The following is a 144,179-nucleotide window of genomic DNA, read 5'->3' as shown; positions in this document are numbered from 1 at the left end:
ATGGCTGCTTTTGCTAAAATCTCCTGCATCCATGCTCACAGAAACCATCTCATTCACCATCCTTCTGGCAATTTCAAGGCCAAGACTTTCACTTCCTCTCATAATCTTCAGACCCACCATCTGTCAATTAGAAAATCCGATGGAATCAGCGTTTCGAATTCAGTCACCAACAGTACCTCCATCAGTATTCAGAACCCAAGTTCGAATATTTGCCAATTATGCCTACTTGGAAACCTGGAACAAGCTTTGAGTTGCTTAGATTCTATGCATGAACTGCAAATTTCTGTGGAAGAGGATGCTTATATTGCTTTAGTTCGGCTCTGTGAATGGAAGCGGGCGCGAAAAGAAGGTTCTAGGGTTTACGCTTACATTTCAAAGTCGATTTGTAATTTAAGCCTTAAATTGGGAAATGCTCTGTTGAGTATGTTCGTGAAGTTCGGCAATTTGGTGGATGCATGGTATGTGTTTGGGAGAATGACGGAGAGAAATTTATTCTCTTGGAATGTTTTGGTTGGCGGGTATGCCAAAGCTGGGTTCTTCGATGAGGCTTTGAATTTGTACCATAGAATGTTGTGGGATGGTATGAGGCCTGATGTTTACACTTTCCCATGTGTTTTGAGAACTTGCGGTGGAATGCCGGACATAGTTAGGGGTAGAGAGATTCATGTGCATGTTATTAGATTTGGGTTTGAGTCAGATGTAGATGTGGTTAATTCGTTGATAACCATGTACGTAAAATGTGGTGATGTTGATACTGCAAGGTTGGTGTTCGATAAGATGCCTCATAGAGACACAATTTCTTGGAATGCCATGATTTCTGGGTACTTTGAAAATGGAGAATGTTTGGAGGGACTAAGATTATTTTCTATGATGCTTGACAGTTCTGTTGATCCAGATTTGATGACTATGACTAGTGTGATTACTGCTTGCGAACTACTTGGTGATGAGGACTTGGGAAGGGAAATTCATGGGTATGTGATGAGAACGGTGTTTGGGAAAGATGCCTCTGTTTATAATTCATTGATTCAAATGTACTCATCTGTTGGACTTATTGAGGAAGCCGAAAAAGTCTTTTCTCGAACAGAATGTAAAGATGTGGTGGCATGGACTGCAATGATATCAGGTTATGAGACTAGTTTGCTTCCTGAGAAAGCTCTAGATACATATAAAATGATGGAAATGGAAGGTATCATGCCAGATGAAATCACGTTAGCCAGTGCACTATGTGCATGTTCTTGTTTAGGGCAATTGGATATGGGTATGGCCCTTCATGAAGTTTCCAAGCAGACGGGGCTCATATCATATGTTATAGTTGCAAACACACTCATTGATATGTTTTCCAAGTGTAAACAAATTGACAAGGCTTTAGAAGTCTTCCACTCCATGCATGACAAGAATATTATATCCTGGACATCTATCATCCTTGGTCTTCGGATCAACAACCGGAGTTTTGAAGCTTTGTTTTTCTTTAGGGAGATGATGCTTGGGCTAAAGCCAAACTCTGTTACCTTGGTTTCTGTCCTATCTGCATGTTCTAGAATAGGAGCTTTGACTTGTGGAAAAGAGATTCATGCCCATGCATTGAGGACTGGACTAGGTTTTGATGGTTTTCTGCCCAATGCAATTTTAGACATGTATGTAAGGTGTGGAAGAATGGAGTCTGCTTGGAAACAATTTTTCTTAGGTGATCAAGATGTTGCAGCATGGAACATTCTACTGACAGGATATGCTGAACATGGGAAAGGAATGCTTGCCATAGAACTTTTTCAGAGAATGGTAGAGTCAAACGTCATCCCTGATGAAATTACATTTATATCCCTTTTGTGTGCTTGTAGCAGATCTGGTATGGTGGCAGAAGGATTGGAATATTTTAACAGCATGAAACATAAGTACTTCATTACACCTAACCTGAAACACTATGCATGTGTGGTTGATTTGCTTGGCCGTGCCGGAAAATTGGATGATGCTTATGAATTCATACAGAAAATACCAATGAAACCAGATCCAGCAATTTGGGGAGCATTGTTAAACGCATGCAGGATTCACCATCATTTTGAGCTTGGGGAACTTGCTGCTCATAATATCTTTCAAGATGATACAAAAAGTGTAGGATATTATATTCTTCTGTCCAATCTATATGCTGACAGTGGCAGATGGGACAAAGTTGCAAGGCTAAGAGAAATGATGAGACAAAATGGACTAGTAGTAGATCCTGGATGCAGCTGGGTGGAAGTCAAGGGCAAGGTGCATGCTTTTTTAAGTGGTGATTACTTTCACCCTCAAATGGACGAAATAAATGTAGTTTTGAAGGGATTTTATGAGAAGATGAAGGAAACTGGTTTTGGATGGCAAGAGAACAGCCCTTCAGACGTACTTGAAGCTTCTAAAGCTGATATATTTTGTGGCCACAGTGAAAGACAAGCCATTGCTTTTGGACTTATTAATACTGCCCCGGGTATGCCCATTTGGGTCACTAAGAATCTGTATATGTGCCAAAGTTGTCATGATACGGTCAAATTTATCTCTAAAGTGGTTCGAAGAGATATTTCTGTTAGGGATGCTGAACAGTTTCACCATTTCAAGGGAGGCATCTGCTCTTGCATGGATGAAGGTTATTGAAGTCAGAGAAATTAGCAGAAAAACTGGAAGATATATATATGGCATTGTAATAGAAAAATTATAGTTGTTGGAAACTTCCTGTTACACTGTAAATGATAACGGGGTTGTGATGAGAATGCTGATCAGCCCCATACATAAGTGATGTGAATGTTATATAGAAAATAACAGATTCTCCTATGTCTTGCACATAAATTGTTTGTTGAAGCATATAATTTTTGTTCAACATTACCATCCAGGAAAAATCAAAGTCAAGGAAGCTGTCCCTATGACCTGAAGTAACTTGTAACCTGCATTTTGACAAGAATAGATTTGTGGGGTTTGACTGTGGAAACTTATTTAGAAATGCCTTGCAGTAATATGTCGAGTCAGAGGTGAAGGTATAAGGATGCCATGGTCTTAGATGCTGAAGATTAAAGATGTCCATGCTTGGCATATGCCGACTAAAATTCCTTTGACAAATGCACATATCTTGTACCAGCATGTTACTTATATAGATATTTGATGAGTTGTGATGTTAATTCTTCTACAGAGAGAAATTATGTGCCACTTTACCAGCATGTCATGTTGGTATGCTATTTTAGTACTACTAGGTCTTATCAGTTCTGCTTCTATAACAGCATGTCATGTTTTTGTACAATTGGATCTTATCAGTCGAGAGAATTTTCAAACCACAATTTATAAAACTTCTATATAAAGGGCAACGAAGTTGGCAATATATATTATATATATGTGTATGGCAATGAAGTAGGAAAGCTGGAAGAAAGGGAAAAAAAACTGTTATCACACATATTTGACACTAGATATTATACACAAATCAGACAATTGAATGGCGATATTTTACACAATTATTCTCGTTTTTTTTTTTTTTAAATTTCTTACAACACAATAGGTTATTCAACTAGCATCACTCCCCAGTTTTAGAAGATTAAAAAGGTAAAACCCAATTGATAGAAATCAAATTTTCACTGCTTTCTTGATTGTCTTGAAGGAAGACCTGATAAAGCTGTTTGCTGAAGAGTGATTCTCATCATTGCCCTTTCTAATCCCAAGAAGCAAGGATGGAGAAGATGGGATTCGCCTCAAGGCTCTGGCACTCTCTGACCTGGCAAGCTTTTTTTCCTTTCTATTGCATTCCGTTCGTTCCATCCCGTCAAAACTTTTATTGCCATTTTCTTCACTTATGCAAACTTCTTCTCCTGTGTAAATTTTATTTTCTGTGTGAATAAAATTTGTACCATCTTCTTTCTCTGTCCAATCATTCTTGTCTTGAGGAACTGGCAGCTGCTTCTCTTGTTGTGGGTACTTCTGGTTTATTTGTCTGATTATTTCCTCAGTCCCACTAGTTTCATTTCCATGAGTTTCTTCTAATGGATCCATGTCTTGACTATTTTCTAAAAGAATTTGAAGCCACTTCTCCACATTCCCTTTGCCACGTTCCTGCCTGATATGTTCATCTTCCTCAATTTCTGTTCCTTGAAAAACTGGAAATGAACTCTCACAACTTTCCTTACCTACCTTGATATTTAGCTTTTGAAGTTTTCGCTCAATTGGGCTTTCGTCCTTCAAGGCAACACTTGATCCCTTATGCTCCTCAAGGTTCTCTTCTGCTATGTAATGAGTTGGTATTTTCAGTTCCTGATTCTTTTCCTCTTGATTTTTTTCTTCATTTGCAGATAAACCAGCTTCTGATGCTTTTTGTTCCTCCTCCAAATATAATCTAAGCTCCTTGTGCAAAGGAGTTCTTGGCCTGATTGCGGGCAAGCAAAGGAGAGGTTTACTTTCTCTCTCTTCATCAAAGGTGGAATCACCATCTATTCTTATTCTCTTCCTTCCTTGATCCCATTCAGGCCTTATCTGCTTCTCTATTTCATCTCTCTGTTTATACCTGCGGTGGAGTTCTTTCTCTGCATTATCACAAATTGCCTTCTGAGCTTCCAGTCTAGCCATGAGTGCATTAGTAGCAGCCTGGTTCAATCTAACCTGTTCCTTATAGATGACACTCCTGCAACAACAATTTTCAGAAGGTAATATTTAAACACTAGCAAATTTAAGTATCAACCAGATTCTCATAAATAGTTTCATATAATTTTGAATGAATCTTCACATGTATGTTCCTTTAGGGCTAAAACATGAGTGATAAGGATTAAACTTCTGACAACTTGATTGTTGAAAACTTTGATGCAAAAGTTTAAATAAGAAAACAAATTCTCATGGATAAACTTATTGAGGAAAGATACAATGTGTTCCCTTGAAAATATACCATTTATGAGTCATTGGTGTATTTATATAAGATCCCTGAAAGTTTAAAACTAGTTATATGTGTTATACGTGTGCACTAAGTTAATTGTCAAAATATACTAATTAAACAGTTTCGGTTTCATAGAGTGATTAATCTGACTATCTTTCAAGAGATTAATTCTCAAGAGTTAATTCCAAATAATTTGCATTTTCTCTAAGATATAATCTCTAAAGAAATAATTTAATCTTACTGGTGCATGGTGTCCCTGATCATCTTCTCTAGCGTGGTTCTATAAGAAGATTGAGCCTCAGATAACCGCCTGCATTTTTCTGCCTTTCTCCTGGCTTTTATGAGTGCCAATTCCAGGTCTTGAATTATGAGCTTCTCCTCCTCATTTGTGAGTCTCATCTCATTCACTTCGTCATCAAGCTTCTGAATTTCAGCCTGCATTCTTGTAGCTTCTTCTCTTTGCTTTAAGGAATCTCTAGCCATCACAATGGCCTGATATGGGTTCTTTGCAAAATCTGGATCTTCATTTTCTTTTAGGAGTTTACCCTTGCCTTTTCTTGCAGCAACTGATGATAGAATATCAAACAAATGCAAACAGAGAATGTTCAGCAAATCTTGATCTACATTATAACCAAGTTTAGTGAATGGGTGTATATAAAGTTTATCTACCAAGGGGGTTTTTACCTGAATTATGCCCTCCAATTGTGTAATTATGATCATTTTCAATGATTTGAGCTTATTATTATTTTAATTAAGTTAACTGATTGTTTCTATAAATGGCTCTCTTACGTCCAACTAGCATGTTCATCCAGTGAAATATAAAACAGTAGCTTCAGCAGCACAAGAAACTAGTCGTTGTGGATGCAGTTAATTTAAGACTTGCGCTTTAGGAAGCGGATTCTTTAGGGAATCTACATTGTAATAATTAATGTGCTACTTGAACTATTGGAAGCATGTGGAGATACAGTACCATTATATCAAAGAGAAGGTATTCTGAGGAGAAATAAAGATCCATCAAATCAAGACCAAAGATCAAATATAAGATTTACTCATTAAATCACTGGGTAAGAGCCAAGTTCAACGAATTGAAGAAACAATTCAAAATGAAAGAATGGTCGTTGAGGAGAGAGTATTAAATATTAACCAACTCTCTCAAGAACCTTCTCTTTAGATTCTACTCACTTTGGGTAAATATTTTCTTTCTTTGTTAGGTATTTCTTCCTATCGCCCCAAAGCTACTTGATGGTGATGACAATGAGATATATCTAGAATAAGGTAGCCTCCTAGGGAAACTATTTGGAAACGGAATGAAATTGGGTGCGGAGCAATGAGGAAAAGATGTATATAAGTGATAACTTTCTCCTTCTCCTTAGATTCTTCTCACTCTTTTAGCAGATGAATTTAGCATTCCCTCAAGTGTGAGTCTGTGGTTGATCTTATATACAAGCTACCCTATACTGAAAATCCCATAAACAACAATTCCCTGCTGAAGTTAAATCAGGTCCAACCCAATCTTTGGACTTCAAAAAGTGTGCAATTCTATTCAATGTGTGACTTCCCACATCAAGCCAAGTCTGCTCACAATTGATACATACTAACAGAAACCAAATTGGTGTTGGGTTTGGGCTTCTTTCCTATGTAGAGAAAGGCTCAATTATTTGAAGCTCATTTGTGTCTCACTTAGAGAGGTTAGATTAGGGTAAGAGTAAGAGGTCTTATTGGGCAACCATTTGAGAGAGAAGAAGATAGAAAGTCATTTTTTACATCTTCATAGGGAAGTCTCAATAAATCAAAGTTTGTGTGTTTGGTAACCGCTAGATTGAGCTGAAATTTTATCAACGGGTTTGGGACATTAAGATTTGTCTCTTAGTGTGAGAGATATTCAGTTCGCCCTGCAACCTTTCTTGTGGGTGTTTTTACTTTCTTCATTCTCTATTTTAAACTTGTGGCTTTGGTTGTTTGTCTGGTTATTTGCACTTTTTAGGACATTAAGATTCTTTTATACCCTATTTTGATCACAGTGGGGCTGGGTTTTCATTGGTATGGATGACCTGTGGTTTTTACCATCGCTTTAAGGGGTTTTCCATATTAATAATTTTGGTGTCTCTTGTGCTACTTAATTTCTTCCATATATTATCACTCCTTAAATATTCTTGCAAGTGATGAGAGTTTATTTTCGCTGTGTATAAGTCATTGGCTTGAGTTGTGTCTTTTTCTCATTATAGTAGTACCAGACCTAGGTTATCTAGTTATTAAATTGTTTGACTTACTTGAATGATGGAAATATATAAATGACATTATTATCATTTATGGAAGGGCAAGATGAAGGATTTGCTTTTTATTAAGAATATGCATCTTCTTGTATTTGCTACTGAAAAGTCAAATTCTAAATTTGATGTGGATTGGATTTTGAGCATTAGCATGTGTGATTTTATTCGGCAATGTATAGCAGATAATGTTTATAACCACATTGTTGATGAGACACATACAAGAACCTTATGGGAGAAGATTGAGTCCTTGTATGCAGGAAATAATAAATTGTATTTGTTGAGATGTCTAATGAATTTGAAGTACAAGGATGAGACTTCTATTTTGGATCACTTGGAAGAATTTCAAGGGCTCCTAGATTAATTGTCAGGAATGTGTATCAAGTTTGAAGACGAGGTGTTGGGACAATGTCTTCTAAATACTCTACCTAAGTTTGTTACACCAAGAAAGGAGTTCTCCACATCTTACGCATCCAGTTACTTTGAGGTGTTAAAGATGCATAATTGTGGCTTATCGAATATGCTTGGAGTTGGTCATGTTTGTTTTTAAACAAACATGTGGAGAACATGTTCCAAATGCTTGTTTTAATTTGACCTTTGTTATGTGCGCGTGTTGATGATGACAATTTTGATAACCACTTTGGCTTTGGGATGGGTAGAGGAGAAATTTTTTCTAAACTGTATATGACAAAAGCTAGACAATGTGAATGCCACAGAGATAGAGGCATCAAATTTGTGATATCGAAGGCTTGATCATATAAGTGAAAAATGGTTAAATTACTTGGCCAAAATGGATGTACTTCTTGGATTGATGAGTGCATAATTGGAAAATCATTCTCACCGCATGGATGGCAAGCAAATTAAAGTATCTTTCAAGAAGCATCCTCCTTTAAGAAAGTCAGAGTTGCTTGAATTGGTGCATTTTGACATTTGTGAAAAGTTTGAACATTCGTTAACCACTAGATCAGGCTGAAATTTTGTTAACAGGTTTGTGGTATCTAATGCGTCATTTTCAATGGTTGGATTGTCCACTTGTTGTCTGGTGCGAGAGATATTTTGTTCACCCTACAAAGCATCCTCCTTTAAGAAAGTCAGAGTTGCTTGAATTGGTGCATTTTGACATTTGTGAAAAGTTTGAACATTCGTTAACCACTAGATCAGGCTGAAATTTTGTTAACAGGTTTGTGGTATCTAATGCGTCATTTTCAATGGTTGGATTGTCCACTTGATGTCTGGTGCGAGAGATATTTTGTTCACCCTACAACCTTTCTTTTCAGGGGTTTTTTAGCTTCTTAATTCTCTATTATAAGGTTGTTGCTTTGGTTATTTGACTAGTTATTGCACTTGTTTTTGCATTTGGTTGAGACTCTCTTGTACCCTATTTTGATAATAGTGGAGCTAATTTTTATTGGATTGGACAAATCGTAGGCTTTTCTTTTTGTATTGAGGGGTTTTCCATGCTAATAATTTTGGTGAATCCCTTGCTATTGAATAATTTTTTCCATATATTTGTTTAATTGCTCCCTATATTTTCTTGCAAGTGATGAGAATTTATTTTCGCTGTGTACAAGTCATTAGCTTGAGTTGTTTGTTTATCTAATCACTTGGGGGAGCTATATATGTACACGTGATGGTTGGGTTTAGAAGATGCATGTGAGTGTAAGAGTTAGAGTGGAGAGCAGGCAACGAAACAAGAGAGTACGAAGAGAGTTGAGTGTCAAGAGTTGATGTACGAGTGAGTGAAAAGACAAAAGTGAGTGAAATATTTAGCAAATCATAGTTTGAATGTGGGATGAAAATTTACTTTTAAGTCCTTATCTTTTTTTTTTTTTTAAGTTTTCTCATAAGTCCGTATCTTTCTTCACAATGAAGCAAGAGATTGTGAAGAGTTAAGTGTCAAGAGCTAATGTGTAGGTGAGTGAAAAGACAAAATTAGTGAAGTGTAAATCAATCATAGTCTGAATGTGCGATAAAATTTCCTTTTAAGTCCCTATCTTTCTATTAAGTTTCATTACTTAGGAGAATATAAAGAGAGTTAAGTGTCAAGATAAATTGTGTTGGCTCTGATACCACTCCGAGATGTTAGCTAAACAAACCAAGCCAACATAGTCTGATATCCAAAACTTTAGTCCAAATAAGGCTATTCCTTCCCAACTCATCAACGGGTCATGTCAGAACTCTCATCTCTGAATACTAGATGTGCAAGCAAGTAAAGTATAAATTAAATCATAGTTTGAATGTGATAGCTTAACAAAGCGGATTATATGGTCACCAATTTAAAGATCCATAATATAATCATGCACTAACCTATTGCAGGAGACATGGGCCTCGGCTTCCGGTTATAATCCAGTTGCTTCAAAGCTAATTTATCAAAAGATTCCCTTCGGCATTCCACGATAGCAGCGGGAGCAAGCCCAATTTCTTCTTTCAATCCAATGAAATGCTGAGGAAAAGAATGAGAATCCACTATTTGAGAGGCATTCAGTTCTTCATTTTCTCCATCAGAGAATAGATAGGAGAAGGCCCTGTGCCTGTGGTAATTTGCAAAAATAGAAATTTTGTCACCTACTCCATTTAATGTCCTGATTTTATTTATAACTGGACTAGACAGCTGAGTTGTCTTGTTGGTTATTATAGTTTTATAGTAAAATATGTCTAGAGTCTAAAAAAGAATTTGTGTCCTATGATCTTAGTGATGGTTAAATTTTTTTACTGTGCCATTAAGTTATACTGGCTTGGTTAATTATCCATCTTTCCAACAGTTCGAATATGCATAATTCATACTATCAAACTCACATCACACTCACGAGTGATTTTCACTAAATCATGTACTTTTATCTATTTTGTTGGTAGGAATAACGCTTGGAATGCCGAAATTGGTACATGATCATGTTAATAATATTTAGGAGCAAACTAATGAATTAAAGCATAAAGAACTAATGACTGAGTACTAGAATACTCAAAGCTAAACGACAAGGAATAGATTTAAAATCTTAATACTATATGAATCTAATTTAAGCATATTATAACAGGGACGGATAATTAAAAAAAGGAAGAAGAAGAAGAAAGAGTGAAGGAAGTACCTACCTGAAGTCTGAGTTTGGAGAAGCAAAAATGGAGAGGAATTGATTTACAGAGAGACCCAATTGGAAATCCCACCATGGAACTAGGAATTCCAGCTTATTCTTCCTCTTCTTGCAGGCTTGCCGTTGCAATATCCTCAGATTGCTCAGAACAGTCAATCCTCCTCCTGCATATTCGTTTAACCCAGCAAGGCAAAATTAAGCTATTACACCTTTTACACATTCTCAGAGGGGTTGAGCAGGGCGGGGAAGAGAGAGATTACTTGAACAAGGAAACCAGTGATCGATTTCCCAAGCAAGAGGAGAGGCTGAATCAGCATGATAATAAAGGACATTGCCATAAGGATCTACTCGAATTACAGCAGGATCAAACCCAGCATTCCTGAGATTTTCGCAGATTCAAAAACTTCCAGTGTCACCCAATTGAAACCTTAAATTCCCTTTCGTGCTCAGGTGAAAACTAAGTTAAAGATCTTACCCCAAATGGTTTAGCTGCTTCCACAGGAGACTGACAAAAATCTTTGGCTTCGCGGTTGGCTTCGCTTTCGGATCGATTATTGGGAACATCATATCTAAATCCCTCGCCCTCGCAGCCTAATTATTATCTCAGAGCAAAATCAAATCACAATCATGTAGAATACATATATATATATATATATATATATATCTTTGACGCTGATCCACAAATGAAATCAATTTTCTTACCTCGTCTTCCTCCAGAGCGTATGGCGTGAAGATGAACGGAGGGCCATGGCTGTATGGACTAAGACACCGATCGTGGCAGAGCTTCGCGTAGGCTTTTGGATAACCAAGGTTCTCGTTGACGGCCATTTCCTCCGGCGTGAACCCGTAATCGTCGGCCATCGTCTTGAAGGTACTTGTTGGTCTGTACCGAAGTTGTGATGGAGACGCACAGAGTGAAGCGGGGGAGAGCGTGTTTTGTTGATGAAGAACTAACGGTCGAATTGAACTAATTTGAAAGGCTTCCTTCAAAGTAACCAAAATATTCAAAGCGAGAGATGGTAGCGTCTTGCTCAAGCCGCGTAACGGCTATATGAGATGGTGGATATGTGACCGACCCCACAGGGCCCACGCTAATTAAAAAATAATAATAATAAATACGGTGATAAAGTTTGTTGTGTGACTATGAGATACCCAGATCAAATCTTGCACTAACTCTGCTTTTTCAACAATTTCAAAAATGTCTTCGACCCAAAAAAGATACTCGTCCCCTGCTTAATATAAAAAATAATTAGAGTTAATATTAATCATATATATAAGATTCATTTCATATGTTTATTAATTTTTTTAAATTAATCTTATTGATATTTTCTTAATAATAATCAAGTAGTAGAAGAGAAAGAAAGAAAATTAAGGAAAACATTTAACATGTTTTAGTAAAAATACATCATATTAATTAATTTAATTAACATATTTAATCTATTCAAATTAGTTATGTAAATCTTATATTAAGGATCAGATAAGTATTTAAATATTTAATCTGATTAAAAAAATTTAAAGATGCTTTTTTTTTGGGGGGGTATTGTCTAGAAATTTAGTTAGTATTTGATTTAATTCGGAAATAATAATTTTTTAACCAACGAAATAATGATATTACTTTCATAGGATTGGAAGCGTTAAAGTATTAGAGGCATTGAATCATTTAATTTAAAAAGTTACCTATCAATTGAACAATCAACTGGGGGGGTTCAAATTGGTTCAAACAGCAACTAAATTGACAATAAGAAAAGGTAAAGAAAAATAACTATGATTGAAGAAAGTTAAAGTGTCGGGTATTAGGTAGATAATGTCACGTTTAAATTTTTTTTCAAAAAGGAAACTCAGGAAATGATGGGAGCCAAATTATGAAGCAAAATTTTAGGGTCAGAGCCATTAAAAGGAACTAAAAAGTTCCTTTTAGTTCAAAGTACACCTAAAAAAGGAAATCCAAATTTGTGAGGCTTGTGTCCCCATGGCAATAGATATTGCACATTCTCCAAAATTTGGATGTTGCTGAGATTAGATTGGGGGGAGCTTTTTCGTGGGCGGTGTAAAGCTATGTGGCATATATTCTTCATGTCTTTGGTCAATTTTTTCTTTATCTAATTTGAATTCTTCATGTTTGTGGGCCACCAACAAAAAAAATCAACCTGAGTTACTCTTTCGGTTCTTAATATAAGATATATTTAACTAATTTGATTAGATTAAGAAAATTAGGTAAGTTAGTTAATTATAAGAAATATGACATGTTTTTTCTAAAACACTATAACCATATTTCTTAATATCCTTCTTTTCTCATTTACTTGATTATGGCTGAAAAAATATCCATAAGGCTAATTTTAAAAAAATTGATAAATATGATAAATAGATTTTATATTTAAGATTAAAATTAACTTAATAATTAGGTTTTATATTAAGGAGCAGATGAGTTTTTTTTTTGGGTTCTTGCTAATTTCAGTGATTAATTGATTATGCCCTCCTCCCAAAAAGAATAAAAAGGAAAAGAAAATGGGTGATGAAGAAGCAGCCTCAATGATATCTCTATATAATGCTATTTCTGGTGAGTCTATAGACACAGAATATTATCTCGTCTCAACATTTGTGGATACGAACTCGAATGGGCCTCATTCATTTTTTTGGGTACAATTGTTTATTTAATCTTTTTTTTTATCAGCCAATTGTTTGTATAATGTAAATCTAAAATTTTGATAGGAGGGAAACTTGGCCCAATACCAAATCATCCCATGAGTTGACCTATTTAAATATAAACCAAAAGGAGAACCACAATTGTATCCAAAAAAAAAAAAGAACTATAATAAGATCCTAAGGAGAAAATATACTGATACAAAAGTCTCAAAACAACTGAGTAGTTTATAATGACAAACTCTAGAATAAGAAATGATAATAGGTTTCCTAGTCATAATTTTAATTTTTTTGTAAAATATTTGTTATTTATCATGGGAAATTTTCTTAAGAGTTGATTTATTTTGCTCTCTGTAAGTGAAAACTGTATTTTTCTCAAAGAAATCATTTAATCTTTAATATTATTTATTTTATTCCAGAATATATGATATTATAAATTAAATTAGAGTAACCAGAAAATAAAAAGTAAAGATTTGTTGGCATAATTTTCTATTCAAAAAAATCGAATATGAAATCTTAGTTAAGGGCCAATAACAATTTTTTTAACCCGTCAAGATAACCCTTAGTAATTAGCTGGAAAGGGATAAGGAGTGGTTTTAATTAATGAAAGAAGCGCTTTTTTAATTATTATTTAAGATAAGTAGTTAAATATTTTTTTCCAGCACTTACCCAAATGGGATATATATAGGGAACACTTTAATTTAAATTAAGTACTCCTCAATTAAATTACCATTTTATTTATTGTCATCGTTTTCTAATCATCATACATGCATATGGACCAGCAGATCAGAGAAAGCATATAATACACACATATATAAATATATATATATTTATATATATTCGTGTGTGTGTGTTCATGTTCCTAGCTACGTATGTTATATTATATAGCTTTCAGTCATTTTCTGCCGTTTTCTTCTTCTAGAAGATAAACTAATTTCAGCCTTTTCTTATCAGCTTGATGAAAAGATCTTGAAATTCATGTGATTTTCTGGGTAGCCAATCAAACATGTGCCACCGGTTTCTGTATTACTTCAATTTTCAATTTTCACACGTAATGGTGTTCCTTTGCATTCAATTCGATTACCATCTTTTTTTTGTTTTTGTCCTCAATTACTTTCTTAATTTTTCTGGCCCTTTGAATCTGAATAAAATAGCTTCTAGAATCGTGTGTGTGTGTGTGTGTGTGTGTGTGAAGATTTAGGTACACATATACACTAAGCACCTAATTAATGTATGACTCGATATGTCTAAACCAGATCACATGTACATACCTGTGCCTGTTCATAATAGTATCTAAATCTTATCAAAAAGTTGTTGTTGTTGTTATTATTATTATTATTATTATTATTAAATATTCGATTTTCTTTTTGAATAAGTTAGTGATCGAATCTTGTGGGGAAGAAATTGTGAATTACCGCTTTAATTGGATTTAACAGTATACATCCAATTAAATTTGGTAGTATGGCGCATCGAATAAGCATAACAAAATAATTATAAAAAAAAAAAAGTAGAGAGACGTCCAGCAAGTTAATTATATCCTCTAGTTCTATTTATAAGAACTTATCAATAATTTTATTAAATTTAAAAAATTAATTAAAATTAGTTGTTTTTATGAAATATCAAAATTGTCCTCCCGAAAAGTCATTAGTTAGAAGGGCTTGTTTAATTAGTTAAAATATTTATACTACTTCCAGTCCTATTTATAAAACCTAATTTGTAGACTACAAACGGGATTTTATAAATAGGACCGGAGATAATAATTGGTAAATAGCTGAGTCACTTAAATATAAAGTTTTGAGTTTAAACCAAGTCATGTATATTAAAAAAGAGTTTGTTAAAAGAGGCAAAACCACTTCAGTGACTTTTAGGGATATTAAATGAAAAAATTATTACTTTAGACAAAACGTGATATGGGAATTCCTTTTATTTTTTTAAATATCAAATATATTTATAAATATAAAAAGTTAGTACTCTTCCGGTCCTTAATATATGATCCAATTATTGAGTTGTTTTGGTCCTAAATATAAGACCAATTTCTCATATTTATCAATTTTCTCTAAATTACCTCTATGGATACTCCCTCGACCATAATTAAGTAGAAGAGGAAGAAGGGATATTAAAAAAAATGATTATGATATTTTAGAAAAAACGTGTCATATTTTTTATGATTAACTAATTTACCTAACTTTCTTAATCTAATCAAATTAGTTAAATAGGTCTTATATTAAAGATCGGAGGAGTACAACGTAACATGACCCCAAAAGTATAATAAACAAAAGATAATAGCACACCAGACACAAATTTATACGTGGGTTCATAGAATCATAGGACTCAACGATACGGACATAGCAACTACCTTTTGTGTGGTATATGCAAAAAAATATTTTCAAAAAATATTTTCACACAAGTCAAAACAAAACTCTTCTCACGTATTTATCTTATATACTGTAAAATTATGGTTTTATTTCTATCTGAAGACTCTTTCCAACCATGTCAGTCAAATTAAAAAACCTGTTAGGAACTAATATATGGAGTATTTTGTGTTTATTCTTTTTTCCCCCCCTATGAACGACGGAGTTTTGACGCAAGTTGGGGGGTGGGTGTGTGTGTTTTTCTTCTCTCTTTTTTGGCCTTTAATGTAATGTAACATGCCGGTTGAAGTTTATTAATTATAAAGATTTTTAAAGATGTTATGATTATTACATGGTTGAAAAATTAAGAAAAATTTCAAAGAAAATGACATGAACTGCATCATCGTGGTGTAAGATGGTCCATTAACATTATCTCTGGATGAGATCATCACTTTCTTTTTTGTCTTGCACGATTTTCTTGACTCTTATCATCAAAAGCTTTAGTTAATCTAACTTCTCTATTGGTTTTCATACTTGAAGTCTGAAGGTTTCCTGCTTGCGTTTATTTGTCAAAAGAAAAAAAAATTAATTTGTTATGGTGAAGTAGTCTAATACGAAACCTTGCCAAAAAGAATATTGAAGAAATAAATGATTATTCTAGACACTAGACTCCCTCATATCTTATACAAATAATATAGAAATGAATTATTATTGATAGTTATTAAAGTAATATAATCATCTATAGTTTTTTTTAAAATAAAATTATAATAAGATTATTTTTTATATGATAAAATTAATTTTGATCTATTTTATTTATTACCCATGAAAAAATTATTGAAATTTTACATAACATATTTTAACTTTAGAAAGTATCAATTTAATTGATAATAAATCGTTGCAAAATGGCCAGAGGAACTATAATTCTTGTTGTACAAGTTTTATTAAGAGTTAATTTGTTTGGTCAGAAAAAGTTAAGAGGTAATTTGTTCATATTGCTAACATGAACAGGATATTAATTGTTGTGGACATGCCGTTTCCGCAAGGGTAGAGAAATGAAAATATTTACTAACTCTAGTTGAATCAAGTAGAAGAAACTTTTTTTTTTTGACCTTGAATCAAATAGAAGAAACATAATTCTTCGTAAATATGATTAAATTGTATTAGATTAAAATAATTATATTGAAAAAACTACTAACAATATTTGAATATGATGATATAATATTATCAAATATTCAAATATCAAATAGCTGTTTAGGAAAAGGAGAAGGAGGGAGAGAAGAATATGTCACTAGCGAAATTAAAGCTGCATAGCATGACCATGTACTATCTCCGACTAGTTAACTAATTTATGTAGGTTAAAAAAATAACTTAAAATTATTTATTTGTAATAAATAGGTATTATTTTTTCTAAAATATCCTTGCTAACGAAATTTATTACTAGAACTACTACTATTAGAAAGACTATCTCAAAAAAATAAAATAAAAGACAAAATAAATTATGGTTTTATATTTAGTACTAAAATAAAAGTCAAACGAACTATTATATTAAGAATTAGAGGCAGTATATCTTAATTAATTCTTCACTAAGATAAGGGGAGATATAACTTCCAGTCCTAAATATAAAAATTAAGTAATTAACTCATGAAATTAAAAAAATTTGTTAAGTTAATTATTTGTTATTATTATGTAAAAATTGTGTGTTACTTTTTTTAAAATAAATTTTTTAATGTGAGTATTAAATATGGGGACAACTAAAAGCGAGAAAAAATTATAAAATCAAGAAGGACAATGTGAGGGGAAACCTGTTAAAGGAGGGAAATAAAATCAATTAAAATATATATATATATATATATATATATATATATATAGAGGACCAAACTGTATCTACCAATTAGATTTTAAACTTAGAATTAGAGGGAGTAGATGGTAACATTAATTTCTAGTAACTCTCATGCATTGCATCATGTTTTCAAAGACTTACAAATATGATTTTTTTTCATGAGTCATACGTCTTAAAAGCAGAAAATCATGGGAGGCTTTCTAGGACTACAAGAAGTGGGGAAGAAAACCAACCATATGTATGATGACTAAATATCGTAATTGCGTGGACATAATTTTATTTTAATAAGTTTGGTGTAAATAAGGATATATTCAACTCCTAAAGTCAGAGGCCAGCTCCACTTTTCAAAGTTTGACTCTTCAAATTTCCGGCTGCCATCTAGAGCACAAAAAGTTTGTTTGTAAATTATAATTAGAATGAAATCTAGAAAAGGAGGAGAATATTTAATGAAGTCAATTAATTAAACAACTTCCAATTTTTTCCTTAATTCATATTCTTCAAGTAAATAATAATTAGAAATTAATATTTTTTTTAATTAAATTATCTGTTGTCTGGAAACTATATGATTGAGTCTCAACTATTCTGGGCCGAAATAGTAGTTGTAGCTTTAAACTCATATGGAGCGCATGTATTTTTATTTTTAACATAGGATATTTTAAAAAATTTTAATATTAAAAATATCAATAAAATATTATTTTTATAACTTATAAATGAAATTTAAATTATTTAATAAATATATTGCAAATTGAAATATTACCTAGAAAGGGGTGAATGGAAGATGATTCATTAAGAGGAAATTAATTAATCAAAATATTCCCTCCAGTCCTTTTTATGAGATCCTACTAACTAAATTACATGGTTTAAGAAAATAGTTAAAATTAGTTTAAAACAATAAATATATAAAAATTAAATTTTTTTAAATACATCCTTATTTAATGAGGGAGCAAATAAGAAAGAAAAATAACAGTCATAAGATAAAAGATAAAAGAGAATAGAGAATTAATTAGGGATAAAATTAGTAAAAACATATTTAATATTTAGAGAATCCTTAATATGATCTTACAAAAAAACCCAAACCAATTCAAATTTTGGATCTTATAAATAGAGCAAGAGGTAGTACTTCACAAATAATCAGTTCAAGTTGACTTAATTCTTAACAACAAAAACTAAACTCACAAAATAATAAAAGAAATAAAAGTAGGAGAGCTATACACGGAAAATAAAAAAAAAACAAAAAGAAGAGCCATAGCATCAAGAGATTTATCAAAGTTTGAAATTGATACTTATCGATCGTCATTGTCTAGTTCCCTCAAAAATATTCTAGAGACCCAAGGTAGGTTTCATGAATTAAAAAATTTATTCAAGTAAAGGTTATCCGTAAGTAAGACCTTCAACTTACAGATTTAAACTCTTTTTTTTTTTGTTGAAATATGACTGGCATTCATATTAATTACTCCACCAACCCTAAATATAAGATCTTTTTTCTAGTGTAAAATACACTATAAAAAGGGTCTTATATTTAGGACCGGAGTAGTATATTAACATCTATTGTCTACTTTTCCAATGGATCTCTACTACTCTAAATTTAAGATGATACAAATATTCCATTCCGATCTCCATAAATAACATGCATATATTATCACCAAAAAAAAAAATTACATGCGTATATGGATGTTAATATTAATACAAAAAGCAATGCAAAGTAAATTGATCAAATAATAATCAAATTTTAATTGATCACTTTTTCCTCATCATAATATATTATATAAAAGGACATTAATATTGACTGGATGTTTTTAAAAAATAATATTCCATGTAAACACGTTCAATATAAGATTGAAGCTATATTGAAAGTTCTGCCAAAATAAACCCATTGAAATTTGAAAATCAAAATCAAAATATTTTAAAAGAAAATTTCAAGACCAACACAAACCTTGATCCAATTAGTATAAGAGGAAAGCTTAATCTAGAATGTTCAAATATTTCCGTATGGGTATGAAAAGAGGATAGATACCGTACGCGTCTGGTATTATAATTTAGTTCAACTAAGCCATAAGTTGATATGTATAATTAATTAATTAATTAGAATGAATCTATATGCTTTTACACGAAACTCAGGCATCCATATTTTTTAAAATATTAAAAGATAGAGAGAATATTATAAGAATGAAGTGTTCACACAGTCAGGCACTCCTGACCAACCCAGAAAGTTGAAACATTTCATTCTTGAATCACTTTTTTATATCTTTGTCATTCCCAATTTGGTCCCACCTTAGTGCCAAACTAGAAATTCTCGTTTTTCTTATGGCAAATTTTTTTTGGATTTCCTTAATTTGTGAGTTATCAATATTAGAAAGAAAATGTAGCAAAATTTGGTAAAATTTGTTTATATTTTTCTATATATTTTTTCTAAACGTAAAAATATTATAAATGGACAGTTTCATTTCCTCCCATAATTAAAGGTAAAATTAAAAAAAAAAAGGATCAATGTTAAGCTATGTAGAGAGATATCAAATCTTTACTCATTTCTTTAAATTATTAAAAGAGTTTTTTGACAATCATACTTAGGCAATCCATCACGTCATCAATGTATCCGTTCAACCTTTTCGTTTTTAACAAAACAAGCAAATTATCTTGACATTTTATTAAATAACTCTCATTTACAGCGTACATGTACATACACCAATTCTTAGAGATTGGATACTAATTTAGCATGGATTCTAAATCTCTATTTGCGAGTTTAATTGCTAAGCAAACATGCACTTCGACTTCAATTTTTTTTTTTAACTAACATTGATATATAACTCAAATGACAATAGCTACTACGATCTTTAAGATTTTATTAAGTGTGAGATTGTGAGTTCAAATTCTTTATAAAAAGTATCATAGGTGCATGAGTTATGATTTAAAATAACATATGCATATATCATAATGAGTATAAATTAGTATTTATTTATATAATTATACAGTAAAGAACTCAAATTTTTTCGCATGCAACGCATCTATCTCCCTTTCATTAGTATACAGTACGCACACAGCCTCCCCCTATATAGAGTATCGTTTGAAAAAGTCTTGATAAATTGTTAAATATCTCCTTCTCAGCCATTAATGAACATTAAATGAAATTCAGGATTTTAAAATTAATAATTATAAAAGATATGGAACTAAAATTGCAACAATGAGTTAATAAGTTTTGACGGATTTGTCATATGGCCGATGGGCGATCGCATCACAGCCTATAACTATGGCAACAATAAATAATAATCAATGTTCATATTATAAATATAAACATAAACAGTCAATGACATAATTTATAGATGAATCTCATATCTCTAGGAACGTATAATATTCTCTTTTTTCTTTTAATGTTTATCTTTTTCTCTCCATTAATTAATCAATACGCTTGAGGAAACATACATAATTATATACATATGTCGCATTTTCTCCCCTACTTTATAGAAGGAGGAAATGGTCAAAACTCACAACACGTAATATATATATATATAGCAGAGCATGTATCCATAATAAATAGATACATAGTCTGAGTTGCAAAAGTTTGATATATATGTCTATGTGTATTCGTCTTCTGTGTGTTAAAAAACAGTTCTAACCACTGCTAGTGCAAGAAGCTATATTTGGCCAATCGTCATAGGGTCCACAAATTTATGTGAACCTTACCACATACTGTGTCTTGGCTTCTCTGTCATCTTCTCCTTAAAACTCTCCTCCTTTTTCAATATTCAAAATCTCATAAATTTTCTTTTGTTTTTTGAGGTTTTGACGCTCCCTCAAGTATCAAAAACCCTTTTCTCACAAAGAGTAGTTTCTCAGCTATTCAGTTCCATAAATTTTCTATATTTACACACACACACACACACATATGATCATTTAATTTGGTTTCATTAGAATAGTTAAGACGTGTTTGGCTACAACAATGATGGAGGGTGGTGATATGCACAAAGCTAGTAGCAGTTTTCGTGCAAGCGGTTCTTCAGTATGGAGGAATACGTCCATGGATGCTTTTTCGAGGTCTTCTCGCGAGGAAGACGACGACGAAGAAGCTCTCAGATGGGCTGCGCTTGAGAGGCTTCCTACTTACAATCGGTTAAGGAAAGGTTTGTTTACATCTTCACATGGAGAGATTAATGAAATCGATGTCTCCGACATCGGTTTACAAGAAAGAAGGAAACTTCTTGAGAGATTGGTCCGAGTCGCTGAAGAAGACAATGAGAAGTTTTTGTTAAAACTCAGGGAACGAATCGATCGGTATAATTAATCTTCAATAATTCTGTGTTTTCTGATTTTTTGTTGATTTTAATCTCAGAATATCTCTAGAGGAAAAAAAAAATATATTAAACCCTTTTTTCTTTGGATTTTCTGAAGAGTTGGGATTGAGATTCCGACGATCGAAGTTAGGTTTGAGCATTTGAATGTTGAGGCAGAAGGTTATGTGGGAAGTAGAGCGATGCCGACATTCTTAAACTTCGTGGTCAATATATTCGAGGTAAGCATGTTTAGGATATAATTATGTTTTACGTACTTTTGGGGTTAATGGAGGTGTTTCATCTATAATTACAAGGGTTAATATAATTTTCGACCCGTTAAGTTTGTCCCAATTTTGATTTTGGTCCTCAAATTTTAAACTATAGGTTTTTGTCATTTATGGGATAAAATGGTTTAAGTTTTTATTATTAAATAATAAGGACTAATATTTTAAATAAAAAAAAATTGAGGGAGCAAAACTTAAAATTTGAAATTTGAAAGACCAAAACGATTGAGGACAAATTTGAAGGACCAAAGTTTGTATTAACCCTAATAACAATGAGACTTAATAATTATATTCTGAAAATTTTGTATCTCTTGATCATCCAGAGTTGCTTGAATTGTATTCTTCCAAGCAAAAAGAGGCATGTGAATATCCTTAGAAAAGTGAGTGGAATTGTGAGACCTCGTAGGTGAGCTCCAATGTTGCTATTTCATGTGTTACTTTATCTGTGTCTCGTGATAATTCATTAAAAATTGCATTTTCCATTCTTTTTAAGGATGGCACTACTTTTGGGTCCTCCAAGTTCTGGAAAAACCACACTCCTTTTAGCTCTAGCAGGAAAACTTGATCCAGACCTTCAGGTAAATAAAAAATGAATCCAATCGATCATCAGTTAATATAATTACTCCTCTTAATTTATTTTAATCAAGTGTTTTGATTAATAAGTATATATATATAATAATAATCCTCCAGGTTTCAGGGAAAGTGAGTTATAATGGATATGAAATGAATGAGTTTGTACCTCAAAGAACAGCGGCTTATATAAGTCAAAACGATTGTCACATTGGAGAAATGACAGTAAGAGAAACCTTGGCTTTTTCTGCACGGTGCCAAGGGGTAGGATCACGTTATGGTTAGTCAATTAATGGCCTTTTGTCTCTTTTTCTGTCTTATCTCTTTCTGGGTTATTCATATCGCTTTCTCTTTTAATTTCTTATTCTTAATCTAATTTAATTTGGCTCATTGATCCTTTATCAATTGGTACTTTACAGACTTGCTTTCTGAATTATCAAGAAGAGAGATAGCAGCAAATATCAAGCCTGATCCAGATATTGATATCTACATGAAGGTCAAATCATAAGCCTCCTGCCTTTCTACTTTCTACATAGTATTTTTCTCATACTAGATTTATTTATATCAATATCTATAATTAATAATATATTAAATATATGGATCATCATCGTCTTGTATCTGTTCATTTCGTTTGATCAACTCATTTACAAGCTCTGGTCAGACTTATTGGTTGAGATTTTTTTCCCCCTATACATAAGTTTCATCATTATCTATATAGCAGGCCCCACTTAATTCAAATTAAAAGGATTTTAAATTTTTAATCTTTTAAAATATTAAAGTTGCCCCTAGATTTTTATGAAACTTGCTCCTAACATTCAAACAAGTTATGATTAAGTTTTAGTGTTTTAAGTAATCTGCTGTAAATTTTCTAAAATTTAGTATTGTCTTTCTTAAATTTTTCACAACCAGTTTTTGCAAATAAAGTGTAATCTTTAGGATTCTAATTTGGTCAAAAAAAAATCTTTAAGATTCTAGATAAATTTTCTCTTGCTTTTCAAACTCAATAAAGGTACGTGGTACCTACCCCTAATATATCTATACCAGCAAAATATAAACATTAATTGGGTGGGACCCACTGATATACGTTGCTAATTGATCTCACGTGTAGACTTAATTTGGCTTAAAACTTTTAATATTTTATAATACATTGTCCCTTTCAGTTTATAATCACTAATATAGTTCTAATAACCAGGCAACCGCATCTAAAGGCCAGGAGGCAAACCAGATGATGACTGAGTATGTGCTTAAGGTATAAATATAATATCAACGAGGTGTTATTGTTTTATTCAAAGTTTAGTAAATTAAATTAAGAGTAATTAGCGATAAGGTTACAATAATTTGTAGATTTTGGGGCTGGAAATATGTGCTGATACTATGGTAGGGGATGAAATGCTACGTGGCATATCTGGTGGACAAAGGAAACGTGTTACTACAGGTAAAATGATTCAATTTCCTTGCCCAGACATTTTTTTGGGTCTGTTTTTTCCCCTGTTAAACCCCATCTTCAAGTTAATCTTTAATCTTTGATTACATTAAAAGCATTAAATATAAATATCATGATATTAGTATGTTTGATTATGGAGATAAAAAAGATTGTCAAGTACACCATAATTAAGTGTTTTGACCTACTGTTGGATTGATCTCTTTAGGTGAAACAGTCCTCACATGTTCATGTGCATACAAAGTACTGCGCGTAAAATAGGCCTATTTTATGTGCATTTAGATAAGTGAAAAACTCAAAATCTTAAAGAGGAGTTTAACCTTTGAAATAACATATCCATGTTACCGTTTGGATTAGCTGTAGAGAAGTGATTTTAAGCTGTATGAGATAAATATGTGAGAAATAAATGTAAAAGTACTTAATTTTAAGTTAATCTAAACCACCATTATATTATGCTTATGTTACGATTTTCTTCATCAAAACCTGAAATTTGTAAATTGTAATGTTGCTATGGATACAGGAGAGATGATGGTTGGACCAGCAAATGCAATGTTCATGGATGAAATATCCACAGGCTTAGATAGTTCCACAACCTTTCAAATTGTGAAATGTCTAAGACAAATTGTTCACATTATGAATGGAACTGCACTTATCTCTTTGCTACAACCTGCCCCTGAGACTTATGGGCTTTTTGATGACATTATTTTGCTCTCTGAGGGCCAAATTGTGTACCAAGGACCACGCGAACACGTCCTCGAGTTTTTTGAGTACATGGGTTTTAAATGTCCTGAGAGAAAAGGTGTTGCTGACTTCCTTCAAGAAGTAAGCCACTCTTTACCTTTTATCCAAGAACCTATATGTGTGTGTGTAGATATAAACTCAGATTTTCAAATCATATTTACCTGTTTTTGCAGGTTACTTCGAAAAAGGATCAAGAGCAGTATTGGATGCGTAGAGATGAGCCATACAGGTTTATAACAGTGACTGAATTTTCTGAGGCATTTCAATCATTTCATGTGGGTAGAACAGTTGGAGATGAGCTTGCTGTTCCATTTGATAAGAGTAAGAACCATCCAGCTGCTTTAACAACCAAGAAATATGGTATTAGCAAGATGGAATTGCTAAAAGCTAATTTCTCAAGAGAGTTCTTGCTAATGAAAAGGAACTCATTTGTTTACATATTCAAGCTATGCCAGGTACGCTGCTATGTACAACTCTTTCAGTTTCTCCAAAAAGATATACAGATACAGGCACAATCATGTGAATTGCCTTTTTTTGCTTTTAGCTTGCAGTAATGGCAATAATAGTAATGACAGTATTCCTGCGAACTGAGATGCACAAGGACTCAGTGGACCATGGAGGATTTTATGTAGGAGCATTGTTTTTTGCTATTATTATGTTACTGTTCAATGGGATGTCTGAGATGTCTATGACTATTGGGAAGCTTCCTGTTTTCTTCAAGCAACGAGATCTCTTGTTCTATCCCGCTTGGGCGTATGCCATTCCTAGTTGGATCCTGAAGATCCCAGTTACTATTGCTGAAGCTGCTGTTTGGGTTTGCCTAACCTATTATGTTATTGGATTTGACTCATATGTTGGCAGGTATAAAACAAATTCTTCACTCAAATAACTTGTGCACTCAATGAGTGTGTTCGGAGAATTTCATTTAACAATTAAGATTTGGAAACTTGGTGTTCATGTAGGTTTTTCAAGCAATTACTTTTGCTATTTGTTATGGGACAAATGGCTTCTGCAATGTTCAGAACAATTGCAGCAACATCTAGGAACATGATAATTGCAAACACATTAGGAGCATTTGCAATAGTGACTCTTCTAACACTGGGAGGCTTCATCTTGTCAAGAGGTAGAATATGAATAATTCATAGATTAATATATAATATATATTGCACGATCTTGAAACTTCAAGTTATTCAATTTGAACATTGCACAATGCTTCTTTCTTTGGTTTCCTATTAAAACAGACGATATCAAGAAATGGTGGATATGGGGCTACTGGATTTCACCTATGATGTATGGCCAGAATGCGATAATGGTTAATGAGTTCCTTGGCAAAAGTTGGAAACATGTAATTTCTTCAATCACCCATCAACCAAAAAATTTTCTTTTCTTTTGAAAGAAAACCTTACTTAGGTCCTTGACAGATAAATTTCTTGTGTCTGCAATGAAAGGTCCTCTCAGGTACATCTGAGCCACTAGGAGTTTTGGTTCTCAAGTCTCGTGGGTTCTTCGTACATGCATATTGGTACTGGATAGGTGCTGGAGCGTTGATTGGATTTGTACTTCTACTCAACATTACTTACACTCTTGCCCTCACATATCTTAGTCGTGAGTATTTATCTATTTTTTTTCCTGTATTTCTTTGTAGATGTTCTTGTGATGATACTTTACATTACAGTACTGATATGTGAACATGTGATGGGCAGCATTCGAGAAGCCACAAGCTGTAATATCTGAAGAATCTCCTGACAAGGCTCAAGAAAGCATTGAGTTAACAATTAGAGGAGGTGCGCCAAGCAGTGCTAGTGCTCTGCTTTCAGGGAACATGGAAGATAGTCATGGGAGAAAAAGAGTGACTTCAAAGTCTGAATCAGAGAGGTCAGAGGGTATAGTTAATTCAAGTCAAAATAGGAAAAGAGGAATGGTTCTTCCATTTGAACCACATTCAATCACCTTTGATGAAATTATATACTCCGTTGACATGCCTCCGGTAACTTTGACTTTGTTAAAATTGTATTAAATGAGAACTAGATTGATTGAAAAGACTCTCAATCTATTTATCTGAGCTTGCAGGAGATGAAGAACCAAGGTGTAACTGAGGACAAATTAGTTCTTCTAAGAGGTGTTAGTGGAGCATTCAGGCCAGGTGTTCTCACAGCTTTGATGGGTGTGAGTGGAGCAGGAAAAACTACATTGATGGATGTGTTGGCAGGTAGAAAAACTGGTGGATATATTGAAGGAAACATGACTATTTCAGGATATCCGAAAAAGCAAGAGACTTTTGCCAGAATCTCTGGTTACTGTGAACAGAATGATATCCATTCTCCTCATGTCACAGTCTATGAATCCTTACTTTACTCAGCATGGCTTCGTTTATCTCCTGAAGTTGATTCCAAAGCTCGAAAGGTTTGCACATGACCCCCTGAAGTTTAACATGTCACTGTGTCTGATTTTGATCCCAAAATTGATATCTTTTGTCTTGGTTCTTATAAATGGTCACAGATGTTTATTGAGGAAGTGATGGAGCTTGTAGAATTGAATCCATTAAGGCAATCCTTGGTTGGTTTGCCCGGTGTGAGCGGTCTCTCCACTGAACAACGCAAAAGACTAACCATAGCTGTTGAACTAGTGGCTAATCCATCAATAATCTTTATGGATGAGCCTACTTCAGGATTGGATGCAAGGGCTGCTGCAATTGTTATGAGGACAGTTAGAAATACAGTAGATACAGGAAGAACAGTTGTCTGCACAATCCACCAACCAAGTATTGACATATTTGAAGCTTTTGATGAGGTGAGAAATGACCAAGGTTGAAAAAGATTATGGACTATGAATAATTAATTTGCTTTACCATTAATTACACTGACAATGTTTGGTCCATGTTAAACAATGTGGTTTCAGCTTTTATTATTGAAGAGAGGAGGACAAGAAATTTATGTTGGGCCATTGGGTCGTCATTCTTGCCACCTCATCAAGTATTTTGAGGTAAAATGTCTTTGTACTTGTTCTTGGGTTAAGACAAATTAAACTTGGATTGAAGTCATGCAGATTAAATTCTAGATGAGATGTTAAGGTTAGGCTTAAATATAAGTCCACTGTAAAATTTGACTTCAAAAAAGTGTTCACTTATTATAGCTAAAGCCCATCATTAGACATCAAAACTTGCTAAAGTACACTAATCTTTCTAGTTCGATCTTTCAATTAAAATTATGGTTCTTCATAGTTTTTACTAATACAGCAATCTTTATACCTTTGGTTTTATATCCAGGGGATTGAAGGGGTTAACAAAATCAAAGATGGGTACAACCCAGCAACTTGGATGTTAGAAGTTACAACTCAAGCACAAGAAATGGTTTTGGGTGTTGATTTTGCAGATCTATACAAAAAATCTGAACTATACAGGTAAAGCACATTCCTATCGTAATATAAATTGACTAACTATTCAATTAGTGAGACTATTCTTAAAGCATCATATATGTGACTTATATTAGGAGGAACAAAGAACTTATAGCAGAATTGAGCAAGCCTATTCCTGGCTCAAGAGAGCTCTATTTTGCTACTCAATATGCACAACCATTTATGGTGCAATGCATAGCTTGCTTGTGGAAACAACATTGGTCCTACTGGCGAAACCCTCCATATACTGCAGTAAGATACTTGTTCACCACCTTCATAGCATTGATCTTTGGAACAATGTTCTGGGATCTTGGATCCAAAATGTAAGCTCCATTTTACAAACCTATTTGAACTCCATTACATTCTTCTTTCTTCATACCCCATGTTCACTTTGAACCTTCTTTAAATCTTGCAGAGACAAGAAACAAGACCTATTTAATGCCATGGGTTCAATGTACAATGCTGTACTCTTTCTTGGGGTTCAAAATGCATCTTCTGTGCAGCCAGTGGTGGCCGTTGAACGAACTGTATTTTACAGAGAAAAAGCTGCTGGAATGTATTCAGCACTCCCCTATGCATTTGCACAAGTAATTGATCAATTGATTACACAACAACCTTAAAGATGCAATTTTTATATAGTATGTTTTGATGGGGCTGTATATTGATTAAGGTTTAAAAAACTTGTGTTTTTGTCTTGTCAGGTTGCCATAGAGCTGCCTTATATTCTGGCACAAGCGGTGACATATGGTGTGATAGTATATGCGATGATGGGATTTGATTGGACTGTAGCAAAATTCTTTTGGTATTTGTTCTTTATGTACTTCACATTCCTATACTTCACCTTTTATGGCATGATGACTGTGGCTGTCACTCCAAATCATCACGTTGCTGCAATTGTTGCTGCTGCATTTTATGCAGTTTGGAATCTCTTTTCAGGATTCCTCATCCCAAGACCCGTAAGTACAATCTCTATATCTATATATAATACAAAACCTTTAACAAACTATGTTATCAATTATAAATCAAGTGGCTCTGATGGGTACCTAAGTGGGATAAGGAAATTTATCTCAAAAGCTAACTGTTAAGGTGAGAGAACAAACCCACTTAAATCCCTCATTGAGCATCTTGTATGTTAGACTTAGTATCCTATACTACCATGTCTCCATTTCTTAGATCCTATGGAAAACATGGAACTATGCATTGATTGAGTTTTACAAAGTACCAAGTTATTTGGGATTTTCTTAGATATTAATGACTGTAAAATGGAACAGGGGATTCCGGTGTGGTGGAGATGGTACTACTGGGCATGTCCAGTGGCATGGACTTTATATGGATTGTTGGCTTCACAATATGGAGACGTGACAACCAAGATTGAGACAGGCCAAACGGTGAAAGAATTTCTGCGTAGTTATTTTGGGTTTAGAGATGATTTTGTTGGAGTTGTTGCCGTTGTCGTTGTTGCCTTCACTGTGTTATTTGCATTCATCTTTGCCTTCTCCATAAAAGTCTTCAACTTCCAAAGGCGATAGTTTATGTGATCTTAGTCAATATTATTTATATAGTGTCATATAATTACATTTTGTTTAGTTCTTTTGGCCAACTTGTAGTCAATTAACATCGTTCTAAAGTTAGGTGAATTCTTACACCACACAAAAATTAATTGTCAATATCAAAGTGAAGATCCATTATTGATATGAATATTGAAACTCATTTTAGATATCACGTAAAATATAAACTTATATTTTATTTGTTACAGATATTTATAGCATAATGTTCAATTTTTAATGATCAGAAATACAATAAATACTTACTGAACTTTAAAAGAAAAATAGATTGAGTTGTTCATCCAGACAAACAAAAGAGGAGACACAACATCCAAAAAAAAAAAAAATCATTTGCGGAAAAGGAAGAACTTCAAAAAAAAAAAAATGAAAAAAATTGTTGTGAAAAATAAAATAAAGGAAATGAAGTAGGAGATAAAAGGAAGGAAAGAACCTTCCCCAAACCAAACACTACTTTGTCACTCCGTTTCTTCAGGCATTTAATTTGGATTTTTTAATAAAAAAAAATTTAGGTGAGGTGGGTTTCAAAGACTCACCAACAAGGTTTTTACATTGACAGTAAGATTTAAACTCACAATCTTGTAAGTTTACTCTAACCAATAATTTAATATTTGTAAGAATATCCTAAAAAAAAATTAATAGAATTTAACAATGAGAGAACACACCTAAAAGTGAGGGAGAATTACCAAGGATGCAAAAGTTAGTATCATGACTATAAGACTATCTAACCACGTGGTCGGCCATGGATACGCCTTCCCCACAAATGAGTGCCGAAAACCTGCTTGGCAACATTTCTAAAGGAGCATTGGTCCGTCACAACCCCCTTCATCATTTATAATAATTTAATATTTTAAATGTTTTAAACCTAAATTATTAAAACTGTATTTAAATATACACGCGGAGCAGGGAATAAAGTTGGGAAAAATTACAATAAGGTCCCACCTAAGGGAATTAAATATAAAAAAACCCCTTAAAATATCAAATTATTCTCAAGCCCCAAGATACCTCATTGCAAAAAAATTTATTTGTTTAATTACCAAAAGCATGTATTGACAATTGAAAAAACAGGTGTTGACAATTCAAAGTGTAATGATTAACAATTATCACGGCAGGTATTGACAATACGTTTTCTCAGTACATCACAAAATATAATGCATGAGTTATCAATACTTATCGTGATAGTTGTTAATCTTTACACATTAAGTTGTCGACAACTGTTGTGTCAATGCAAACTTAAAAAAAGAAGAAGGACAATTTGATAATTAAACAAATAAATTCTCTTGCAACAAGGTTTCTTGACACTTCAGAATAATTTGATAATTTCAAAAAACTTTTTGTATTTAATTCTCTTGGATGGCACTTTGTTACAATTTTCCCATAAAGTTGCCGTGGAAGATGGTGAGCAAGGTAGGCCTGAGAATTGGGCTCCTGAAGCAGAGAAGCCCAGTAAAATATTATTGTTTACAACCCTTTTTTTTTGGGGCACCTTTTTTCGGTGAAAATGGTTCATGGCCCTTTAACCCAAGAAGGATCGTGGAATTTGCAACAAAAAAGCAAAATGTATCGTGGACTTTGCCACTAAGGGATTATGTGTGGATTTTTCTCGCCTAAGATTGACTTCATATCATTTTTTGTTTTATTTTGGGCCTTGGCCCATTGCATACCAAAAATAAGATTATACTCTGTCGATTTTTTCTTATGAGAAATAATCTCTTTTATAGTGATATTTTCAATATACAAAACAAGTCATTTTTTTAAAATTTTAAACTGTTCATTTTTATCTGTATTAAATATGTGCTATTTATTATCTCTCTCCAACAAATTTCTACTCATTATTTATCATGTACTTTTTTTTATAAACAAAAATATAATTGGAAAACATATATATATATATTACACATTTAATACTTTTAACTAAATCTAACTAATATTTTAAATAGCGTGATTTTGATAATTGTTTCTTATAAAAAAAATTATTGGAGGAAGTAGTATCTAGCAACTTCGGTTTTATTCATTGGTTTGTCCCTCCAAATTCAAGTGTTGTTGGTCATAAGCATTGTTATTATCTTATCAATAAATGCTCCCAAGTTTCACAATCACCATATTGGAATCATATATTTTGAAAAAAGGAGTTTATTTTGTATGGGGTTTTTCTCGGAGCCCAATTCATCAGGTTGATTGGGCTTTAGCCCATAATCATGTCGAATTTATTGAAGAGCAACTTATGTCATGATTGAGAAAGAGAATGATTGGACCATTTCTCCTTTCAAATGATTCTGGAAAAACATTTATCACTATCATTAATTTATATGACAAACCAATAAGAGTTGGTCTAGTTAGGGTGTGTTTGGATGAAACCAAACCGTGGTTTGAAAAAGTGATTCTGGAAAATAGATTCTGGGAAGAATAGATTCTGGAAAAAATAAATGTTATGAAAAAGTGATTTTGAGAAGTGAGAGTGTTTGGATAGTTGTTATCAGAAGCACTTTTTATATATACAAATTACTAAAAAAAAGACATAAGTTAATATGATAATTATAGAAAAAATAGATTTTATGATATATTTTAATTTGAAGGAATAAAATTGTTAATAATATATTTTTTATTACCATAATTAATAATACATAAGATAATATAATTAATAAATAATTAATATGTATATATATTTTTAAAATGTAAGATTAAATATGTTTATAAAAAAATATGTTTATAAAAAAAATAACAAGATACATATCCTATAAGCTCTCACACTCTCCCTTATTTCTCCAAAAGCAAAAAATTTCTGCTTTTTCCAAAACCATGGTTTTGGTCCAAAACCACGGTTTGCCCAAAACTAGTGAGTGTTTGGGTGACTTATCACCCAAACCATGGTTTGGGGTGTCACCCAAACGGGGCCTTAGTAAGTTATCAACTCATAACTTATAAGATCGTGAGTTTGAATTTCGCTATCGATGTAAGGACCTTATTGGTAGGTGATTTATAAATACCTCTGTAAACGTTTCGAGCCTGGAGGCATACTCTAATCCCGGTGAGCCCCTAAAACCCAACTTACCTGAAAAAAATTTATATGACGATACACAGTAGATGATGTGATGTGGTTAGTTATTACTACATAAATATTTTTAGGACGATTCAAATCTTTGACATTACAATTTTCAGAACTTGGTGTATATTGTCAAATGTCAAGTAAATTATGGATGGTTGAAGGGTAGGGGATATACAACTTCTAATTGATATTAAAACTATTTAACTAATTTAAATAAATTTAAAAAAATAGTTAAACTAATTATTCGTAATAAATAAAAGTTTAGTTTTTTAAAGTATTCTTTTTAATCACGACTCTTCTTAAATGGGAGTTTCTTGACATGTGTAATTAATGGGAATATATTAAAAAATGAATTACAAATTTGAGAGACAAAAGAGATTGAAATCTTATTTTTAAAATTAAATTTAACTTTTAACTAGTTTTTACAATAAAAATAAAATGAAATAGGAATATTACAAGATGGCTGGCAAGCTAGTACTAATGAGACTTCATGGTCATATCAAACCTACCATAATGCAAAACAACACGTAATTGAACCAAGCCATTGACTTTTATTAAAAAAGCTTTGACACGCAGGGTGGGAGAACTTTTATTGTCTTCAATGTAATGTCATACTATTACAACCTTTATAGGGAAAATATAGTTATACAGCCAATTTCAAAAATAACGAATAATTTTATTATTCGATGAGGTCACGTGTCATTGTTTTACGCGTAAATTTCAGCTACAAGCAAATTCAAACTTGGTGTATCAAAATGGACTATTTTTTTTGGTTGCTAAAATGGACTATTATTTTAATTGAATAATGTTGGGTTTTGTTTTGTGTGTTTTTGACCATTTTAATTGAATCATTATTAATAAATCACTTTCTCAGTTTAGCAAATTAAGATGGTATTCGGATGAAACCAAATCATAGTTTTAAAAATAATTTTACGATATATGAAATAAATATGTGAGAGAAGTTTTTTTTTATATGTGTAAAAACACTTTTTAAAAGTGCTTGTTATGTTAGCCAAGCACTCCCTAAGTTATAATCACAACTCTAACTGACCGCATCTATACATGCAAATATTATTACAAGGGCTATCTTAAAAAATATATATATTAGATAAAATATATTGGAATCTTATATTTAGAATTAAAATAAAAATTAAATGAATTTTTAGGTAGTACAATAACTTAATATTTGGACAACCCGACTTAACTTATTTACCGAGTGAAGGGGGCTGGTAATCGGATCTTTCTTTCTCCAGTTTCATGACACGTAGAGCAGAGGGGATAAAGGATTTTTTTTTTCCACTAAAACATAGATACCTTTCTATTAGAGACAATCCTATTCAAAACACTATCCAATATTAAATGTAGATATCTCTCTCAATGAAGGAAAAAAAAAAAACAGAGTTTATTTGTATGGGGCTTTTCTTGGAGCCCAATTCATCATGTTGATTACGGGCTAAATTGATTGGGCTTTTAGCCCATAATCATGTACAAGTTATTGAGGGGCAGCTTATGATTTACAGAGAGAAAGATTGGACCATTTCTCCTTTCAAATGACTTGGAAAAACATTTATCACAATCATTAATTTATATGACAATACATAGTAGGTGATGCGATGTAGTTAGTTATTGTTATAAATATTTTTGAGACGATTCAAATCTTTGACATTTCAATTTTCAGAACTTGGTGTGTATTGTCAAATGTCAAGTAAATTATGTATGGCTGACGGGTAGGGTAGGGGATATACTACATCTAATTAATAAAAGTCATTAACTAATTTAAATAAATTAAAAAAATTAGTTAAACTAGTTATTTATAACAAATAAGAGTTTATTTCTTAAAATGTTCTTTTTAATCATGACTATTCTTGAATGGGAATCCTTTGACATGTATAATTAATAAAGATATATAAAAAATGAATCACAAATTTAAAAAACAAAATAAATAGAAATCTTATATTTTAAAATAAATTTAATTTTTGATAAGCTCTTATATTAAGAATAAGAGATAGTATGAAAATGATAAGATGGCAGGCCTGGCATTAACGAGACTTCATAGTCATAATACACCTACCATAATGTAAAACAACTTGTGTGAAAATTCTCGAAGATATTAGAAACACGTAATTGAACCGAGTCATTGACTTTAATTTTCTTCAATATAATGCCATTCTCACACTACAACCTTTATAAGGAAAATATAGTTATACGGCCAATTTCAAAAATGACGAATATTAAATAATCGTTAATTCGAATAATTTTATTCTTCGATGAGGTGATGTGTCAATTGTCATTGTTTTACACGTAAATTTCAGCTGCAAGCAAATTCAAACTTGACGTAAATGTCAATTGACTTTAATTTTCTTCAATAATTTTGTTTTTGACCATTTTAATTGAATCATTCTTAATAAATCACTTTATTTGTTTAGCAAATTAAGGAAGCATTTGGGTAAAAATCAAACCACAATTTTAAAAGTATTTTTATGATATACGAAGTAAATATGTAAGAGAAGTTTTTTTTAATTGTGTAAAAGCACCTTTTAAAAATGTCTTTTAAGTGGGCCAAACACACCCTAAAGTTATAATCACAAACCTAATTGACCGCATTTATACAAAAAATAATAAAAATGAATATTTGATTTCTATTTTTGAAAACTGTTTTCATTTGGAAAAAAAAAAAAGCTTGTTTCAAATGAATTTATTAAACTCCAAAAGTTAAACTGTTTTCAGGTTTTGGATATTTCTTTTTGTGCCAAATTATGCATCGAAATGTGAATAAAAATAAACAAGATGCTTCAACCCTCAGTCTGTCAGTCATTCACGCTATGAATTATAGTAAACGTTATGGATTTTTCTCCGTCAAAAGTTCACTTTTTTGTGGAATTGCTTTGTAAGTATTATTAATATCTAAAATATTGATTAGACTCAATAAAGTGCAATCATGTTCAATATTTTTTCTATAGATATACACACAAGATTGATATTCTTCCATGATGAAAAGAAAAATTCTAAATAACTATGTGAAGCTAATCTTAAAACACAGATCGAAGATTAACCAAAAAAAAAAAAAAAGGAGATTAACATTGGTTTTCTTTTTTTAAAAAAAAAAATTCTGCTTCTTTTCACTCTTTTCTTCTCCTTTATTAAAAGCCAAATCGGTGTTGGCTATGATCAAGCATGCTGGAGAGGGGTGGAATGTTCAGTTCCTACGGCAATTGCACCCGTCCTTGGCAGTCCAAAGAATCTTGTCTTCTTACTTTTGCTACACGAATATACGCCAAATCGATATTTATAGTATAAATTATATTGCAAACTACGTTTCATATTTAGGACTGAAGGTAGCAGTATTATTTCTTACCCAAACTTGCGCGATGTGTTTCATAGTTGGGGTTTACTAAGGCTCTGATATTGGGAGTTTATATCATATGGGATCACGGGAACAAGGCAACGGATGGACAAGAACCATATTCACATGAAACTGCGTTGGCGATTTCTAGACATAATGTAATCATTGGTGGCAAATAAAGTAACAATATTGTCTGCAATAATCATACAGAGACAGGAAGATACTACCTCCGGTCTTTATTATAAGGTCCCGTTTGATATAAAACATTAAAAATGAAGAATAAGAATTGAGATTGAAAATACAAAATTATATTAAAAGGATATTTAATATGATTAATTGTATGATACTTGAGATTAGACAAACCCATATATATGAAATTAGGGAATACCACGAGGGGAGGTGGTATTCTCCAATCCTATTTATATGAGATTACCTAATCCCATGTGATAAGAAATCACACATGCTAAACAACTTTTTAACATATGTTTTCAACCCCAATCTCAATATTTATCCTTCATTTTCAATATTTCATACCAAACATAACTTAAGAGTTAACTTGACATTTAATTTGGTCATAAATATAAGACTCTAATCTACTTTGTATTTCATATTTATCTATTTTTCTTAAAGTAATCCTTATAATACTCCTCCAATCCTAAATATAAAACCCTTATGTGTAAGGGTCTTATATTTAGGACGGGAGTAGTTAGTTGTATATGTTAAATATTTCATAATAATTCTAATTAATATACATGATTAGTAAGGGTATTTTAAGAAAGAGAATACTTATTTATTATAAATAACTAACTCATTTAATTTTTTTAATATACTCAAATTAGTTAACTAGCTCTTATACTAATGACCAGAGATAATATATAGGTAATAGGTCTCCGTAAGTATTGTATATTGTAGAGGCTTCGTAGGATTGAGCAAGGATTTGAGGAAGCTGGCTCAACTACTGCCTGGATTAATTGTTTTCTGGAACCGCACGTGCGTTCATTGGTGAAAATGAGCGCTGCAGCAAATTTCTATGTATGCAAGCTGAAGTGAAGCGATTCCCAAGGATATATTATCTCTGATTCTAATTATAAGATCTTATTTATAGATTATAAATAATATTTTATAATTAGGACCGGAAACAGTATAAGAGAACTTCAGCTATAGATTAGTTTCCACGTGTGCTAGCTCTTAACTATATATGCATACCATAGAGCTCATCATCCTATTGTTTTCAGTACAATTATCTTTTTATTAGAAATAATTTTTTCGGAGCGTCGAGCACTAACCATAAGAGCAAAATCAGCCATCTTAAATAATTTTATGTCTGCTCAATTTTGGCCATGTTTGAATTAATTCTTTTTTTTTTTTAAATAAAGACAAATTTTCCTATCCCAGGCAATTTTAGTGGGCTAAGGTGTCATCGTGCTAAGTTGGACAAGTTTTTCCAACTTTATTGCGTGTTTGGTTTAACTTAGGATGTGTTTGGCTATTGCCAAAAATATTTCTTAAAAGCATTTTTTAACAAATTAAGATAAAATTTTTCACATATTTACTTTGTATATCATAAAATTACTTTTAAAATTATGGTTTCATTTTCATCCAAATATCTCCTTATTTTAAGTGAATTTATGTGTTACAGAGTGAATAGTGCAAAGATCGAAAAGTTTTGTATTATAAAATATAAAAATAATTTTTTGGGAGTGATCTAAATGGCCACTTAAAATAGAGGTGAAATGTCAAAGGCCTCTTGGCCTGATGATGCCTAGGTGCTAGACTTGCGATATTTTTGGGGAAAAGCCATTAATGTCGTGATGAATAGCTTTGAGAAGGAAGGAAATGAAGTTTCGTGCTGCACGTTGAGTGAAGAAAGCGAAGAAGCGGGAAGTTGTGAGTCAACATCCAATGAACCCGCGGCCTTATTCTCATGAGCCTGCCCGTCTTCCATGCTCCCGCATCATAGTCTTCTAGGAAAACACCCCCCCCCCCCGGGGGGCCCCAGATACTTTTATTGGCCAACAAGGATATGTCAATTTTTTTGGAATTTTTATTGGGATCTACATAGGAATTCCATTTTTTTGCCTGACTATATAGGAATTCCATGGACATGAACACGACACAGATGACCTGGTAAGAGTAGAAATTTTAACTATCCCATTGTTCTGGATTTGGTAATAAACTTACTTGACCGATGATATTTATAAATATTATAGTTTCGTTTATCACTGATTTTTACTCTCATTAAGATTTGACATTTGTAAGCAGGTTACGAATTACTATCACATTTATATTTAATTAACCAATTAAAATCAAAATCTCCACAGCAGCTATTTTAACTACTTTAAAATTTTCATATTTTCCCATTTATCATTGCAATTTAATTCATTTTTAATCATTATAAGTTATAAGATTGACTGAGAAAATAAAAGTGTATATTTCTTGAATATTGAGAATTAAAATTTTAAATGATTAAAATTATATAAATTGCGTGCAGTGAGTTAAGATAAAATTGAGTTATAACCAAATTGAAATCATAAGGATCGACTCTCATGGAGTAAAAGTTTAGAGACAGAGATACAAACTAACATGTTAATTAACACTAGATTCAAAACTGAGACTTCATTCAAGCACAGCAGGTAGTATTACCACTAGAGCAACTTGTTGTAAACTTTAAATATTTAGAAGACTAATTATATATATATATTTTGTTTTTGGTAAGCACAGATATGGGCAATCTTGTATGAGATACTGTTAGGCATTAAAATGTGGACAATTTATTTTGTCTTTCATATTGATTTATTTTTCTCAAAGTAATCCTTATAATAGTTGTATATGTTAAATATTTCATCGTAATTCTAATTAATATATATGATCAGCAAAGGTATTTTAGGGAAGACAATACATATTTATTACAAATAACTAACTTAATTAATTTTCTTAATCTACTCAAATTAGTTAACTAGCTCTTATATTAATGACTAGAGGTGATACATAGGTAACAGGTCTCCGTAAGTATCGTATATTGTAGGGTTTTCGTAGGATTGAGCAAGACTCAACTACTGCATGGATTAATTGTTTTCTAGAACTACAAGTGCGTTTAATCCTGAAAATGATCTGCAGCAAATCTCTATGTATGCAAGTTGAAGTGAAGCAAGTCACAAGAATATATTACCTTCGGTTCTAATTATAAAACCTTATTTATAGACTATAAATAATATCTTATAATTAGGACCGGAAGTAGTATAAGAGAACTTCAGCTATGGATTAGTTCCCACGTGTGCTAGCTCTTAACTATATACACTACAAAAAAAAAAAGAACAGTTGATTTGAGACCGAACTTGTGACGAAAACAATTTCCATTGCTAATTTATGACGGAATTTGCAACAGAAACAAATTCCGTTGCTAATTTCTGATAGAATTGGGATGGAAATTCCGTCGCTAATTTTTTTGACAGATTAGCAATAGAATTTTTTCTGTCGCTAATATTAGCGATGGATTAGCGACAGAATTTCTGTCTATCACTAAATTTCGTCACTAATCCGTCGGAAAATCCATCAATAAATATTTAGCGACGGAATTAGTGACAGAATTTTTTCCGTAAAAAATTTTTGTCACTAATTCTATCGCTAAATTGTTTGTCACAGAAGTTTTTGTCACTAATTCTGTTGCTAATTCTATTCTATCGCAATCCCGTCGCTAATCCGTCACTAATTTTAAATTTCATTATTTTAAATTATAATCTTACAAAAATTTATATAATAACAATTAAGAATATAATGATTTAAAAATATTTTTAATTATAAAATAAATTAATATATTTGTAGAGTTGGTGTTAATGAAGATATCGTCATCATTCATGTCATCATTATGTATATACTGAAAATAGAAAGACAATTTCTTAGAAAACTTGTTTATATTTTGTTAAAATAAAGTCCTCTTAATTATTAATAATAATTAAAAAATATAATAATAATTAAAATTCAAAATTAGTGTCCTTAGAAATTAAAATTATATTAAAAATATTTTTTAAAAATAAAAAATATTTAAAAATTAGTTTTTCATTAAAATAGTTATGATTAAAATTATCATATAGTATATTTTTAGTTTTTAATAATATATATGTATATACAATTGTTTGTGTAAAATAATATCATATATATTTAATTTTACATAATAAGTTAACAGGTTCATTGCAACTCAACTAGTAAAGCCACACAGGTGCACAAAGGAGGTCCTAGGTTCGAGCCATGGAGAAGTTACTATGAGGAGAGAATTATGTGGTGGTGATATGTGGCAGGCAGAGGTGACATGTGATGTGGCAGGTAGAGGTGAGGTGGTAGCACACGTGGAGGTGGTCACTGGTGATGATGTGGTGATTGGTATAGGTGCCACGTGGCATTTTAAATTTTTTTTTAAAAATTAGGTTAGTGACGGATTAGCGACAAAACAAATTCTGTCGTTAATCCATTTCCATTCCTAAATAAAAAATTCCATCGCTAAAAGCATGGTTTTTGTAGTGATATGCATACCATAGAACTCATCATCCTATTGTTTTCAATATAAATATCTTTTTATTAGAAACAATTTTTTTCAAGATATAGTGGGAGTGTCGAGCACTAAACATGAGAGCAAAATCAGCCATCTTAAATAATTTTATGTCTGCTCAATTTTGGCCATGTTTGAATTAACTCATTTTTTTCAAATAAAGACAAATTTTCCTATTCCAGGCAATTTTAGCCGGCTAAGGTGTCATCATGCTAGATTGAACAAGTTTTTCCAACTTTATTGCATGTTTGGTTTAACTTAGGATGTGTTTGGCTATTGCCAAAAATATTTCTTAAAAGCATTTTTTAACAAATTTGAGATAAACTTTTTCACATATTTACTTTGTATATCGTAAAATTACTTTTAAAATTATGATTTCGTTTTCATCCAAATATCTTCTTATTTTTATGAATTTATGCGTTATAAAGTGAATAATGCAAAGATCGGAAAATTTTGTATCATAAAATACAGAAATAATTTTTTTGGGGGTGAGCCAAATGGCCACTTAAAATAGAAGTGAGATGTCAAAGGCCTCTTGGCCTGATGATGCCTAGGTGCTAGACTAGTGATATTTTTGGGGAAAAGCCATAATAGCTTTGAGAAGGAAGGAAATGAAGTTTCATGGTGCTTGTTGAGTGAAGAAAGCTTGTGAGTCAACATCCAATGAACCTGCGGCCTTATTCTTATTATGAGCCTGCCCATCTTCCATGCTCACACATCATAGTCGTCTGGAAGACCCCCCCCCCTTTCCCGGGGGAAAAAACCCTCCCCAAAAAAAATGGGACAATATTTTAGTCAAATCTTAGAACTTCTCGTTAAATAAAGTAAGGCTTCTAGATGCCCCACCCAAGTTGATAAATATTTAATGACCCTTTACATATAGTTACAGTTATTGCTTTTTATCTGACCTTTAAATTAATATTGCTATTCATGATATAGCTTTGCATTTGTATGCATACACCTAAACTTTTTTTTTTTTTTGTATTTAATGGTTTTGTTTTTATTTTTTGAACTTTTCTTTCTTTATTTTTACAAGATTTCAATTATTTAAAGAAGGTTTACACGATTTTTTTAAAAAAACTCCTAATATATTATTTTAGACAATATTTGCTTCAATGAGAATGTGTCAAGTTTGTTTAGAGGTTTGCATGCAAATAATAAAAACAAATAGAATAGAAGAGATTTTTGTGGGAAAAAACTTATTAAACAAGTAATGTATGTGATGAATTTTTCCTTTTCATTTTTTCTGTTGAAAAAACTGCGTTATTATTTATACTATTCTTAAACAGTAAGATTTTCCATAAAATTTAGATAATATATCCAGGGTCCATTGTTTCAGATATTTTTATTGGAATAATTGAAAGAAAAAAAGTCCAACAAGGATATGTCAATTTTTTTTGAATTTTTAATTGGAATCTACATAGGAATTCCATGGACATGAACACGACACAGATGACCTGGTAAGAGGAGAAATTTTAACTATCCCATTGTTTTGGATTTGATAATGAACTTACTTGACCGATGATATTTATAAATATTATAGTCTTGTTTATCACTTATTCTTACTCTCGTTAAGATTTGACTTTTGTAAGCAGGTTACGAATTACGATTACATTTATATTTAATTAACCAATTAAAATCAAGATCTCCATGGCAGCTATTTTAACTACTTTAAAATTTTCATATTTTCCCATTTGTCATTCCAATTTAATTCATTTTTATTCATTATAACTTATAAGATTGATTGAGAAAATAAAATTATATATTTCTTGAATATTGAGAATTAAAATTTTAAATGATTAAAATTATATAAATTGCGGGCAGTGAGTTAAGGTAAGATTGAGTTACAAACAACTTAAAATTATAATGATTGACTCTCATCGAGTAAAGTTTAGAGACAAATAAACTAACATGTTAATTAACACTAGATTCAAAACTGAGACTCCATTCAAGCATAGCAGGTAGCATTACCACCAGAGCAACTTGTTGTAAACTTTAAACATTTAGAAGACTAATTATATATTTTTTGGTAAGCACGGGTGTAGGTAATCTTTTATAAGATATTATCAGATACTAAATGTGAGCACCTCTCACAACAGAAATTCAAATTTTAATTTATCATGTTGTGGGAGTAGTCTCCTCCTCTCACTAACCCAACCCCGTTGGTAAAACTAGTTATATATACTTATTATAATGTTTGCAAAAAGAATGGTGGGTCAATGCATACCCTTTGTTTGTTTAATTTATTTTTTGGGTTGCTAGGCTCATTGATTAGCTAACACTCCAATTTGCACTGGCTGCTGGGTGGCAAGAAAATATAATTAGCAAAAGCACTCAATGATGGGTCATAATGCATATATGTGGCCCCACATAAATCCAGAAGGAATTTATGATATCATTGATTACGTCACATAACATAATATAAAGGCTTGGTCCTATGCCTATTGCTGTGCTATGTTTCATGCATGAACAAAGACAGATTGTCCCCAAAAACACAAGTTAGAGAAGCAACTTTTTAATAATTACTGATCTATTAATTAAGTTAAATGTCACCTTCTTCTGTTTTTCATGGAGCATGCTTTGCCTTATTCTTTTGATTTTTTCTTAAAAATTTATATTCATTTCAAAATTTATTTTTCTTATGTAATAATCACTTACACAGAATTTTTAATGTGTGTATATATTTTGAATGAAAAAAATAAAGTCTAATGAATATAATATTCTTGATGTTTGATATTTTTCCAGTCCTTTAAGAATAATATTATAGTATTAAAGCAGAAATTCAACAAGGATATATAAATATGGAGACAGTGGCTCAAACGTGAGGAAGCTCGCATTTACACTTATAAAGATAACATATTTGTATAAGCAAGTTATGAAATCACACCTTTTTTTAAAAAAAATATTATTGTATAGTCCATTGTGGAAATCTCATAGCAAATAAAATTGGACTATATATAGAGAAACAAGTGAAAAAAAAATCTTTAAACATGTTGCTTTAAAATTTTAAATACAGAGATAGGGTCAAATTAGCCTATATATCTTCATTTTTTTAATTTGGTTATATTTCAAAATCTAATAAAAAAGAAACCCTTTCCCAATGTTTCAGGATCTTTCAATCCCTAGCAATGTCCACTATAGAATTATTATTAGAACTAGAAAAATTTATGAAGACTTTTAGTTTTTTTGACCAGCATATGAAGACTTTTAGTTTTTTTTTTTTTGACCAGAATATGAAGACTTTTAGTTACACTATACATGTGAAAATTATAGTAATAGGATATTTGACATGATATTTAAAATTTTAAAATTATATAATAGTTTGTTGATATTAGTTATAGTAATTTTTTTTTGCTGATTCCTGTCACGTTTATATCTAACCAAACCAAACTCCCAAAAAGATTTTTTCACCGGCATAAAAAATTAGCAGTTGAACAAAATATGAATGATAATAATATGGTGATGAATCATTAACCTGACCTGTCTTTTTGTTCTTTTTTTTTTTTTACTTTTTTATATTCTAAAATTAGCTCTATATATGTATATATATTTAACAAAAGCTCTCTATATATATTGATCAATTATAAATGAAGGACAACGTAAGACTAACCTAACCTTTCTCTTTTCCTTTTGGTTCTTGGTATTATAAAAAATAGCTCTTTGTCCCAAAAATTAATGGCAGTGCAAGAACGTTATTTCGTTTGCATCAGGATCTTCGGTGGCCTTTGCAAGCAGCCATCCTTTTCTTTAGGTGCATATTTATCGCTAGCCATCAAAGCTGTGTTCTGCAAGTATATATAATTATTGCATATAAATCACTAACTAATTAAGCATTTAACAAGAATACTAGTCCATAAATCAACTGATTAATAATAGTGTAAATTAATAATTACTAATCCCTCTTAAAAGTGTAAATTATATTCTTTCAGTTCTTAATATAAGATTTAATTATTGAGTTAATTTTGGTCCTAAATATAAGATATATTTCTTATATTTATCAATTTTTTCTAAATTACTCTTATGATACTTTCTTAGTCATAATCAAGTAGAAGAGAGAGGGAGATGATATTAAGGAAGATAATTATGGTGTTTTAGGGAAAACATGTCATATTTCTTATAATTAACTAACTTACCTAACTTTCTTAATCTAATCATATTAGTTAAATAGGTCTTATATTAAGAATCGGAGGAGCGTACTAAGTTTAATTAATCGAATCCAATAATGGATTAAATAAAGCAACCCATTGTTTTGTTTTGTTTTTTTTTTGAAAAAAAGGATAACAGGCTACTGCATGAGTGACCAAAACTCGCTTTAGCTTCATCCACAACATTTCTAAAGGAGCATTGATCTCTCGCAACCCCTTCATCATCTATGATAATTTAATATTGTAATAGATACAGAAATAAAAATAATAAAAACTTTTAAACCTAAATTATTAAAACCGTATTTAAATATAGATTTTATTACAGCGTGGGCCTACCCAACTCAACTCGTTTACCGAGTGAGGTGGTCTGGTGATCAGATCTTTCTTTCTCCGGTTTCATGACATGTGATTGTGGAGCAGTGGGGATAAAGGATTTTTTTTTTTTGGACTAAAGTATATGTATCTTTCTATTAGAGACAATCCTATTTGAAATACTTTTAAGCATTAAATGTAGACACTTCTCTTAATAAAAATTTTAATTTTAATTTGCCGCTGTGGCGATAAAGTTGTTATGGAAGAAATGAGAAAGTAAGCCCTAGGAATCGGGCTCCTCTGGCAGGTAAGTTATTTCGGATTTTCTTTAACATTAATGATTGTGAAGTGGAATAAGGGATTCCGGTGTGGTGATGGTACTAGTGGCATGGACTTTATATGGATTGTTGGCTTCACAATATGGAGACGTGACAACCAAGATAGAGACAGGCCAATCGGTGAAACTTGAAAGAGTTTCTGTGTAGTTATTTTGGGTTTAGAGATGATTTTGTTGGAGTTGTTGCTGTTGTTGTTATCGCCTTCACTGTGTTTTTTGCATTCATCTTTGTCTTCTCTATAAAAGTCTTCAACTTCCAAAGGCGATAGTTTATGTGATTTTAGTCAATATTGTTTATACAGTGTCATATAATTACATTTTGTTTGGTTCTTTTAGCCAACTTGTAGTCAATTAACATCGTTCTAAAGTTTGGTCAATTTTTATACCATGCAAAAATTAATTGTCAATATCATGTGGATGTCCATTATTTATATGAATAGTGAAACTCATTTTAGATCTCACGTAAAATATGAACATATAATCTGGTGGTTGCTGATATTCATACCATAATGTTCAATTTTTAATGACCAGAAATACAATAAATATTTCTTGGACCTTAAAAGAAAAATAGATTGAGGTTCATCATGAAAAACAAAGGAGGAAACACAATCCAAAATAAAATAAAATCTTTTGCGGAGAAGGAAGAACTTCAACAAAAAAAAAACCATAAATGAAAGAAATTTCTTCCGAAAAATAAAAGAAAGGAAATGAGGAAAGAACTTTCCCCAAACGAAACACTACTTTCTCACTCCATTTCCTCAGGCATTTAATTTGGATCTTTTTTAATGAAGACCCAATACATTAGATCAACAGATTGAAGACGATACAAAAACACCAGCGAAAAGACCTAACTTCTCTCATCAATCACCAATCTCTGTCCTCGACTAAGACTGTGTTTGGATATGTTTTGAAAAGTGTGAGAAATAGCTTTTTGGATAAAAACCATGGCAAGCCTATTTCCCACCCGTTTGAGATGGCATTTTTGTAAATGTGCGCTTTGGTCTTATAATGTCTTAAGAAAGTGAAATTATAGTACCACCAAGCACTTAGATGAATTGATAAGAGTTATTCTAATTTAATCTAAAGTCACAAGTTTGATTTTTTGAGAACGCAACAATGTCGGTCATAAGGTCACCGCACATATGAGTTCTATCATAATCCGATTCGAATTAGTCTGGTTTGTAATTTTTCAAGGGTTCTCCAGAATACCTAGATCAAATAGGGTCTATTGATTGCCTTGCATGATTGAAAGAAAAAAAAATCTCACTAAAAAAATCCAATAACTTAATATTTGCAAAAGTATCTTAAAAAGAAAGAAAAATAACTAATAGAATTTAATGATGAGAGAGCACACCTTAAGAGATGGAGAATTACCAAGGATGCAAAAGTTACTTACTATCATGACCATGAGACTATTTAATTTCACTACATCCTCGGCTATGGACACGCCTTCAATTCCCTACAAAGGTGACCATATGAGTGATCGAAACCTGTCAGTCCCTATGAATATGTAATTTTGCTTCATCCACAACATTTCTTAAGAGGAGCCTTGCTCATCACAACTCCTTCGTCATTTATAATAATTTAATATTTAATATTACTTCTAGTTTTTAATGTAAGAGTTAATTAGAATTTTAATTTGGTTATAAATATAAGATTTTAATCTATTTTGTTTATAATATTTATTTATTTTGTCCTCAAGCAATCCTTATAATGATTGCATCTGTTAAGGAGTTATTATCAATTTGCAATTCAAACATACATGATTAATAAGAATATTTTAGAAAAGGCATCATTTATTTATTACAAGTAACTAACTTAACTAACTTTTTTAATTTTTCGAATTAGTCAATTAGGTCTTATATTAAGAACCAGAGGTAATATACATAGAAATAAAAATAATAATTTTTAACTATTATTATCTAAAAAGTAAATTTCATGTAAAAATCGTTAATTAAGAATTTTAAATCTAAATTATTAAAACGTATTTAAATGTAGATTTTATCACAGTGTTGGCCACCCAAATCAACTTGTCTCCATAGTGAGGGGGTCTGGTTATCAGATCTTTCTTTGTCTCCTTTTTTTTACTAAAACAAAGATATCCTTCTATTGGGGGTAATCCTATTCAAAATACTATCAAGCATTAAATGTGGACATCTCTCCCAACGGGAATTCAAAACCTTGGTTCGTCATGTTGTGAGAGATTTGCTCATTCTACTAGACCTAATCCTTGTTAGTCTTTGTCTGGTTTCATGACATGTGAAGCTAGCATTGGGAAAACAGGCCGGCCCGTCGTAGGCTCGAGCTTAAACTGGTTGGGCCTTAAGATGACTGGTTTAGAACCGACCCGTAGGCTTTTGGTCCATTTAACTAAAATGCAATTTTTACATTTTTTTTGCATATTTTATCAAAATAATAAAAATGAAATAATAAAATTACTAATAAAATGTATAAATATAAATAAAATTAAGTTATAAACATAAACATCATCATATCCAAACATCTATCACAATGCAATAGAATCCATTAAATAAACAAACTAAATAAAAGACAGACATAAACAATTAAATAAGTACTAAGTTCAATAAATAATTACAATGTGTATGATTTAGTTTAATTGTAACTAATTAACAAAAAAGTTTAACTAACAAACATAGTATATATAAAGAATAATCATTCGTCCTATTGGCAAACCAAAAAAAAAAAAAGAGTCCATCATCCCTAGTTCTAAATTCGTTTCTAACTATAAAAATAATATAAATCTTTAATTTAATTTAAAATATTCTTTAATTAATTCTATTTCAAGCATAAAAAATATGGGAGAATGACAAATAAAGACTGTAAAAATTATACATACAATATTTTAATAGGTTTTGACAACTTATAAATATCAATACATTTTTGTGAATATACTTAATTTTAAATTTTTTAATTTCCAATTGTTTTTGCTATTTTTCCAACAACTATAGTGATTCTTTTTTCCTTGTAAATGATGTCTATGTGAGCTACTAGGGTGAATGAAACTAAAAGTATGTTATGTGTAAAATGTTAGGATTTTCTTTTTTAAATTAAGAAAAAAAAAGAAATTTTTTTTAAAAAAATTATTGGCAAGCTTAAACAGGCGTGCCCGTTATTTTTCGACCCTACAGGCTAACCCTTTTAAATCCAACTTTTCTTTCAAGACTTTAAAATATAGGCCTAACCTTCAACTTAAAAGGAGTTAAATAGGTTCTGCCTGACGGGTTCGATATGTTTTTCTAGCTCTACGTGAAGCAGTAGGGATAAAGTTGTTAGGGAAGATAGCGAGCAAGGCCTGGGAATTGGGCTCCTGAGATAGGTAAGCCCATTGAATTTTGTTTTTGCTAAAACATAGGTATTCTCCTATTGGAGGTAATACTATTCGAAGCATTGTCGAACACTAAATGTAAACACCTCTCCCAACGAGGATTCGAATATTAGTTCGTCATGTTATGAGGGAATAGTTTTCTTCTACTAGACCTAATCCCTGTTGGTAGCCTGATAAATATTGTTTAAGTCCCTTTAACGGCAGAAGGATCGTGGAATTTGTACCCAAAAAGAGAAAAACGAAGGATCGTGGGATTTGCCACCAAGGGATTGTATATGGATTTTTCTTGCCTGAGATTGATTCTTTTTTTTTTTGTTTTATTTTGGTCTTTGGCACATTGCATACCAAAAATGAGGTTATATTCTATCGGTCTCTTTTTTTTTTTAAAAAAAAATCTTTCTCGTGGTAATATTTTAAATATATAAAACAAATCATGTTTGTCTAAAATTTTAAGCCGGTCTTTTCATTTTTATCCTGATTAACTATATGCTACTTATTATCCTTTAACAATAAGTTTTCACTTATCATGTCTCATGTATTTTCTTTATTATAAACAAATGTATAGTTGGAAAAATATATATCTTATACATTTAATATTTTTAATTAAATTTAACTAATATTTTAAACCGTGTGATTTAGTTATGTTTTTTATAAAAAAGTAAGAAAGGGAGTAGTAACTAGTAAGGGTTTTTATCCGTGGGTTCCTCCAAATTGAAGCATTGTTGCTGATAGGCATTGTTGCTATCTTATAAATTTACTCCTCCAATTATCTTCGAAACCCGTGCCCACTTTTTGCATTTACTCCTCTGCATTCATTTTCGTTTGTCTTCTTCCTCTTCTTACTCTCTCACCCCGTTAGCCTTTTCTTTTGGCGCTACGATTCTCAAGTTCAAACAAGAGACACAGCTTTCTTGCCTTGCCTCTGAACATGGCTTTGCTCAACCCTTTCTTCGTTTGAATCCGAAGACTCCCATTATGGCCACCATCTTCATGACTCACGGCGACGGCTCCTACGCCGGCTGCCTTTCAGAAGATCTGCATCCACCACGCCACCAGGGGCTCGAGGTCTTCGCCGCCGACTTCCTTGGCCACGACAAATCCGACAACATTCGATGCCACCTCGGTAACATTGCTTCTCTCTCTTTCTTTCTTCATGTCCGCTGTCCAAGCATCTTCCTGCTTTCCTCTTCGGTGAGTCCATGGAAGAAAGGAAGATGTTCCTGTAGCTTTGACAGAACAGTAGCGTCTCTCAGAAAAAAAGGTTAACAAGAAGAAAGAGTTTGAAAAAAAAATTAAGGTTGTGTAGGATGAAGGCGAACAAAAAAGAGGAGTATAAACAATGAAGAGGATGGAGAAAAAGTTGACAGGGGAGAGAGAGTACGAAGAGAACAAAGACAAACAAAAATGAAAGGGAAGGAGTAAATGAAAAAGGTCGGCACGAGTTCAAAAACAATTGTTAAATTAAATTATCAATCTAAAATAAATTCTAAGACTGACACATAAGCCTAAAACAAGATTAAGATGAGTGACGTGGCACATTTTTATTGCTCAGAGCATGAATGCTTTGGTGCTGTTGGTTTATGCGACAATTTTTCGATGACGTGATAGAGGTAGTTATTATTAATACTACCTCCGATCTTTAATATAAGACCCCGTTTGACTTTTTATTTGGTCCTAATTATAAGACCCCAATCCATTTTTTCTCTTATATTTATATATTTTTTCCAAGATAGTCCTTCTAATAATGATAGTTCTAGCCAATACACTTAATTAGCAAGGATATTTTAGGAATGATAACACTTATTTATTACAAATAACTAACTTAACATACTTCCTTAATCTCCTCAAATAAGTCAATTGGGTCTTATAATTAGGATCGGAGTTAGTAATATCTTTGAGACTATTCAAATCTTTGACATTTCATGTATATTGTCAAATATGAAATATCAAGTAAATTATGTATGGTTGACTGATAAGGAAACTACTGTTTTTTATCTTTAATATAAAAATTATTTAACTAATTTAAATAAATTTAAAAAATTTGTTAAATTATTTATTTATAATAAATATAAGTTGATTTTTCTAAATCATGCCTATTCTTAAATAAAAACCCATGAAATATATCATTAATAAAGATATTTTAAAAAATAAATAAGCTTTATATTTAAGGTTAAATTTAATTTCTGAGCAGGAGGTGGCAATAGTAATTGTATTATAGGATGGGAGGCGAGATAGTATTGATGAGACTTCATGATCATATCACACCTACCATAATGTGAAACTACCTGCGTGGAAGTTCTCCAGGATGTTAGATACACGTAATTGGACTAAGTCCTCCACTTTTATTAAAAATACTCAGAGAAGTAGTGAGGGAGAGAACTTCTATTTTCTTCAATGTCACACTACAATCTTTGTGGGGAAAATATAGTCATATAGCCAATTTAAAAAACATGAAAAATTAAATTACCGTTAACTGGAATAATTATTGTTTGATGAGGTGATATATCGTCGTCTTATATGTAAATTTCAGCTGCAAGCAAATTCAAACTTGGTGTGTCAAGATGGAGTATTATTTTAATTGAACATTTTTTTTTTGTTTTTGAACATTTTAATTGAATCCGTAATAAATCACTTTCTCAGTTCAGCTAATTAAAGGTATAGTCATAAACCTAATTGACCGCATATATACACATGAAAATATTGTTAAAAAAATTTAAAAAATGAACATTTGGTTTCTATTTTTAGAAATGTTTTGAAGAAAATGTTTTAAATGAATTTATGAAACTCCAAAAGCACGTTTTCAGGTTTGTGAATAAAAACAAACCATTCACACAATGAATTATAGTAAACACTATGGATTTTCTCCGTAAAAAGTTCACTTTTCACTCGTCTTCTTCCCTTTCTTTTCCTTTATTCAAAGCCAAATTAAACCGGCCTTTAAATATAATACTCCTACGGTTCTTAATATAAGATATATTTAACTAATTTGATTAGATTAAGAAAGTTAGATAAACTAGTTAATTATAAAAAAAATGACACATTTTTCCTAAAACACCATAATCATCTTTCTTAATACCTCTTTTCCCTCTTTTACTTGATTATGGTTGAGGGAGTATTTATAGGGATAATTTAGAGAAAAATGATAAATATGAGAAATGAGTCTTATATTTAGGACCAAAACCAACTCAAGAGTTGGGTCATATATTAAGGACCGGAGGAGTAGTTTTTATTTTTATTTTTTTAAAAAAATACATGATTTGAAAATTTTAGCTTAGATATAAAATTTAGATTTTAAAATGTAAAAAAAGGGAACTTTTTTTGTTTTAAATAAAAGACAGTTTTATTTAAACATAAATAAAAAGATGCATACAAAAACATTGGACTTTCACAAAATCATGTAACCAATAATATAAAGTACAAAGGCTCATGATCGAGGGAACAGTACAAATGGCCTAACTAGCAGCTGGAATGATAAATAAACTCAAACTAAAACAAAAGATTGTGAAACAAACAGACTCGTAAAACTAACCGACGCTAAAATTTGGAGTCCAAACACGAAACTGAACATCAATAATTTACACTAGTCATGGCACTGCCACCATGCACAATGTTGCAAATAAACAAGATGACCACAAGCATTCAATATCATCTCTCTTTTTTTTTTTTAAACACAAATATCTTCTCATTAAATATAATTCTATTTACGGCATTGTCGAATATTAAATATGAAAAAATCATCCATGAGAGCAAAAAGAGCCATCTTACATGTAACATGACTGTATGTCAGCCTATTTTTGTCCATGTTTGAATTAACTCATTTTTTAAATGAAGACGAATTCCCTAACTCGACAATTTTAGTAGGTACCAACAAGTGTTGGTCCAAGTAAAAGGGATTTAGACACCTTAAGTATCATGTTCTAAGTTTGATCCTTGTGGCGGTGTGTATTGAAAAAAATTGTTGTGAAGGGTCTCCGCTACGGCGTCTAATATTACCCTGAGAGATTAGTTTCTTACTGGTCGGATAGAAGGATACTCTGGACAAACCAACAAAAAAAACCAGAAGACAATTTTAGTGGGCTTGTTAGGTTGAACAAGTTTTTCCAACCGCATGACATGTTTGGTTTAACTTATTCCAAGTGAATTTGTGTGTTACAGAGTAAATAATGTAAAGAGAAGTTTTGTCTTATAAAATATTAAAATATTTTTTCTCTGGGAGTAATCATCTAAATGGCCACCACTTACAATAGAGGTTAGAGTAGACTTAGGATATTTCTGGTGAAAAGCCATTAATCTCGTGAATAGTAGCTTTGAGAGGGAAGGAATCAAGTTTGATGTTATTTCTTGAGGGAAGAAAGCAAGCAAGTGGGAACGAGCCTGCGGCCCTAATTAATCCCATGACTTTATGAGCTTGTCTGGCTTCCATGTTCTTCCCCCTCAGTCCTCACGCATCATGGTCTTCCAGAAGATCACACCCCACCTCCCCAAAAGGAAAAAAAGGGGGGGGGGATATTTTTATTTTAGTCATGGTTATCGTTATTGCTTTTTATTTGACCTTTAAATTAATATTACTCTTCGTTACACAGCTGTGCATTTCTACGGATACACCTAAACTTTTTGGTATTTAATGGATTTTTTTTAAAATTTTTTGAACTTTTCTCTCCATATTTTTACAAGATTTCAATTATTTAAAGAAGGTTTACACAATTTTTCTTTAAAAAAACTCCAAATATATTATTCCAGACAATATTTGCTTCAATGAAAGTATGTCAAGTTGTTCATAGGTTTGCATGCAAATAATAAAAATAAATAAATAAAACGAAATTTTTGTGGGACAAAGTATTACCAAACAAGTAATCTGTGTAATGAATTTTTCTTTTATCTTTTTTTTTTTGGGAAAAAACAGTGCATGTAATGAAATTTATACAATTAGATTGTATATACGAATATAAGTCTGAAAGGAATTGTGTTATTATTTATACTATTCTTAAACAGTAAGATTTTCCATAAAATTTACATAACATATCTAGGGTTCATTGTTTCATATATTTTTAATGGAAAAATTGAAAAAAGAAAAAGTGCAACACGGATATGTCAATTTTTTTTGAATTTTTAATTGGAATCCATATAGGAATTCCATGGACATGAATACGACATAGATGACCAGGTAAGAGTAGAAATTGTTACTATCCCATTATTTTGGATTTGATTATGAACTTGCTTGGCCGATGATATTTATAAATTTTATATTCTTGTTTATCAACTGATTCTCACTCTCCTTAGATTTGACTTTTGTAAGCAGGTCACGAATCACTATCATATTTATATGTAATTAATCAATTTAATCAAAATCTCCACGGCAGCTATTTTGACTACTTTTAAAATTTTCATATCTTTTATTCATCACTACAATTTAAATCATTTTCAATCAAGCAATACGTACGAGTAAATATACAGTGATAGGTCTCATAACAACTTGTAAGATCGATTAAGAAAATGAAACTATGCGTTTCTTCAATAGTGAGAATTAAAAATTTTGAATGGTTATTAAAATCACAGGAACTGTGCAGTGAGTTAAGGTAAGGTTAAAAGTCAAGTTAAAACTATAGGGACTGACTCATATCGAGTAAAATTTTAGAGACAAATATAAATGAGCATGTTACTTAACATCAAGCTCGAGCCTGAGAGATCATTCAAGTATAGCAAGTAGCATTACCACAGGAGCAATTTGCTGTTAAGAATAAATGGAAAAGAAAAATTAGACCCATGGAAAAACTTTAAACCTTTAGAAGATTAATTATATATACTCCTTAAGTCTTTAATATAAGATCAAATTAGTTAATTTGGGTAGATTAAGAATGTTACTTAAATTAGTTAATATTATATATATATTTTAAAACATTATAAGTATTTTCCTTGATTTCTTCCTCTCTATCCTATTTGATTATTATTGGGAAAATATCAAGAAAGAATTACAATGAGGTTCCAAAGAAGAAAAACAATTGAAAAAAAAAGTCTCAAAAGTTGTTATTTTCACTATAAGACTTGTCATTATAGGCTGTTGAGGTTGTTATTGGAACCTTTTGGTAATTATTTCTCTTCTGTAGGACTTAATTGTAATTTTTCCAAATATCACTAGGTTAATTAAATAATAATAATAAATATGTAAAATAGATCTTAGATATAGAACAAACATTAACTTCCTTTTTTTTTTTTTTGACCAGTAACATTAACTCCCTAATTAGCTTATATATATATTAACAACAAAAGGAGTACTTATTATATTCTTCGGAAAAGAATATGTGGTGGGCCAGTGTATACTTTTTTTTTGTTTAATTTATTTTTTGGCTTGATAGGCTCATTGATTAGCCAACACTCCAATTTAATTACACTGGTTGCTTGGTTGGCAAGAAAATTTATTAGCAAGAGCACTCAATAATGCGCGTATATGGCCCCACATAAATCCAGAAGTAATTTATGATATCATTGATTATGTCACATAACATAATAGAAAAACCAGGGCCCTGTGTCTTTATCATAGCCCTATCGCTACGCATTGCTTCGTGCATGAACAAGACAGATTGTCCCCCCCAAAAAAAAAGAAAAGAGAATCAACTTTTTAATAATTATTGATCAAACGCAGCCCTTCAATTAATTAAAGTTAAATGTCACCTTCTTCTGTTTCATGGAACATGCTTTGCCTTATTCTTTTGATTTTTTTTAAAAGAAAGTTTATATTCATTTAAAAATTTATTTTTCTTATGTAATAATCAGATATCCAGAATATGTAATGTGTGTGTATATATATTTTAAATTGAAAAAAAAAGTCTAATGATATTATATTCTTGATGTTTGATATTTTTCCAGTCCTTTAAGAGTGATATTATAGTATTAAAGCAGAAATTCAATAAGGATATATAAATATGGAGACAGTGGCTCAAACGTAAGAAAGCTCATGAAATTACACCTTTTCTTCTTCTTCTTCTTTTTTTCAAATAAAAGACCATTCTATGGTCAATTGTGGAAATGTCATAGCAGATAAAATTGGACTGTTTATAATTACAAACAAGTGGAGAAAATCTTTAAACGCGGTGCTTTAAAATTTTAAATAAAGAGATAGGATCAAATTAACCTATATATCTTCATTTTTTTATTTGGTTATATTTCAAAATTTTAATGAAAACAAGGAAACCCCTTCCCAATGTTTCAGGCTTGTCAATCAAGTCCCCTTTTCATCTTTCAATCCCTAACAATGTCAATTATAGAATTATTATTATTATTAGAACTGGAAAAATTTATATGAAGACTTTTAGTTAGACTATTATATATGTGTAAAAATTATAGTAATAGGTTTAATATTATATATTTGACATGATATTTAAAATTTTAAAAATATAAAATAGTTTATTGATGATTTTAACCTTGAAAATAGATTATTGATATTAGTATATGGTAATTTTTTCTGAGATCTGTCACATTTATATTGAACTAACCCAGACCTATTCGGTTATTCCCCCACCCCACGCAGCCTGACCTGTCTTTTTGTGTTCTGTTTTGACATTTTTATATTCTAAAATTAGCTATATATATTACTTCTGATTTTTAATATAAGAGTTAATTGACTAATTTGAATAGATTAACAAATTTTGTTGAGTTAGTTATTTGTAATAATTATGTGTTTTTTTAAATATATTCTTGCTAATGATATGTATTAGTTAAATCTACCATTTGATACAACTCTTAGGATGCGTAATTACTATAAGGCTACTTAAAAAAAAAAGATAAATATGAAAGACAAAGTAGATTGGAATATTATACTACCTCGAGTCCTGATCATAAGAGCTAGTTGACTAATTTGAGAAGATCAAGGGAAGAAGTTAAGTTAGTTATTTGTAATAAATATGTATTGTCTTTCCTAAAATATTATTACTAATCAAGTATATTGGCTAAAACTACAATTATTAGAAGGACTATCTTAGAACAAATTGTATAAATATTAGAGACAAAATAGATTGAGATCTTATATTTAGGATCAAAATAAAAATCAAATAAGGTCTTATATTAAGAACTGGAAGTAGTATTTAAGATAAAATTAAAAGCCAAATTGATTTTTATATTAAAGACCAGAACTAATATATATTCTGATCAATTTTAAATGAAGGACGATGCAAGACTAACCTAAACGTTTGTCTTCTACTTCAGTTTCTTTACATTCTAAAAAATGGCTGTTTGTCCCAAAAATTACTGGCAACGCAAGCACATTTTATCTTTACATCAGAATCTTTGTTGGCCTTTGCAAGCGTATGTCTTTTTCTCTGGGTAGTACATATTTATCGTTAGTTTGAAAACTTGATAATAAATTTTTACATAATTATAAGAAGACTTTAATATAGATATTTATATCAAATATTATCTCTAAATTCAATGCCGGGTCGAAGACAAAATAAATAAAAATGATTGAAATGCAGTATCAAACAAAAAACATTACTATTTTCTTCTCGTTCCGTGTGCTGGACCGCAACGGATTTCTTCCTCATCTTGCACCGTTGCAATATCTCAAATTTGATCTAACTTGATTTATAAATTATAAATATATATATCAAGCTTTATAATAATTGGATTGATTGGTCAACACTTCATAATATTTTTTTTTCAAAAAAAAGGACTACTTTTCCGTTAAGGAATATATGCAGCAGCCTGATTTAATGCCTTGTTCATGTTTTAGATAAAGTTAAGAAATCTTACAAGTCTGTTTAAAAAAAAAAAAGCTAGTTGAATTAAAAAAAATTAATACTGCTATTTGGCATCAGTTTTAGAGGCAATAAATTTTTTTATAAGTCATTTTAAAAATAAAGTAATTTTTTTATTTTAGGATTTTCTTATATTTAAGCCGTTTTCAACATATTATTTAAATAATTTTTTAATTAAATTATTTAAATGTAAAGCACATTATACGATTTTAAATTTAATTTAATTTTGTAGTTAAAAAATTGGGTTTTAATCTAATTTTAATTGAGAAAAATCAGTTCTGACCGATTTGTAATATTGTGCAGAATTTTAATATGTTTGACCTCCTGTATTCCTTCCTTCACAGGGTGCCTTCGTCGACCTGTTCATACTAGGAACTTTCCTTCGGATTTCATACCGGAAACTCTCTCTCCACGTTTTTTCTTCGGTCCATTCTTTCGTCACCCAAATGAGAACGGGGAACGCCTTCTAGATTTCATTTGACAAATTGACCTTCTTTCTTCACTGGCCGCCGGGTTACGCTAACGATGAGTATATATAAAGGCCTTGCCAGCTCTTTCACTTCAATCCCATTCTATCCCATTACAAAGCTGAAAAATACTAAAACAGATCTCGTCTTCCTTTTTCAGCGTTTCAAGTTTAAATTCTTTAATTCTTTCGCTTATTTGTATAGCTCCGCTAAGAAGCATTACTTGATATTACAAACTCTTTATTCCCAGTCTCCAATCTTGAAAAAGGTTGATTTGAAGCTGCGAAAGGTGTCGTCCTTTTATATTTCCTGAATTGAAGGGGGAAAAGATTCCGAAGGGTTGAACTGAAGTTGCAGAAATTGTCTTCTTCTTTTCATTTGGGTTGCGATGGAAGGTGGTAATATATATTTAGCAAGTAATAGCATGCGAAGTAGCATGCGAGCCGGGAGTTCATCGGCTTGGAGAAGCAGTGGAGTTGAAGTATTCTCGAGGTCTTCGCGTGAAGAAAACGATGAAGAGGCTCTGAAATGGGCTGCGCTTGAAAAGCTCCCAACTTACAATCGTCTCAAAAAAGGCTTGTTGACCGCATCTCATGGGATAGCCAATGAAATCGATATCGGTGATCTTGGGTTTCAGGAGAAAAAGAAATTGCTTGATAGGTTGATTAAAGTTACCGAAGAGGACAATGAGAAGTTCTTGTCAAAGCTCAGGGAACGAATTGATAGGTAAGAATATATCGCTTTTCAGAAGAGAAATTAGCTGTTTCCTGTTAAGCAAGAATTTAAGTGCAGGATTCTAGTGATGGAGGAGCTGGAACATAAGTTTTTTTTTTTAAAAATTAAGTAGTAATAATTTCGTAATTAGTTTGTTAATTTTATCTTACACTGACACGAGATGGCGGATCAATTGATTTTTTTTTTTCCCGGTTACATAATATACTTGAGGAGAATTTTTAATCCAACCATTTATATTCTTGGAAACCAAGTTTAATTATTATAAACTATATTTTTGATCGATGCCAGTGTTATCGACCTCTTCTTGTATAACTAATAAATATTTGTTATACTTGTGTTTTCTATTTTTGGTTTCAGAGTTGGGCTTGATATTCCAACAATTGAAGTTCGATATGAGCACCTAAATATTGAGGCAGAGGCTTATGCGGGAGGCAGAGCTTTGCCCACTTTTATAAACTTCGTTACTAATATAGCAGAGGTAGGAACAGGTGGATTTGTTAGATCATAAAATGTTGTTTTTGAGTTATTGATGTTATTCAATGTAGTCTCTGACAATCTTTGGGTCTTGGTCTCCCAGAATTTCTTGAGTTCTCTGCATGTACTCTCAAGCAGAAAGAGACATGTGACAATTCTTAAAGATGTTAGTGGAATTGTCAAGCCTCGCAGGATGACACTGCTTTTGGGTCCTCCAAGTTCTGGAAAAACCACACTTCTTTTGGCCTTGTCTGGAAAGCTTGATCCGAGTCTTAAGGTGAAAACTAAAGATCATTTTCTTTAAAATGGTAAATGAGCAGCTGTGATTTCTTAATTTTTCTCATCTAATTTAAATACTTGTGTCCTACAGACATCTGGGAGAGTGACTTATAATGGCCATGAAATGAAGGAGTTTGTTCCTCAGAGAACTGCTGCTTATATTAGCCAGCATGATGTTCACATTGGGGAAATGACTGTAAGGGAAACCTTGGCTTTCTCTGCAAGGTTCCAAGGGTGGGATCACGATATGGTTAGTAAAACTTTCATATGAACATTTCCCTTTTTCCTTGCATTCTAATTTTTGATAGTCTAATTCGGTGTGGTTATCACAGACTTGCTATCTGAATTGTCAAGAAGAGAAAAAGAAGCAAATATTAAACCTGATCCGGACATTGATGTCTTCATGAAGGTAAGAGAGAAGCTATAATAATTTTTTATAATTTTACCCCTAGAAAATTAAATTATAAATAGTCACTGTAATTGGTGGAGTAAGGAATATCATAACATTTAATTTGTTTCTGATATTCCAGGCAGCAGCAACTGAAGGCCAAGAGGCAAATGTTGTAACAGATTATGTATTAAAGGTAATACCAATACCAGGTTCTTTCCTGCTTAATAATTTACTAAAATGTTCTATGTGAAGGAAACAGATTAATAATTTTTTTTGATAACTTGCAGGTTTTGGGATTGGATATATGTGCTGATACCATGGTCGGGGATGAAATGTTGCGTGGTATCTCTGGAGGACAAAGGAAGCGTGTTACCACAGGGGAGATGCTGGTTGGACCTGCTAATGCTTTATTCATGGATGAAATATCCACTGGCTTGGACAGCTCTACAACGTATCAAATTGTGAACTCTCTCAAGCAGTTAGTTCACATTCTGAATGGAACTGCTGTTATCTCGCTGCTCCAGCCGGCACCTGAGACTTATGAACTATTTGATGATATTATTCTAATCTCTGATGGACAAATAGTATACCAAGGACCCCGTGAATATGTGCTTGACTTTTTTGAATCAATGGGTTTTAGATGTCCTGAGAGGAAAGGTGTTGCTGACTTTCTTCAAGAAGTAAGTCCTAGGTTTATCTCTTGTTTCCTCAATATAAAGGTTTTATCGTAATTTCGTTCATATAATCTTCTCCTGTTGCAGGTGACTTCAAGAAAAGATCAGGAACAGTATTGGGTGCGCCGAGATGAACCCTACAGTTTTGTAACAGTTACTCAATTTACTGAGGCATTCCAATCATTTCATGTTGGCCGAAGAATCGGAGATGAACTTGCAATTCCATTTGATAAGTCAAAGAACCATCCGGCTGCCTTAACCACTAAAAAATTTGGTGTTAACAAGAAGGAGCTTCTGAAGGCTAACTTCTCTAGAGAATATTTGCTAATGAAAAGGAACTCGTTTGTTTACATCTTCAAGCTAACACAGGTGGGTACTTGCTCTCGATTATTATTATTATTTTATTAATAAAAAAATATTTTGTTTATTTTTTATACAAGATTTTGACTGGTAATTTTTTCTTGGTTCTATTTAGCTCACTATCATGGCATTTGTAGCAATGACACTTTTCTTAAGAACCAATATGCACCGGGATACACTGAATGACGGAGGGGTTTATGCTGGTGCGCTATTTTTCTCATTAATGATGATTATGTTCAATGGCATGGCTGAGATTTCTATGACCATTGCAAAGCTACCTGTTTTCTACAAGCAACGGGACCTTCTATTTTATCCTTCGTGGGCATATGCTATTCCCACTTGGATTCTCAAGATACCCATCACATTTTTGGAAGTTGCTGTTTGGACATTTCTCACTTACTATGTAATTGGATTTGATCCAAATGTTGGAAGGTAAATAAGAGGCTTGCTTCTTCTTCTGTTTGGAAATTCTAGTTCAAGTTTGTATTTACTTATAATATGGGACCTCTGTTTTGTTTATCATGCAGATTATTCAAGCAATACCTTCTACTGTTACTGATTTCCCAGATGGCGTCTGGACTGTTCCGATCTATTGCAGCACTTGGTAGGAACATGATAGTTGCCAACACATTTGGGTCCTTTGCACTGCTCATTCTTCTTGCATTGGGTGGCTTTATTCTATCGAGAAGTAAGATACGTTAATAAAATGTCAAAAAGAAAAAGTCACGTTGACCACTTTATGCTTACATGCGCTTTTTTCCCCCTTTTCATTGCATGTCAAACAGAGGATATCAAGGGCTGGTGGATCTGGGGTTACTGGATTTCACCTTTAATGTATGGCCAGAACGCTATAGCTGTTAATGAGTTCCTTGGGCATAGTTGGAACCATGTAATTTCTTGAACACAGCTTTAAAAAATTTCCTGCTTTCATTTGAGTGACGTCTGGGTGTAATCTGAAAATTCCTTGTTTTCCAATTATAGTTTGCCCCCAATTCAACAAAGATACTTGGGATCCAAGTACTTGAGTCTCGTGGATTCTTCACAAAGGCATATTGGTATTGGATTGGAGTTGGAGCACTGATTGGATTTGTGGTTCTTTTCAATGCTCTATTTGCACTGGCTCTATCATTTCTAAACCGTAAGTATCTGCTGCTTTGGAAAAAAAAAAATCATGTCAGAGTGATGCATGGCTTTAGTTAATCGATATGAATGATTTTGCAGCTTTTGATAAGCCGCAGGCAACAATACATGAAGAACCAGAAGACAGTGCAGCTAATCACCGAGCCCAAGGAGTTGAGTTACCACGCATAGGTAACTATGTATGCTAGCTATGTTGCAGCTGAATTGTAACAAATAGCATGCCTTTGATGCTGAATAAGGTCTCATTTTTTCTTGTAGTGAGTTCGCAAAATGGTAGAGTAGCTGGTTCTGTTACGGATTCCAGCCATGGAAGGAAAAGGGGAATGGTTCTTCCTTTTGAGCCACACTCTATCACTTTTGATGAAATTGTATACTCTGTTGACATGCCACAGGTAAAAATCATTTCTAGACTTGAATCTAGCAGTGGTTGAGTATTTTATTTGAGTTCCAACACTTTTGATATAAAAATGGCAGGAAATGAAAGATCAAGGTGTACTTGAGGACAAATTGGTACTTCTAAAGGGTGTCAGTGGAGCATTTAGGCCTGGTGTTCTCACAGCGCTAATGGGGGTCAGTGGTGCTGGAAAAACTACTCTGATGGATGTTTTGGCTGGTAGAAAAACTGGTGGATATATTGATGGGAGCATCAACATTTCAGGATACCCTAAAAAGCAAGAAACTTTTGCTAGAGTCGCTGGTTATTGTGAGCAAAATGATATCCACTCCCCACATGTTACTGTCTATGAATCATTGCTCTACTCAGCATGGCTTCGTCTGCCTCAAGAGGTCGATTCTAAAACCAGAGAGGTTAGCATCAAAAGCCAAGCAGTACACTTCCTTAAATTTGCTCATTTTTTGGGCCTGAACATAAAGTTTCTCTTGACATAAAAGCCGATTAGTCTTATTGTTGGATTTGATGAATTGTTACAGATGTTTATTGAGGAAGTCATGGAACTTGTGGAGCTGAACCCATTGAGGAACTCCCTGGTTGGTTTGCCTGGCGTGAGTGGTCTTTCAACTGAACAACGCAAGAGGTTAACAATTGCAGTAGAACTAGTGGCTAATCCCTCTATAATTTTCATGGATGAGCCTACTTCTGGATTAGATGCAAGAGCTGCTGCAATTGTTATGAGAACAGTTAGGAACACGGTGGACACTGGAAGAACTGTTGTGTGCACCATCCATCAGCCAAGCATCGACATATTTGAAGCTTTTGATGAGGTAACAAATCATAATAATCAATGAAGCTTGCGTTTTGTACTGTTATTCTTTACCAGACTGGGGATCTGACGTTTGTACGTTACTGTGATCTCAGCTTTTCTTGATGAAGCGTGGAGGACAGGAGATATATGTAGGACCATTGGGTCATCATTCTAGCCAACTAATCAAGTACTTTGAGGTAGGAGGCAACTAAAAGTCAGTTATTTCCAATGAGCAAGCTATAATTGCAGCAGCGATCACTGATTTTCCAATATTTTCATTTTGTAGAGCATTGATGGCGTGAGCAAAATCAAAGACGGCTATAATCCAGCAACTTGGATGTTGGAAGTCACAACTTCAGCACAAGAGGTTGCTTTAGGTGTTGATTTTACTGAGATCTACAGAAACTCTGACCTGTACAGGTGAGTTCATAGCTATGAATATAATGCCTAATGACTAGAGTGACATTCATATTGTTGTCATTCTAAATTCCTAAACTGCTACGTATGACTTTTCAGGAGAAACAAGCAGCTTATAGAAGATCTTGGCAAGCCTGCACCAGGTTCAAATGATCTTTATTTCCCCACCCAGTACTCACAGTCATTTTGGGTCCAATCCTTGGCTTGCTTATGGAAACAACATTGGTCATATTGGAGAAATCCTCCATACACTGCTGTGAGGTTCCTCTTCACTACTTTCATAGCGTTGATGTTTGGAACAATGTTCTGGAACCTCGGAACCAAAACGTAAGTTATTTATTTATTTTTAACTACTTGCTAATCTTAGAAATCTATATCTTTCACTTCAGTTCTGATGCGATTCTTTTGGGCAACTTTCAACAGCTCAAGCAGACAAGACTTGTTTAATGCCATGGGTTCTATGTATACTGCCGTTCTCTTCCTTGGTGTTCAGAACTCTTCTTCTGTACAACCAGTGGTAGCAGTTGAAAGAGCTGTGTTTTATAGAGAACGAGCCGCCGGAATGTACTCTGCTTTACCTTATGCATTTGCACAGGTAACTGAAAATAGTAAAATTATTTAACAAAGAATTTTTTTAATCATGATCTCAAATCTAATAGAGTTATTTGTCACAGGTTTTAATAGAGATACCATATATTTTTGTCCAAGCTGTCACGTATGGTCTCATAGTATATGCCATGATTGGATTTGAATGGACTGCGGAGAAGTTTTTCTGGTATCTGTTCTTCATGTTCTTCACATTGTTGTACTTCACCTTCTATGGCATGATGGGAGTGGCTGTCACACCAAATCACCATGTTGCTGCCATTGTTTCTGCCGCATTCTACGGACTCTGGAATCTCTTCTCTGGATTCATTGTCCCGCGACCCGTAAGTGATTCTCGAATTTCTAGAGTATTAAACACAGATTTCAGTCTTCTATGTGAATTGATGGACATAATTATCTTCCATTTTCTAATTGTTTTGTTTTTTGTTTTTAAATTTATCATTACAGAGCATTCCTGTGTGGTGGAGATGGTACTACTGGGCATCTCCTGTGTCCTGGACCTTGTATGGACTGGTTGCATCACAGTTTGGAGATATTACAAAAACTATGGATGGAGAGAACGAAACTGTCCGAGAGTTTCTAAGGAGTTATTTTGGCTTCAAACATAGCTTCGTAGGAGTTTGTGCAGCCGCGGTTGTCGGGTTTGCAGTACTCTTTGCTTTTATTTTTGCAGTTTCAATCAAAGTCTTCAACTTCCAGAGGCGATAGAATTTGACTCTATCAACTTACATGAAAGATTCTTTTATAATTTATGATCAAAATTTTCCCTGTACCCTCATATAGTTTCCTTTCTTGTGCCAGCTTAATGCTGCTCATATTGATGTACAACCATATGTAGAATAGTCACAGTAATGTCATACTTGTATTCTTAACTTATCAATGCAAAGAAAGTTGCCTTCAACACGCCAACACAGTTTTACATTCCTTCGCTAGACAACTATTGCAAAATCCAGTTTCATTTAACATCCTTTCTTCTTCTTCTTCTTCTTCGGGTGAGATCCTTTCTTCTGATTCATGGGAAATAATCCTTTTCTTTAAGGTGGATGTGGGAGCTTACAATCCCATATTATTCTCTATTTTCTAGGATACTAGATATTTGAAGCTCTAAAACATGTAGTTAATTGGCTGATTCAAGTAGGGAAAAATTTCCTCGTTTGTCCAAACCATATGCATAAAACAATATTGTTTTCGTGGTTTGATCCATTTCTACTTGCAACTTGGCATAGAGAATGGTTCATGAACTAATGCATCTTGCTAATGGATTCACATGCATATAAAAGCGTATACAACGAATCAAGATTCTAATTCTCTTTGGAAGAGATGTTCATATTTAGTGCTCGACAGTGTCTTGAATAGGATTACTTCTAATAGGAGGATTGTTAAGATGGGCTAGAGAACTCAAGACAGAACGATCTGGACTTCATTGATAGTTTAGGCTAAAAGCCCATCGAATTACACGCACGACCGAACATATTTGGACCTCTATTTATAGACATTGGTCCAACGGTCAAAAGTCTCACTTAACCTCCTAACAATCGAGATAATTACAATAATATACAGAACACATATCTTAACACTCCCCCTCAAGTTAGGGGGCAAATAAGTTCTTTGTCCCTAACTTGCTAAGTAACCTAACATGATCTTGTACTCCAAGTCCCTTTGTTAGTATGTCTGCCTGTTGCTCCTTGCTCTTCACGTGTTGGAGGCTTATGATTCCTTGCTGCAATTTTTCTCTTACAAAATGACAATCGATCTCTATGTGCTTAGTTCTTTCGTGGAAAACAGGATTGTTGGCAATGTGTATGGCAGATTTACTGTCACAGAATACATTGACAGGTTTCAGTCCATCTACATGGAGGTCTTCCAACAATCTGGTGACCCAAACCACTTCTGACACAGCATTCCCTAAGGCTCTATATTCTGCCTCAGCTGAAGATTTTGAAACGGTATTTTGCTTCTTGGATTTCCACGATATAGGAGATCCTCCAAACTTTACCACATATCCAGTGACTGATCTCCTAGTATCCGGGCATGTCCCCCAATCTGAATCAACATAACATTCCAGCTTGTTTGACTTAGATACAGCAATCATTATTCCCAATCCTGGACTTCCTTTCAGGTATCTTGCCACTTTGAGTGCAGCATTGTAATGAGATCTCCTTGGTGCATTCAGAAATTGGCTGAGGGTCTGCACAGAAAAACTAATGTCAGGTCTAGTAACTGTAAGATAGGAGAGCTTACCTATTAATCGTCTATACATGGTTGGCTGTGGAATCAAAGGATCATCAGTCTCCTTCTTGGGTTTACCATGTAATCTGATGTTCTGCTCCATAGGTATACTAAGCGGTTTAGCTGCAGTCAAGCCCATTTCAGACAAAATATCCAATGTATACTTACGTTGGTTAAGAATTATCCCATGCTTTGACCTAGCTACTTCTATTCCTAGAAAATATTTCAACTCTCCTAGATCTTTAATTTTAAATTTACTGTGCAGCAGTCGTTTTACCTCAGCAATACTATCTAAATTACTGCCTGTAATTATTAAATCATCTACATAAACCAGCACCAAAATAGTTTCAGAATCAGATTGTCTAACAAACAGAGAATAGTCATAGAAACTTTGCCTAAAACCACCTTGTAAAAGAGTTTCAGTAAGCTTCTCATTCCATTGCCGTGATGCTTGCTTAAGGCCATATAGGGACTTAGTTAATTTACAAACCTTGTTGTTTTCAAATTTACCAAGTCCCTGTGGAATGTGCATGTATACCTCTTCCTTTAAATCACCTTGGAGGAAGGCATTATGCACATCCATCTGAAAAAGTTCCCAAGAATTCATCACAGCAATGTTGAGAACAATACGAATAGTTACCATCTTAATAACAGGTGAGAAAGTTTCAAAGTAATCTATCCCTTCTTGTTGGCTATACCCTTTAGCAACAAGTCTAGCTTTGAAGCGCTCAATGTTTCCATTTGAGTCATACTTAACCTTATAAACCCATTTGCACCCTATGGGTCTTTTACCTTTAGGCAAATCTACAATCTCCCATGTCTTATTATCCCCCAAAGCTTTTATTTCGGTTTGCATGGCATCAATCCAGCGTTGGTCCTTTATGGCCTCTTCATAGCTGCAAGGCTCAGTGACACTGTCAATGCTAGATAGAATATGCTTGTAATTAGTAGAAAGGTTAGAATAAGAAAGAACAGATTGCATAGGATATTTTACCTCCCTTTTACCTACTGTTTGTGGTGTTTGAGATGTACATGCATATCCTATCAGACCTTTGAAACATGTTCCAGTGCTGGATGTGTAATCTTTCATCCAGATAGGAGGTTTTCTGCATCTAACAGGTCTGTTCTGAGGTATTTCCCTTTCATTTGGAATGATGGGATCACCATGCTCATCTCCAACAGTGTCTTGGTGGTCAAAAGAGGATGCATCTTGCCTGAAAGTAATAGGCAGAGGAGCTTCTTCATCATACTTGTGGCTGAACTGCTCTAAGGGATCAATCATGTCATTATGAGGAGCTCCCCCTTGATTGAGACCTGCTGCATCTTGAAAAGGGAACCTGGTTTCATCAAAGATTACATGTCTACTAACACAAAAATTATGAGATTGGAGATTATAAAGCAAATAACCCTTTTGAGTGCCAGGATAACCCAAGAAAACACAGGGTTCAGATCGATTTTGAAACTTGTCTTGAATATTTAAATTAGTGGCAAAGGCCAAGCAACCAAAAACTCTTAAGAAAGACAAATCAGGTGGGTAACCATATAATAATTCAAAAGGAGTTTTATGACCTAAAGTAGAGGAGGGAGTACGATTGATCAAAAAAGTGGCAGTTTTAATAGCTTCTCCCCAAAACTTTAGGGGTATACCAGATTGGAATAGAAGGCTCCTAGCAACATCCAATAGATGGCGATGCTTACGTTCCACAACACCGTTTTGTTGTGGGGTATAGGGACAACTAGTCTCATGTATAATTCCTTTGCTTTGCAAATAATGTTGTAATTCAGCATTAACAAATTCTAAGCCATTGTCACTACGAATTTTCTTAACAGTAGAAGTAAACTGAGTATGGACATAGGCAAGAAAATTCTTTAAATGATGAACAGTATCACTTTTATTAACAAGCAAAAAAGTCCAAGTACAACGTGTGTAGTCATCGACAATAGTAAGAAAGTAACGATAGCCTTTGTAACTGGGCCTTTTATATGGTCCCCACACATCTACATGTATCAGATCAAAACAAGACTGAGATTTAGAAGTACTGAAAGGGAAAGGTAAGCGGGGTTGTTTAGAACGGGCACATATGATGCACTTATCAGTGTAAATTGTAGGAACTTCCTGTCTAATTTGATCTAGATGCTTGAGTTTATCTATTGGTGCATGGCCTAGACGTCTATGCCAAATATCCTGTGCATGCCTAGCAGAAATACTAAGTGTTGTATCTGCCCTTCTAATCCGTTCAATGATATAGAGTCCATCATGGAGTTTACCAATCTCCCTCGTCTGTCCACGAATGAGATCCTGCAATGTGCAAAAATCAGAATAGAAAGAAACGATAAACTCCTTCCCTGCTGTTAGACGAGATACTGAGATTAAATTATAACAGCACCCATGAGCATAATAAACATTGGTAAGAACAATATTATCTAAAATTTTGACTGTGCCAACGTGAGTGATGAGCATGCGACTTCCATTGGGTACTTTAATCATTTTTATAGGACCAGTGTATCTATCAACCTGTATCAAACATATCAACACTATTGACTACATGACAGGTGGCTCCAGAATCAAGAATCCAATGAGATTCACAAAAGGATTTAGGAAGAGCAGCAACCAAACCTGAGAAAGTCTCATCAGGACAGTCAGTCACATTTACGGCAATATCATCTTGTTCCTTTCGAAGAAGTTTAAGAATCTGATCATACTGCTCTTGTGTGATGGATGCTTGTTCAGGTCGGAGGACAGAAGTAGAAGGAGAGGAATTAGAAGTATGAACGGTAGTAGATGCTTGGGTTTGCTTTGATCGGAAATTAGGAGGGAAGCCCACAAGGTGATAACAATGATCCTTTGAATGTCCCTTTCGATGACAATAAGTGCATTCCTCCTGTGACCGTCCTCTCCCCCTTCCTCGGCCTCTTCCTTGTCGACCGCCCCGTGCAGCCATGGTGGCATTATCAACCGGTGAGGGGACAGGATAAGACGAGAGTTGCTGTTGAGACTCATCTTGACAGATAATAGAGTATGCTTGATTAAGGGAAGGTAGAGGAGTTTGGAGTAGAATTTGTGTTCTGGCTTGATTATGAATCTCGTTGAGTCCGGTAAGAAACTGAATGAGGCGTTGCTGTTGAATCATTTGGGCAAATTGCTGTGTCGTGGAACACTGACAAGTGGGTTGGGGGGCGATGGCGTCATACTCATCCCATAAATCTCTGAGTTTGGTGAAATATTCAGAAACATTCATGGCGCCCTGAGATAAGGAGATGACGGCCTTGTGAATTGCAAAAATGCGCAAGCCATTAGCCTTATGAAAACGTTCCTTCAAGTCAAGCCATACGGAGCGAGCATTATCGGAAAAAATGATCCCAGGAGCGATCTGCTTGTCAACGGAGTTAAGGAGCCAAGAAAGGACAATAGCATTACATCGGTCCCAAATATCTTGGTGTGAAGACTCTTGCTGGTGGCGGAGGCAAGATCCATCAACGAAACCAAGTTTATTCTTGGCAAACAATGCTAATCGCATGGATCTACTCCAAATTTCGTAATTCTCGGTCCCCTTTAGAAGCTGAGGAACCAGTGTGAGGGATTGGGTGTCGGAGGGATGTAAATATAAGGGATGTGTGAAATCAATAGTGGACTTGGTGGACGGATGGGTTGCTTCTTGATCTTTTCCCATGGTTGAAGGAAAGAAAAATAAGAGGGAGGAAGATAGCAGAAAGATGATGAAAAGGGATTAATCTTTACCAAAGAACCAATTAACTTCTGGACGATATCTTCAAGAAAATCCGTCGTGCAAAAAAAACTGACAGAGCAAGACGGCAGGATACCTTTTGAAAGAAAGCTTCAAGATCGATCGCGAACTCAAGCCATGAATTGAAACAAAACGGCGAGGGCGATCCTTCACGGATGGGACTCCAGTGCACAGCAACGTTGCTGTGTATTCCTTTTCCACGACGACGGCGTCGTGATTTAGTAAACAGATTGATAGAGGATTACTCTGAATCAGGCTCTTGGACCTCTGGCCTGAACAACCGTGCTCTAGATACCATGTTAAGATGGGCTAGAGAACTCAAGACAGAACGATCTGGACTTCATTGATAGTTTAGGCTAAAAGCCCATCGAATTACACGCACGACCGAACATATTTGGACCTCTATTTATAGACATTGGTCCAACGGTCAAAAGTCTCACTTAACCTCCTAACAATCGAGATAATTACAATAATATACAGAACACATATCTTAACAAGGATACTTATGTTTTAACAAAAAAAAAAAGTATATGCAACTAATCGCACACATTTAAAAGCTACTTTGAATTAGTTCCTTCTCTTGCAAGTAATTCAGCTAGGCTGCTAACAGGCTAAAGATTTTCAATCAAGGGAAAATCATTATGTGGCTTCAAGAAAGAAACACAACTACTAAAAACATCTCATAACAAGTAAATGTCAAGTTTCAGTATAGACAATGACAATAAGTTCATGTTGCTCGTTTGTTATAGAGACTTTTGGATAATTATATATATATATATATATATTTTCTTAGGACCTTATAACGATGTTCCCTAAAATCAAACAATGGAAGTGTCTATTGTGCTTGGGAAAGCCGCTATTGAAAGACACGGTTCTTTATCTAGAAATTACGAGCTTATTGACTAAGAAGCTGAAATGTTTGTTCTCATGCTAAGAATTTTGAATAATCACGTGCATGTATTAATAACAGATCGCAATTTGAAGTTATCTGCATACTTAAGGAATTTAAATTCAATAAAAAAATATACTCTTATTTCTTCAGTACTTTAATTTTGATCAATGGTTAAATATTACTACCTCTAGTCTTTAATACAAGAACTAAATAATTAATTTGTGAATATTAAGAAAGTTAGTTAAATTAGTTATTTGTACATTTGTATCCTTCTTAATCATGTACATTCAAATTACCTTTAATAGTAACTCTTTAACATATGTGATCACTATGGAGATTACTTGAGGACAAAATGAATAAATACGTGATGCAAAATGGATTGAGATATCATATTTAGGACTAAATTGAATATTAAACTAATTTTTATATTAAGGACTCAAGGTAGTAGTTAAAAGAAAGTAATAATTTTTATCCTCCGTTAACTTGAGGATGAACTATTATTATTTTTTAATCAATGTCTTGACTCATTTAGTTTAGTTTGGTCTCACTATGTACAAATGTATCACTGTCCATAGCAATATATGGTTTGTTTGGAACTCCGTTCAAAATGCACTTTTAAGCAAGTTTACGCTCTTCTTATATACTTACCTCGTATTCCGTAAATCACATTTGAAAAGCTACTTATAAGTTAATCCAAACAAGTTCATAATCGTGTAGAGGTAGCATTCCAATGCAATTTCTATTACCTTTGTTTATTAGAGCAATTGTACTACAACTTCATTTTTGTAGAGCATCAACTTATTGTGTGTGTGAAGGGGAAGATGACGGGAAGAGTAGTAGAGAGAATCCAAATCCGGGTGAGTGTGGGTGTGGGTGTGGGTGTGGGTGTGCGCGTGCACGTGTGCGCATGTGAATATATATCAAAGATGCGTCGACAATCCAGGCTGGTCCTAACGGATCACAATCTAATAAACTATCCTCTTCTTTTGTTACTCCAAAACTAAATTCTCAAAAACAGTACATTTTTTCATACCCGTAAGTATAAACAGAGAGAGTAGCAGCACTCAAAAGTAAAAATATATTACAATCATTGGGAGGAAAATGTTTGAAGATAACAGGAGGCCAACAGAAAGAAGAAGAAACTAACAGAAGGAGAGGGTACAGAACTGGTGAGAAGAGTTATAAGGAAACATGAGAGAGAGAGAGAGAGAGACTTCATCATTATTTATCCTTGTCCTTTCCATTCAAGGTCATTCTTCCATCATGCAGCAGAAGAAAACTGGAAATTTGTGATGGAAAATTTTTACGAAATGTTATGTATTCATAATGGTCAAATGATTTATATCGTATTGGATGGTCCTCATCAACTAGCTCTTCTTGTGTCTGGACTTTCTTATTATTAAATGAAAATAATCCCACGGACAACCTTTTCTTCTTCTCCTTTACGATGATTTGGTGCTGGCAAGACTGTATTCTGTCATTACTCCAAATCTAAAATATCAAATAAGCTTTCACTTGTCAATGGGAGCATTTTTTTTTGAAAAAAAAAAAAAGCAGTTTTCTGAGATAAAGATATATGAAAATGAAAAAACCCACCTTTAATGCATCACCAGCCAGGAACAGAAACTTGCAGGGTGAGGGATCAACATCAATCCATTCACCACTTTTCAGTTTGACTTGCAAACCTTTCACATTATTCTGATGCAGTATGGTGAAGTATGTCACGTCTGTGTGAGCATGCAATCCTAAATTATTCTCATTATTCTGAGGTACTAGGTACTTAAAACCTCGGAGCATGTAACTGGTTGATTCAAGCAGGGAATCACAGTGTCTTTTTTCCAAACCATAAGCATCAAACAGTAATCTTTTAGCAGTTTGGTCCATTTCAACTAGCAACTTTGCATACAGATTGATCGTCTCACTACTCAAACAATGAAGAAAACAATTAATGACTGCAGAAAATTCAAGTATAAGCAGAAAGGTAAACAAGAAAACAACGTAAACCAAGTTTTGAGCAGTACCAGAAATGATCATGTCCTGTCGGCCACATGATGTTGGCATACTTCTGAATTGCTTCGTTATTAATGGGGTCATCAAAGTCAATTCCAACGGATTCATACAAAGGGGCTCGAGGAGTTCGTTCATAGTAACCATGATAAGGCTTGTCGCTGGTCTTTTGCTTTTTTGTTTCAAGCGGAAGATCAAACAATTCTTCCATTAGAGCAAGTACTGAGTGGTGAAGCTCCGTAGAAACCTTACTACTCATTACGTAAAAACAGCCATTAGTCTCTAATGCACCCCGCATCAATTGGCTAGCTGAAAACCATTTCTCTGAACCAGGTTTTAAGTTTTCATCCGTCAAGTCTATAACAGGAATCTGAGAACCTATCAGCGAACTCATCTTCTCAATAATATTTGTTGGATTTCTTGAGACTTCAGGTAATGGAGTTCCTAGACAACTACATTAAAATAAAGAAAAGATTTAAGAGGGTGGATCTTTATAGCAGCTGAAAACAGAATGCTTGAACAGATATGATACATCAGAATTGCATCAATCAGGGGCTAATGACACAGAAATTTGTAAAAACAAGGAAACATAAAACTAATCGCTAGGTAGATCAGATCAAGTGAAGACAAAGCCAGAGGACTCAAACATCCAAACACAGCAGATAACATGGGGAAGCACCTGAATCTTGAGATATCGCCGGCGGGTAAAACGTGGGAGGCTTCTCCGCCGGAACTTCACGCTTAGTCTCGGGACGGCACAAGGAAAGATATGTCTGGGAGTATGAGAGGGAGAAGAGTGAAGATGGAAAAGTTAAACAGGCTCTGTTTTCAGGGAAATCAACACACTGTGAGCGAAGGGTCGGTGTCCATTGTGCTAAGCTTCAATTTTTTAATGTTTTTTGTTTGTTTTTGAGACTGCTTTGATTTGTCAATTTCCACTAAACAATTTGGAAGTGACCTGCATCACGGATTTCTATGTTTTGATCCTTACTTATGAGGCCTCGTCAATAGAAATTTGTTTTCTTCTACACACGAGAAAGAGAAAGTGAGAAACTGAACAGAATTTCTTTTTCGCGCACTCGGGATCTGATCAATCTTTTAAATAACTACACAAGGGACTATGGTAGGATTCATATGGGTGGTGACTAATCCGTAACTTTTGGTTATGTGACAGATTTTTTTTTTTTTTTTTTTTTTCACTTTGAGCATCTATGGCTGTATGTAATACACACTCACAATAATATAAAATTTGAAACTTCCGTCTGTGATGTAAACGGGAATTTATTAATCAAATGATTTTTATCGTATTGGATGGTCTTTGTCGACTAGCTCTTCTCGTGCCTTGAACCATATTAGTACCATATTATATGAAAGTAGAATCCCATGGAGTATCTCTTCTGATCTCTTGATATCATGATCACTTTGGTGTTGACAAATCACATGGCCGTATTCTAATTAAATATGATGCTTTTAATATATTTTGTCTTTCATATTTATTATTTTTTTAAAAATAAATTTATTTAAATTATAAACTTATATTCCCTCTACTCCTTTGAGAAATTCTTGTATGCTTTTGGAATGCCAGCTCAAATAAACTTTGAGCAGTAAAAAAATAACACTTCATTCAATTTTAATCCTAGCTGGCTCCTCTCGTGAACGGATGATTGACGGCGCTACAGGAACATGATCTTCATCTCTTCCCTTGGCTTCTCATGTCACCATCGTTCTTTTCTCTTCCCTCCCCCTACAGCTTCCTGTCCTCCTCCTTCCAGGCAACCCCATTCCTCTTCTCTTCTCTCTCTCTCCCCCCACGGTCAATCACCCTCCCACACCTCCTCCTCCTTCTTCTTATGCTACACCGACCGCGAATTGGTTTTTCCTAAGGTCACCCCCTTCACCACCACTAAAAAATCAATTGTTTTCTCGCACTGACTGCGAATTATAGCATTATCGGAAAGGTCATCGCCAAGTCATCGGATTCGTCTCTTTTTCCCTTCCTTCCCTTTCATTTTCTTCTCAAGGCTTTTCCCAAATTCTGAACTTTATAAATTTTAGACATTGTTTAATTAATTCCTCCATGGCCTTGGCTTTTTGGGTTTTGTGGGTAACTGCTTGGAGGGCCAAAGGTTTTTCCTTTCTCATTATTCTCTTCATAGTAAGGGGGCCAGAGGGCATGCATGTGTGCGTGGGTTTGCTTCTGCGGTGAAGGGGTTTTTATGGGAAAAGGAATTTTTAAGGTTGAAATTATGTGCAAGTGTGTACAATGCAAATGCAAGGTTTCATGGGTGATTGAAGAGGAATGCAGCAGGAGGGAAGAGTAAATAATAGCGGTGACGGGAGAAGGTAAGGGAAGGGATGGGAATCACATTTCCCGTGGCATTGTCAGCGATCCGTTTATGTGACGAGCCAACTAGGATTAAAACTGAATGAGGTGTTATTTTTTGATTGGTCAGAGTTGATGTGAGCTGGTACATCGGAGCATACAAGAATTTCTCCTATTCCTTATCATGAGAGTCTTTCTAGAAGAAATTCCTGGTCATTTTTTATGAGAGCTTTGATAGTTTTAATGAGCATTAAATACTTTTTTTTTCCATATATGCTTATATTCAATAAGGATAATGACATAATAAAATTTAATGTGATGTTGGAATTTAATATAATTAATGAGAGTAATATTAAAAATCATTTGAATTTTATGATGTATTTAATATTTTAAACTAGTTTTATTGGTACATGTGAATTAGTTAGTAAATAATTAGTGAATTCTTATAATAAGGACCAAAAGGAGTGTAATCTAACATTACACAGGTATATTTTACAGGTACTACTACTGATCTTTGATATAAGCACTAGTTTGATATTTAATTTAGTCTTAAATATAAGACTCCATGATAACTTTCTATTTTAATTATCATGATTTTTCATATCTTGTTTGGGGATCTTATCATATTTATTTGGCTTGAATGCATTAATTAATGATTAATTTGAATAAACAATGATTGCATGAAATTAGAGCTAAAAAAAGTAAAAATATCATATTTTATTATTTATTTAAATTGATTGATTTTTTTTGAAAGATATGATATTACGTCATCTTTGATTTTATTGTAAGAAACTTGAAAGAAATTGAAAATAAAAGCTGACAATACCAAATCACAGCAAAGGACCAACAAATTGGGGGAAAATATTAAGAAGAACCAAGAATGAAACACAGCGTTTTGATTGGCAATAGCCAATAGGGCATCAAAATTGTTTTCTTCCCTTGCTCATTTTTGGCCGACACCACCATCCCATTTTTCCCTTGAATCCATTAACCTTACCCCCTCCACTTTGTTCAACTTCAACCACGACGGCTTCCACCCCTCACCATCACCTTCATCATTAGCAGCGCCCTCCACCTCTGTCTTCACCATCGACCATGCCGTTAATCACTACCAGGAATAGCCTACCACGTCTCTTTCTTCTTCCTCTGAGCTTGCTGCGTCTGACATGATGAGTGGCTAATTCTTATTGCTTCTTGGGATAGAGATAATAGTTTGAGTTCCAGAGCTACCGTAGGGGAGTTAAATTAATTCAATTCATTTTCTCTTATCTATATTTACATTCTCTGATTGTAGAATGGTGCTTTGTAATGTTAAAGACTGATATTTCAAGTTGGTTATCTCTGTTGAATTGGACAAATTTGACTGTGATTGGATTTTATAGTTTGAATGTTATATATTCCTATATTTCCTTTCGTACGTGGGTTCATTGATATTGTATTGTTTGGCATGGTAGTGTGGATAATACCATTGAATTGAGCTTGTTTTTGAGTCTCTGCTGAGTACTCTATTAATGTTGAATGTTAGTCTTTAAAGAAACAAACTATTTGAATTAATCACACTTACACATTAAGTGGTTTTAAATAGCAACTTAAGAGGTGTTTATTAACTAGGGTAGTAGGAATAATCACTAATTAAGATTGACGCAAATAGTATTTTGCGGTTTTTGATCAAGACTTAGTGCATTGTTTTTAACTCCCAAAATCTTTTGAACAAGGAAGGTTATTAATGTATTTTCAAGAAGCATTCATCTAATACATTTTATCATATCCATTCTCATTCCACTTTTATAAAAGAAAATATAAAAAAAATAATAGTTTAGATCTATTCCATTACATCTTTAATATTAAATAAAGTAAAATTAATTTTCAAAACCCAAAACCTTTTTTTCCTGTCAATTTATTATTTTTTATACTTAGTTAGCCTAGGATTGCAAATAAAGACTCCTCAAAGTGAACGATCCGAGTTGTGCTATATTGTATTATTTGGATTTATTTTTGATTAAGAATCTCAAGGTGGTTGACAAAGGTTTCCATCCCTCCAATCTACTTTGTCTATCATATTTATCTATTTTTTTCAAAATAGTTTTTATAGTTGTCATGCCCCAACTTTGGAGGTGACCGGCACAGAATATGAGAGACCTCACATTCCTAAGCCTAAACATATATAGACAATTGTTTAACAAACATTTTTAAGGTAATCATAAACAGAAGCATCTCATTGGACAAAACAGTCATATACTTACACATATTGTTGTAATTCAAAATATAAAGCCATTTGTAGGAATTTTTGGTAGAATTTTCACTGTAAATTAGACTTCCTGAAAATTCTACAATAGCCTGCAAGTCACAAACAATATTTAGAGCTTTGCTTCCTGGCACCAGTATATATAACTACATTCCAAAATAACCAAAAAGACTAAGACCTAATCATAGATTACGTGGAGTATCTAATTATAAAAATAAAGATATAAATATACTTTTATGTTTAAATTAGCTAACATTTACTCAAAATAAATTCATGAGTTTTGGATCTTCAATGAGACTCTTCACTACTCAGCTAAAGGTACAGGGTCAATAGTGTTGTTTGAAGTCAATAAAAGAATCTACCTATAAATAACGTCCCATTAATAATATTTACTAAAATACTAACAAATGAATGTAATAAAATTAAATTTAACTTTGAATGATCACATTCATATGGAAAAGAATTAAATTTTCCATAGTATACAATCTTAAATTAAAAGATAAATATATACCCGAACTCATTAAACAATTAAATTCAAATTTATAATATAACAGTTTGTTACACAAAAATATTACAAAATAATATTTCTCAAACCTAATCTTTTTATAGGGCTTTAACATAACGGAATAGCAAGCGCGGCTTGAAGCCACTAATACAAGCATGGACATAGCTCACGAGGGTAAGTAACCAATCAAGCATGGCCAAAGCCACGAAACAAGTGTAGCCGAAGTCACAAAACAAGCACGGGAACTATGCCCCCGAATATCAAGCGAGCTCGAAATTACCATGGCGCGCCAAGGACTAATAGTGCTGCTGTTAGTGACTAGTGTTTTGTATTCACTCCTCTTAAAAAAAAATGCAGAAGTATGCATAGAATCGATTTGTTACTAACAACTAGAGGAAAATATATATATTATTTCTACTAATGGAATCTTTTAAAAAATATTTTATAATAGATGATCCTAGCATGAAGATTTTCAAATAATATTTTTAAAACTCCTTTCCAAATTCCAAGTTTAAATATTTATTAAAAAAATGCAGATTAACAAATTGTAAGTAGAACTTTTAATCAGTATATAAGAAGAGAAAATATTCCTCCAAACAATAAAACGTTAAAACATTAAATAAGTAAGATTGAAAAATGATAAGTTAAACCACCTTAATAGACCATTTAATAAAGAAGCTAGTAGATTAATTAAATTAATAACAAATAGTAAAAGCCTATTTTATTATTATTTTCCTTTTTTAAAAAAATTATAATAATAGGACACTATTCACTCACCTGTTGTACTCCTAAAATAAAACTCATTCCAATTTGCACATCCTTGATTTATTCTCACTCCTTAATCCCTTGGTGTCCTAAAACAAAACATTATTAATACCCCATTTATAACTTATAAAAATTCCAAAATGTTTCATTTAAACATTTTTATACCGTATCACAATGGCCCTTCAATTTATCATCACACCAACCATTACATTCCTTACATTATATTATAAAAACCAATCTTCTACCAAAGTGTATCCATTTACTTAAAATCAATCTTTTAACACTCTAGCTTAAACTTATATACTTCTAAATCATTTATCAACAATCTCACACAGCTCTAACAAGCCCAACCATGTCAAAAATATCCAAAGATTAGCTAATAGTCGACAATCATAACATATAAATTATAATTCCCTTGCTTTCCAATAACAACGTAAAACTCCATAACCTTCAAATTTTCTACCCACAAGAACAGCCAACTCTTATTTTACTCAAGCATCTCCTGAAAACCAAAATTAAATCATAATTAATCCAAAATAATATCTATCTTGCTCTTTTCCATCAAAATGTTATATGAACACCTATCAAGCAATTCTTTTGCTCATGTAGACATTTCATCAAACAGCCACGGGCACTCAAGATTGTTTCATGAAACAAACATCCACACAACCTGAGAAAAATATCTCAAGTTTCCTTCTTAACTAAATTCATCTCATAGATCAAAATAAATAGCACCCAACGAGTTTCAAGCTTCAAATAATACTTCCAATCAAGTACTATAAATCACCCTGTTATCAACATATAGAATCCTTCCTCTTCAATATGCTTCTCTTAAGATAGCCCCCAAACTTTCTTCTTTCTAAAAAAACATCTACGGTTGAGAAAGAAGGAGGAGAAGTAGAGCTTGAAATGCCCTGTAACCACATACCTTAGCAATCATAAACTCCCCCCCAATTCATGATGACAACAGGAAGAAGAAAATGGAAGAAAGAAGGGGGAAAATGGTAGCGAAGGGAGATCTAAAGTGCCTAAAAATCAGAAACTTTTTTCCCCTCCTCTGATTCAACTATGGCACCAATTAAGGAGGAAGAAGAAGAAACACACAAACTGAAAATAAAGAAGGAAAAGAAGATGGCAGTGTTAGCTGAGAGAAGAAGAACAATAAAACCAACCTTGAATGAAGCAGATGATGGCAGTGGTGAACGTTGGTGACGGTGAAATCAGACAAGAGTGAAGGACAATTGGTTTCAGTTCCAAGATCAAGAACCTTCTTCTATCCTTGTACCCTGCTTTTTTTTTTTTTGCCCCTAAAAAAGAAATGGCATCATAAGATATTTGATGCCATGTTTTGATTTTTTAATATCTCTTTTCTTTTTCTTTTTTCTTTTAAAGAGTATCTAAGTAACTTTTATAAAATTGAAAAAAATGAAATTCTTTCTTGAAAAAAGGGAGGATTAGAACCTGGGACCTCTAACCTTTTAGCACCCTTCACTGCTAACCATCTCCCACATTCTTTTTGTACTTACACTAAAACAATTTATATAATTATTGCTTAATTTGTTATAAAAGTTGTTAGGTTATTACATTCTCTCCCCTTTAAGAAAAATTCAGTCCTCCAATTTAAAACATGTATATACACGCTTACATCAATCCTCAAATAGGTGTGGATAATGAGAACACATCTCACTTTCAATAAAACATCTTACCTTTAACCCCTTAGAGTATGCATTCGTAAGCGTTATGGTTCAAGCATGTCAAAATACAAGCCCGTGGATTAAAAATTTCAACATAACTACTCGGATTACTATTCACTACTTAAATTCATATTTCAGGTCCAATTTTGAAAAATTATAACTAATTCTATAAAAAATCAAAACGGAGTGGTTCCAATTTTCACATAAAGCTCTTTCAATTCTCTATAAGGAAAAAATAACAATCTAGACTTAAACCTTGCCAATTCGTACGGTTTATTCATTAAAGATTACGGTTCATTTGGTGAAAACAGTGTTTTCCAGAAGTCCTGCCTCAACTTTGAACAGCCATAACTCTTAGCATACATATCCATTTCATGTGATCTATCACTTGTTTTAAAGCTCAGGATATGCTCTAAATACTCACCAAATTTCATGACAAAATTCGTCCATTTGCTCTGTCTTATCATTGGCACCAATTCATGGCTCATTTAGGGACCATCTAACTCCCTAACTTAATTCACATTTTCAAATAAATTTATTTCTTGCATTTTCCATGTGGTCATTGCATATACTATTTCCATACATAATCTCATGCCATCTTACATACCACAAACATTTTAAACATCATCGAATATACATGACATGATTGTAACATCAACTAACATAATAGTTACATAACGTAGCATGTTATGGAAACATAAGACATGCTTGGTTTCTTCCCTTTATCTTGCACTTCCACTTCTTGATTTTTCCTTCAAGCTTATAGCACCTATTAGGGGTTGTTAAGGGATGGTGAGATTCGAAAGAATCTCAGTAGCAAACATTACCCATAAGCATGCAAGACATAATGCACATGCATGACATGTTATAATATTAACACATGAATGTCATGGAAAGTAAGCTATAGCATTTCATGCTTTCATAACATATAGCCAAGGCAAAACATAACATAAACTTGCAAACATAACTTTGCAACCATTTCATCATAGCTTAGTCACATCATGGCAATACAATCACACCATGCAAGCATACATATCAAGCACACAATATAGGTAAGTTCGCTACCTTGTAACATAGCTTTCCTCTTGCTTTTCCTTTGATTCCCTTGTCTTTCCAACCCTATGGATTTTCAGTCAACACCATTAAACATCCTTTTGGATGTTCCAAGATCCTAAACACATCAATACATGATGCAAAACAATTATTAGACTCAAGTCATCAACTTATCTCTACTTGATTATTTTTTGAACATGCTTGAACTCTAACTTTTAAGTTTCAATTCCAACCTTCCTAAAAAAATTTTCACATACTATTCCCACATAATTTTGTATGTAGAATCCATTTCCAAGCTCAAAACAATAAAAATCCAATCCTAACCATTCAGAACAGTCAAGTTTGAATAGAATCACAAACTAAGGGAAAGTTGGATTTCTTACAAAATCAACACAGAACCACTTGATTCTTGTTGTTTCCAAGCCTTTAAACATGTTTCTAACATATATTTCATATTTTCCTAACCTCATCAATTTCGTGCAGCACCTCTCCATAGGATTTCAATCATAAAAAATTCAATCAAACCAACCACCAGACTCAAAAATAACAAGAAAGGTAGAAACTACATAAAAAACGGCACATATACTTTGTTTTAGAGCTTGATCTGGCTTGGGACTACTTGGCCTTTCTTTCTCCCTCTTCTTCCTCTCTTTAGAAACCATCTTGCAAGAGCTTCCCCATGGGTTCCTTGTGCTTGGATGAAATGATTGGGAGGGGAGGGGTATTTGTAGAAAACAAGACTGAATCTCGGCCGTTGATCTTAAAAATACATGGCTTGATTTGGACTGTCCATTTTCTCTTTTTATCTTGTGATGACGTGTCCTATGACGTCATGCTTACATCATCAAGCCACATGTCTTTAATCCAACCGCACACGTGTCTTGTATCCGACTGTACACGTGTCTTGCATTCAACTATATACGTAATACCTTCTTTTCCCATCTAACTGTACACTTGTCTCTTCCATATTCCTTCATCATTTTGGCATTAAAATAGGAAGGAAATTAATATAAAATTTATGCAAAATATAGCCCTTAGGTATTCCTCTATCTATTTTGCCATTCTCCACCGTATCAGGTGCTTTTTTTTGAGTCCTGACTTATTTGGTACCATTGGGACATATTCTGGCACCATTTTCTCATCTTAATTAAATACATATATGGTGCCATCTTAGAGGAGCATAGATGAAAATAATTAGCTCTATTGACAGGCTACTTAACCTTACTGAGTCACGTAGTAGATATTTCACTATAACAGGTAGACAAAGGATTGTCTAAAATATTCCTGTACTACGTTCCGATTTTTATGTTGTCTATAAATATCTTCTGCTGTGCAACACCTTACTTTAATATATATTAATAGGATTATTTTAACATCTGTGAATCACTAACGCCAGGTTTCCGTCCTGGGAAAAGACAGGGAAATTTTTTTTTTCTTTTCCTTCAACATTGGAAACCGTTGATCAAATATTTCAAACCTTTAGAATAATTGAAGAGTGATCCACAATCAATCCTACTTTCAACTTAATCTATTATCACCCAAAATGATTTCATACTGTGCAATATGATAATCTTATATTAAAAATATAGCAACCATTTTGGTTGACTGCACATACCTGCATCCGGCAGTGCTCTTCCGCTAATGAAGGATATAAAATAATATTTACATAAAGCAAGTAAAGTTACTTGCCCATATATTTTACTATACCATTTACAGAATTATAACAGGTATCTCTATTTTTCAACCAGCTCACCTTCTTCTTAAACATCCTCCTTATCCTTCGAGTTACTAGCCTTCGCTGTTTATCATGAATGGGAGGGTGAGATTCTAAAAAATCCCCGTAGTAGTAATTTTCATCAAACAAATATGCAGATTACATAAAGCATGCAAAACAAGCCAAAGTGGAACATAACCTTGTAAGCTAATGCAATTAAGCATTTATGTGCAATGACAGATAGACAAGCTAAATCATTAATACGCAAATAATTGGCAATCACTGCCCCATGTCTATCAGCTACACGTGATCACGGCTAAAAATCCATGCAAGGAATTAAGGATTACATGTTTTCATGCTTTAAACAGCAATATGGCACAAACAGACATGCAGCAATCATACACAAGTGTAAGGTAGGAAAGAACTACTACCTGGTCCGCATCCCTCCAAATCAAACCTTACCATTGTCCTTTCTTTCTATTTCTTGGTGGGCTTGAGCAGATATAAAAACCTATCACATTAGTAAGGTAGATCAATACTTCATCCAACTGTATCTCATAAATTAAATAACTCTTTAAATCCCAAATCTTCTTTAATCTCTACCCTTACGTAGCAGTTGTAATTTTTCTTATTCAAATTATGGAGGGTTTCCTTCCTTATCTCAATCCATACAGTTTCTTTACTTAGTAACATTCTCAATGACTTTATTAACACCTAAATTCCTAACTATCATTAGCTTTCAATAATGCTCAAATACTTCCCAATCTAAAACTTCTAGACTTCTATATATCTCCAATCAATACACACATGTAGCAAACATATATAATATATCAATTATGTTTTAATCACCCATTCCATAAACCTCGCAGCCTAACCTCCTCTTGGAAAACAATTCCATATTCAATATTTTCCATCCCCAACTTCCACGGTCAAAACAGACAACAATCAAGTTTATATATATTCGCTTATATAACCCCCAAAATTCTCACTTCGAACGGCCACAAATAAACTATTAAAATTTCCAAATTATAATTATATAACCCAATGGCCATTCATCTATTAAGACCACATTTAAACATTCTTTAAATCATTATCCTATTACTTCAAACCTTTGTACCCCTTTATTTTATGTCTGAAAATTTTCCAGATTTACTATAACTACATGTTCTAATTCAAGTCCAATTCCCCATGTTCTTAGCTACTTTTATAATTCTCACATTTAACTAATTTAATTTAGACTTTATAATTACTTATTAACTCCATCATTGACTTAAGGCATTCAAATTTAATTCAGTAATCCAAAATCATTGCTCAACCTCTAGAATATTAAAGAATGCTCTCTCCATAACACATTGCCCTGCATATACTCGTATCCCTCAAGCTTCCAAGTTCAAGAATAATTCCTACCCATTATTTAACCATCTGAAATTAGTGTACAGCTCTTGAAAACATGGAATACTCATTTTCAAACCATTTCCAGCTTCCTCAATATGAACCTCAGAAAATGCAATCCCAAATCTTCCAGCAACGACGACATATATATGAATGTATCTCCCAAGTTCTAACAACAACAATAACCGTGTGTATAAATATATATATATCTGCACTACTCTAGTTTCTAAAATTTTCAGTCCCACGACAGCAACAAAGCACACACACATCCTACACACACACACACACACACACACACACATGTACATACGTATCAACATATACCTACAGTAGTACTTCGTTTAAATATTTCGTTCTCTTTTACTTTCTAGTGACCGAAGCTTATAACACCTGAAACAGAGAACCTAATGCTGTTGAATTAAAATAGAGCTTGGGAGTTTCAAAATCATCACTGCAGCACTAAACTAATGATGTCACATGTAGTCTCATATATATATATATATATATATCAGTATTTTGTTTTCCTTTTAATGTCTCAGAAGCCGAGACCATTAAACCAAGAAATCACAGACCCTGTTTCGGTAATCATATACAGAGAAATTTTTCATTCATTCAACAGCAAAGCTTCACGTTAAACCAGCAACATTACCCAAACAAAACGCCACTCCCCCCAAACCTTTAGCCTCTGTTTCGGTCTTGAAAAACAGAGGAAGAAATCCACATGCAACCAAATTTATCAACATGCAACACCACCTTTCAACCACACAAGATTCAATCTACAATCCTCCTTACATATATCATCCGTTTCCCTGACTTTCTCTCTCTAAGCTCATCTCTTTCTCTCCTCAACTTCACCGGAAACATGAACCCAAACCAGAAAATGAAGACAGCAATGGACCCGTGGAGCTCACCTCGATTGTTTGATCGGTTTGTATGCACTGGATACCACCTCCGGTCACTCCTCCAGCTCCACCGACTCTGTTTCTCCCGTGCTCTCCCTCTCTCGCTCTCCGTCTCTGTCTTTCTTTCGTTCTCCTTCTCTCTTTTCTTTTTGCCACCGTATGAGCTGAATCTAAACGCGTGGAGGACCAGCTGTTACATGGAAAAATGATTCAGACGTCTTGAGGAGAAGGCAGCACGTGTTTACAGCATTCTGGACCATTTTGCCCTTCTAGATAATTATTCCTCCAATCCTATTCCTTCAACTATTTCTCTGAAATATAAGATATATCCAGAAATTAAATCAAAATATCATAAATGGATTTTTCTTATCCATTAGCTTCTTTGACCCATAAAATAATTTTCCTAAGAATTTCAGGTCAAAAGTCCATTCCTGACTATTTTTCTGAAATTTTCCAAGAAAATAGCTCTTAATTTCAGAAATTAATCCTTAATCCATTTTAAGGATTTTATGCCTCAAATAACTTCTTTACCTCATAAGATAATTTCCCTAAAATTTTCTAGTTAATTAGAAACCTTTAAGTATTTTCTAAGACAATAACCCATTTTGCTATGAAAATAGCTTTAAAATCATTTAAGCCACTTTTTGGGGAATGAACTTTTCCAAAATATTTCTAAACCTTGAAAAATCAATATTCCATAATTTTCCCCAATTGTGATTGAGCTATTAAATAATTTTAATGAACTTTCTCTTTTTTTTGCTCATCCTGAGTCAGAAAATTCGGGATGTTACATGCTGACTCAGCATAATGACTCGTAGATGTCATGATTGTGTTTGGTGACTCAGCATGATGATTCTTAGGTGTCATGATTACATTTGGTGACTCAGCATGCTGACTCAACACCATCATGATGGTTTTTAGATATATTCTTTCTCCTTTTTCCAGAAATATTATTAAATAATACTTAATCAGGGTTATCTTCTTTGAATTCTTCCTATCGGCTCGTAACTTTGTTGATCTGTCTCTGGGTTTCATTCTTTCCCTTTCATCACGAGAAATTCCTCTAATTTTTCTTGGGTCAAAAGTCAAACTATGGACAGCTATTTTGACTTTCTCCGGATAGGGTATAAATAGGCTTTAAATTTAATTAAAACTAACCTTGTCAGTTTTTGGGGATGGAATTATTTTACAATCTACACAAATTCCTCAACTACTGTTCCCAGTTTTTCCTGATTATTTGAGGCCGTCTCATAGCTTAAATAATTCAATTTAAGTTACTATCTCAAATTGTCCAAAATCGTAGAATGACTTCAGGGCATTTCCATGATTTCTAGCCTAATATCGGCTTTGGGATCCTATTCCTATTTTTTTTTGGAATTTTTCTAAGTCATTTGGGCCATTTTTGCTAACTCTAAGTATTGGCTGACCAGAACTTTTATTATTTACAATTAGGTCCCTACTTGGCCTAGGAATTTTTTCTTTGCAATTTGGTCCCTCCTTAGGCTTAACCTTCAGAACCATCTCTTGCAAGTTTCTGGTATAACCTCTGGCCTTTGGTTGTTTCCATTTCGTCATTCTTTAGTCCTTGAATACTATTGTTTTACACATTTGCCCTTGGAAAATCTCTTTTTCCTTCTGAGGGATCTCCGGGACTTTCGTTGCATTGGACTTAGTAATCATCATTTTCTTGTGCTATTACTTGTATCTATGAGCCAAAATTTGGGATGTTATATTCAACCTCCCAAGTGGCTTTCTCTTGAGAATGATTGTGCCACAACACTTTTACCAAAGCAATTTCTTTTGATCTTAGCTTCTTTACTTGTCTATCTAAGATTGCCACTGGAACCTCTTCATAAGACTAATATTCATTAATGCCAAATTCTTGTACTCAATAACACGAGAGGGATCATAAAGATACTTTCTTAGCATAGACACATGAAATACAGGGTGAATGCTAGATAACTCTGGAGGCAACGCTAGATGATAAGTAGCAACACCAACTCCATCTAATATCTCAAATGGACCAATATATCTTAGACTTAGCTTATCTTTTTTTTCTGAATCTCAACACCCTTCATGGGCGACACTTTTAGAAATACCTTATTTGCAATGGCGAATTCCAATTCCCTACGACGATGATCCACAATAGTAGTTGCACATGTTAAATATTTCATCAAATGATATTTCTATCTAATATTCATTATTGGTAAAGGTATTTTAGGAAAGAAAACATACATTTATTACAAATTAATAACCAGCTTAACTAATTTTCTTAATCTACTCAAATTAATCAACTAGTTTCTATAACGGGGGTAGTATTTAATTAATAATTGAGGAGATGGCTGCTGATGTCATGTTTAATTTGTTATAATTAACTAATTTATTTAACTTTTTAATAATTTAAGAACTCTTATATCGCGGGAATTCGGAACAACGTATTTAGAACGGAAATAATGAATCCAATCACAAGAGAGAAAAAGGAACTTACGTGTCCCAATGCATGAATATTTGAAATTTCAAAATTTGCATGTAATCTAAGTGTATGGAGGTGCAAAATCTGTGATGCTGCTTTTAATTTGTTTCTTTTCGTCTTTTGTCTAAACTCGTGTTTTTGTTATTGTCGCTTATATATGAATATACTATAAAACAGCAACTCCCATACAATGAGATGTGTTCAAGATCTTTTTTTTAAAAAAAATTATAAACATTGCAAATATTACATGGATGTGGGGATATCCATAAATGTTTTACCTCTAATGTCTTAAATAACATTTCTAATGTTCATGTCGTATATATAACTTTTCTTATAACTGGTTTGGAACGAGTTTCTCATTCAACAACAATGCATTATGAACCCGCTTATGTTAAGCTTGTGAAATTCATGTTATTTCAGCACTTTTTTTTTTCTTTCAGTTATCATATATGTTAATCTCTAAAATTTTATGTCATTTCAGCACTTTTTTCTTGAGTTTTATGTATTTTTAGATGTATTTGTTCATATTTTGGCATTTATCCTTGTTATTTTTGAGCTTATAAAGTTTGTCACTTTTGCAAGGTTATTTTGGCCTAAGAATTAAGGTTTCAAGCCACTTGGAAGTATTTTGGAAGGAATTAAAGATCAAGGTTTCTTAAGAATTACATTATGGTGATCAAAGAAGAACAAATAGAGGCCAAATCATAGGTAAAACTCTTCATTTGAGCTAGATGTACAAAATTTTTCAGAGGCAAAATGAGCTGCGGTGCACTCTGAGCTGGCTATGGCCCAACTAAGTGAGGCAAACTCAGCCGCAGTGCAAAATTTTTAGGTTGCAGCGCAATCATTGACAGCACAATCCAAAGCTCAACTAGTTCAAAAATTCTAGGTTTTAAGGCCCCAAACTCAATATCAGCTGCCATTGTTCAGTTCTGGGTAGCTCTTGAGAGTATTTGGCTGTGTTAGAGTTGGCTTCTTGGAGGAGATTGAGCTAGGAGTTGAAGCTCTGAAGAGATTTGGGCTTCTTTCCTTGGTTTTTCCCCTCCGTCTTGCTTTCTCTACTCTTGTTTCATGTTTGTGCCGATATAGATGTATGTTCACATGGATTTTCTGAGCATGTATGACTAAATACTTTGATTCTAGGATTTTTTTTGAACTCTTGTATAGATTAAGTACTCGTTTTCCCTATATATTTGTGATTAATGATATGATTGTGTTGATTTACTCTATGCTTAATGCTTCTTATGGATTGGCCACCAATGAGATTGTTAGGTTCACTTGATTGATACTTGAGAAAACTAGGTTGGGTGTAGAACTTAGGTAAAATTGTGTGAAAACCTGAAATTTGTGAGTTAGATGGATGGTTTTGTTAATGAGATAGAGATATACTCATTAACCTCACATAGTCACATAAGCTTTGCAATTAAAATTGAGGCTTAATTAATTAATTAATTAGTTAATTAAGAAATTAAGAAATTAATTGAGTTAAACACCTATTTGGAGACTTCAGAGAGCACTCATAGGTAATTTAGTGTCCTTGGCAGGCATAATCTATAATTAAGAAATTATAATGAGGATTTAATTGAGTACTTTTAAAATATAAGGGGGATAAATATTCCTAAATCCCTTTGAATCATTGGAATTGATTTAATTGAGTACTTTTGAAATATAACGGGGATAAATAATCCTAGCTAGGTTCCTTTGAATCAATGGAACTGAAGAATCACTTTTTCTTTTTATTAATTTTTAATTTTATAAATAGTTGCTTTTACTTTTGATATTTGTATTACTCAAATTAAGCAAAAGTGTAATAATTAATGCTTGACCGGGTTTTAAAACCAAATCCTTGTGGAAACAATACTTTACTCATCACTTTATTACTTGTGATGACCCATGCACTTGTGGTGCGAATAATATATTTTGATGAATTAATGCATATTTAGAAGTATTTATAATGGAAAAATGTGCATAGTTGATACTTAGGCTAAATTTATGGATTTATAGTTAATTATTAATATTTTGCCCCTAGTTGAACAATTTTGGCTTTCATAATTTATCTTATTTTATTAGGTAGTTGAAGCTTGCTAATGGAGCCATTTGAAACAAACATTAATCCCCTTGGAGTTGGAAAGAAGCTTAGAGAGCCATGACATAATGAGAAAATTAAGTGAAGAAGGGATCCAAGACAATGACTTATTGGCCCTAACCAATAGGAACCTTTGGCTTTAGCCAACAGAGGAGATAGAAAGGAATTGGCGACAGTCAAGATTTGAGGAGATAGAAACAAATTGGTAGCAGCCAATGTAAAATAATTGATACTCTGTGTTTTGAAGACAACACACATTCTAGAGCACCATATGCTACTTCAATGGAAGGAAAGTGCCTAAATAATGGGACTTTAGACCTCTAGGGAGCTAGTGTGCTTGGGTTTTGGAATATTGAAGAGCTTGGAGCAAGGGATTGTGTTATGGAAGAGATTTGGAGCTCCTTCTTCTTGGGTTTTCTACTATTATTCCATTTTCTCTCTTGTAATCTACTATGACTGTAATTTACTCTTATAGTTATGGCTTGTGGCTGACTATGAGTAGCTAAGCACTTTGTTTTAGAATTATTTTAAATCTTTGTATGGATTAACTCTTGATTACTCTTATTTTGTAATTGATGATATATATGTGCGTGTGTTTATTTTACTCTTTTCTTAATGCTTCTAAATGCTTCATCACTATTTAGTTGATTTGTTCACTTGATTAATGCTTGAGAGGGCTAGCTTGAATATAGAACTTAGGTAAAACTGAGTAAGAATGTGAAGTGTGCTTGTGGAATGGATGATTTTGTTGATAAGATAGAGATATACTTATTAACCTTACACAGTCACTTTAGGATTGGAACTTAGATTTAGGTTTTATTAATTAAAATAAGAGATTGACTAATTAATGAAACTAAAGACTTGTTCTTGACTTGAGAAAGCTTTTACAAGTACTTTTTGAATCCTAGACTATCACATATTTTCATTAAGAATATCTATGAGAGGAGATAAATTAATGGTTGTGAAATGCAAGGGGATAAATAATCCTAGGTCCCTTTATCATTCCCTTGAAATTTAAGAATAAAGTATTTTCATTACTTTCTAGTTTAAAATTAGTTTTCAAAATTCACTTTACCCATCAAAGATTTGTTTGGCTCAACTTAAGTAAATTCACCCAGTCTTTTGTTTGGTCTTGATTTTTACACAAATCTCCATGAGAACGATTTTTTCTCATAATTGTATTACTTGTCACGACCCGTGCACTTAGAGTGCAAATAGTTTAATACTAATCAACCCTTATTTAAGTGTGCTTATACTAATAATAATAATTCTGATATTTATTTTCTTCAAATTTGTTTTCTTTTTCATGTCTAAGTATTCATAATGGTCAAATGTCCTATATCGTGTTGGATAGATGGTCTTCATCAACTAGCTCTTCTTAAGTTTGAACTATACCTTCCTGTCAAATGCCTCTCGCTCTCGTCCTTCATGATGACTACTTTATGTCGACAACATGTTATTCTGTCACTACTCCAAATCTAAAACATTAAAAAAAAAAAAAAGCTTTGATTTATTCACAATTTTTTGTCAAAACAACCAATGAGATGCAAATATGATGTCCAAAGAAATTTATGAAGTCACTCTAATTGGAGAATCTTCTTCAACTTTGCAAAGTAGTAGTAGACTTCAGTAAATTTAGATAAAACAAAAGGAGAGAAAACTACAGATCACTATGCATATGGGAAGTGGAAACTCAAAACGAGTTTCATTTTTATTCAATAGTCAATGCCACAGAATGCCTTGATGCGACACTCAGCTTTTGATGTTAAGTGGAAGCGTATATAATCATAATGGTCAAATGGTTTGTATCGTATTGGATGCTCTTCATCAACTAACTCTTCTTGTGTCTCCACCATCTTACTGCCAAATGAAAATAATCCCATCGAGCACCTTTCTTTCTCTTCCTGTATGATAACTTGGTGTTCACAAGCCTTTATCCTGTCATTACTCCAGACCTAAAATATATTGATTTAAAAAAGAATTGTTTGATTAATTAAAGAAACTTCATTACGAGGTCCCAGGGAAGGAACGTAATCACCAAAAAGTTTCACAACAAGCGAGCAAAACATGTAATGACAAGTTTTGATGCAGGAAACAACAACCGATTCAAGCTGTTCACTTGTTATTAAGATTTCTTCGGTGATTACATTTCTTCCTCGGAATCTAATAGTGATTTTTTCCCCAAATATATTGCCCACCTTTAATGCATCAGCAGCCAAGAATAGAAACATGTTAGGTGAGGGATCAGCATCGATCCATTCACCATTCTTGAGTTTAATTTGCAAGCCTGCAACTTTATTCTGATGTAATATGGTGAAATATGAAGTGTCGGTGTGAGCAGGCAGGCCTAAATTACTGTGTGTCTTCTTAGGTAGTTGGTATTTAAAGCTGCGAAGCATGTAGTTGGTTGATTCAAGAAAGGAATCACAATGTGTTTTGTCCAACCCGTAAGCATCAAACAATATTCTCTTGGCAGTTTGGTCCATTTCTACCAGCAACTTTGCATAGAGACTGAGTGTCTCACTACACTCAAACAATATAATCAAGAAAATTATTAATGATACAACAAAGAAAATAGGGAAAATTCTCCTACTAAAATTTTTATTGGTGAGAATAACTCAAATTAGAGTACCGATATACTACTATATGTGTGCAAAAATTTCAAAATGCTGGTACTTTTTGCGTATAAAAATTTATCAGATCCTTCACATCAATAAAATTTTTCAATAATATGACTAAGAAGGTAAACTGGAAAACACAAAAAAAATTAGGTTTAAAATTGTAATACCAGAAGTGATCATATCCTGCTGGCCACATGATGTTGGTGAACTTTTGAACTGCTTCCTTTTTGGAGGGCTCGTCAATTCCAATGGATTCATATAAAGGGACTCTGGGATGTCGTTCATAGTATCCATGAAAAGGCTTATCACTGGTTTTTTGCTTTTTTGTTTCCAATGGAAGATCAAATAACTCATCCATTAAAACAAAGACTGAGTTGCAAAGCTCCATAGAAACCTTGTTGCTCATTGCATAGAAGCATCCATCACTCTCTAGGACCCTTCGCAACACTTGGCCAGCTGAAAACCAGGTTTCTGTACCAGGTTTTAAGTTTTTATCGGAGAAATCAATAATAGGAATCTGGGAAACTGTTTGGGAACCCATTTTCCCAAAAGAACTGCTAGTTCAGGGATGCATGTTATTTTAGATGCTATTTATAGATGTCTTGTTCCCTTCAAGTAATCTAATGGAGTACATCTCTGTTCACTCGTTGCTTCATGAGTTGGTCTTTTAATTAGAAAAAAAGGAATTATTTATACCACTAATCATATAAATCAAGAAAACAAAGGTTCGGGTCCATTATTTTTGCTATAAATCTTGTTATATCTCTAATTTATGCATTGAAAACCTAAATAATGTCTTAATTTGATTGATAGCTAAGTATTGAAAAGAAGAGAAATTAACAGTTTTAATATTATGCTTCATTTGTTGATTGTTGAAACATTATTTTCATCAACGTCAATGCCCAATCGATTTTGTTTGCAATATCTCTATATCACTGTCACGGGAATATAATTGTATGGATAGTACTACAGAATCATAAATTTGAGGTGGTCCTATTATCAACTTGTAAAAGCAAATACGGTTCTCCCATGTCGTTATGCAAATATAAAATGTGTTAATCTTTTGCCATTTTCAAATCGAATTTTATATTTGTGGTACCACAGTACCGTGTAAATAATTGTACGATAACTTATAATTTTCTAGTGGTCCACAATCGACAACTTGTGAATGATTTCTATCATAACCCCCACAAGAAGATTTAGAGTTACAATATATATACGAATTGAATAGAGTTAGTTTATCTATAGCTTAGGTTTTTTTTATAAAAAAAAACTAAATGGTCCTCCACCAATCAATCTTAACATATCATATTCTTTTTTTTGTTTTTTTGAAATAAAACATTTCATATTCTCAGCTAAGTTGATCCAGTCTTGCGCTGAAAGATTTCATCCACACTCCATATACATGTGTTTTATATTTGTTCAAGGGAGATGACATATTTATTCATGGAAAATGGAAGTTAACCAAACAAAGGGACTCGAAATATTGGTTAGACAGAAATGCCCCTCCATCATTGTTTAAGGATTTGCAATTCATAAAGAAACCAAAAAACATTGTACTAAAGATTATTCACAAATGATCATTTAGTGTTCACAGGCGGCTAGTATTTACAAGTAGTCTTCTAGTACGTGTATATATATAGTAGCTTATGGCAGCATCAGCCAGTAATGGGAGAGGGTTGTGTGTATGTGTGTATAGTGTAAAAAAAAAAAAAGAGGAAAGGGCATTTCATTCAGCAATTTTTTATTTTCCAATATTTTGTGTCTCTCCATGCTTTTAATTTTCTCCAATGGTCCCCAAATGTTATTACACCTTAATTACAAAAGTCTTGATGGAAACTCATACTTATGCTATTATCATCAGAATAGTACATGGACAGCTACTTATTATTAAAAAAAATGACCCTTTGGACCACATCTATGAATTCAAATTTCAACGTAATTTTCATTTTGTCCCTTTCAACATAAAAGGACGTTACACACACACACACCCTCACGATGACATAAACACTTTGGTCACATACGACTGGAGTTAATAAGTAGACCAATAAAATTTCAACAAAAAAAAACCTATTCAAAAGTTGAGATAATTTTAACTAAGCCACATATATTAGTATGCACCGTACTATGTAAGGCATACTATTTAAGTGGCGCACTCCAAGCTTAAACTGGAACATCCCTTCACTTGTAGAGGCCAAAGAAATAAAATGGGTTCAGAAACCACTCTTAAGCTTCCAGTCATTGACTTTAACAGCCTTGACTTGGAAGGCAAAAACCCTAAGTGGGAGAAAGTGAAATCCCAAGTCCTCAAAGCACTTGAGGAGCACGGTTGCTTTGAGGCATTGTTTGATAAGGTTCCTCTAGATCTTCGCAAATCCTTATTTGCTTTGCTTAAAGAGACATTTGATCTACCCCTCGAAACCAAACAGAGAAATACACATAAGAACCCTTTTTATGGTTATATTGGAAAAGGTCCTAAAAGCCCACTCTACGAGAGCATTGGCGTCGATGAAGCACTTGTCCTTGGGAAAATAGAGAGCTTGGAAAATAACTTGTGGCCTGAAGGATACCCAAGTTTCAGGTCTCACCTAAGTTTTTATTTTTGATTCTTTCTAAACAAAAACATGACTTTTTGAAGCATACTTCTTAAATATTTATCGATCAACTTGTTTGTTATTATATATTTTTGCAGCAAAGTTATGAAAGACTTCTCAGAGCAGGTATCGGAGTTGGAGCAGATGGTGAGGAAGATGGTTCTGGAAAGTTTAGGAGTAGAGAAGTACTTGGATGAGTTCATGAACTCAAGCACTCATATGCTGAGGATTATGAAATACTCGGCTCCTCAAACTGAAGACTCAACGTTGGGTGTAATCAAACACACAGATGCTGGCATAACGACCATACTGTATCAAATTAATGAAGTGGAGGGTTTAGAGATTGAAACCAAAGATGGAAAATGGATCACATACCAGCCTACACCTCATAGTTTTGTCTTTTTTGTCGGCGACTGTCTCCAGGTAAGTTGGTGCTATTTATTTATATTTCTCCGCTCCTTTGGGTACATTAATTAAAAAGGAAAAACAAATTACTTAATTCTAACAAATATGACATTATCACCTAAAATACTTCTTGGTAACATTAGATTGTATACTCTCTCTGATCTTATATATAAGCTTCACTTTTGGAGATGAGTCTGGTCTAAAATATAAGTTTTATTTTTAAGTTTGTCTGAGTATTTATGACTTTTTTCTCCCCTCTATTTTGCCCTTAGTTGACTTTATTTAGTATTCTCTTTCATCATTCTTTCATTTATTACCTCTTATTCACTCTCTTAGTAAATAAGGGCAAATTTGAAAAAAAAAAAACATTTCTGACCTATTTATTATTTTTAACTAATTTTAACTACTAGTTCGTCAAACATGATTTGGTTATTTGAAACTTATATATAGAATCGGAGGGAATATATCACTTTATCAACTAGGTAAATTAGGTTGGGCAAAATGATCAATATAAGAGATAAAATGGATTAAGGTCATATACATTTAGGATCAATCCAGATTAGCTTGAAGACCGAAGTAGAAGTACTATATATGGTTTCATTTGACCTCTAACATCTGGACTGTGTGTTTGTGGCTTAATATTGTTTTTCTCTTAACAAATATGGTGTTGATTTTATGATGGTTATTACGTGACATAAACTATAGACATAAATGTTGGTTCTGATTGATTTAGATATAAGTGAAGCATGAGGAATAAATTAATTAATGCAGGCTTGGACAAATGGGAAGCTGTATAATGCATTTCACAAAGTAATGATGAGAGGTAGTGAAGATAGATACTCAGCAGCACTGTTTGCGAGGCCCAAAGAAGGTTATATAATAAAAGCACCAGAGGAGCTTGTGGATGAGGAACATCCTCTTCTGTATAAGCCCTTTGATTTCCTTGAGTATCTCAACTTTTATCACTCGCAAGAAGCCCAGAAACACAGAATTCCTCTCAAGGCTTATTGTGGTGTTTAATTTTATTAATAATTAAATTGCAATATATTTATGCTTTGAGTGTAGCTAGACTGATATTGTAATAAAAAAAAAGATAATGTCAAAAGAGAGTGCGATGAGTTGTGATTCGGTGTAAAAGCTATTTATGTATGATCCTGTGTCTTCAATTCAGCTAATAATGTAGTACACCTCTCTCTATGTATATGTCAAAGTAAAAGATCTTCTGCTTTTAATATTTTTATTAATTATATTAATTTAATTTAATTTGAGAGGATAAACAATACTATTAATTTTGGGCAAATTTCACTGTAGGACCGCAGAAGACAATTAATTTCAAAGAGCCCCCAAAACTTTTTGAAATTTCACTGCAGGACCAAGGGGGCAAACTGATATTAATTCCACAAAGAAAATGACCCTATTGCCCTGCATGTAAACAAGTATGGGAGAACCCATTTGCAAGTGAGATTAGATAATTTACAACATGCATGAATATATTTACAATTAAAATTAGTCCATTTACATATTACCTTCTTCACCTGAAGAATGTGTCTGAGTGAACAAGTGTGGGACAGCCCATTTGCAAGTGAGACTAGACAATTTGCAACATACATATATTTATTTACAACTGGAATTAGTCCATTTACTTGTCACTTCGTTCACCTGAAAAAGGTCTCAGTGAGTAAACAAGTGTGGGAGCGCCCATTTGCAAGTGAAATTAGTCAATTTGCAACATACATACATTTATTTACAATTAGAATTAGTCCATTTACATATCACCTCATTCACCTGAAAAAGGTGCCTGTGAGTGAATAAGTGTGAGAGAACCCATTTGCAAGTGGGACTAGTCAATTTGCAACATACATACCTTTATTTACAACTGAAATTAGTTCATTTACATGTCACCCTGCAATAAGTATTATGAGGGGCAATAACGTCATTTTCTTTGTGGAATTAATATCAGTTTGCCCCTTGGTCATGCAGTGAAGTTTTAGAAAGTTTTGGGAGCTCTTTGAAATTAATTATCTTCTGCGGTCCTACAGTGAAATTTTCCCTTTAATTTTTGATGCTTGAGCATATGAACTTTAGGAATATATGTATTTAGATTCTTTAACACATTAATAACACTCATTCCAGATAATTCCATGCTAAACTCCCGGATGCACCAAAGGTTAAAGTAATAATGCTAGATTCGGTCGAATTTTCAGTTATGGTTTTCTTCAGATTTGTTTTATGTGGAAAAACATTCAATTTTTAATAAAAGTATTACACTGTCTATAATATAACATTCTGAACGGAAGTTGCATATATAATTGATGTTTGAATTTGAAATGAAAATCAACTAAGAAATTTTAAGACGAATGCTGTTTGAATAATTTTTTTTTGTAATTAATACATTACTTGTACATAACAGTAACACACAGTTTCCTTGAAATATTCACCATGCTTTAATTTCAGTTGCACATATTTAATTTACAAAAAGATATTTACCAAAAAATAACAATACTTAACGTAATGGAATTAATTAAATTGATGGAATATATTAATCTATTTGAGACATCTCTGTAATTTTATTTAGGACCAATGGGTAATTTTTTCCTTATTATCATCCATGCATGTCTTGATTCAGTTGTTTTCGTTTATTTAAATATATCACTTTCAAGAGAATATAATTTATATAGGGTACCATTAATTAATGCAATAACATCGATCTGTGGTATATTTTTAAGGAACACATTATTGTACTGCTCCATCATAAATTTGTAGCTATCAACATTAACTTGTATTTGAATTAAAAAAAAACATCAACTTGTAAATGAATAAATGAGAAGTAAGCAATAAATCCGGCTCAATTTATATGTTAGTTTTTGTCTTGTCCATTTAGAAGCACTCCTAACAAGTTACTACATTATTGTGGTTCAAGTCCGAAGAATCTTTTGATCGACCATTATTTTCAAAGTTTTGATTATGCATTCATTTGTAGTCCTTCAGATCCACTTAACTAATTTAGAGAGATTAAGTTAAATAAATTACTTAATCATATTTTATGTTATATGATATCTCTAAAATACTTATGTGTATATATCATTAGATTATATATCAGTTTCAAAGTCAAGAAAATTAATTTGAAAAAAATTATAAAGATAAATACTTTAAAGTAATTTATTTAGCTTTCTTAATCTCTCAAGTTAGTCAACTGGGTCTTATATTAAGAATTGGAGCTAAGTAGTACTTCTTTTGACATTCTTATTTATTGTCAAAAGAATTTACATTTTTATTACCCCTTCCGATTCTTATAATAATAACCTCCAACATGTTTCATGATAATAAAATGTTTTATGTAAAGCGTTAATTTTTTTCCATCCAATATCTCTAGCTAATTAGAAAACTTTCCGACCAATGCAACCAAATCTCTCTAACTAATGACTTTTATTGATGATGATTTTGATACTACCTCTAGTCTTTAATAAAAGAACTAATTAACAAATTTGAGTAGATTAAAGAAGCTTGTTAAGTTAGTTATTAGTAATAACTAGGCATTTTCTTTCATTAAATATCTTTGTTAGTCAAGTGTAGTGGCTGAAATTATTATTATTACAAGGACTATCTTGAAAAAAAAGACGATAAATATGAGAGACAAAGTGGATCGGGTTCTTATAATTTAGGATCAAAGTAGAAGTCAAACAAACTTTTATATTAAAGACTGGAGGTAGTATTTTACAAGAAATAACTAATTCTAACTAACTTCATTAATTTATGTAAAGATGTTATTAGGTGCTTATAATAAGCACTGGAGGAAGTATTTTTGTTTTTGTTTTTAAAAAACAAACTCTATGGCTCAAAAAGGCAAGCAATATTATGGATTGCGCAGGAATGGAAAGCGAAGCAGGTCTTGAAGGTGATGGCATCTGCCACTGCATTTGTTTTAATTTGTTAAGAGAGTGTTTGGATAGAAACCAAACCATGGTTTCAGAAGTGCTTTTACGGATTACGAAGTATATATGTGGAGGATGTTATCTCGTTTTGCGGAAAAGTACTTCTGAAACCACGGTTTTGGAGCACCCAAAGTTCGAATCGTAAACGTGGGATGTTAGTAGAAGTTAAGGATTCCAATTTATATAAAAGAAAAGGCATAATAAGTCCTTATAGTTTTAACCAATTTTAAATTAAATCCTTATAGTTTTTTTTTTCTTTTTATCAGATCCTTGTACTTTTACCTGTTTTTAATTAGGTCCTTGTATTTATTTTTCTTTTTATAAATTATAATAATACTATTCTATTAACATAAAATAGTATATATTATTTAATATTAGTTTATAAACAATAATATTCTAAAAATAATGAATTATTATAATAATTTTATTTTTTGCCAGCAAGAAAATATTAATTGTTCTAAAAAAATTTCCTGAATTAATTAATTATATTACTTATTTTTATTATATAATTGCTAATTTAATTTTGTTATCAATATTTTATATTTCAATATTAATATATTTAATTAAGTTTATATTTAATTAATAAATAAAAATTAAAACTACATGGACCTGATTAAAAGTTTAGTGAAATTATAAGGACTTGATAAAAAAAATAAATGCAAAAACCTAATTAAAAATAGGTGAAAGTATAAGTATTTGATAAAAAGAAAAAAAACTATAGGGACCTAATTCAAAATTAGTTGAAGCTATAAAGACTTGCAGGTTAATTAACTCAAAAGAAAAAGATATATATTTACCTAAAAAGATGATAATATTTAACATGTTGGAATGAAAAATTATTATTCATTTTTTACAATCATGGTTATTAAAAATATTAATCCATCAATGTCAAAAATAATTAGGCTATATGATAGTCACTTTAATTGGCCGGCAAAGGTTAATTATTAATCAGGCATGAGCATTTTTTATGGTCAATAATTGTTCAAGAAATAAAAGGGTAAAAATTTATTTATTTATGGTCATTAGCTCTCAACAGTTATTTTTTTATGCAATATTTTTGTCAACACTTGCTAAATATCAATAGCCGAATAAGCCGCAAAAAAGCCAAAAATCGACGGCCAAGGTTTGTCCATTTCTGGTCGTGAAGGCTTTACCAATTTAGCCGGCACTGGCTTGAAGCCCGAAGAATCTTTTGATCGGCAATTTCTATAGATTATGCCATTTACTCCATTCTTATTTATAAATTCTCATTTTATTTTCATTTTATCTCTAAATATAAGTTCGGACCCAGACTTTTAGATATAATTAGAGCATAACATTACGACCACCATTTCAAAACATAAAAGAGCAATATTTACATTAAGTTTGTTATATTCATTATGACAAGTTATCACATATGACCATGTATTTTATTTTTGCAATATTAGCATTTATTAGTACATGAAACAAAAAATAAAAACATAGTATGTGTGATTGGAGAACTCGACATAATAGATATTAGTAACTTGACCTAGGTTTTTCCCAACATATATAAAATCACATAAAGATGCATGATTGTAAAATATACCAGTAAATTTTTAAATCGTTAATTTTCAATTTTAAAATTTATTATTCTCTGAAAAAATAAATTTCACCCCTGATATAGGATCTCTGGCTCCGGCCGCAATTATGCGCTTTAAGCCAAGCATCTTAGTATACAGTTGTACACAACACAATATTAAACATCTGATTCTCAGAACTACTATATGTGTCTTCTCTTATTCCTTATACAAAAAGCCTTCATTGTTTTAAGTGTCAAGATCAATTAAGACTCATTACTCCTCACAACACAGACAAAGCACCCTGAAATGTGCACAAAGCAGTAGAGTGTGGTTCCTTTGAGGTTTTGTTTGATAAGGTTCCTATAGACCTTAAGAAATCCTTATTTGTTATGCTCAAAGAGCTCTTTGATCTCCCTCTTCAAACCAAACAACGAAACGTGTCTCAGAAGCCTTATCATGGCTATGTTGGGCAATATCCTCAAGTTCCACTCTATGAAAGCATGGGCATTGATGGTGCAAATGACCTTGAGAAAGCAGAGAGCTTTGAACGTGCCTTGTGGCCTGATCGGAAACCAAGTTTCAGGTATCATCCAATATTTAGATTCAACTGTTTGATAATAAACCCTTGCAAAATGTCATACTTCCTCTGGTCCTTAATATAAGAGTTAATTAACTAATTTAAGTAGATTAAGAAAATTAGTTAGGTTAGTTATTGGTAATAAATAGATGTTGTCTTCCCTAAAATATCCTTGTTAATCAAGTTTATTGGTTACAACTACTATTATTATAAGGATTATCTTGGGAAAAAATAATAAATGAGATAAAAGTGGATTAGGATCTTATATTTAATACCAAAATAAAAGTCAATCGAGTTCTTATATTAAGAAGCAGAGGTAATATATATAGATATATGTAGTTTATATCTGTCATATATTGAGCTTATTGTCATTTGATTTCTGTTGTTTCTAAACTTTTGCAGGCCACCTTTTTGCGTATTCAGTTCTTTGTCGCTGTCTTGTTAATCAGTTTCTTTGATCAATCAAATATCTTTTGTGGTTTAACTTCTCCATATATTGCTCATATTTTGGCAGCAAAACTATACATGCCTACGCAGAGAAGCTATCAGAGGTGGATCAGATTGTGAGGAAGATGGTTTTGGAAAGCTTGGGAGTTGAGAAGTATTTGGATGAGCACATGAACTCAACCAATTACCTTCTGAGGGTTATAAAATACAGTGCCCCTCAAACTGAAGAAACCAAGCTGGGTATATCCTCGCACACAGATGTGAATACGGTGACCACACTGTGCCAATTAAATGGGTTTCCGGTTTAGAAGTTGAAACCAAAGATGGAAAATGGATCACTTACCAGCCCTCCTCGACTCATAGTTTCGTCGTAGTCATTGGCGACGCTCTACACGTAAGTCCCTTCTATAAGTAACGTTTTCGTGACAAAAACTATCTACTCGTATTCCTAAACTTAAGAGCTAGTTAATTAATTTAAACATATTAGGAAAACTAAGCTAGTTAGTTACATATAAAAAATGCGTATTTATTTTTCTAGAATGCTCTTGTTTCGAATCATTTACGTTGGACTATGATTAATATAAGCTTACACATCATACAAGAATCTAACTACAGGGTGATTTGGAGAAAATAATACTCCTCTGGTTCTTAATATAAGACCTATTTAACTAATTTGATTAAATTAAGGAAATTGGGTAAGTTAGTTAATTATAAGAAATATGACATGTTTTTTCTAAAACATCATAATCATCTTCCTTAATATCCTTCCTCCCTCTTCTACTTGATTATGGTTGAAGGAGTATCCATGGGAGTAATTTAGAAAAAATTGATAAATATGAGAAATAAGTCTTATATTTATAACCCAAATCAACTTAATAATTAGGTCCTATATTAAGGACCGGAGGAGTATTAAATATAAGAGATGAAAGAGACTGAAATCTTAAGTTTAGAACTACAACAAACTCTCAAACTAACTCATATATTTAAGACCAGATGAAGAAGTAGAATATAATACGAAAATGAACTCTTGAACTAGCTCATGTTAAAGGATGAGAAATATGTTGCAGGCATGGACAAATGGGAGGTTGCATTCAGCATTTCACAGGGTGATGATGAAAGGAAATGAAGCGAGATACGCAGTAGGACTGTTTTCGATACCGAAAGGAGTGTATATAATTAAAGCACCAGAGGAGCTGGTGGATGAAGAGCACCCTCTTCTGTTTAGGCCCTTTGATCACGTTGAGTTTCTCAAGTACTACTACACTGAAGAGGCCCAGAGACAGAAATTTGCTTTGAAGGCTTATTGTGGTGTTTGAGTATATATTATCTTCGGTCCTTAATATAAGAGCTAGTTGACTAATTTGAGTAGATTAAAAAAATTAGTTAAGTTAGTTATTAGTAATAAATAAGTGTTGTGTTTTCTAAAATATTTTTACCAATTAAATGTATTAGTTAGAACTACCACTATTATAAGGACTACCTTGGAATAAAATGAATAAATATAAAAAACAAAATGGATTAAGGTTTTATATTTAGGACCAAAATAAAAGTCAAATAAGCTCTTATATTAACAACTGGAGGTAGTATATTGCAATAATAATGTTGAGTATCTATATATATTGTCATAAATCGTTGTTTATTGTGTTTTTTTTTTGGGGGGGGATTAAAAAGGACAATCACTTGTATACGTCTCTTTGATTTGGACTTGATAACCTCTGATTGTGCTTTTTTTTTTTTTTTAGTGAGAATAAAGCATGACGAACAAGAGCTATGTGTTAGTTGAAAATTAAAAGCGTTGGCACTGTGTGAATTTGAGTGTATTATAAGCTCTAATCTAGTGATTACTATATATTTTCTCTATTAATATATATACAAAAAAAAATGTATTGTTAATATTACTATCATATTTTTTACTTATAATCCAAATGAATTTGTTTAATAATTAGGACCAATGGGGTCTTACATCCATGTTCTACTTGTCTTTCTCTTTTAATAAAATCTTGTTGCGGCATGAGAGGATCCTGATGCAAATGAGGAATATGCCAAAGAGTTTATATAGTCATGTGTGTGTGATAGAGAGATGCATACACAAACACACATTTTTACTTTAAAAAACGAAAGTTTGAGCAAGAAATCATATTTTTCTTTTGTATGGTTTTTCCCATTCTTTTGAAGATAACTAATAGAGAACTCATGACAATTATGAGTTAAATATTCAAAAGTCAATTTATTTAATTATTAAGTAATGATTTAATTGAACCAATTGTTATTAACTGATTAAATTCATTAGGTTATTGGGTAAGTTTACATGTCATGCGTCCATCTTGAATGATCTGGATTCAATCTTTTTTACTGCCATCATAAATAATATTCATTATATTCATCACATAGAAATATAATACCCCAAATCTTCATAAACTACAGACACCAAAGGAAAGATAAACAGCAACTGACTCTTAGGCCTAAAAATTATTAATACTTCTTCTAGTTCTAAATGTAGGAGTAAGATAAGAAATTTATAAATATTAAAAAAATTAATTAAATATTAAAAAAGAATGTGTTGATATCTCAAAAGTATATTTGCAGTGGAAACTACTTTATTGATAGAAAATCCCTTTAATACGTGTAATCAATAGAAAAAATTTAAAAATATATACTATAAATTTAGGAAATAAAATGAATTAAAATCTTATATTTATAATAAAAAAGCAGGCTTCGCTTCTAATTCTTACATTTGACATTAGAGCAGTAACACAAAATCAACAATCCTAAAGAAACATGAACAATATAGGAACCATCAACAGTCCATCTTAACTTATATATGCCAGAGCCATCAATAATCAAACAATCACTAATCAGGACATATGCTAGAAGAGGTGCAGGTCAAATAGTCATGCACCCAATTAAATGGACGCAACTCTGATCAAGCAAATCAACCATTTTTGGAAGTTAATTACGGAGAAACAAGAGGCCAAGAAACAATATTACTGAAGGACTGCTTCATATTGAATATATCAACAAGATTCTTATGGTTATAAATTAAGAGATTAATTGAACATAACACCATTAGCTTCATCAAACTAATATGATAAAAAAAAATATTGGCACAATCAATCTAAATGATCATCAGTTTCTTATTTTTTTTAACTTTGGAAGTTCAACATCTTTTCATATATATAGTATCTGAAGTATACCTGCGTCTTTGTATGTCATTAATTTGAACAGTGTCAGGAAGGACAAAAATACCATGTTATATCTACTTCTTAATATTTTGGAAAACTACTATTTTAATGTCATAATTGATTTAAAATAAGAGAAAATAATATTATTTTAGCCTTCGTCCGTTGATTTTTAAAATACTATTTCCATCAATATATCATGATTCGGTTGGTTTTGTCTGTATAACTATATCAGTGTTACGCGAAATACAATGGTACTATATAGAGAGGGACCATTTCAAGGCAACAACTTTGATATCAAATACCTTTTTTAAGGAATTGTTTAAGAAAAAAATTATTGTACTACAGAATTATTAATAATCTGTGGTCCAACGTCAACTTGTAAATGAATATATGCATAGTAGATGCAACAAAAACTGATTTTTTTTTTAAAAGCCTGGTAGTCACGACTTTTAATTGAAATATTCTAAATTTAAATTAAATATCCCCATGTGATTACCATTTTTATTTTATAATTTTCTGTCTAAAAAATTTCCTCAAATAACCATGTAGAGCCACCAGTATGGCGCTTGGATTAATAGTAAAAGTAATAAATTTGTTAATTAAAAACATATCTTTACAAAAAAAAGTTAAAAGGAAAAACCCTTGCCTCCATATGTAGGAAAAAGTTTCTTTATATCTTTTCATTTAAAAAATTTAATCATCCAAAAACAAGCTTGAAGAACATCTTTAATTTCAGGAAAAAAGTACTACATAAATTGTAAATTTCATAGCTTGACACTTTGAAAACGGGAGACTAGTTTAAATACATCTATAAAATTTGAAAAAATCCATAAAAAAACACACAATAAACTGACTTTGCAAATTTCATCCGTTTATGTATAAATCGCCGAATTTAATTCATTCAATTAGTCTATTTTATTGTTAGATTACCATTGAATGATTATACATTCGATCAAAAAATGAACAAGAATTCCCCCTTCTCCTCATACCAAACTTACCCTTCATTAAAATTATGTTATCTTTTTTTTTTTTTTCAAGACGAATTTTATATTAGTACCACAATACCCAGTGAATCATTGCACTATAACTTATTAATTTTCAGTGGTCCACGATGCAGCTTATAGATGATGCCATAGACACCCATAAGATTTAGATATATATATATATATATATATATAAACACACACATATTTCTAGAATTATGTTGAGTGGAGTTCTTTATTTTAATGTTGTTTTCGTTTATCTAAATGGTCCTCCATCAATCAATCTTAATATATATATTTGTTTATTTACAAACCCTGACCCTACTGAAACTCAGCTTATGATCTTATCCATGTTACGATAATCAAAATAAATATCCGGACAGATGATTATTATTTAAAAATGAGACCTTGATGGAAATGTGTGTGTGTGTGTGTGTTGGACCACGCACATGGATATTCTGACTGTGCAATTTTCATTTTGTTCCTTACAACACGAAAAAGGACATTGTGCGTGTGTACACACACACACACACGATGACATGAACACTTTGGTCAGGAATCACGATAAGTGGATCTGTTGTCCAAAAAAGATTTCTTAAAAAAAATATTGAGCAATTAAGAAGTTGTGAACATTTTTATCCCTGATACAAAACAATCATAGTTTATTAATATTAACCCAGCATATTAGTTAGAATACACTTATAAAAGAATTATTAATCCGTACAAAATTGAAAGCATTTGAAGTTAATTACTACTACTTCTGGTCCTATTTATAAGACCTCGTTTATAAATTATAAACGAGGTCTTATAAATAAGACCGAAGGTAGTAATTAATTTTATCATTGTCCTCTCATTTCTTCTCTGAAAAATTTATATCTTTCTCAACATAAATTTTCGGTCTTCTTTATCAATATTTAAACTTTTCTTCTTCACTATGGAGGAGAAAATAAGTGTTTACTTTAATATTTAAACTCTAATTTTTTTTATTAGTTTATGAAGCTTCGAATCAAATAACAAGGCTACGCAGATCTGTACGATAATGGACCCTTTACCAACCGGGAAAATGACACTAAGGTCCTATGCAACACAAAATACTACAAAAAAGTCCTAAAAAATTTGGTAATGATTCTAAAGTCCCAAAGGGACTTGAGTACAATTTGGTAAACTGTGAAAAAACGTCTCTGCCCCTAGTGAAATGCACTTACAGTAATTGAAATTTGCCATGTTTTTTAGTCTGAAAATCGGCACTCAGTATGCAGGAAGCAAGAGGAAAAAACCCAAATTTCATTCTGTTTCTTCCCCCATTCCCATCTGAAAATCTCATCCACTCCACTCATGTCAATCATTGGCAAAAATCGCTTGTGCTTTTGGTTTGGTGTTTGTTTGGTCATTTAAGTTGGAGTTTTATTATAGGTGGGTAGGGTGATTATGTGTGTTCTGTTTTGGGTATATTGTGGGTGGGTTGAAGGTGAGCTTGCTCTGTCTGGGCATGGTTCAAGGGGAATTGATGAGAAAGATGAAGGTTGGTGTGGCTAGAAACCCTTATTGTAAAATAGGAAAATATGTTGTCAACATGGGCCGCGACAGTTGTCAATATAGCTCCTTGACTTGTCAATAGTGATAGTGTTGTGCAGATTTACATTAACTGATTTTTTTTAAATTTTTTATACAAAGGCCATCACCTTCTGTACTCTTGACTCATTGGTAGAGGTTAGAAAAAGATGAAGAAGAGGCAACGAAAAAGGGTGAGCAGTCACATGAGGCAAAAGAAAAAAAAAAGGCAAAGAGAAAGGTCACTTTGAACCTAGACAAATGATGGCAAAAGATATTTTTTGTAAATAGAAGTGACATGAATTTTTTTGTAAGTGTCACAATACACACAAATAGTTAGTTTGACACTGAATACATACAATTGTATGTTTTTTTCAGTGGATTATGAAATTAGTGTAATTACATGCATATGAAGTTGTAAGTAAAAGTTACATGTGTATTACATTCTGATGCATAATTAGTTGTCATTATTCGTACCCTTTATTGTCAATATATTCTTTGTCACTTGTCACTCACTGCACTATCAGCTGTCAATTAATGTGCTAATATAAATTTGAAAAAAATGATTTTATGTTACATAATGCTATACAACATCATACAGTATCACTAATTCCTTAAAACTAATCCATTTTTATAACGTGATATAGAATCGTTATTAAAAGTCAATTATCATTGATATGAAATTATGAAATCACTTGTCATAAACAACGCATTCACTTGTTAATGGTGGTGTTGTGACTTGTCAATGAAGTCATTGTAAATCTGCTTAAGTTTTGAAAAAATATCATTTAATTAACATAAATTTCAGTAATACATTTTGATTATAATATGATATAAGATGATATAATAATTCTATTTTAAGTGAAATATAATAGAATTGTAAATTTGAATTAATGTTCCTTGTATCAATTGTTAATGTCCCCATCTTGACTTATTAATAGTGGTACTGTAACTTGGCAATTTTCATGCTGATATATATGATTTTGAGAATTGGTTTGCTTTTTGTTTTTTGAGAAATAAACAATATAACCCCGAGGAGACATGAACACCACAAGAATCATTATAAAAAATTATTCAAGATGTAAGGCTCAAGTAGTCCTTATTATAAACCGTAACAAAGAAAGTAACTTAGGTTAGCCAAAAAAACTCATGTATCAGTATAGACATTATATAACTTCAATTTACATTTTTTCCAAACTTATATCATCAAATAAATTAACAAGTGATAGTGCAACTATTGACAAGTCACACTGAAACCATTAACAAGTAAATACATTATTCATAACAAGTGATTTTATGACTTTATATCAATGATGATCAACTTTTAATAACAATTCTATATCACATTATAAAAAAAATGAATTAGTTTTGAGGAATTAGTGATATTGTATGACGTTGTATAGCATTATGTAATGTAAAATCATATTTTTTTTCAAATTTATATCAGCACATTAATTGACAACTGATAGTGCAGCGAGTGACAAGTGACGAAGAATATATTGACAATGAAGGGTGTGGATAATGACAACTAATTATGCATCAGAATGTAATACATAGCTAACTTTTATTTACAACTTCATATGCATGTAATTACACCTATTTCATAACCCACTAAAAAAAACATACAATTGCATATATTCAGTATCAAACTAATTATTTGAGTACATTGTGACATTTACAAAAAAAAATTCATGTCACTTCTTTTTATGAAAAAATTCTTTTGCCATCATTTGTCTAAGTTCAAAGTGGCTTTTTTTTGCCATTTTTTTTTCTTTTGCCTCATGTGACTGCTCACCCTTCTTCATTGTCTCTTCTTCCTCTTTTTGTGACCTCTACCAATAAGTCAAAGGTACAGAAGGTGATGGCCTTTGTGTAAAAAATTTAAAAAATCAGTTGATGTAAATATGTACAACACTGTCACTATTGACAAGTCAATGAGCTATATTGACAACTGTTGCGGCCCATATTAACAACATATTTTCCTATTTCGCAATTCGCAGCAAGGATTTCTAGCCATACCAACCTTTATCTTTCTCATTAATTCTCCTTGAACCATGCCCAGACAAAGTAAGCCCACCTACAACCCACCCACAATATACCCAGAAACAGAACACACATAATCAACCTACCTACCTATAATAAAACTCTAACTTAAATGACCAAACAAACACCAAACAAAAAACAGAAGCGATTTTTGCCAATGATTGACATGAGTGGAGTGGATGAGATTTTCATATGGGAATAGGGGAAGAAACAGAATGAAGTTTGGATTTTTTTTCCTCATGCTTCCTGCGTATTGAGTGCCAATTTTCAGACTAAAAGACAGGGCAACTTTCAGTTACTATAAGTGCATTTCACCAGGGGCAAAGGCATCTTTTCACAGTTTGCCAAGTTGCACTCAAGTCCCTTTGGGACTTCAGAATCATTACCAAATTTTTTGGGATTTTTTTGTAGTATTTTGTATTGCATGGGACCTCAGTGTCATTTTTCCTTGCCAACTTCGTCTTCTCTGACTATAAATCCGATCCGAAGAATCATTTTGATCCACCATCATTATAGTTTTAAGTATGCCGTATATAGCTTTAAGCAAACATCGTAGTATACGCCGTACAATAAGAATAATGAACATTAGATTCTCAGAATACTACTATGTGTCCTGTCTTAATCCTTACATAACCTTCTTTATTTAAACGCCATGATTGAGGCGCATCACTCATCAGAACACGTACAAGCATCACCAAACTAGAGAGGCCAAGGAAAAGAAATGGGCTCAGAAACCATTCTTAAGCTTCCAGTCGTTGATTTTAACAGCCTTAACTTGGAAAGCAAAAATCCTAAGTGGGACGAAGTGAAATCCCAAGTCCACAAAGCACTTGAAGAGTGTGGTTGCTTTGAGGCTTTGTTTGATAAGGTCCCTCTAGAAATTAGGAAATCCTTAATTGATGTGCTCAAAGAGCTCTTTGATCTCCCTCTTCAAGCCAAGCTACGAAATGTGTCTAAGAAGCCTTTTCATGGCTATGTTGGGCAGTACCCTCATGTGCCACTCTATGAGAGCATGGGCATTGACGATGCAAATGTCCTTGAGAAAGTAAAGAGTTTGGAAAATAACTTATGGCCTGAAGGATACCCAAGTTTCAGGTATCATCCAATTTAGATTTTAACTGTCTTGTTATTCTTTTTCAATGAAACTCTATCATTTTTATTCCGAAGGAAACCCTTCTAGTTTATTATATTTCTCCTTTATCAGTTCTTTCAATGATGAAATTAGATAACATGTTCTCATTTCTTCCAGCATAATCTAGTACTTTTTGATGAATATGCTTCGATAATGAACCCTTGGAAAGTGTCATCTATGTGGTTTAATTTATCATTCATATGTTCAGTTTTTGTCATCTTATATAGGACATGTTTGGCAGATGGGAAATTATACATTTATTAAGACAACTCCTGAGGACCTTAGTCAAGTTTCATCTATATTGCCTCTATATTTGTTGTTATTTTTTGCAGCAAAACTATACAAGCCTTCTCAGATGAGCTATCAGAGCTGGATCAGATAGTGAGGAAGATGGTTCTGGAAAGTTTGGGAGTTGAGAAGTACTTGGATGAGCACATGAACTCAACCAATTACCTTCTGAGGGTTATGAAATATAGTGCTCCTCAAACTGAAGACACCAAGCTGGGTATAGCCTCGCACACAGATAAGAACATAGTGACCATACTGTATCAGAATGAAGTTGTGGGTTTAGAAGTTGAAACCAAAGATGGAAAATGGATCACTTACCAACCCTCCTCGCCTCACAGTTTTGTCGTTATGATTGGCGATTCTTTCCGAGTAAGTCCATTGTACAAAGCTTACCCTGAAAAACATAGTCAACTAATTGGAAAGGGTACGGTCTACCTTTTACTCCCTCCGATCTTTTCTTATAACATCCAAATTTTTGAATTCTTGCCGTCCTTTTTATAACATATAGTTTGGAGTTTTCATGTATTCACTTTCATCTTTTTTCACATTATTTCTCTCTCACTTACCTGCTTCTAAATAAGGACAGACCTGAAAAAAAAGAAGCCTATTTCTTACATATTTATTACTTTTAACTAATGTTAACAAATTTCTTAAACCGCACACAATTCAATTATTTGAATCTTATAGAAAGGACCGGATGGCCCGGGGAGGGAGTATTTTCATGTTTACCACAAGAAAAACTAACTGGTAAGAATTATCTGTTTGTTTTAGTAATACAAAGCTTGAGTATGTTGCAGGCATGGACAAATGGGAGGTTATATTCGGCATTTCACAGGGTGATGATGACAGGAAATGAAGCAAGATACTCAGCAGGGTTGTTTTCGATTCCAAAAGGAGGGTATATGGTGAAAGCACCAGAGGAGCTGGTGGATGAAGAGCACCCTCTTATGTTTAAGCCCTTTGATCACGTTGAGTTTCTCAAGTACTACTACACTGAAGAGGCCCAGAGACAGAAATTTGCTTTAAAGGCTTACTGTGGTGTTTGAGGAAACTAAACTTCAATAATATTATAGTTGTCTATTGTCTTCCAGCCAATAAATATTGCACATCTCTTTTGTTAACGTTGTGTTGTTACGTTGTATCATAAGCACATTTTTCTGTTGGTCAAAATAATTTGCATTAGATTGGGACGTAAAAACCAAAACTATCTGTTTTTATGACTTATAAGACTAAAATATGATGATCAACAGTTATATATGTTGAAGTGGTGGTACTGTGAATTTGAGTTAACCGCATAAGCTCTAATAATATGGTACTACCTCTGGTTCTAAATATAAGAGCTAGTTACCTAATTTGAGTAGATTAAGAAAATAAGTTAAGTTAGTTATTTGTAATAAATAGATATTGCTAAAATACCCTTACTAATCAAGTTTATTGATTAGAACTACTATTATTACAAGAACTATTTTGGAAAAAAAATGTATAAATATAATAGACAAAATAGATTAGAATATTATATTTAAGATCAAAATAAAAATCAAATGAGATCTTATATTAAGAAGTAGAGGTAGTATATTGTTACTTAATATACAAATGAATTTTATTATAATATAAGGATTATTAGCAGCTTTTAGTTAAGTTCATAGAATCTCCAGGAAGTAATTGTTTGAGCAAGCAGCACACATTTTGATCCCAGCTATTTGTATGAATCTATGTTTCGGTTTAAGTTGATTATAATAACAATCTAGTTATGATATGATAGTTTTTAATATGCCAAAAATATTTTATCAATATATAGTTGCTAAAAATAAGACTCACGTAATACATAATTTAAAGGATTTGAAATTTGTTTGGTTTAGTTAGAAGAATTTTATCTAGATATTTTAATTTAATGGATGATTATCATCGCATATTTCATTTAATTGGTTTTGGGGATGATGTGGCAAAACTGCAAAAGGATGCCATCATCAGATTAAAATAAATGAATTAGAATTTTATTTTTGTCATGTATATATGAAGCGCACTCCGATCTGCTCATACTCTGTCCATTCCTTTTTATAAGAAACAATCTCTCTCATAATGGTTACCCCAAACATAAGAAACAAATTTTTTGTATACAATTTTAAATTTCACTTATTATTTCATATATATTGTTAAATTTTAATTGACACTAAATATAAAAATTAGATAACTAATTTACACAAATTAACAAAATTAGTCAATTAGTTATTTTTAAAAATAAATGTGTATTAACTTTTCTAAAAAAATTTAGATCAAATTCTTTATATCTATTATGTCAAATTCTCTAATTACATATGGTTATGTGTTTCATGTGGATTTATAATTAAATGATATTAAATTCTAATATTTTAAAAAGAGGACACATGACCATGTGATAGATATAAGTAACTTAACATAGGTAATATTTTTTTTTAATCATTTACATTGAAAACTATTTATATTAATTCCGCATAAACGTGTGCAAATCAATATTGATATTTTTGGGGGCGGGGGAATAAAATAATACGAGGAACAAAAGAGATTAGAGGTTTTATATATTTACAACCAAGGTAAACTTCAATTATTGAGCAAAGAAAAAAAAACTCTTCAATTAGTTTCTACATTGAAGGGCGGAGGGAGTAAAATGTATTTTATATTTGTTGCTTCATGAACTGGTCTTTTCCATAAAGAAAATGAGTATCTATTTGCAATGGTTTATTTGTTCTCCAGATAACAGATCTTCGATTCCATTTGCTTTACTTTCTCATGGATGCACTCATATATAAAAGTATACATAAGTATTCATACAGAAAGCAGGGAAAATTTTTCAGAGTTCGATGCGTCTACCTTGGCTGGACCAAAAAGGCATTAATCATACTTCGTTAATTTCTTGTTGAGCTTTATCTTCAGATCAATTATTCTGCATGATTCACCACTTAATTTCTGGTCCAAACGTTATTCTCATCACACTTCCTTGACTAACCATCAGTTGGTTCTCCCATATATGTATGAACAAACATATCACTGTCAAGAGAACTATACTTCTATAGATGGCCTTCAATGCAATCACACTATTGATGTTACTTTAATTTGTTAAAATTCATCTGTTATTACCACCACCTCTGGTTCTTAATATAAGAGCTAGTTGACTAATTTGAATAGATTAAGAAAATTAGTTGAGTTAGTTATTTGTAATAAATAGGTGTTGTCTTTCCTAAAATATCTTTGCTAATCAAGTGTATTGACTAGAACTACTATTATTATAAGAACTATCTTGAGAAAAAAAATGAATAAATATAAGAGACAAAGTGGATTGGGATCTTATATTTAGGATCAAAATAAAAATTAAACGAGCTCTTATATTAAGGACCGGAGGTAGTACAACATAAAATATTGGTGGTCCAACATGAACATATATATCAGAGATGTGCCCAACACGTACGGCTGAGTTTATGGTAGTTTTTATTCAATGTCACAATATATTAAACTTAGCCTACGTTCAAGCTTCAAACTGATCATTTGATGGACCACTTTCATGATTCAGATTTTGTCATATTTTATGCCAAATGAAATATATTAGCATGCACCGTACTAGCTAGATAAGAAAAAATATTTTTTTCTCACCCAACGTAACCCACCAAACATAATTTTTATATCAAAAGAAAAATTGATTTCCAGAATAATACTGTGTCTCCATTTAATTTATCCCTTCAACACAAAGCTTATTTACTATTTAAATAGCATGGTCAGGACTCATCAGAACGCACATCTTCAAACCTAGCTTAAACTAGAACCTCACTATAGATAATGGGTTCAGAAACCACTCTTAAGCTTCCAGTCATTGACTTTAACAATCTTGACTTGGATTGCAAAAACTCTAAGTGGGAGGAAGTGAAATACCAAGTCGTCAAAGCACTTAACGAGTATGGTTGCTTTGAGGCTGTGTTTGATAAGGTTCCTTTAGACCTTCGCAAATCCTTATTCGTTGTGCTCAAAGAACTATTTGATCTGCCTCATGAAACCAAGCTACGAAATGTGCACGAAATCCCTTATTATGGTTATCTTGGAAAGGGACCTAGAAGTCCACTGTACGAGAGCATTGGCATCGATGAAGCAAATATCCTTGAGAATGCAGAGAGCATGGAAAAAATCTTGTGGCCTGAAGGATACCCAAGTTTCAGGTCTCACCAAAATTCCCCTTACAAGTGTTTGTTGTCTATTCTTTTTTAACCAAACATGACTTTTTATTTGGTTATGGTGAATCACCTTGTTTGTTATTGTTTTGGTAGCAAAGTTGTGCAGGCTTTCTCAGAGAAGCTATCAGAGCTGGATCAGATTTTTAGGAAGATGGTTCTGGAAAGTTTAGGAGTTGAGAAGTACCTGGACGAGCACATGAACACAAGCAATTATCATATGAGGGCTAATCAATACACGCCGCCTCAAACTGAAGAAGAAAAGATGGGTGTAAGCCCTCACACAGATGGGGGCTATGTAACCATACTGCACCAAAATGAAGTTCAGGGCTTAGAGGTTGAGGCCAAAGATGGAAAATGGATCAAGCCCTCCCCTCATAGTTTTGTTGTCATGCCTGGCGACTGCTTCTATGTAAGTCCCATCCCTTTATAAATATATACATATATATGTATATATTTATAGCAAACCAAAGCTTCTACGTAATATGTTAGATCAGTTACATTTATTATGTGTTGGATTATACAGAGTCTACCCTCGATGGATTAGGACCTAAGCTCAAATAAAAGGAAAACTGCCTTCAGCCCTTTACCGGCACCGCCTTGGACCCTAGCCCAACCTAACGCCTCAAAATCCTTCACATGTTTAGGGCATGAAGCTTATGTGATGTAGTAAACTAGTAAGAGATAGTGCTAGGTATAGTATATATATATATATATATATATATATAACTAAACCATGAGAAATACAAATAATGCAGGCTTGGACAAATGGAAGGCTCACTGCGGCTTTTCACAGAGTGATGCTGAGAGGAAATGGGAAAAGATACTCGGCAGGATTGTTCTCAAATCCAAGAAGAGGATACATTGTGAAAGCACCAGATGAGCTGGTGGATGAGGAACACCCTCTTCAATTTAAACCCTTTGAATTTATTGAGTTTCTTGACTATTACCACACTGAAGGTGCCAGGGAACACAGAATTCCTCTCAAGGCTTATTGTGGTGCTTGATTTAATTGCCTCTAATGTTCTGAGTCTAAATTATTATATTGTATAATAAAATATTGTATGTTGTGCTTTACTGAAAATAAAGACGAATAAGATATTGTCAGTAGAGAGAGATGAGTTGTGTCACAGGCGCACACACGCGCACACATAAGTGATGAGTTGTGATATGATACTTTAAATGGCATTTAAAGATATCTTGTACCTTAAGCTAATGAAGTGTAGTATTTAAGGATATCTTGTACCTTAAGCTAATGAAGTGTAGTATTTAAAGATATCTTGTACCTTAAGCTAATGAAGTGTGTCTCTCTTTTGTTCATTGCTTCATGAGATTTTCTTGTATTATTTATGCAGAAAGGCTTACTTTTTCCCCCTGCTGATATCAAAGTAAACCAAATCTTGGACTGATTCATGAGTTGCTTTTAGTAATTTCAACTGATGCTTCCAAATTATCCAAACATGTGTTATAACCAATGTTCAGTTATAGGCTACAAGAACAAATCACAGAGAGAAGAGAAGAAATATTCAGAGCGAAAAGAAGAAGGTGACAGAGAGAAGAGACACAAAATTCCACACACCCTGCATCAACCCTAATGTTCAACTCGTACCAGCCCAATTGAAGTGGTCCAGTGCTCAAAATTTGCTTCTGGCTGGGTCCAATCCTTTACTAAGATGAGGTCCATTTCATGACAAATCGCATCCCCCGAAATTAACTAGTAATTTTGCTATCAGAGAAGTTCAATACATTATCATTTGTGTTTCGATTGCCACATTTGTCTTCACAAGTCAAAGAAGCTAACATTGTGCCAAGTGGTTTGCCCATAAAAGACGATGAGTAAAAATTTTATACACCTTTCCTATAGGATGTAGGAATTTGCTTTTAACATATTGGTGTAACAAGTCGCTTGCTGGTAATTAGTTGATTTCTTGCACAATTTCTCAATACCTTGTTTCCAGAAAAAGTAAAACAAAATATACCTAAATCTCTATATGTAATTTAATCAGTGTTACAAACAAACAAAAATTATGTTATTGGAGATTAAAATTTGAATTGATATTCCTGTAAAAGGTGAACCTCAATTCACTCGTACGGTCTTCATTCATTGATTTTTGTCACTCATCTTACCAGTATTTAACTTGTTAGTTCAACGTGCATCAGAACTTCTTAAAGATATGGATCTGACTTCTTTCTTTGGGAAACCAAGAGAAAGGCGCGTGGATGATGCGATTAAGCCTTTTTTTCTCCTAACTTGCATTTTGATTGCTAATGTTTCTAAGACATCGGTGATTAATGTATCAAAGACTTGGATCCACAAGAATATGATTACTTTGGATGGTTTCTGCCTTCATTTTCCATTTATTTAAGGCTTCTCTAACGTGCCTGATAGAAGCATTCTTTGGAAATGGATTTCTCAGCAAAACTCTAATATTTCATGATCAGTGGCTTATTATGGGGGGATTTTAATCAATGCTCTGATCCTTCTAGTAAATACAATGAGTTCATCTTCTGAAGTTAAAGGCGCCCGAGATTTTAATCAAATGATCCAATACTGATGCGACTCAATTGAAATCAAACAGAAAGGTCAATGGTTCACGTCGACTAATGACAAAACTAGTTATACCAGAGGACCACGATTCAATGGGAAAGGCCAGATAAAGCTTTTTCTAATATATAGCATGGGTGACTAAAATCCCAAGCTCTCATCTTTTTTTTATGCCCTCCAAATAGCTGCTTCTGTTCATGCTCCAATACTCTTCTCCTCTGAGTTGTTTTGTACTTCAGTTAAGGGGAACTCCTATGCTAAGTTTGAATTTTTCAGGCTAAAATTCCAGAAATGCCATGGAATGGCTAAAAGAACGCCTGGAACATGGATATTAATCTAGGATAGGAAATATTCCTAGAAGAATTAGAGAACTGGAGGACCAGTTGGTGAAGGAACAGGCATGCCTTCAAGTAGAAAAGGCTAACTCAACAAAGCGTTCTTTGGAATGTTTGTGTACGAGTATGAAGAAGCTCTCTAGATGCAAAGATCCCAGCAATTATATGGTTCTTGGATGGTGACAGGAATTCGAGTTACTTCCATGGTCAGGAAGAAAAGAAATTCTAATAGAATTTACATAAAAGATGAAGGAGGTACGTGGACCTGATCTTATGCGCACAAATTTGAAGATCTGGCTATTAAATACTTCTAAGATATCTTCCATTATCAGAATTGTCCTTCTCATGAGTGTAAGCAGTTTTTGTGCTTCTCCTCATCTGCCTAAGCTAAAGCAGGAATATGTGAATCATTTAATGGAAAAATTCATTAAGGAAAAAATTAAAGAAGTGTTTTTGGTTTACCTCAAGATAGTGCTCCAAGTTTTGACAATTTTCAGGCCAAAATATTCTTCCATCATATATTATTGGAAACAGTCAAGCAAGATGTTATAAATATGGTTTCTTCTTCTTAGGACAAGGGATCTATTCTTAAAATCCTTAGCACCCTGTGTATCTTATTCCCAATTGCGACTACCCTCAAAGTTTTAAAAGATTTTAAAATGCTAATGGCCTTGTGGCCTGGTCGTATGAAAACATTCTTAGCTGGCTATTGGTGGGAGGTCGCGGTTCAATCCTGCTAGTAATATCAGGCCATTAAAGCATGCCTTTTAAATAATAAAAATTAAAAAAAAATATTTTTAAGCTGATCAGTCTCTCTATTGTCGCCTACAATATCATCTCTAAGGTCCATCATGCTTAAGTTTATTCTGGATGACAATATTTCTCTTTTTCAGATAGAATACTGGAAGGCTGATTTCTGATAATATATACTTCTGGCTGCGGGGAACCATTCATTTCATTCGCACTTTAAAAGGAACATGACTTGTTGGGATGCTCTGAAAATAGATTTCTCAAAAGCCTTTGATAAGAATCTTGGGGAATTTTTAACAGCCGCCCTTCAGGAAATGAACTTTTAAGCCCTTTGATTACGTTGAGTTTCTCAAATATTAGTACACTGAAGAGGGCCAGAGAAAGAAGTTTGTTCTCAAGACTTATTGTGGCGTTTGGCTATCTTGCTGCGATATAATACTTGGATCCTTAATGTCTGTGAAAGTTATTCTTCTTGAAGGAAATAATAAAATGCGTGTGTATTATATAAACAAATTAAGGGTTTACAAATGGAAGGAGATAATGAAAGACTGGCCGGAAATAGGAACAAGAAAATCAGTTCGAAACTGTATGCAATAAAGAAATATTTTCTTGCAGAAATTGTTTTCTTCGCTCCCATTTGAAATATGATCCAATAACTTAACCAAACACTTTCTAAATCAAGCTAACAATAACACTTTCTATTCCACAATTTTATTCATAACGATCAAATGTGCTCATTTCTGTTGTGTTAGAAGAAGGGAATCTGATCTCCCCCCCCCCCTCCCCAAAAAAAAGGGTATTAAAAAGGATTGCTTATAAATGCCAGTAGAAAATTTCATTTTTTTAAAAAAAAAAAGAAGTTGATGAGGCAAGCTAAGTATGTGGAGAAAAGCTTGAAAACCATAATTTGGGGGTCCTATGGCTTCTTTGAGGTTTTGTTTGATATGGTCCCTTTGGGCCTACGAAAAGCCACTATTTCTTCGGCCGAAGAGACAAACATGTGGAGAAAATAATGAGGATGAAAATTATTTTCTTGGTCCTTTTATTGATACTTGCAATGTTGACTCTGCTTCGAAATATAATGATTAAATCCTCCAAATGATTATTCTGTTGTACCACATAAATTCTATGAAATTAAATAAAAAATTAAATAATCCTGTTGGTGGAACAAAATATCTCTCACTTTTCTCTGAATTTTTTTCCTCCGAAGTAATGCTGATATATGCCTTGGCCTTAAATGGTGGTGCATCAATCCTTGGAATCTAGTACCAATAGGTATAGTCCCATCTAAAATAATTTTTTTCTGTTAGACTTTTCAGTTAATTGATATGTCCCTAGAATAATAAGATTTAGTGGAAACTTATAATTAAATAGACTTAGCCCTGACATTGTTGTCTTTTCTAAAACACAAATTTAGTTAGTTGTTTGCTCTTGATCACCATTAAATACTATACGTCCCACAAGTTTCAGTAATGGCCTGAAAAAAAAAATCAAGATTTAATGGTGACTTCGGTTTATAGCAGTGACAATTATTGGTTGGTGAATTATTTTTTCCATAAAGTACCCTGTCTAATTTTATATATGAAAACCTTTTCTATTTATAATAAAAATACTAATAATGTGTCTGAACTTTTTAGTATTATTTTCAACTTATATCCCTATTAATTATTAGTTAATTTCACTACGTTAATTATTCACGCATCCTGTCACTCTCTTGTCATAAATAAGGATACTTTTAAAAATAAATTGTATTTTTTTTCATATCTATTACTTTTAATCAATTTTAACTTACTCCTTTGGCGGCCTTATTTTTTTTGGTTGAGACTCCTTTGATCTTATTTATAAATCACTCCTAATATGTTTTTCGTGTTTTACTGAAACCAAGAAAAGTCTTAAATGTCATTAACTTTGTCTTAAAATTTAATCATTTTCAACTTTACTCATATTTAATATACATTTCATCCCAAAAGTACACAGTCTTGCATTTAACACTATAATAAATAAAAAGTAAAATTATACATTAACATAAAAATTTAACAATGTAACTTATAAATATGACAAAAAAACATATTTTCTATAAATAGGAGTATAGGAATATTTTCTAATTATTTTTAGTAAATATGAATTTCATCAAGAGGAAATATGACGCCTCAATCAACACCGACCGTCTGCAGTCATTCTCCCAAAAAATAAGCTACGTTACGTGAAGCCAAAGAAATTATCTTTTTTCCAAAGTCATGTTAGAAGAAAACGGAATGGGCATAATAAATCTATTAATATAAACAAGGGAAGACAAAAACTCCTTTGAAAGAGCGAGAAAAATAAGTGATAGATAGATGAAAATTAAAAGGGAATCAAAAAGCAAGACATACATTGAAATGACTAGGTAAATTAATAATAAAGAATTCCCCTAATACTTGGAGTAAACTGGAAGAAAATAGATATGAAATAGTGAATGTGGATGGTCGGTTCCATTATTGGCAAAAATTAAGAAGATGGCATGAAAAGAGAGTTACGTGGAGAGAATAATTACAACTTGTTTTTGGGCTTTTTTGACCTTCTTTTGCCCTATGTTGTAGGGTTGATTTATATTAGTGTTTGTCCACACAAAGTGTTCCAGCTTTTGCTTTGCATCTGGCAATACGTTATCTTTGCCCCTAGCTACCCTGCAAACCTACCACCTATGTGCCTCCCCACTCTTTTCTCCATAGCCCTCTCAATTTCCAACCGAGAATATCGCTGCATTTGGATCTTAATTTGCACACGATACTAGCTCTTGTTTTTAATATAATAATTTATTTAATTTTTATTCTGATTTAAATATAAGATCTCAATTCATTTTATTTTTATATTTTTTTTTTCAAGGTTATCCTTATAATAATAGGAGTTCTAACTAATACACTTGATTAGTAAGGATATTTTAAGAACCTATTTATTACAAATAACTAACTTAACTAATTTTCTTAATCTACTCAAATTAGTCAACTAGTTATCATATTAAGAACGGAAAGTAGTATTTAATAAAGAAATTGAGAATGGAATAATATTAGGTAGATAGGTGAAATGAATAATAATATTTTTATTTAGATGCTTGATAGACTAGTGAAGGAGCATGAAAGAATAATATTGATAAGTGAATAACCAAAGTATTCTTAAAAGATAATTTATACCGTAAAGAAAGTTTTTCTTTTTGTTTTTAATATAAGTTATCTCATTAAATTTATTATTTGAATATACGATTTATTCATAATTTATTATTACGTAAATTATTATTTTCTTCAAAAGTCTATATTATATAGGAATGAAATTAGAAAGTTATTAAATTTTATGATAGAGTTAATGAGGTTGAATGTTTTTCTCACTTCCTGTAAAAACATGTTTGAAATACCTCATAAATAAGATTATATAAGTATTTTAAATTTATATCCCTCCGATTTTATTTATAAGTTATTTTCAACATATTTCACACAGATAAAGAAAAATCTTAAATTCATTAACTCTCATTTAAAATTTAACAACATTCTAATTTTATCTCTATTTAATGTACACTATACCTCATGTAAACAAAATCAACACATTAATAAATGAAAGGTAAAATTGTATATCCATACAAAAAATTTCTCTCAGTGCCCTATAAATAAAACCAAAAAAATATCTTCTTTTTCTAACCTACAAATAGGACCAGAGGAGTATATCAAAAGGTTATGGGGGTTAAATTAGTCTCTTTAATTATGTTTCAAATATAAATGGTGAATTCCATTCCTTTTTTTACGTTAAAATTTGTGGCATGTCTTTCGACAGGACGATTGAATCTTTGAAAGAGGCATTTATCAAGGGTAACAAACATGAGTTTTAGTGATGTTGAATAATCCCTTTTCATTTTTCTTTCATTGTTTTCTTCTCTCTACCAAACGTGACCTATATATAATTGGTGTCTTTTTTTCCATATCATGCGCTGAGCTTTAAGATAAAATAGACCAATAGGTTCTTTCATATATAAGCCCTAAGTATAGGTAAGTTTCACTATTAATGGTTTAGGAATGATATGGTATCCTATAATTTTGACAATATGCACCCACTCAATTCCCCTTTAGCTGTTACTTTGAAAAGTTGTTTCTGCATTTTAAATATTACTTTAAACATTTAAAATAACAATAATTACAATTTCTAATTATACATTTATTTTGATCAGTGCTAGCAATAAGGAATTGATGGTCAGAGCAGGGCTATTATTTGAACCTGAAAAATATGTTTCCTAATTTTAACTGAATTAATTTCTTAATACTCATAAAAATATTAAAAGATTTTATAATAAGGATTAGAGTGATGAATTAAATTAAATCGTATGGGCAAATATGCATTTTTGTTCTTTAATTATACATAAGATTTCAGTTTGAATCCTTTAATCCTAATACTGTTAGTCTCAAATATTTTTCAGTAGCAGTCATTTATTTTGAAAATTAAGCCTAATATGTTATATGATAGTATTTAAGAATGTTTTACAAGCATTTAAAATTTTAATCTGAACATTTTTTATTAAAAACATTAAAATTAAAAGATTTAAAAATATTTTATTAAATCACGGAAGAAATAATCTTATATGAAATTAAAGGCCAAGTTTACATGTTTCCTAATTGTATAATTGTTAATTTAAAGTGTGTGTAATTTTCACAGCTAATCAAACGTGTCGAGAAATTACTACTAATATTACAGCACAGAATCTTAGGGGGTAGGGCTAACTAAAGATTTGATTGATTAGTGATTAAAAGATAAATCATAGATTGAGATCCATATGGATCTTCGTACTTTTGCTTGACCCTCCTCTCACTTAATGACGTAAACTTTCAGATTGATTTAATTAGCTTTGATTGTGATTGCCCATGTGACACCTCAATCAACGAATAATTCATTTCATCTACTTCCCATTTCTAAGCTATCCTATACAAACGACTCACTTTTTCTGTTTAGTTAATTGAATTCCCATTAGCATATCTGAATATTGCTGACATTAGATTGGTGATTAAGGAAAAAAATCTAATCACACATTATACATATATTTGTCCTGTGCTGGGAGGGACCCTTTGAAATTACTGGAACGATATTAATTAAATATGGAGAACATAATCTAATGGAAACGACCAAAGCTAACAATATAGAGGATTCAACGCACAGATGATGAGTTAACTAGTTGTACCTACTTGTAGGGTCTAATATTAACCGCCAATATGATCTTATAGTGACCTTGAAAGAGTAATTGATTTAGTTTATTTTTATTGAATCTGTGTTCTACAAAATAAAAATGTGATAAGAATTTTGTTCAGTGAAGTGTAAAAGTAAGTTTTTAGTAAAGGGCAAACAAACACAACTTAGTTTGACAGAATAATAGTGCCAAAAAAATGAGTGTAGAGAGGATGCATAGGAAAACAAGGTAATTAATTATGTCCCATAAATTTTAATTTACGTTTGGGTGGAGAGAAAATAGGGAGAAAAATACGAGGGAGGAAATATTAGGAAGAAAAATGTCCAAAAGTAGCTAAGAAAAATTAGTATTTTAAAGAATTTTTCCTTCTAGCATTCTTTCCTCTCTAATTCATCTAAGCATAGGACTAGTCATTGTGATAGAGAATCAACTAACTACTAAAGAGTGAGCCTTTATCCAATAGATTAGTGTACGTGATCTACCTATTCGGGTCCACACACACTAACTAAAGTCAGTTTAATTGAAATAAATTAATATTTAATTCACTAAATCAATTTATTTAATTATGTAAATAATTACTACATATATAATTAATATAATTCGCACACTAATAATTTTTAATAAACTTATTCCAACAACAAAGCTAACCAACCAAACACAAAAACCAAACAGTGATAAATAAGAGGAAAAGAAAGAACACATAAATTATATGGTGTTGCTTCCGATTAGGAGCCAGGTCGAACGTGTGGTATCATTAACCATTGGAAAAGATATGATTGAAATCACAATCACCCACCCATGTATATATATAAAAATTAATTAATCCCTGGAGGTTGAAAATTCTGGACGATCCTCTCAATCACATCGATGAGATTAAGATTAAATGATGGAGGTCTTAATTAGAGTCTCTGACAAATCTACATATACATAAATATAATTTGAAAAGACGTGGACCCCTCATAAATTAAGGAGCTTTTAATTATGAGTTTGCTGGTCAAAAAAAAAAATTATGAGTTACTTTTGGCACCGAATTATATAGTCGATGTATGATCTTGTGGGTCAGAAAACTGAGGAACGAAACAAATTAAAAAGATGATAATCTTAATTCATCACTTCAATATTGATTTGAAAAGGGAAAGTGGATTGCAAATTGATTAAATTAAACATTCGTCTCATTGTGTATTGGGTCGTTGGGTGTAAGTAGAACATCTCATTCACACAAGCGTATGCGAATCTATCTCAATATATATTTGATGTGATTGAGAGATGTAAAATTGATTAGGATAAGTTGCCCAATTAATTAAATTAAACAAGCTCGAGAATGATATTTGAAAAAACCACTTGAACAAAAAAATCATATGACTTAATGCGGGTTCATCTCAAAGAAAAGAACCCAGGAAGAAGAGTCAAGAAAACGGTGTGCACGCGGTGTACATATATGAATTAATTCAAATATATATCATATATGTCTTGCGAGGGCATTTTTCTAGAATGTGTTTTTGGTCTCTTTGCTTCTTTTTTTTTAACAAGACATTTAGTCGCTTTGAAGAGTATTAAATATTTGTCTTCCATATATGTCAATACTAAATATTTAATAGTGAGAAATGGTAGAAATTAATATCATCTTGAAGTTTAGTATAGTTAATAAGAACAATATTAAAAAATTGATTAAAAAATTCTCAATAAAAATTTTTTAATGAGAATAATATAAATCAGAGTATTGATACTTTATGTATGCAAAGTTTGCAAAATACCGATACTTTCTCGTTAATAAAATTAACAGTGAGAGGTTTTCCCAATTTTTTCTACTAAAAATCACTTTCATTTTATAATAAATCTATTTTTTAATACTTTAATTGACACGTATGAAGTGCTAATATTTGGGATAGAAAAATATATTGCATAGGATTCAAATATTGAAACACGAAGACTGTGTGTGTGTGTGTGTGTGTGTGTGTTCAAAGTTGGGATTTAGCTGTCTTTGCTTTAATTATTTTGAAGGCACGTCCATCATCCCCTTGATTTGAACCCTTGTTTAATTCACCTAACTTAATATCATCCATGTCAAGCATCTATCAAATTATTTATTTTCTTTCATCATCATAATAACGACAGCTCAGTTATTTTGAACCGCGCAATTAACACCTTTCCTCTTTTCAATAAGACATATCTCGTAGATATAATTTCATATATATGCTTGACGAGTTGGCAATTAATTAATTACAAATATCAAAATTATAAATATTTATAATTAGTTTTTCAATTCATGGCAATAATGCCTTAATAAACTAGAAAAATGATAACGAGAGATGAGAGAATGCACACAAGCAGGGATCCAAGTGTCCAACCTAGCTATAAAGAGTCAAACACGCACTAATAATTGATACGAAAAAAAATGAAAGAATTAGTAAGGTAATAAAAGCTAATTAATGATCATTAAATGACAATTTTACCATTAAGGTCTTGTTGACAATTCATTAAACATAATAAATCATTAATTTTCTATGAAAAGGAGATATATAGATTGTTGGCCATATATCCTATCTTAATGTTAAGATCTGTCATCCTTTAATTTATGTCATTGTCTTGATCATTGGACTGAATCGTTCACATCACTGAATATGTATATATAATTTGGTATTCATTATTATCAATCGAATGAGAGAATACTTAATTACCATTTAAATAATGATGACGTTTTTGAAAAGACTAATTCATGTAAAATTAGTTTGAGAGCTTTATTATAAATTTATAACTTGCTGGCTTGATTAAAATGGTTTTACTCTTATTGATGGCTTTATTTAGGGTCCATTTGGTGTGGGGGAAATGGAAAGAGGGGAAGAGAGAAAATTTTTGATGAGTTCGAGTTAAAAAATTAATGAAATGAGTTTAAAAGCTTTTAATTAATTTTTACTACTATTTTATTTCACTTTTTTTATTAAAATTTTATAACCCTATTTTTTTAATTTTTTAAATTGAGATCATGCAAATTTTTCCACCCATCCGCTTCTCTCTATTTCCCTCATATCAAACATAGGGTTAGGAAAATTATATAATATATATAAGGGTAATAAAAATGAAAATAAAACATAGAAAATATCTTTCTTTGAGCTGTACAAGTGGCCATAATATAATAAGAGAAGTGCTTAAAATTGTACTTTATATATATATATATATATAATATATATATGCGGACTGGTGAGGGTTTTGAATTTAATGAGCATTTTCAACTATATGATGTTATTTTAATTTTAGTAATATAGCTTCTAAAAACTTAAAGCTCATATCCCTCTACTTGTTTTAAATATAACACCCATTTTGTAATATAAATTACACTAAAAAATTGAGTTTTAGTTTAGGGCCAAAGGAGTATAAGATATGAATAATACATATTTTTGTTTTCAAAAAGATGCTACATGTCTTTTATGAAGAGTTCATTATTTTATCTTTCATATGATTATTTGTAGTAAAATACTAGTAAAATATCACATAACTGTCTAGTGATAACAGAACAGAGCCCATAAAAATATTGAATAATCCATCTTAAATCACGAGATAAATTGATTTAGGTGAAAGCACAAAGAGCGTATTTTTATTAATATATTGCTCTATTATCATTAATATAAAATAAATCTAAATGTGTAAGCAGTAAGTTGTTATGACGTTTAGATAAGATTTTTGGCTTAAGGTTCGCATTGACGTGTTTATGTACGTACATGTAAGTTGTATAAAATTAAAAAAAATTTAACATGTCTGTGCGTAATATATATACTTAAATTTTTTATTTGTTCCTATCAATAATCAATTTTGCTATAAATGTCTTTCATGAATATAAAGCTGTACACGAATTTCTAATTTAATTTATATTTGGGGAATTATACTTTAGGGCCAATACATCAGTTTAAATTCATTTTAGATTAAAAAATTTCAAATTTTCAATAAAGTGCCAAAGTTGCTTAGTAATGAGATGCAATTAATTAGTTGTCCTTTTTTTTTTTTATTTCATGTTAAAATCTGAAAGATTAGTGACAAATTAGTACTAAATTGTGGAAAACGAGTGTCAAATCCTTGCAATTATATATGCATATTGGTTAAACAAGTATTTCAAATTTCGACATTGAAGTTAAACTATCAATTGCAAACTTTCATGTGTTAGTGTCAGATTTTGAAATGCACCTATATGTGATTTGAATATTATTGGCAAAATTTTCACGTGTTATTAAACAAAATTTGAAGGCTCATTGTGAAAATGTTTATGTGTGTATATGATGAATAAGTTTTTTTAAATCTTTTATGTTAGAAGTTGTCATCAATTACATAATTTTCACATTCCAATGTCATTTTAAAAAAATTAAAACTCCTAATTAACAAATACATATAGTCGGGACTAATCTTCTGCAGTTTGTTACTGAATATATAATTGGTATGACTCTTGGTCATTTGTTGAAAATTTAAATTTTTTTATCTCAGTCTTTTTAGAATTAAATGATGGATTGGTATCAAAGTGTCATTCGCCCTTATACGTGTGCGAATTTCCTAAATATTAATGATTAGATCATTAGTATATGTAATATAAAAGTTATAAAAAGTATAACAGTGTTAATAGGATATGTTGGTTAAACGACAAGGGTGACACTTTCATATTGTATGATGTATCTTACACCACTAATTTCTGTAATTGTGCAAGCGCAAGATTAATTATGTGATAGATTTCATTCAGACCAACAAAATATGCAATAGATTACAATTATTAGTAAGATAAATATTGGCTTTTTAAGAAAAAAACTCTCTTCAATTATAAATGTCTAAGTTAGTTGACGTATTTGCTTTAATTCTAAATATATATAGTATCACAGTTCACTGTAGCTTATCTCACAAATTTTTAATTACTTTTCCAAACAATTTTATTGATGATAAATACAAGATGGATCAACAGTAAGTTGTCACTTATCATGTTTAGATGAGATTTTAAAATCGAGCCTAACATTACCATGTTTATGTGTGTGTTTAATTATATAAAATAAAAAAGTGTAAAAAGGTATTTTAAAGAAGTAAATTCACATCTATTACAAACTAAATAACTAACTAAATTATTTTTTATTAGTTATCTAGTAAATATGCTGCTTAAAGCTAATCACTTTTATCAAATTTTCTCATTATTTGAAAACTATTGGGTTTATATAAAATTATATATTTTCCTGGTTTTAAATTACATTTAGAATCATACGAGTATTGATTAATAATTGGGCTATATATAACATGTCCCTTTTTTGGGGTAGCGCGACTCACTATTCACAACAACAATGGTGAGGAAGGGCAAGAGCACGTGGGAGCACAGAAAGAAGAAAATCAAGTCGAGACAATATCATACATTTGATTACCCAAAAAAGACAAAGATTGACATGTATTTCTTCGTCATCCACATGTTTACTACTCCTGGAAGATAATTAATTAATTTGAATAGATTAAGAATGTTAATTAAATTAGTTATCATAATATGTTCTTTATAAAATATCCTAAGTATTTTTCTTAATTCTCTCCCTCCTCTTTCTATTTGATTATTGTTGGGAAAATATTAATATGATTAATTTTTTAAAAAAATGATAATATATAACATAAGTCTTATACATATGACTAATATTAACTTTCTAATTAGGTCCTATATTAAAAACTAGAGTAGTACTTTAAAATTTTTCATATCAACACAAGTTGATTCACATTTCAATATCTTATTGTTAAGCAAGTTATGTCAGTTTAAGACTCAAAACACTCAAATTTAAATTAATTAATAATACAACATCCAGTCATAAATATAAGAGATAGCTAAGAGTCTTAGTCCTAAATATAAGATCTTAATTGACTTTGCAAATTTATACTACCTCCAATCTTTAATATAAGAGCTAATTTAACACTCAATTTGGTCCTAAATATAAGATCTCGGTCCCAATCCACTTTGTTTTTCATATTTTTTTTTTTTAAGATAATCAATATAGTAATTACACATATTAAATATTTTATCACATAATAATTCTAGCTAATTTATGGAAGACAACACCTATTTATACAAAATAACTAACTTAACTAATTTTTTTAACCTACTCAAATTAGTCAACTAAGTAGTAACTTCTTGCCCAAAGTACCCATATTGATCACATATACTAAGGAGATTCCCAATTAATAGGTAGCTTCTAATGCACAAGATTAAATAGGCTAATTTATGAAAACCATGATGTATTTATTACAAATAATTAATTACATTAATTTTTAATATATATAAATTAGTTATTTATCTCTTATAATATAAATGACTGGATGTAGTACTACCTAATACTAAATAGCTATGCTTTAACCGATGAAATGCATTACGTATATACATACTAAGGGCTTATTTGGATTGACTTATAAGTAACTTTCTAAATGTAATTTACGGAATACGAGGTAAATATATAAATAAAGTTTTATTTCGATTTACGTGAACTTACTTAAAAGTGTTTTTTTAAACGAAATTCCAAACAAGCCCTAAATATATTGAACTTAGAAACAATCATCAAACTTATGGACCATTGTTTATGTGTTCAAATTTGATGGACATTAAGAGAGCGTTGTGTCCTTTACTTGATTATTATTGTTATTATTCAAAATGGGCAACTTTTTCTCCTCCCTTTCCCTACCAAGACAAACGCAACACTCCCACATAGACTATTTGTTTCCATCCCATTATCATATGATTTGACTTATCTTATCTTCTCCCCCCCCCCCGCCCCTTTTCTCTCACTCCCTCCTTCTCGTTTTGAGCCAACCAAACTGATACCCCCACGACGTTCAATTAATTCCTTCTTATTCAGTCTTTCTTATTTATAATTAGTGCTTCATCTTGTTTTGGAAAAAAATTAGAAAAAAAATCCCTAATTAAAAAACTAATTCGTAAATGGTACCTGTAATTCAGATTGCTGGCCAATCGAGGTACTATTCTCCAATGAAATTCTCAAGCAGAGATTTTTTTCCCTCCTAACTTTTCCTTTTATATTTTTTCCCTTTCTCCTCTAATAATGTAGCTACCTACAAAAACTGACCATTCACATAATTATACTACTTAAGATAATTCAACAACAGCACTACATTCCAAATTTAACTTTCAGAAGTTGCTAGCCCACTTGCACACTACTGTTGTGAGTCTCGTTTACATCAAACAATCCGCTCTTAGGCGCACAAACCTCAACACGCGATAGTGCTTCGTTGAAATGCTTTGCTTTGGTCCCAAGGTACTCGTTCCACGTCACCGGCCTATACAATGCGGGCCGACTCGGGCCCACTAGCTTGGCATGTGGTGAGATCGTCACATTCCCTGGGGGCCCGTACAAATATGCCACTGAGAACCGTTGCCAGGTCCGGTTCACAACTGCCCGGTGGAGCACGCTTGGGTATAAACCGTTTGATAAAATGTGGAGGAGATCACCAACGTTCACGACAAGCGTGCCGGGGAGTGGCGGCACCGTCACCCACCCCATGCCTTCGCGGAAAACTTGCAAGCCGCTGATGTTATTCTGGTGTAAGATAGTCAAAAGGGTAGAGTCGGTGTGGGCGGCGAGACCCATGGCTCGATCCGGGTCGGGGCAAGTTGGGTAGGAGTTCAACTGCAAAGCAGCAGAAGCCCCGTTGAAATCGCCTCTTGGGCCGGCCCATTGGAGGTCCCCCTTTGATATACCCAGAGAAGCCATAAGGAGCCACATGAGCTTTCCCGCGAGGTTTTTCATCGCTTCTTCGTACCGCTCGACAATATCACTGGACAAACGGGCAAAATATCAGAAAACGTTGTGGAATAATTATAGCAACCACATCTATGGGATCGATCGATAGAGTCATGAACAGTGAAAAAGTTGTAGGTTGTTGTGTTGGATTTTTTTTTTTTTAATGTCGTGGGTGGGTCCACAGCCCTCTCATTGTAGTCTTTGCTAATTGCGTTAGGATAAGAAAATGGTCTTATATATATATATATATATATATATATATATATATTTGGCCAGCTATAGTGGCATCATCAATGCAAAATTAAAACCAAAATTAGGAAAAAAATTCCAAAAAAATAGAAATTAAGGGGGGAGGAACAGGGAGAAGCACGTGCAAGAGGGAGTGTGAGAATAGTATTAAAATTACCGATAAGAGTTTTAATTAATATTTATTTTTACTTACCAGTATTTAGTGTAGTCGTCAGGCCAGAGTTGGCGAAAATGGTGGAGGGGGGATCCAACAATAGTGAAGCCTTCGGACCACATGAGCTTGGGGAAGAAGGAGGAGATTCGAGCGCGGCCATAGCCAGAGACGCCGTCGGGGGAGCGAGCGGCTCGGAGCTTGTGAGCGGGAGGAAGGGAGAAGAGGGCCTTGCCGGCGACCTCAATGTCGCGGAGGAGGGCGGAGGGGATGCCGTGATTGACGACCTGAAAGAAACCCCAAGATTTGCATGCACGGCCAATGAAAGAAAAGGCATTCGGATCATCAAGATCAACGACGGGAACCCGAACGGCGGCATCGTGGCGGAGGGAATCGGCGGTGGCGGAGGAGGACCACGCATAGGAATCGGGAAGTTCTTGAAGAGAAGTGAAGTCAGGGTGTTTCTGGTGAAGAAACACAGGGTGGCTTCGGAAGGCGTCGGATAGAGAAGGCATAGTTGAAGAAGAAGAAGAAGATAATGAGAGTGTGCTTTGTGAGAGAGTTTTGGAAACGGGTGGGAAATAGTGGCTAGTGGAAGAAGTACTTGTAATTAGAAAACATGGGACCTTAGAAAGATAAAGATGGGATGAGATATATCATCGTGCCTGCCGAGTATATATAGAGATGATGGCCTGGATGGTGACAACCCTGCCCTCACCCCGGCCCCTTCTACTCTCAACATTCTCAGAAGAGACTTCAATTCATTTCTGGGACTCATTATTACATAACACTAATGTTAAATTATAGGGTTTTCTTCAATTATGAAAAACTTAAGTAAAAACTGAAACTCTTGCTGCGTACTAAAAATTAGAAATTTAAACCGTCCAATGTGTTCTCCCTTATTAATTCTTCCACCACGTATTTATGGACAATGCTTTTATTTTACTTTAAAAGACTAGGGTCATGGTGAAACTGTGGGGAAAAAAAATAATTAACAATGCATATGTACGTCATGGCTTTGTAATTTCCCCCTTTGTGAAGCGAATTGCCTAGGAGATGTATAGAAATTTAAAAACAAAACCAAAAAAGAGAAAAAGAAGTATAATAATCTATTTTTTGAGTGGTTTGCATTTACCTGTCTCAACTTTTGAAATAAATATATATATTGGTTTAAAATTGTCAACTTCTAAGATTTAAATCTTTCAATTCGACTGGTCTCAATTAATGTCTGATAATTGAGATGCCAAATTCATCTTCTTCTTCTTTTTTCATTTGTCTTGTTATACGCGGTTTTGGTGATTGCGTCCTATGAAATTTCACTTCAAAATCACCCTGTAATTGGCTTTATAAAACCTTTTCAATTATTCTATATTTTTCAGTGATTTAAATTAAAGCATTGGTGAAAGGGGACTGAATAGGAGCCATAGCCTTCGAAACTTTCAAACATTTCTTAGTATTGTATAGATATTATGCATATCTAGCTCTCAAAATTCATAAATATTTTGTATTATATATGCTTTTTAATGTTGAACCACCCCACCCCCCTCATATTTAAATCCTAACTCCACCCCTAATTTAAACCTAAGAAGCTTATGCTTACAATTTGATAAAATCTTGTTCCATAACAAATAAAAAAAAAACATCTTGATTAATGATATTTCAAAAATGTACTTTACTTTCATTACTTTATTTTTGGTAGAATATAATGGTGTCCAAGAATATGAATTAGTTGGAAACCTAAGTAAGGAGTAAAATTTTAAATATGAATTTCTCCTCCATTTACAAAACCCAGACGCAAAACCTTAAGGGCATATTTTAATTTTAACAAATTAAGAAAATTATTTACAAATAAATGAATCTAATAAATAGAAGAAATTAATTATAAAACAACACATATAGACATATTGAGGAAAATTTTGACTTTTGAGAGAGAGGGAGGGAGGTAGAGATGCAATTGGAGAAAGGAAAGGACCATAGTGTCCTCCACAAACAACAATAAGTGATAAGTGGAGGAAAGAAAAGGCATCTCAACCTCACAATGATTCAAAACAAAAACCAAAAGAGAGGTGAAAGAGAGGTTTCCACGGAGGGGGGGAGAGAGAGAAAGAGTAGGGTCCCTCCCTTCTCCACATGTGCCCTTGTCTTGTCGTTCAGTAGAAAATATTCATTAAAATCAAACACTTCCTTTCGCTACTTGACATTACCCATTTGGGCTCCTCATCTTCCTCTTCTTGACCAAATAAAACATTTTTGTCGTATATTTGTGTAGAGTTTGAAAAAGTCAGTCATGCTTTTCATATCTTATACTAGTAATATAGTTTAAATTATATATATAATTGATATGCCTATTATTCCCATGTCCTATGATTTTAAACTTTTATAGCTCAGCACATACCCCATTTTGATTAGCTTATAACAAATGCATGTTTTCCACTATACGACATAAATATGAAGAAGAGTTTCGTATCATAAAGTATTAAAAAGGTTATTTTAAGAGATCCCAAATACTCCTTAATCTCCATATATATAAATGAAGAAGGAAAATTAGAGTATTCAATTATTTGTACTTAATTTCTTAGAATTTAAATATTTTTAAATATAGTCCCAATCATTCTATTTTTGCGGATGCTTTGTCAAATATAGTATTAATATTATTATATCATCGATGACTTTTTTGTTTTACTATTATCTATGTAGTTTTCATAAACCATATAGATTTAGAATACTAAAATTATATGTAATTATTTAGACAGAACATTTCCATAATTTCAAAAGTAGGAAAGAAATTAAGAATCTGTAAAATTTAAAATCCTATGACAAATTTGATGCATAAAAATAAAATATACAAGTTATAAATTGAATGAAATTATAAATATCAAGCACACTTTAGTTCCAAAGAAAAAGAAGTTATGAGAATTATTGCCCTCCCTTTGCTTTTTCCCCCTTGTATATATTGTCATTTCCATTTGGAAAAAGGCAGATTATTGATTTATCACTGATTTTCCTTTTTGAATGCCTTTTCGGTATTTTGTGTTTAGATTTGTTCTTACACTGCCCCATATTACCTCAAAGTGGGCTCACTTGTTTAATACTACAACATTTTTGTGAGTTGTCCCTATTATATATGATTAATAACGCTAATGCCTCTTTTTGTTTGATATGAAAGCCAAATTTTTTTCGATTATAGAATATATTTTACTCTCATTTTATCTTCTTCCTCATTACACCAAGAGGTTTAGGATGCTCCAAATTTATTTGTTTTTTCTTCATCTATCTTTTCGAGTTTGTTCCCATTTTTTCATGCATGCATGGCCTCCTAATTATAATCAAATAAAGCAGAAAATGACAATTGATTGTGTAAATCATGTCATTAATTAGTTATGTATGTACTTTATATTATAACAATAATGGATAGCCACATGTTTCTGCTCATATATGTGGTCAAAGAAGGCATCAAGACAGATAGGATTGGGGTTTCCTTACAACAAAAAAAATAAAACAACTTTTCGTAGTAGTTTTTCTTCCTGACCTGCCTTTTGTTTTATCTTATTATTTACTTTTAACTAGTGCACACCTTGTGTTTTATCTTAATTAAGCTTTCCTTTGCATTACATTCTTTGCAGTGAATCCGTCTAAACATAAAATAGTACTCCCCCCATCTTTAATTATAATAATAAGGACCTATTACTAATGTTACATAAATTAAAAAATTTAATAAAAATTAGTTAATTCTATTAAATTTTCAAAATTAATATCAATTAAATTCAAGATAGAGGGACTTGCACTCTAGATGGATTCCTCCTCAAACTAGTTGGGTCAAGCTTGATGATATCAATGTATCTATTGATCAAAGAAGTGTTGCAACATGTGGTGGCCTTATTCTAGAAACACCTGGATAAGGGGCTTCACCAAATATCCCATATTCTTTCCAAGAAACGTGACTCAATATTCTTGATGGAGTCAACAACTAGTTACCCTAGCGACAATGTCACCTACCATACTTAAATGACGAGGTCTTCAATTTGAATCCAACGTAACATTGATATGCTTGTGTGCTTCCGTGCAAATTATATTAAATTAAAAAAATTATTCTTGATGGGTTGAATCTTTGTTTTAATGATGGCCATTATGATTTGGCAGAGGCTATGAATCTCATTCAAGACGAACATTCACACCTTTGAACCATCCTCTTATGACGAGTATTACCAAAAGAATCAAAGACTTTATGATGCCAAATTGAATGGTCACCTTCAATCATGTGTTTAGAGAAGCCAATAAAAACATGAATTGGCTTGGTGACTGGCTTTCTTACCAAGCTGAGCCACTACAAGGATAATAATATCAGGATGCTTATTAGCAGCTCTCCCATAGGGTACACAGAGCCTTTTCTTTTTGACATGTCTTAATTTCTTGGCTCTTCTTTGCATGAATTTTTTTGTGTCCTTAAATTTAAAGAAGAAGAAGAAGAAGAAGAATCGAGTATGTTAATTTTGTAGTACTTTGCTTTTTATTTTCCTGAAAGAAAATCATTTGGTTTGGATCCCTATAGACATGACCAAGATTCACAGACCAACTTTCATAGTACTCCATCTGCATGCACATGCGGTTCACGTGGCTCAGACATGGTGAGGTCGGGACCGTACGTAGTTGGGTTGTAACTCAGCCATAACTTTTTTTTAGATAAGGTCAAATTTTCTCAACTTGTTTCAATTATCTATTCTCTTGCGTCTTTTATGACATCAAATTCATAATTTCATTTTTGAAACATTCTTCTCCTTTCGATTTGGTCTCTTAAAATCTTCTCTCTTATCTTAACTTTTCTCTTTGAATTGAAGAGGAAAAAAATATTCTCTGTTCTATCTATTTAGTTATCTGAAAATACATTTGAACTGATTAAAAAAGTATCCTTCACTCATTCTATTATGGCTTTTTGATATATTATTAGACGGATAATATCTTAGGAACAAAATCATTAATTTACACGCGCGCGCGCACAAAAAATCTTTTAGGCTTTGGTGTTGGGAGATTTCGTAGACTGTGCAGTCAATATCCTGCTGAAGAATGGCTTGTCGTGTGATGAATGATGAATATTTCAATGTGGTGGAGTTTATTGTATGAAAATTATGTATTTAATTATTTTTACACGAATTTTAAAGTGTGGTTGTTCATATGGAGACAGGGAAGTTTCTTAAATTCTTTTTTATTAGATGAAAATTCTCTTTTGGAGTAGCATGCAAGACAGTCCACAATTTGGACGGCAACATACGGCGGCTTTTGTCATTTGGACAGCTTTTTCCAGTACATACGTTTGCCTTCAAATTTCCCATTTTGACGGCTTTACGTTGGTCCCATAGATTGCCGTACGTAGGAATCAGGAGTTCAAATATCCCAAGAGTTTTTATGGAATTTTCAAATTCCTTATGGCAAATTTCAAATTCAAACCCAAGGAAAATTTTATTTAAAAGATTAATTAGTTAAAAACAAAATGTTTTGGACTAACAAAAGCAATCTTATCCTATAAGAAGGAGAATACAAATTCAAATATCAGAAAATATATTTGTTGGGAAGACTTTAACCTAACACTCATAATATGATAAAGATTAGTCTCAAGTCCTAAGTAATTTAAAGATTTTCTAAGTTAAAAAAAATATTTTGGTCTTTTCAATAGATGTCAATTTCTATGACTAATCAAGTAGTCGGGAAATTTCATTCTTGCTTATCCCTTATTATCCTTAATTCTCCGGCCAAAAAAAAAATATTATCCTTAAGGATTAAGGTTTATTGATTTGACTATTATCTATTTCATAACTTAATGTTTAAATCTAAACAAGTTAATATTTACCTTTAATCTTTGGCCAAAAAAATGTTTACCCGTAATCACAACATGAACATAAAATGAATCACTAATAGTTAATTGTCATGATATTGGTTAACACTACTAATATTAATTGATATCCATCACATAAACTAATAGGTATAGTGAGAGTATTTACCGATCATGTATAGGTTGCTCGTGAAATAAATAAAGCGTATATATTTATAAGCATGAAAATATATAGCTCAGTGGGTTAAAAAGAAGCTTCGAATAAATCCAAAATGTCTCAAGTCATAGAGACTTCTATGTAATAAATTTGGAGAGATCCCACTTTGTTTAGCTTTCTAGTGGCAACTAATGATTTTGATTATGAATTTAGCACGATAAAAGGAAGATGCCTCCTGTTTCTACGTTATTGGCTGCGTTTTTTTCATTTTCTAGTCATGCCTACGAATCTGCACACATTGCTTTGGGATTGATGGCTACTAGATTTATTTTCCACTAACTCTATATTTCATCACAGTTTTACAATTTTTTTAACTTATCATAACGGTACCCATAAAGCATCAATCATATCGTTTTGAAATTTAATTGGGTTTTAGTTGAGCAACAACCGTCCAGTTTCTGGAATTAATTAACCATTAGAAAAGTCAAAAGATACGTCATACATAAAAGCCCACAATATGATAGTAATTCACTTGATTCTATATTTTAATAAAGCAAAAAGGTAATGGGTACTAATCCATTCATGTCTGCCCAAAACAAGTACTCATTAAGTGATCATTAAAGCAAATTGATTATGCTTATCGTTGGCACTTGGCAGACCAACACTTGTATTTTACTTAATTTCTAAATCTCATCAAAGTCTAAATGACCTCAAAAATTCTGAATCAACCTCATTAGAGCTAAAAGCTTACTCCCTCCGTCTCTTTTTATAAGCAACATTGGAGCTCATCACGTGAATCAAAATGTTATAAAATCAGTTAAAGACAATAAATATGTAGAAGTTAGAAGTTATTTCACTAAGATACCTTATTTATGGGGGGGAGAGAGTATAAGAGAGATAATAAGAAAATTATTATAATAAAGAGAATTATGAAAGAAAAAGAATGTGTGATAGAGAGATAAGATTTTAGAAAATGAGATAATAACTATATTAAGTATTAAAATAAGTAATTAATGAGGGCAAAATAGGAAATTTGCTACAAAAATTTAAGATACTCCTCTGGTCCTATTTATAGGACAGAGAGAGAAGATATTTTTTGGTCCTATTTATAGGGCAATGAGAGAAATTTTTGTATGGATATACAATTTTATCCTTCATTTTTTGTTGTGTTGACTTTGTTTATATAATATATAATCTATATTAAATAGAAATCAAGTTGGAAAGTTATTAAATTTTAAATAAGAGTTAATGAAGTTTAAAATTTTTCTTGGTCTATGTGAAACATGCTAGAAGTGTCTTATAAATAAGACTAGAGGAATAACTTGCAAATGTTGCTTATATTTAGCAACAAAAGGGAGATAATAGTTGTTGCTTACTCCCTCCATCCCTTATTATAAGATCCAATTTTTTAAATAGGTTTGTCCCTTTCTATAATAACCTTTTTGAGTTTATCTGAACATTTAAGGTATTATTACCTATTTTACTTCTAGTTTAATGCATTTAATAAATTTTCTTTCTTCATTTATCTCACTATCACTCTCTCACATCTACCCATTTATACATAGGGGTATATTTGAAAAAAAAATTACATTGCTACATATTAATTACTTTTAACTAATTTTAACTGTCTTCTTAAACTGTGTAATTTAGTTAAAAGGTTCTTATAATAAGAGGCAGAATAGTATACAATGGGACAGAGAGAGTACCTCCCAAACAAAACCCTCATTTATAATATAATGTAAAAGAAGCAAGTGAATAATCTCGTTTATAATCAAATCTATTCAAGAGCTTTTTTAATATCTCTATGATACTATTTTATATATGTATATAGGTGTAGAATATATAGATATACTCATGTATATGGTAGGTAGAAAGAGAAGTTTTTTTTATCTTATTTATAAATCACATTGTTAAATATTTAGGATGCATGTATTATTTCACCATTTATTTATTATCACGTAGATGGCTATTTTTTTGAAATTAAAAGTTTATATATTAAATAAATTAAAGTTGAAAAGTTGATAAATTTTAAAGCAGAGTTACGAGGTTTAAGGTTTTTTCTAGTCTCAATAAAAAATGTTAGAAACGACTTAGAAGTAGGACCAAAGGAGTATTTAGATAAATACATATTTATACTTGTGTAGAAATGCTCCTATATAGATATAATTTTTATATTTAAAATAAACATTATTAAGTCCAACAATAAGTGTGAGAGATTATAAACCAAGGTGTGATACACGTATACGCCCTTTGCCATACAAACTATAGATATTTAGAAGAGGTGTTTATTTTTTAATATAATGCTTTTGTGAAGTAAACCGTTTCATGATTCCATGAAATGAACTGATTTTTTGTCCTCATTTGCTAGTGGAATATAAGTAAGCGAAATATGCCTTCCTTTATCCTATGTATGTTGCTTTTCTTTTCACGAATTATGTTGTAATATCAAATAATACAAATTTAAAGCCATATTAAGCCCCAGATAGAGGGAATCTCTTCCACTTTCGGCTTTCTTTTCACTATTTCACTCGACCTATACTGCTACTGGTATTTGCTGTGTTTTTAATAATAGAGAATTCAATAGTAATAAACCAAAAACATTATCTGAGACTAGTCCAAGTAGATGTAGAAATTAAATACAAGAGAAGAATAAAGAATTATTAATGTTTCCTAATTTGAATATTCAAAACAATCAATGAAATATATGAGAGTGACACTGATGTAATGAACAGGATCATTACACATAAGCATCAATCAAGGTATACGTAACCCTAGCCAGTTCCTGATAATCTCAAATCAGGCCTTCTCATGGAACATGTGGTACATTAAGTCTCTTTCTTAATAAACAATTAAAGCAAAGAAGCTTATAGAATCCATGATATGCATGTGTTTTGTTATTATTGTTGTTGTTGTTGAATCAGAGCATCCTCAAATCATTTTAGAGTTAAGACTAATTCCTATCAAGCCTTGAGTATTGATATAACCCTTTCAATAAGTGCATTTTTTGAAATTTGAACTTATGTTATTATCCTACTTATGGGGTTAAGGCCGCCATCACCTTAACCAACAACTTGTTAGTAATATGCCTATGGCTTGTATTATTGTAACAAATCTCAATCACAATAAAATTTATAAGAAACTTTAGGGTTATTAGACATGGATAGAAAGATAGATGCGTTTGCGTGTGGGTGTAGAGGAGAGGTCGGCACTCACTATGTTCAAAGAACAAAATCAGAGATCAGAATAGATATATGTATCTTTCATGACGTACAGTAGAAGCTATAATATTCCAAGAAGGTAAAAATAATGGTGGATAGATCTTGTCCATATATGTATATCGTCATGTTGTAGTCAAATATGACGTGGCAATAGTGATATATACCTGAGTGCTTTGTGGGAGAAAAGAAAATATATAGACTATTGAAAACCCCTTAAGAAAAGAAAAAGGCTGATAAACAAGTTTCTTTGAATATTAAATTTTTTAAATACATTTACAAAAATCTCTCATTTTTTCCTTTTTTTTTTCATTTTCAAGAACTATCGTATATTATGGTACGATTAATTAATTAATTCAGATCTTAAATCATATTGAGATGAATCTGTCATGCAGATGATTGTTTTCTCACAAAGATTTAAATTTGAGATCTTATTTAAGTTACATTAGGTTCGTTTTCACTCAATCATCTAATCACCACCGGTCTTATATATTGTGTTTTTAAAAGAAAATTTTCAATAATAATCAACAAAAAAACCTCTATATCCAAAATTATTGTGTGTGTATATATATAGAACACATGAAAAGATTAAGGGCTTATTTCCATATATTCAATCAATCAATGAGAGTGACAATGAAAATGAACACCAATAACACAAGTATCTATCAGGGCATACGGAGCCCTAATTCCTAATCCCCAATTAGCCCTTTCTCATGGAACATGTGGGTATTACTGTATAATAATGAATTGAAGCTAAGAAGCTTGTTGACACCATGGCGAACTCTACATTATTCAAAGAACAAGATTATAATATATATATATATATATATATATATTTTACACGCCTTTCATAAAGTACATTAAAAGCTATATCCATTCAGAGAAGGTATATAAATAATGGTGGTTTCCATCATCTTGTCCATATGAAGTATTGTATGGTCAAATTTAATGTGACACAATGTACCCTTCATAGGGTTTGATTATAATCAAGTTGCATTTGAAGTTCAATGTGTAGTCAATTTTTATTGAAACTTTATTTTTAAAGTACAAAATGGTAGCCATTAAAATGGTCATGGGAACCCAATCACACAGCTTGTTGGCATATCACGATGTATATGTAGCACGACTAGAGGCCAAATTTGGCCACCATCCAAAATCCACGTCTCTATAAATAGGACATGTCTTGGAACTCGCACTATAGTTAAAATAAGGTGACCAATCACCACTTGAATATTAACCACTAAATCTATAAGTAACATAACTATCGACTCCTCAATTCATCGCAATACTAAAATTTGGCCGGCAATTAAATTGCTAGCTGTATAGAGCTATCATACTTCCTTCGCTACTAGATATATATAAGAATTGGTGAAGGTGTCTATTTTAATTTAAGTATAAGATTTTAATTTCATTTACCTTCCAAATTTATAATTTATTTCCTAAACTATCATTGAACATAATGAAGGATTTCTGTCAAGAAGAGTTCCAATGCAAACTATTCAAGAGGCTATTTTGAGAAAATCAATATACTGATTAATGAATGGATAGCTCAAAGTTATACCTATCTCCATATTAGTGCTGTACGTCTTATTCTTACACTTCATGGGAGAATCTATCAATTAGTTATTTAACTTCTATACGAAAAACGGAAGAGGGTATTGAGTGTACCTGTGTGTGTATTGACTTAGTGAAAGAGATATATTGATATATCAATATTACTATATATTGGACGGTCCAATTTCATGAAGACACGTGTGTAGGTCTATCCTGATGAGTTCTTTATCCTGGCTGATAGTAAATCAGCCGGTCTTTAATATTTCTTTTAATAAGTCGTACGATAGCATATACTAATGTGACCGTAAATGACATTAATGATTTAATTGAATGCCCTTAAATGATTTAAGCTTTCTTGATGTTTCTTTAACCATATAAGTTAAGGCAAAAATGCTGTCGTACGAAAGACGCACTTGTACTGTGCTGTGGTAATTCAATAGGGCTGTGATACTGACCTGAAAAATTTAGTCAAAAGTGCTGGGTACGTTTTGGGTAATGGGAAGTGGGGGTGAAGAGGATAAAATTAAGTAAGAATTCACCCAATTATACTATCATATATATATAAGTAATATAATAATAAATGAAACATGTTTTGTAGAGAATTTAGTATATACTGAGACAATTATTAGATAATAAAATGAATTTTCGTCAAAATCAAGTGGCATAAGATGGACATGAATTTTTTTGAAAAATCTACCTTTATTTCAAAATAACTATCATTGAAGATTGTGCTAGGTACAAATCTGAAAGGGGGGCAAAATGGGTCCTTGTCCCCCATGATATATCCAGTCCTCCTCTGTTGAAATTTAAGCAAATAGAAGAAAAGGAGATAGCTCAGGTAAATGGTCCCCAGAAAGATCAATCTAGATTCTCCACTGATTTTGCATACATATTAGGGAAAATTGCAAATAAAGACCGTGGAATATATAAAATTGCAATTTGGATCCTTGAATTTATATAATTGCTGTCAGAGACCCGGTCCCAAATAAGAATTATGAAATGTTAGGTAAAAGACAAAAACGCCCTTCTGCTTTTTTTTTGCAGTCCCTTGTCTACATGCCCTAA

The 144,179-nt window shown here is 32.4% G+C and overlaps 10 protein-coding genes and 1 pseudogene across 10 annotated transcripts in view; 7 read left to right on the top strand and 4 right to left on the bottom strand.

The window, feature by feature from the left end:
* The window catches only part of LOC114724162 (pentatricopeptide repeat-containing protein At1g15510, chloroplastic-like), a 2,856-nt gene extending 50 nt beyond the window's left edge, over nt 1-2,806 (top strand). Inside the window, exon 1 of the mRNA XM_028910470.1 lies at nt 1-2,806. This exon is cut by the window's left edge and continues 50 nt beyond it. Within this exon, the coding sequence (XP_028766303.1) occupies nt 1-2,619 (2,619 nt within the window). The 3' untranslated portion in view covers nt 2,620-2,806.
* A 767-nt stretch (nt 2,807-3,573) lies between these two features.
* LOC114724159 (uncharacterized) lies at nt 3,574-11,112 on the bottom strand. Its single transcript, XM_028910468.1, has 7 exons — nt 10,923-11,112; nt 10,696-10,811; nt 10,481-10,599; nt 10,222-10,384; nt 9,456-9,665; nt 5,109-5,423; nt 3,574-4,621 (listed from the first exon to the last, which is right to left on the bottom strand). Exons 1-7 carry the CDS (start codon nt 11,079-11,081, stop codon nt 3,574-3,576), a joined length of 2,130 nt encoding a protein of 709 aa, XP_028766301.1. The 5' UTR covers nt 11,082-11,112.
* A 9,529-nt stretch (nt 11,113-20,641) lies between these two features.
* Nucleotides 20,642-29,439, top strand: LOC114724165 (pleiotropic drug resistance protein 1). The gene is made up of 23 exons (XM_028910473.1): nt 20,642-21,317; nt 21,435-21,555; nt 21,924-22,006; nt 22,094-22,178; nt 22,291-22,450; nt 22,590-22,666; nt 23,363-23,419; nt 23,515-23,605; nt 24,132-24,433; nt 24,526-24,807; nt 24,897-25,213; nt 25,315-25,475; nt 25,594-25,697; nt 25,801-25,957; nt 26,056-26,339; nt 26,423-26,755; nt 26,852-27,142; nt 27,251-27,334; nt 27,618-27,751; nt 27,841-28,068; nt 28,161-28,332; nt 28,447-28,701; nt 29,017-29,439. Exons 1-23 carry the CDS (start codon nt 20,986-20,988, stop codon nt 29,272-29,274), a joined length of 4,368 nt encoding a protein of 1,455 aa, XP_028766306.1. The 5' UTR covers nt 20,642-20,985; the 3' UTR covers nt 29,275-29,439.
* A 28,270-nt stretch (nt 29,440-57,709) lies between these two features.
* Nucleotides 57,710-64,757, top strand: LOC114724167 (pleiotropic drug resistance protein 1-like). The gene is given in 23 exon segments (XM_028910474.1): nt 57,710-58,319; nt 58,686-58,806; nt 58,906-59,079; nt 59,173-59,314; nt 59,317-59,331; nt 59,414-59,490; nt 59,612-59,665; nt 59,760-60,152; nt 60,234-60,515; nt 60,622-60,938; nt 61,034-61,194; nt 61,292-61,395; nt 61,488-61,644; nt 61,728-61,817; nt 61,905-62,038; nt 62,121-62,453; nt 62,577-62,867; nt 62,962-63,045; nt 63,135-63,268; nt 63,365-63,592; nt 63,689-63,860; nt 63,940-64,194; nt 64,319-64,757. Coding segments are annotated over 23 exon segments (4,317 nt in total). The 5' UTR covers nt 57,710-57,981; the 3' UTR covers nt 64,580-64,757.
* Nucleotides 64,758-71,743: 6,986 nt separating this feature from the next.
* On the bottom strand, nt 71,744-73,576 carry LOC114724164 (probable 2-oxoglutarate-dependent dioxygenase AOP1). The gene is made up of 4 exons (XM_028910472.1): nt 73,425-73,576; nt 72,760-73,197; nt 72,335-72,659; nt 71,744-72,229 (listed from the first exon to the last, which is right to left on the bottom strand). The coding sequence occupies exons 2-4, from the start codon at nt 73,137-73,139 to the stop codon at nt 71,960-71,962; spliced, it is 975 nt and encodes a 324-aa protein (XP_028766305.1). The 5' UTR covers nt 73,140-73,197; nt 73,425-73,576; the 3' UTR covers nt 71,744-71,959.
* A 17,889-nt stretch (nt 73,577-91,465) lies between these two features.
* LOC114724158 (probable inactive 2-oxoglutarate-dependent dioxygenase AOP2) lies at nt 91,466-93,059 on the bottom strand. The gene is made up of 3 exons (XM_028910466.1): nt 92,686-93,059; nt 92,096-92,420; nt 91,466-91,852 (listed from the first exon to the last, which is right to left on the bottom strand). The coding sequence occupies exons 1-3, from the start codon at nt 93,057-93,059 to the stop codon at nt 91,613-91,615; spliced, it is 939 nt and encodes a 312-aa protein (XP_028766299.1). The 3' UTR covers nt 91,466-91,612.
* A 1,666-nt stretch (nt 93,060-94,725) lies between these two features.
* LOC114724155 (probable 2-oxoglutarate-dependent dioxygenase AOP1) lies at nt 94,726-96,537 on the top strand. The gene is made up of 3 exons (XM_028910462.1): nt 94,726-95,099; nt 95,211-95,535; nt 96,289-96,537. Exons 1-3 carry the CDS (start codon nt 94,726-94,728, stop codon nt 96,535-96,537), a joined length of 948 nt encoding a protein of 315 aa, XP_028766295.1.
* Nucleotides 96,538-101,295: 4,758 nt separating this feature from the next.
* On the top strand, nt 101,296-103,330 carry LOC114724169 (probable 2-oxoglutarate-dependent dioxygenase AOP1.2; annotated as a pseudogene).
* A 7,164-nt stretch (nt 103,331-110,494) lies between these two features.
* Nucleotides 110,495-112,239, top strand: LOC114724156 (probable 2-oxoglutarate-dependent dioxygenase AOP1). The gene is made up of 3 exons (XM_028910463.1): nt 110,495-110,868; nt 111,238-111,562; nt 111,991-112,239. The coding sequence occupies exons 1-3, from the start codon at nt 110,495-110,497 to the stop codon at nt 112,237-112,239; spliced, it is 948 nt and encodes a 315-aa protein (XP_028766296.1).
* Nucleotides 112,240-115,000: 2,761 nt separating this feature from the next.
* Nucleotides 115,001-116,564, top strand: LOC114724153 (probable 2-oxoglutarate-dependent dioxygenase AOP1). Its single transcript, XM_028910461.1, has 3 exons — nt 115,001-115,374; nt 115,483-115,798; nt 116,145-116,564. The coding sequence occupies exons 1-3, from the start codon at nt 115,001-115,003 to the stop codon at nt 116,391-116,393; spliced, it is 939 nt and encodes a 312-aa protein (XP_028766294.1). The 3' UTR covers nt 116,394-116,564.
* Nucleotides 116,565-131,291: 14,727 nt separating this feature from the next.
* On the bottom strand, nt 131,292-132,978 carry LOC114724168 (gibberellin 3-beta-dioxygenase 1-like). Its single transcript, XM_028910475.1, has 2 exons — nt 132,407-132,978; nt 131,292-131,998 (listed from the first exon to the last, which is right to left on the bottom strand). Exons 1-2 carry the CDS (start codon nt 132,877-132,879, stop codon nt 131,362-131,364), a joined length of 1,110 nt encoding a protein of 369 aa, XP_028766308.1. The 5' UTR covers nt 132,880-132,978; the 3' UTR covers nt 131,292-131,361.
* Nucleotides 132,979-144,179: the final 11,201 nt, after the last annotated feature.

The sequence above is a fragment of the Neltuma alba genome, unplaced genomic scaffold (genome assembly GCF_004799145.2).
Source record: "Neltuma alba isolate B1F8T4 unplaced genomic scaffold, ASM479914v2 tig00012172_pilon, whole genome shotgun sequence".
Classification (NCBI taxonomy): domain Eukaryota; kingdom Viridiplantae; phylum Streptophyta; class Magnoliopsida; order Fabales; family Fabaceae; genus Neltuma; species Neltuma alba.
Note: the sequence above shows the minus strand (reverse complement) of the source record. Positions and strands in the feature narration are given on the sequence as shown.

Coding starts and splice junctions, on each gene's coding strand:
- LOC114724159 (XM_028910468.1), bottom strand. CDS start 11,081: ATGGCCGACGATTACGGGTTCACGCCGGAGGAAATGGCCGTCAACGAG. Junction 9,666..10,221: donor TCTCCAAACTCAGACTTCAG/GTAGGTACTTCC, acceptor AAATTACCACAG/GCACAGGGCCTTCTCCTATC. Junction 5,424..9,455: donor AACCGGAAGCCGAGGCCCAT/GTCTCCTGCAAT, acceptor AGTTGCTGCAAG/AAAAGGCAAGGGTAAACTCC.
- LOC114724165 (XM_028910473.1), top strand. CDS start 20,986: ATGATGGAGGGTGGTGATATGCACAAAGCTAGTAGCAGTTTTCGTGCA. Junction 22,007..22,093: donor GGAATTGTGAGACCTCGTAG/GTGAGCTCCAAT, acceptor ATTCTTTTTAAG/GATGGCACTACTTTTGGGTC. Junction 22,667..23,362: donor ATATTGATATCTACATGAAG/GTCAAATCATAA, acceptor TCTAATAACCAG/GCAACCGCATCTAAAGGCCA.
- LOC114724164 (XM_028910472.1), bottom strand. CDS start 73,139: ATGAGTTCGCTGATAGGTTCTCAGATTCCTGTTATAGACTTGACGGAT. Junction 72,660..72,759: donor ACAGGACATGATCATTTCTG/GTACTGCTCAAA, acceptor TTGTTTGAGTAG/TGAGACGATCAATCTGTATG. Junction 72,230..72,334: donor TGGCTGGTGATGCATTAAAG/GTGGGTTTTTTC, acceptor TTGATATTTTAG/ATTTGGAGTAATGACAGAAT.
- LOC114724158 (XM_028910466.1), bottom strand. CDS start 93,059: ATGGGTTCCCAAACAGTTTCCCAGATTCCTATTATTGATTTCTCCGAT. Junction 92,421..92,685: donor GCAGGATATGATCACTTCTG/GTATTACAATTT, acceptor GTTTGAGTGTAG/TGAGACACTCAGTCTCTATG. Junction 91,853..92,095: donor TGGCTGCTGATGCATTAAAG/GTGGGCAATATA, acceptor AATATATTTTAG/GTCTGGAGTAATGACAGGAT.
- LOC114724155 (XM_028910462.1), top strand. CDS start 94,726: ATGGGTTCAGAAACCACTCTTAAGCTTCCAGTCATTGACTTTAACAGC. Junction 95,100..95,210: donor GAAGGATACCCAAGTTTCAG/GTCTCACCTAAG, acceptor ATATTTTTGCAG/CAAAGTTATGAAAGACTTCT. Junction 95,536..96,288: donor TTGTCGGCGACTGTCTCCAG/GTAAGTTGGTGC, acceptor TAATTAATGCAG/GCTTGGACAAATGGGAAGCT.
- LOC114724156 (XM_028910463.1), top strand. CDS start 110,495: ATGGGCTCAGAAACCATTCTTAAGCTTCCAGTCGTTGATTTTAACAGC. Junction 110,869..111,237: donor GAAGGATACCCAAGTTTCAG/GTATCATCCAAT, acceptor TATTTTTTGCAG/CAAAACTATACAAGCCTTCT. Junction 111,563..111,990: donor TGATTGGCGATTCTTTCCGA/GTAAGTCCATTG, acceptor AGTATGTTGCAG/GCATGGACAAATGGGAGGTT.
- LOC114724153 (XM_028910461.1), top strand. CDS start 115,001: ATGGGTTCAGAAACCACTCTTAAGCTTCCAGTCATTGACTTTAACAAT. Junction 115,375..115,482: donor GAAGGATACCCAAGTTTCAG/GTCTCACCAAAA, acceptor TTGTTTTGGTAG/CAAAGTTGTGCAGGCTTTCT. Junction 115,799..116,144: donor TGCCTGGCGACTGCTTCTAT/GTAAGTCCCATC, acceptor CAAATAATGCAG/GCTTGGACAAATGGAAGGCT.
- LOC114724168 (XM_028910475.1), bottom strand. CDS start 132,879: ATGCCTTCTCTATCCGACGCCTTCCGAAGCCACCCTGTGTTTCTTCAC. Junction 131,999..132,406: donor GACGACTACACTAAATACTG/GTAAGTAAAAAT, acceptor CCGTTTGTCCAG/TGATATTGTCGAGCGGTACG.